Source organism: Alosa pseudoharengus, unplaced genomic scaffold (genome assembly GCF_046254945.1).
Source record: "Alosa pseudoharengus isolate Yale_2024_CS ecotype anadromous, Long Island Sound unplaced genomic scaffold, YU_APseudo_1.1 YU_APseudo_1.1_scf_1, whole genome shotgun sequence".
Lineage (NCBI taxonomy): Eukaryota > Metazoa > Chordata > Actinopteri > Clupeiformes > Clupeidae > Alosa > Alosa pseudoharengus.
This window is the reverse complement of record NW_027468564.1, coordinates 48,010,205-48,154,383: the sequence shown is the minus strand read 5'-3', so window position 1 is coordinate 48,154,383 and position 144,179 is coordinate 48,010,205. Positions and strand designations below refer to the sequence as shown.

General features: G+C 41.0%; 11 protein-coding genes and 2 long non-coding RNA genes across 16 annotated transcripts; 7 read left to right on the top strand and 6 right to left on the bottom strand.

Annotated features, from left to right (window-relative positions):
* The first annotated feature begins 12,935 nt into the window (after positions 1–12,935).
* Positions 12,936–27,210, top strand: LOC143106523 (uncharacterized). Its single transcript, XM_076270869.1, has 9 exons — positions 12,936–12,995; positions 14,268–14,333; positions 21,350–21,649; positions 21,743–21,961; positions 22,835–22,900; positions 23,013–23,109; positions 23,332–23,386; positions 23,532–23,767; positions 26,824–27,210. Exons 2-9 carry the CDS (start codon positions 14,279–14,281, stop codon positions 26,867–26,869), a joined length of 1,074 nt encoding a protein of 357 aa, XP_076126984.1. The 5' UTR covers positions 12,936–12,995; positions 14,268–14,278; the 3' UTR covers positions 26,870–27,210.
* Positions 27,211–48,899: 21,689 nt separating this feature from the next.
* On the bottom strand, positions 48,900–50,928 carry LOC143131212 (uncharacterized). The gene is made up of 3 exons (XR_012988065.1): positions 50,188–50,928; positions 49,549–49,667; positions 48,900–49,202 (listed from the first exon to the last, which is right to left on the bottom strand). It is a non-coding gene; the product is annotated as an uncharacterized LOC143131212 (long non-coding RNA).
* Positions 50,929–51,117: 189 nt separating this feature from the next.
* Positions 51,118–53,411, top strand: LOC143131207 (uncharacterized). The gene is made up of 3 exons (XR_012988064.1): positions 51,118–51,205; positions 51,535–51,631; positions 52,334–53,411. It is a non-coding gene; the product is annotated as an uncharacterized LOC143131207 (long non-coding RNA).
* An 11,805-nt stretch (positions 53,412–65,216) lies between these two features.
* LOC143131191 (sialoadhesin-like) lies at positions 65,217–103,518 on the top strand. 4 transcript variants are annotated; one of them, XR_012988052.1, is made up of 18 exons: positions 65,217–65,284; positions 81,285–81,341; positions 81,698–81,994; positions 82,092–82,316; positions 88,021–88,326; positions 88,447–88,677; positions 91,521–91,796; positions 91,909–92,139; positions 95,100–95,444; positions 95,521–95,778; positions 95,959–96,225; positions 96,357–96,444; positions 96,951–97,029; positions 97,473–97,553; positions 98,309–98,389; positions 98,504–98,621; positions 102,979–103,153; positions 103,295–103,518. XR_012988052.1 is itself a non-coding variant. In XM_076290653.1 (17 exons), the coding sequence occupies exons 2-17, from the start codon at positions 81,296–81,298 to the stop codon at positions 102,999–103,001; spliced, it is 2,952 nt and encodes a 983-aa protein (XP_076146768.1). In that variant the 5' UTR covers positions 65,217–65,284; positions 81,285–81,295; the 3' UTR covers positions 103,002–103,518. The 4 variants fall into 4 exon arrangements, 3 of the variants coding, with proteins under 3 accessions (XP_076146768.1, XP_076146780.1, XP_076146789.1); XM_076290653.1 differs by having other exon boundaries at positions 102,979–103,518; XM_076290665.1 differs by lacking the exon at positions 91,521–91,796 and having other exon boundaries at positions 102,979–103,518.
* A 4,597-nt stretch (positions 103,519–108,115) lies between these two features.
* Positions 108,116–108,493, bottom strand: LOC143119310 (histone H2A). The gene has a single exon (XM_076280730.1). The coding sequence runs from the start codon at positions 108,491–108,493 to the stop codon at positions 108,116–108,118; it is 378 nt and encodes a 125-aa protein (XP_076136845.1).
* Positions 108,494–109,321: 828 nt separating this feature from the next.
* Positions 109,322–109,927, bottom strand: LOC143130978 (histone H1-like). The gene has a single exon (XM_076290308.1). The coding sequence runs from the start codon at positions 109,925–109,927 to the stop codon at positions 109,322–109,324; it is 606 nt and encodes a 201-aa protein (XP_076146423.1).
* A 2,436-nt stretch (positions 109,928–112,363) lies between these two features.
* On the top strand, positions 112,364–112,738 carry LOC143131131 (histone H2B-like). The gene has a single exon (XM_076290555.1). The coding sequence runs from the start codon at positions 112,364–112,366 to the stop codon at positions 112,736–112,738; it is 375 nt and encodes a 124-aa protein (XP_076146670.1).
* A 1,028-nt stretch (positions 112,739–113,766) lies between these two features.
* Positions 113,767–126,366, top strand: LOC143130946 (uncharacterized). The gene is made up of 3 exons (XM_076290260.1): positions 113,767–114,134; positions 123,855–123,880; positions 125,981–126,366. Exons 1-3 carry the CDS (start codon positions 113,767–113,769, stop codon positions 126,364–126,366), a joined length of 780 nt encoding a protein of 259 aa, XP_076146375.1.
* Positions 115,915–116,297, bottom strand: LOC143131140 (histone H2B-like). Its single transcript, XM_076290569.1, has one exon. The coding sequence runs from the start codon at positions 116,295–116,297 to the stop codon at positions 115,923–115,925; it is 375 nt and encodes a 124-aa protein (XP_076146684.1). The 3' UTR covers positions 115,915–115,922.
* Positions 124,893–125,498, top strand: LOC143131004 (histone H1-like). The gene has a single exon (XM_076290347.1). It carries the CDS (start codon positions 124,893–124,895, stop codon positions 125,496–125,498), a length of 606 nt encoding a protein of 201 aa, XP_076146462.1.
* Positions 126,367–127,295: 929 nt separating the features above from the next.
* On the top strand, positions 127,296–127,706 carry LOC143119306 (histone H3). The gene has a single exon (XM_076280715.1). The coding sequence runs from the start codon at positions 127,296–127,298 to the stop codon at positions 127,704–127,706; it is 411 nt and encodes a 136-aa protein (XP_076136830.1).
* A 622-nt stretch (positions 127,707–128,328) lies between these two features.
* LOC143131127 (histone H2B-like) lies at positions 128,329–128,718 on the bottom strand. The gene has a single exon (XM_076290541.1). It carries the CDS (start codon positions 128,716–128,718, stop codon positions 128,344–128,346), a length of 375 nt encoding a protein of 124 aa, XP_076146656.1. The 3' UTR covers positions 128,329–128,343.
* A 1,063-nt stretch (positions 128,719–129,781) lies between these two features.
* On the bottom strand, positions 129,782–130,093 carry LOC143119300 (histone H4). The gene has a single exon (XM_076280702.1). The coding sequence runs from the start codon at positions 130,091–130,093 to the stop codon at positions 129,782–129,784; it is 312 nt and encodes a 103-aa protein (XP_076136817.1).
* Positions 130,094–144,179: the final 14,086 nt, after the last annotated feature.

Here is a 144,179-nt window from a genome sequence, read left to right as displayed (position 1 = left end):
AGACACCCAATGGGCCTGCCTGGCATAGCGCCACCACCTGGTCAAGCAGGAAATGTGCCAGAAAATGGACAATGCCTTAAGTGATTGATCTGAACGTTTACAAAAAATGTGGATATCATTATTGTGATGATATTCACATGTGTAATTTCCATGCCTAACATAGCGCCACCATCTGGCCAACCAAAAAGTGTATTAGAAATGTTCTTTGCTTAAAATGAATGGTCTGAAATTTCTCAGGTATATATATATTTTGATTATGATGACACCCAATGGGCCTGCCTTGCATTACGCCCCCACCTGGCCAAGCGAGTAAATGTGGCAGAAAATAAAATACAAAAACAAATAGCACACGCATCAAATATGTACATTTCACAAACGCACCACGTCGGTGCTTTGTTGGATTCCGACATGTCACGGGTTGCGGCCCGCAGGTGCTCGGGCCCGCCATTGCCGCTTGCGGCTATATTTATTATTAGGGCCCGAGCACCGAAGGGCGCAAGGCCCTATTGTTTTTGTAAGGATTATTATTAGGGCCCGAGCACCGAAGGGCGCAAGGCCCTATTGTTTTTGTAAGGATTATTATTATTATTATTATTATTATTATTATTATTATTATTATTAGGGCCCGAGCACCCGAAGGGCGCAAGGCCCTATTGTTTTTGTAAGGATTATTAGGGCCCGAGCACCGAAGGGCGCAAGGCCCTATTGTTTTTGTAAGGATTATTATTATTATTATTATTCATTATTCTACTTTTTTGCTTTCCTGTTTTTGAAGTGGTTAACATGGTCGAAAACTCTTGAAATGTGGCACACACGTCAAGTGTCACGCATCGCAGTTATGTAGAAGAGTTTGACTCCGGGCGTGGCCCAGGGTCTCGCTAGCGCCCCCTTAGGTGACTGATCCCGTGGTTGGCATATATTTTGAGGTGGTTAACATAAATGAAAAGTCTTGAAATTTGACACACACATCAGGTGTCACACAAAGCAGCTAGGTACAAAAGCTTGGCCCTTGGCATGGCCCAGGGACTCGCTAGCGCCCCCTTACGCCTCCTTAGGTGACTGATCCCGTGGTTGGCATATAATTTCAGCTACACACACCAAATTTGGTAGGTGTCTGTATCTCTCCAAGATGAACAACTTTCCTATGTACAATGCATTAGCCACGCCCAACAGGAAGTGAGATATTTGGGATTTTGTGCAGACTAATGTGATGAAATATGTGCTGAATTGTGATCCCAAAAGAGGTGCTTCCCATGGGTGAAAACGTATGCAATTTGGCACACACATCAAGTGGTACAGTGAATAGACAGGGATAAAAGCTTGGCACCGGGTATGGCCCAGAGACTCGCTAGCGCCCCCTTATGTCACTGTGACTTGTGGTTGGCATATAGTTTTAGATACACACACCAAATTTGGGGGGTGTATGTAACTCCCAAAAACAAACAACTTTTGTATTAACATGCCATTAGCCACGCCCACAGGAAGTGAGGTATTTGAGAATTTGTGCATTGTGGACATGATCAATTTTAATGTACTCCTCCTAGACGGTTGATCCGATTCATGTCAAAGTTGGTATACATGACGCCGAGATGTTCCTGATTCTAAATTGTGAAGCCTTTTTTTGATATGTTGTAATTTGACAAAATGGCAAAATTGTTAATTTTAATACCGTTCCACACAAACAATAAATGTGTCATAATTCACCATGCATGGCTTGAAATGTTTTACATTTCACAGGTCTTTGAATACCATGGGAGTGATGATATTCACATGCCCTTAATGCATATTTGGCATAGCGCCACCACCTGGCAACAGAAAGAATGGCAATTACAGTGATGTAACATGATCAATTTTAACATACTCCTCCTAGACGGTTTGTCAGATTCATGTGAAATTCGGCAAACATTATGCCAAGATGTCGCTGATGTTAAATTGTGAAGGGATTTTTTATATGTTGTAATATGTCATGATTTTAATATCACACCATATAAACAGGAAATGTGTCATAAAGTCACAGTGCATTGAATGAATGGTCTGAAACTTCTCAGGTTAATAGATATTATGATTATGATGATATTCAGACACCCAATGGGCCTGCCTGGCATAGCGCCACCACCTGGCCAAGTAGGAAATGTGCCAGAAATGGACAATGCCTTAAGTGATTGATCTGAAACTTTATAAAATATTGGATATCATTATTGTGATGATATTCACACATACTGTATAATTCACATGCCTAGCATAGCGCCACCATCTGGTCTAACAGGAAATATGCCAGAAATGCTCTATGCTTTGAATGAATGATCTGAAACTTCTCAGGTTAATAGAAATTATAATTATGATGATATCCAGAGACCCTATGGGCCTGCCTGGCATAGCGCCACCACCTGGCCAAGCAGGAAAATGTGCCAGAAATTGGTAATACCTATATTGGTTTATCTGAAACTTTGCAAAATATTGGATATCATTATTGTGATGATATTCACGTGTAATTCAAATGCCTAATATAGCGCCACCATCTGGCCAAAAAGTGTATCAGAAATGTTCTTTGCTTAAAATGAATAATCTGAAATTTCTCAGGTTAATTTAAATTATGATTATGATGACACACAATGGGCCTGCCTTGCATTGCGCCCCCACCTGGCCAAGCAAGTAAATGTGCCAGAAAATAACATGCAAAAACAAATAGCACACACATCAAATATGTACATTTTACAAATGCACCACGTCGGTGCTTTGTTGGAATCTGAAATGTCACGGGTTGCGGCCCACAGGTGCTCGGGCCCGCCATTGCCGCTTGCGGCTATATTTATTATTAGGGCCCGAGCACCGAAGGGCGCAAGGCCCTATTGTTTTTGTAAGGATTATTATTAGGGCCCGAGCACCCGAAGGGCGCAAGGCCCTATTGTTTTTGTAAGGATTATTATTATTAGGGCCCGAGCACCGAAGGGCGCAAGGCCCTATTGTTTTTGTAAGGATTATTATTATTATTATTATTATTATTATTATTATTATTAGGGCCCGAGCACCGAAGGGCGCAAGGCCCTATTGTTTTTGTAAGGATTATTATTATTATTATTATTATTATTATTATTATTATTATTATTATTGTTATTCCACTTTTTTGCTTTCCTGTTTTTGAGGTGGTTAACATGGTCGAAACCTCTTGAAATTTGGCACACACGTCAGGTGTCATGCATCGCAGTTAGGTACAAGAGCTTGACCCCGGGCGTGGCCCAGGGACTCGCTAGCGCCCCCTTAGGTGACTGATCCCGTGGTTGGCAAATATTTTGAGGTGGTTAACATAATCGAAAACGCATGAAATTTAGCACACACATCAAGTGGTACAGTGAATAGACAGGGATAAAAGCTTGGCACCGGGCGTTGCCCAGGAACTCCATAGCGCCCCCTTACGTCACAGTGACTTGTGGTTGGCATATAGTTTTAGATACACACACCAAATTTGGTGGGTGTATGTAACTCCCAAAAACAAACAACTTTTGTATTAACATGCCATTAGCCACGCCCACAGGAAGTGAGGTAATTGAGATTTTGTGCGTTGTGGACATGATCAATTTTAACGTACTCCTCCTAGACGGTTGATCCGATTCATGTCAAAGTTGGTATACATGATGCCGAGATGTTCCTGATTATAAATTGTGAAGTTTTTTTTCGATATGTTGTAATTTGACGAAATGGCAAAATTATTAATTTTAATACCCTTCCACATAAACAATAAATGTGTCATAATTCACCATGCATGGCTTGAAATGTTTTAAATTTCACAGGTCATTGAAGACCATGTTAAGGATAATATTCACATGCCCATAATGCATGTTTGGCATAGCGCCACCAACTGGCAACAGAAAGAATGACAATTATACTGATGTCACATGATCAATTTGAACATACTCCTCCTAGACGGTTTGCCAGATTCATTTGAAATTTGGCAAACATTATGCCAAGATGTCGCTGATGTTAAATTGTGAAGGGATTTTTGAATGTTGTAATATATTTGATATGATTTTAATATCTCACCACATAAACAGGAAATGTGTCACAAATCACAGTGCATTGAATGAATGGTCTGAAACTTCTCAGGTTAATAGATATCATGATTATGATGATATCCAGACACCCAATGGGCCTGCCTGGCATAGCGCCACCACCTGGCCAAGCAGGAAATGTGCCAGAAATGGACAATGCCTTAAGTGATTGATCTGAAACTTTATAAAATATCGGATATCATTATTGTGATGATATTCACATGCGTAAATTCACAGGCCTAGCATAGCGCCACCTTCTGGCCAAGCAGGAAATGTGCCAGAAATGCTCTATGCTTTGAATAAATGGTCTGAAACTTTTCAGGTTAATAGATATTAATATTATGATGATATCCAGACACCCAATGGGCCTGCCTGGCATAGCGCCACCACCTGGTCAAGCAGTAAATGTGTCAGAAATGGACAATGCCTTAAGTGATTGATCTGAATGTTTACAAACATTTTGGATATCATTATTGTGATGATATTCACATGTGTAATTTTCATTCCTAACATAGCGCCACCATCTGGCCAACCAAAAAGTGTATCAGAAATGTTCTTTGTTTAAAATGAATGGTCTGAAATTTCTCAGGTTAATATATATTATGATTATGATGACACCCAATGGGCCTGCCTTGCATTACGCCCCCACCTGGCCAAGCGAGTAAATGTGGCAGAAAATAAAATACAAAAACAACTAGCACACGCATTAAAAATGTACATTTCACAAACGCACCACGTCGGTGCTTTGTTGGATTCCGACATGTCACGGGTTGCGGCCCGCAGGTGCTCGGGCCCGCCATTGCCGCTTGCGGCTATATTTATTAGTATTATTATAATGTTTGTCCGCTTTGACTATTCTTTGTGAACAGCTATAGGCTTGATAACAGAGACTCCGTTTATAGATAGCTTAGCAGTATTTGCCTATTTTACTGTAGCACATGCTAGCCTACAAACTTGCAAGTAATTTTTTAGTAGCCTAGTCCAGAAAAAAATCTTAAAGCTACCGAATGACTTTGGAATAAACCAGAAGTAAACACTTGATTTTTTATGAATAATATCCAAATAATAATTAGGCAAACATCTCCCAAGAAATTTCTAAAATGGCGTCCAAATGAGAAAATGAGGTGGATGATTAACTCTTGTGATTTTAACTCTGTTTTTTAACTAATATGCTAGAGTATATTTTACTCCAACTGTAGTAAATGTAACTCTATTAGAGTCAATAACAGTCTACTCTGTCATTTTAACTCTTGGAATTTTACTGTGCACCGTTAACATAGCATAGCATAGTTAATTGAGGTGGGCAGTTACCTTAACGGCTTCCAACTCATTTTGGTGCTACACTGACCTACAACACGGAGAATCGAGTGTCTGACATTGGTGAGGTGTGTCCAGAACACCTGGTATTATGTAATGTTGTGGGTTGGAGCATGACTCTTTTCGTTGACTTTAGACAAATTTGATTCCCCTGTAGCATTAAATTAGAAAATATGAAAAAGGGGAATTCCTACATTGTGTTATTTTAATATCAAATGTACTTCAGTATGTGTAGTCGTGAGTTGGAGCATGGCCCTTTTCATTAGCTTTAGAGGAATTGAATACCCCAGTAGCGCTAAATTAGTATACTAAAAACTGGGTATACATAGTGTGTGTTGTGCTGAATTCAGTGTGGATTGGTCATAGTGGTTGTAAAATTAAAATGTTTTTTTTTTCTTATTTCCAGGATGTATACAATATTTTTAGTAGACTAATGAAGGATATGTGTCATCATATTGACATCTACAGTAATTATGCAAAATCCCCCTTTCTTAATCTTTTACATGATGTCCATTCTGATGTCCATGATGACACGTACACAGCTCTCAACCCCAGGACCACATCACCCTCTGAGTATGACACTCTGCAGGTAAACATTAGACATGAAAAGCCTATAATATCACAACCAAAAAGTCTGTGTGTGTGTGTGTGTGTGCGTGCATGCGTGTGTGTGTGTGTGTGTGTGTGTGTGTGTGTGTGTGTGTGCGTGTTTCTACCTATAAAGGATTAAGTTGTTTCTCCTCTGTGTTATCAGAATGTGAGGAGTGTGAGTGACACATACGTGCCTCTCCAGAGAACAGCTCAGGCCTCAGTGTATGAGACTCTGCAGAGAAGAGAGACGCCCCCTACAGAGATGGAGCTCAAGGATCTCAGTAAGAAATGACAACACCAACCATGATTGTCCATCTCTCACTTGCTGGTATTACAGCCTGACTTTGTCAAGGGATGTCATTATAAATAGGTCCCTTTTCCCCACCCTCCACAAATTTAACTTGCAAGGATTCTGTGAAGATAGCCATTATAGCTAACTTACTGATCTAGTCATCTACACAGTTCCTGTTTTCCTATGCTGTAACATGGTAGATTTACTTACGGTATCAGAATAATGCTAGTTAGCTTGTGCAATGTTTGTCTGTGACTTGTGATGAATAAGTGTGAATGAGATCAGGACTGTTGCACCAACATCAAACGCCCATGTGGTAGAACTGAACTCAACATATTTTTTATTATGCTGTGATCTCTATAATATTGTATTGAAACTGTAGATGTGATTTCAGTGAATCTCTTATTTTAGTGAATATTGTATTAGGAGTGGCCATGGCTTAGTTGCAGCCTCACTATGCTTCCGCTGTAGGTGTGGAAATTGCTCTGTTTTAATTGCCTCATTTAGATGCTGTCCCATGACACAGGGGTTGTGATGTGACCTGCTCACTCTCTGTGTTTTGGTGTTTCTCTTTTTTTACTGAACTGATTGCCCTCTACTACTCTACCCTCTTCTACTCGTCATTCTAAAACAGATAGTTCCAGTCTTTGGCTAAATTATGATCAAAGCCATTGTAAAACACTCCACATACACCTTCATACAACCCCTTACAAAGTTGCAACTGAATTGCTGCATCTTTCTGCTGGATGAATTAGCTGTTCTAAAATCATTGCAATCTAGTCTCTTGGGGTATATTGGATAAGTAACTAAGCAAACTGTGACTTCGTGATAAAGGCCTGCATTGTGCTGATATCTTCATATTCAGTTTTATTTGTGTTCTTGTAAATATCCCAAAAGTCTAATGTATGTACTACTGAGCAGCAGAAGCCATTGTGGAATATAGACACTGAGCAGTGTGTGAACGTTGGCACACGTATCGCTACAAAACACCTTAATGAGTATGTGTATTAGTATTATAGCCTAAAATGAATGTACACAAAGGGCTTAGAACAACGTTGTATTCTCTGCAGAGAAGGTTCGTCTGAACACAACAAGTGTTTGCGGTCAGTCAAACGTTTGTCTGTCCGTCAGCTTTTTATTTTCTATAACTCAATTTTTTTATGCTAGTTTCGCTGACTGCTGTCTGCCGTCTGAAAAATATGTCAGTAAAGACAGTTACTGTCGGTTGACCACAACTGCATGGGTACATTTGGTTAACAAGAAGACTAAGCAAAACAAGAGGCCATTACTGTAGGTTACACAAATACAGCATTTAATTTTGAACATAATATGGCTACTGTTTTTTGTAGTTTATTTTGATACATTCAAAATGAGCATATCAGGTGTTTTATTTTAGAAATCATTCTGATGTATTTGGCTGCATCTCTTAGTTATATTCTAAGATCACTGAAACCTACAGTACAGCCTCTTGGGGTGTATTGGTTAAGAATAGCCCCTCTGCTCCTGAGCCCAGTAATGACAGATTCCAACTCTATGGCTCAGTGATAAAGGCCTGTATTATACTCATATTGTCATATTCAGATTTATTTGTGTTTTTTGCCTGAAGTTTGAAGTGTAACATAATGAGGTCTTCTGTGTACTTGACTGTATTTATCATTTAATTTCTTCATTCTATTTCTATTATATTTTATTTTTTCTAAACATATATTGTTATAGTTACATCATGTTAATATGTGTTTTGTTTATGTTGAGAAATTCTATATCTTAATAAAATGAATATTGTGTGCAGAATTTGTATCAGAAATATGTTCTTTATTGAGGGAAAAGGGCATGTATGTGTACAGGACCTGATTTGATTTCACCCAAAGTGTAGAGCAGACTGAACCTCTACTGTGAGTGCAATGATTTCCCTGTAATACTACTACCATCTAGTACTGGTGATGGAAGGTATGCCATTATGCATGTAAACATTCTTGTGAACAGCTGGAATTGGAAAAGTAGGATAAATGTGTGTGGTGTTTTGAAGCTTCGTTGCTGAGTTAAAACAACATATGGACTTAACACTATCAGCGTTTCATAATCTGACCTCAAAATGGGCAACTCATTTATTTGTTGACTATCATGTGCATGTGGCTATGCTAAGATGATTAATGATTATTAGGGCTGTCAATCGATTAAAAAAATTAATCTAATTAATTACATACTCTGTGATTAATTAATCTAAATTAATCGCATATATATTTTTTGCTGTGAAAGTATTTTAAATATTTAAATTCTAGTGAATCATTGAATAATCAGTTCAAATCAGTTAAAGTTCAAAAACTCTTTTATTATTATTTTCACTGTTCAAATAATTGCCATAATAATCTATGATATGACCTAATATGCTAAGGAAATAAATTCAAAAGTGCTTCGGGAAGAAGTTTTTTTTCACATACAAGGCATTTCATTGCAGAGGACTTTATTTTCATCACTTTATTTTTTATCAGCACCATTTTTCTTTTCTCTTTTCTTTCATTTTACAGTCTAAATTTTACTGACTAGAACGGCTCGGGGTCAAAGGTCATATGGAATCGATTAATCTGCACTAATTTTTTTAATCAGTTAATTTTTCTCAAATTAATTAATCGAAATTAATCAGTTATTTTGACAGCCCTAATGATTATCTTTAAAAACAGGAATAACAGCCATGGCAGAAGTTCCAGTCAGGGATGGATTACTGCACGGGCCAACAGGGCCCAGGCCCAGGGGCTCAAGGGGTCAGGGGGCCCTGAAGCCCAAGCCTTTGCATGGAATCATTGCTTCAATATTAGCCCATCAGAATGTAGGCTATGAATATGATTGAATTTAGTATTGCCCATCCCCAAAATGGACCAGAATACAGGAAATCACATCAAATAAATAAATAAAAAATACACATATGCGACAATTAGTGGGGGGCCCTTAATACATCTGGGCCCAGGGGCCCGAAAGTTCATAATCCATCCATGGTTCCAGTTACTTTATCATGTGAAAGGTTAAACTTGTCTTATGATCTGAAATGTGTCTTAAGAGAGTTATATTATTACTAATACTATATTAATATTTACCACAATATTAATATGGACTCTGCTGCTCTGCTGCTACCATCTTTTGTGTGGTTACTTGCCTAAATATGACTATATCTCTAAATACATGGCAGAAGTTTCACATTCATAGAGTAACTATCATATGAAAGGCTAAACATATATGTTATGGTTTGAAGAAAGAGAAATAATAACAAAACAGTCAGGTTGAAAAGGTGTAGAGCACGTGTGAAACCAGAGACATGTTAAGACCTTAGGTAGGAATTACATGTAATTTCATTGAATAGAAAGGACATATGTAACACATGAATGCAGTCTGCATATATATAACAATGTTACTTTTCAGTTTGTTTTCTGTTGGTGTCATGGCTTCTGCACTACTAGTCAGCCTCACCACATGGGTCAAGAGTTCATCCTCCCAGTCCTCTTTAGGCCGCCTAGAGAACACGCTGTCCTTACAGAGACCAACTAGAGGTGTGACATGGCTCTCACAGCTAAGCTCCATGTAACTGCTACACTGCAAACAATACAAACCTCTTAATAGTGTGATTGTTTTGAATTCAGAATATGAATCCTTTTATTTCCTCACTATATTCTTCAGAGGTGGTTCTTGACAGACATACATGCAAACATTTTTTAGAGAACTTGAACCTGCCTATCGTACCAGAAGAGGACAGAGACCTTCTAGAAGAACCTCTTATGTTGGAGGAATTTCAAAATGCGGCCAAATCTCTTAAAAAAGGGAAATCCCCCGGTCCCGACGGAATTCCCCCGGAGCTCTACCTGGCTGTTTGGGATGTTGTTGGGCCCCTAATCTTGAATTCTATGAATTATGCTATTAAACATGGTATGCTTCATAGGGACCAGAATATAGCGCTTATCATTTTATTACAGAAGAAAAATAAAGATCCATTGAGTTGTTCTAGTTACCGTCCAATATCCTTAATTAATAGCGATGTCAAAATTCTGGCAAAAGCCTTGGTTTCCCGGATTGAGCCCTTCATGGATACTTTGATTCATTTTGATCAAACTGGATTTCTTAGAGGGCGACTGGCCGCAGACAATATGCGACGTTTATTGCACATCATTGAACACTCTCACACATATACTGACACTTGCGCAGTTTTTTCCCTTGACGCGCTCAAAGCTTTTGACAGACTTGAGTGGGACTTCCTATGGACAGTACTGGAACATTTTGGTTTCGGTCCTAAATTCATATATACCATTCAAACCCTTTATAGTAACCCAACAGCTTCTATTTCAACAGGAACTTATCAGTCTCTACCCTTTACATTACAGAGGGGTTGTCGTCAAGGCTGTCCCCTATCACCACTTCTTTTTGCACTTTCACTAGAACCCTTAGCCCAAGCTCTCAGACAAAGCCAAGCTATTGCACCAATTACTTTACTTGGTTCTCAACATTATATATCGTTGTATGCGGATGACATCATGTTGTACCTCTCAGACTTAAAAAACTCAATACCTAATGTCTTAAAGTTATTCCACCACTTCAGTAGCATGTCTGGATACATGATAAATTGGGATAAATCCTCCTTAATGGCCCTTAACAATATCTCTCAAAACATTCCCCTTCCTAACAATATTGTGTTCACTAAATCATTCACATACCTAGGAATCAAAATAACGGATTCTCTGTCAAGTATCATCCAGTTAAATTTCAGTGAATTCAGACAGAAAATAAAACTTGATCTTCAAAGATGGACTAACCTTCAGATTTCAATGCAAGCCAGAATCAGTACAGTCAAGATGAATATTCTACCACGCCTGAACTTCTTGTTCTTTATGATCCCATTCACACCACCTCCCAAATATTTTAAAGAGTTAAACTCTGCTGTATCTAGATTTGTGTGGAACGGCAGAAAACCCAGAATAAGCTTTTCTATTTTGCAGCGAACAAAATTAGAAGGTGGCCTTGCCCTCCCTAATTTTCAGATATATTACTGGGCATTCCAGATCAGAGCTATGCGAACATGGACGGACAAAGACAGTAAAGTGCCATGGAGAAGCATAGAATCAGCTATTGTATATCCCCATAGACTTCAAGATCTGCCCTTCACAGGTACAGGACGTCGCAACTCGCACCATAAATTTGGTCATGTTATTTCATCCACTTTAGCTGCATGGTACAGTGCTGGAAAAGCAATAGGCCATTCAAAGAAATTCTCTCAGCAATCTCCTCTATGGAACAATGCTCACTTCTTATCTGATCAACGACCTTTTGTTTATCCTTTGTGGTCGTCTAAAGGGGTTTTTACTTTTTCCAATATTTTTGACGGGACTGGTTTGCGTACATTCCAGGATATCCAAGCAGAATACAACCTACCTCTTTTTTCTTGTACCTGAGGTTGCGATCTGCTATGAAAGCTTATGGCGTGCCATGGAATTCTGTTTTGAGTGACCACCCAATGTTTAGCTGGATTGATCCTGCCAAAGATCCTAAAGGGGCGGTCACAGTAATCTACAATTCTTTACTCAGTAGTGTTCATAAGCCTTTAAAGATACTATCAACGTGGGATTTGGAACTTTCTTGGTTAGGATTCCACCCGGACTGGGAAACAGTGTGGTCAAACCTTTGCCTTACTTCTAAAAACCTTAGTCATGTACTTATTCATTTTAAGACTATCCATCGTTTCTACTACACACCTTACAAGCGATATCGCATGAAACTCATACCCAATCCATACTGCAGTTTCTGTATACTGACGCCACTGGTACATTTCTACATATGTTTTGGGACTGTCCAGTGATTCATCTATTCTGGAAGTATGTGATTGTTATGTTACATGATCTTACAGATCTATATTTGGATTTGGACCCCTGTTTACTATTATTGAATGATGATTCAAAGTACCAATTTTCTTTACGTGACAAAAAAGTGTTGATGGCAGGGTTCACAGCTGCGAAAAAAGCTATTTTACAGCAATGGATAACTCCAGATACAAACTTGAAGCAATTCTGAATAGTCTCATTTCATTACATAGTTTGCCTTGAGTGTACAACTGCAAAGATTAATAAGGCAAAGACAACCACTGTAAACACCTGGATGAATATAGCCTCTGCCCTCAAAGAGCTTCTTTAAATATTTTAGTCAATATGAGTTTGCTGCCAGTATTTGTTAAGTGTGTTGTGTTCTGTGTGTGTTTTTATTTTACTTTATTTCATTTAAATGTCATTTTTATTCTCATCCGAATGCTCTCTCTGTATGATATGTGTTGTTTATTGATTGAAAATAAAAAACTATAATCACAAAAAAAAGAATATGAATCCTTTTATATCAGTTTTAAGATTTATTTACTTATTGAGGCTGGACTGTGTGAGATTATTTGTCTTATTTCAATAAATTCCATCTTGTGTAATCCTACTCAGATAATGCAACAAATTATGAGCAGATTTGATAGTAAAACTACAAGCTACAACATTAAAACGAGCTACATCATTAAAACAAGCTACATCATTAATAGAAACATATAGAACACACTGGCCTGAGAAAGCTCTTTGGAAGAGTGAAACATCAGCAACAACCACCTTCATGTCTGCAAAAACCCACAGCACAAAAAGGGAAGGACATAATCAGCATTGTGTTTCCACGAACACACGATCTGTTCAATCATTCGTCAAAGTTGCCGTTATTGACAGACAACACAGTCACCTCTCCGTCAAAAGGTAGGTGCAGTTCATGTACAGTACTGTTATCCTTAGTTTTAGATTGATTCTGATGTTTCACTCATTTTGTCATGAATTCCTGTTAGTGTGTTTCTTTCTGCACCAATATAAAGCTGTTCATTTTTGTAAAAACCTTCCTTCTCTGAACTCTGTATGCAATCTCTATATATGGATGTATACATTTAATATATTTGGAAGGACAACAAAATAAGTATGTACATTATTGGACTATTGCAGAGCATGTTGCTTAGTTAAAAAGACAGGAAAGATTAACCTGACTCCGTCAGATCTGGGAACTTTTCATTGAAGAACTTTTGGGAAGGGGCGGACATACTGGTTAGCTGATTGGATAAACCATCTGTCTATCACCACCTTTGTTGGTTATCGACGGGCCAAATCAACCAATTAGATGAACAAAGTATTCTTCTAATGCCGTTTAACATACAATTAAGTTAGGTAACATGACAAACGTTAAGATGTTTTAACTTACCATTTATGAACCTAATCAACGACAATTCCCATCAAGTTTTCACGGTAGGCCCTACACTTCTGAAGATAGTATATTCCTCCATTATGAACTGGAATCAGCCGTGGAGGATGTCTGTGTCGTTCATTCCTCCCAGCTGCATGGCTGAGACTCATAGCTTCACAGTTTACCCAGGAATACTTTCTAATTTGAATAAAACTTGCGCGATAGCTATGCCCATCTCTGTGGATGCCGTCATGTTGTTCGTTGCGTCACACCTCAACCCGCCTCAAAGCCAACGCTGATTGGACGTTCGTTTGGTGAACTGCTTCAAATTTTCTTTAACGGAAAGTATCCAGACTGATCTGCGAGTGAAACCCTGAATCTCGCGAGATCAGGATGGTCTCACGAGGCTAAGGAAAGATATCAACTATATTCAAATTATTTTTCTTCTTAATTCTTTGTCTTTCATTAACAGCATGTTTCTGATGCAGTAAATGTGTCCTCTCTTGTATGTTTCTTGTATGCATTGTTTCTGTTCTTCTGTTGTATTGGTGGCATCATAGCAAATGTGTCCTTTATTATGCTCCTCTATGCAAGCAAGCTTTAGGCCACAGTATTGTTACTGAAGTCCTCTAGTTGATCTCACTGTTTCTGACTGCAAGAGTGCAAACATTACAGTGAACACCATTCAGACAGAAAATGTCAAGGATAAGCTAATCTTTAAGACCCTTTTGAATCTATTATCTTCAAATTCTAATTTATTTGTCTCAAATTCTGAATAATGTGAGGGTGTTTTGTTACAGCAGGAAAATATATGTGTTTTAAAAACATGCACCTGTTGACTGCAATACTTCTCCTGAGGCTGCCAGGTAAAGTGGACATAATTTAAAGTAATACTCTCATGACATGCTTGTGTGATAAGAATTATTATGACCGCCGCTAGCGAAGCTAGCGAAGCGGTCATATAGGGATTGTCAAAGTTTTTTTTTTTTTTTTTTTCGTCATCTACTTCCTGAAATTTTGGTCAACGATACCCGGGGCACCGAAACACCGGGGCACATGAAATTTGGTGGGTATGTAGCCCCACTAGACTTTTACGGAAAAATTTCGTTTGGTCCCCGGGGGCCACTCCCCCTCCGCGCTGGGCCCCCCGAAACCCCAAAAATGCAGTTTTTCCTAAATAACTACCTGAACCGTGGCACCGAGGATGAAGAATTTTTTATGGTATGTTGGTCTCAAGGGCCCACATCAACCTAGCCCATAATCACTCATTTGTGATTTGCACCCCCCCGGTAAAAAATGAAAATGCACTATCATTCTGCTTTAATCGCCCCTCTCTTCAGTAAAGACGTTCAGAACTGCACCAAATTTTATGTGTATGATTAACCTGCCATTCTCTGGGGGTATGCCAAGTTTCGTAGAATTTCATCCATGGGGGGGTCTAAAAAATTAAGTTATGTGTACATTTAGTGACTGTACACTCATTGGCCTGTAGATGGTGGTGCACACATATACACACGCACACACACACACAGGCACGTATACCATCATTATCGTCAATTAGAACGGCCGATACATAATTACAAATTCAGTAGGATTAAAGGAAAACCAAATATTCATCATAATAATAATTTGGCTGCATTTCCAGTATTGGCGTCACGTAGTCGTTTGTCCACTAGATGGCGCATCGTTGCAGTGAGACGTAATTTTGTTGGAAGTTAATCTAAAGTGGGTTGGAAAGACACTACAAGGACAAGACTGTACAGTAGTTTGCCGCAGAGAACGTCTAAGGGTAGGATGATTTCTGCATGACATGTAATTCCCATTTCCTCTTGAAGCCGAAATAAATCTGAGAATGTTTATCGGACATGCTTGTTTTTTACTGCAGGTAGGCTACGTTAATCCTATCAATAGCAGAACGTAGGTAAAATAATGTTACTATTAGCATGGTTGAGTGATGGAGGCCAATTTGATTATTGATGTATTTGTAGAAAACCATAAATGCGTTTATAGGCTACCAAGCAAATTGATAACAGCACTAATTGTATCTTTCGACTGTCATCTCATTTGCTTATGACCATAACCTAGGCTACTAACAGGAGCTAAGTGAGTTAGCCACAATACGTTCGCTACGTGATGGTTTTTTAATGGAAAATATATAGGCCTGAAAGATAACCTGTCTATGATGCATCCTAAACACCGGGCTGGGACATTTCTGCTCGAAGTCTCAAAAAGCAGTCAACGTTCATTCCCAAACACCCATATAGGCTACTTCAATCCTCTATTTTTAAGGAAGAGCATGGCTCAAAGTAAAGTAACTGACACTACATAAATTCGTCAAAGTGAATAATTTGTGTCAACTCGCCACAATGTAGATTTATTAACGCACCCGTGATGATCTACATCTCCATTTAAACCAGATATTTTAGAGCGCACGTTGAGATGTATTCAGGGCAGGGCTGTACCTACACATATTTGTTGCACGTGCTACAAAAATCATTCTTTGCGATGAATGATTTAGTACCAACGTTACACCGGTCAGATACAGTTTTGCCTATGGCTATATCGTGAGACTGAGGCGCTTTTTGTTTGTTCGAAGTGCGTGTTTAGGGTGTGAGAGGGGAGTCGATGTGCTTTGATTCCAGCTTGGTAGTTGTCGTCTATGCGATTAAAAAACACGTGTGTGTGAAGTATCCAAACAATGATAACGCTTTCATTATGGCTGCTTTAGCCACAGACCTTGAGCTACTGTACAGTGGGTTGGGTTCCATTTAGAAGTGTCCACTTCATTCGCCCTTTCGGTGATTCACACAGCTACTTGAAATGTATTACTACTGATATGCATAACTTTTCGCCAAGAGGTGGCAGCTTGATACTGTAAGGTGTAAGCCATTGGTTCCAAAGGAGATTTTATTTGGGTCGCCAGCATAGCCTAGTGACAATTTGTGTTGTGTAATAGGCCTAGCATAGGGCCTACCTTATATAGCTTATAGTTTGTTAACAGTCACGGTTTTGTCATAACTCCCTCTATAGAGGGAGAGCAGATAGCTAACAAACGTTCAGAAAAAGTCCTGTTGGCAAATTTGAGGAAAAGTCGGTAAAGGGGCTATTTCACACAATTTGAGGGTGCTGAATTCAAATATTTTGTTTACCAAGCTCAATTTTGAGTTTTAAGCTTGCTAATTAGCATAATTAGCATAATTCACATACTTTTTGGTTTTGCCATCAGATATCATAGGAATTACAAAAAATAAGGCATTAATATACTCTTTATGTATCAGATATGTTGTAGGACAGGACAGGAATTACCCCAATGACTCAAGTAGCAAATGAAAATAAGCTAAAATTAAAATATAAATTGAAATAATAGCTAAAATTCAGTATGACGTTTAGAAGCAAAATAGATTCCTTGATAATAAATTGATAGAATAGTAGGTGACTGCTCATTTTTCTGTAGAAAGTACTTTGTCACTAACTATTATGAAGAGTTGTCAGTCTTTACAGAGGATTTACACTGTATTTTATTTTACTGTAAAGGCGACTGTGCTTGCCTAGTTAAAACATCTCACTGGTGCTCTTTCCTATCATTCAAATTTCAGCCATGCAAAAAAATGGAAGAGTGTGCATATTTGAGGGTTGCTGAAGAGTGCTATGGAGATTGCATTATTTGCAAAAAAATTAGACAAGATATCCTTTATAGTGCAACAAAAAGAAACATTCTCCAGTGCATCATTACTGCATATGATTCTGAAAGGGAAGTGGACCTAGGACAAATCCTCAGCTATGAACTGATTAATGTCCCTGTACTGTAGCTATTGCAGATAGCGATGGTTATTTGTGAAGTGGAAATAAGTCTATCCTCACTCAAGTGCTGTCTAGCAATGTGGAATGTCCAGTAGTGATCACTGCAAAAACTGCTCATTCAACACTGGTAATAGATGCTCAAGATCTAGTTATGTCTTTAGCAGGGCCGTAGTCACCATAGACATTGAGGGGGACGTGTCCCCCCCAATATTCAAATATGACCAAAATGTCCCCCCCAATACGGACATAGAAAAATAAATAAAGAAAAAAAACTCTACAGGAAACCAACAACCACCACCATCTGAAATGTAATCAAACATAAATAACACACAAATGAGTTACCTAGTGATGGTTCCAGAGTAGCCTACACCCCTGAGTGGTTTGACCTGGTGGTTTTCTGTTTTTCTAGGGTGACCTGATTGTGTCCTCTTTTTAGTTTGTGAAAAAGAGGACATACGAGAAAACACTGCCTCAAAAGGCTATTTTGAACTTATTTGTGAACGACAGAGAAAAACGCAATGCAATTTCGCTGTAAACACGTTTGAGGCTCTAGAATAACAAAATGATGAACGATTTGTAAGGTCTCAAAGAGGACATGTCCTGGAAAAAGAGCACATCTGGTCACCCTAGTTTTTCGTTAGTGGCGTGCGCTATCAAAAGCTTCCATTTGCTGCACCCTACCAAAGATCCTTGATTACTGTACTAGCTCCGCTTTAACCCTCTCTGGCTGGCAACAATATCGCAAAAGCTCACAATTCTCACAAAACTTGTTGGAAAGGTGTAGCACAGGCTAAGGAAATCCCATACATTTTTGGAGCCGATCAGACTCAAAGGGAACTTTGAAACATTTTCCATATTGTAACCTATTCTCGCAATGATAGCGAAAGTGAAAAGTTTTATTTTAAATTATGAATTTCTGCAAGCCTGTGTCATTCATTTCTTTCACATGTTCTACAACATAAATAATGCATTCATATAGTGCTAATGCAAGGAATTACCCTGTTTATAGGCCTCTTAGAAATGGTTGTTGCATTTTGCATATTATTTAGATGCGCAATTGATCGCGCATCCATGCAGGCAAAACGTAGGAATCAAATGTGGCGACGGCACACAAGTTGGAAAAAACGTTGTAACTTTTTTGTGATTTTTAATAATATTTTTTGCATGGCCCTCAGACCCCACCACAGATTTGGTCCCCCCCAATGTTGACATCATGACTATGGCCTTGGTCTTTAGGATACCCATCTGACTACAGCACATTTAAGAAGTATGCAGGAAAGTTTGTAAGAAACATTTGTATTGTTAATTGGTATTTGTTATGTGGTAGCAAATGATGTTGACTATCAAAGAAATAGACCTAATGTAGGAATGCACACAGATATTGCAACAGATACACTCAGGACAATCCAAACTTTTCTCATCTGTTGTTCCTCGTTGGTGGAACACACTGCCAGTTCCTACTCCTCAAGACCCAGCTCTTTAGAGAACATCTCCTTTCATAGTACCACTTACAACAAGTCTTGCTGATGCTAGCACTTACCAGCCGTCTTGAACTGACACTCAACTGTTTAAAAACAGCACTCACTGATGCACTTATTGTTACTGTACTCTACCGTTTTTAAATTGTCCTAAAATTGTTGAGAGAATTGCTTTAAAACTGTTACCATGTTGTTAGTCACTTTGGTTAAAAATGCGTCAGCCAAATGTAATGTAATGTAATGTAATAATGGTGTAGGCCTATCTGATTAAGACCCAAAGAGTGGTTGAAACGTACTTATTAAATAACACTGGGAGCACAGAACTACAGAACGGACTATCTTCACTTTTTTCCCTTTGCAACTGTCAAAGAAATCCCATAAACACAGGAAGGCCTAGGGTATCCTACATCAGATGACCTAAAGATTAGGCTCTTCTGCATAGCATTAAGTGATCGGTATGCAGTAATTTGAACACTGACCTTGATCTAGCCTACTTTGGCTATTTAAAGGTAATTTATTGCCAAAACATCACACAATATAAATGAGCTATAACAAACAATAAAGGACTTAATCACACACAAACTACTATTTTACTGACTACAAAAATAATTATTATGTAGGAAGTTTAGAACTCATCTCCTTTGGTCAACTCAGAATTGACCAAAAGTGCACCAAATTCAACACAAATGACTCAATACACTTGGAGGAGGCCTGCTTCCTTTCTTTTTCCAGATATTTTAGGATTTGGATATCGTTTCAGTATCAAGTATCAAGATATTTATGGCAGGTATTGTATCGAAGTCATAATTTTGGTATCGTGACAACACTATGACAGAGCCACTCTGTTTTCTAGATGTCGAGGATCGGAGGCTCTACCACCAACAAGTGATGCTGCTCAATGGCATATTAGAAGAGCACATTATCAAGCTCTAGTATGGAGGCAAGCACACATACCAAATCCAGTGTTACTAGAAGTAAAATGTTTTTTACTTGCCGGTTGTTGCTGATGGTAGATGCAGTTCTGCATTAGGCTTATTCCCGCTATCTAAGTTCATATGTACTGTAGGATATATTCTGAGTTGAAGGTTATCTGTGCAATTTGTTATTGTGATGAAATGCATTAAACACCATGAGTGACTCACTATGTTAGCAATAAAAATATGGTTGTGTTTTGATTCGAATTTCATGTGAGTTTATTACATGTGTACATGTGTTACAACTGTAATCATGTTCCCATTAAATACGTTAATAAACTATAGTATGGCTTCTTTAATGCTCAAACATGTATTTAGAGAACACTTTTATTTGGTTTTAGTGATTTACTTTTGAAATCAACCCAATTTATGGAAAAATAAGCAAAAATAATTGTTATTTTATGTTAAAATGCTGATTATGCGGCTTAGAACTCAGAACTGAGCTTGGTAAACACAATATTCAGAATCAGCACCCTCAAATTAGGTAAGAAGGGTGGTTTACCAACTTTTCCTCAAATTTGCCGTCAGAAGTTCTCTTCTGTGAAGCTGCTCTCCCTCTACTATGCATTTTTGCATTTACAATAGCTCTGAAACCGGGGGGCGAACACGTCGCAGGGGGTGCGCCAGTGCGTGGATATCTCAATCGCAAAATTAAACAATATTTCTATCGGGCGCCTAGCATGGACTAGGCTGGGTGAAAATCAAAAGATTGCGTCAAAAGATTGAGCTTGGTCTGGCGAAAGCCAGACTAACCATGGACCTCATAGTTGCAAAATGCAAGGGAACATGAATCAGCATATTATTTGCACAAACAATAACGGACAGTAGCTCTTCAACTTTGCCCGTTAAAATGTGCATGAACAGTCTCGCAACGCATTTCATGAAGGCCCTTTTGGACATTTATTTGCTCCACTGGGTAAAACGGCATTTTGTTTTAGACTACTGGTATTTCATTTGTGCATTGACAATAAAGCTGAATATCATATGAACTAGATGACTAAACTTGAATGTAGAAGAAACATTCACAAAAATCCGTGACATGACCTCTCTTCTTGATAGCTGTTGAAAACTGCATGGAACTGACAGGGATTGTTTTGTTTAATAATAAATAAATTACATTATGCTGCTACCTTCTGCTTTTCCCAAATACAATGTAGCCTACAGGTGTACCTTTCATCAGTCTAGTTGCAATGGAAGGACTGTGATGAACTGCCCTACTTGTGATTGTTTAGAGATTTTAAAGGTTTTATAACAATGCTACAAATGTTTTGGCCCAGAAACAAATCTATTCACCTTTGCAGCGCCAGTAGGCTACTTTGTGTGCCAAACAAGCATACACAAAAGTTTCAAGAGTGGGGGATGGAGTAGAATATGGAGACAAATTCATTAATATGATTTATTTTCGCGGAATGGATGTACAGGACTGAGCGGCGGTCATATTTTGTACCGCTATGCGGTACATCTAGTTTTTGTAAGAATATAGAGTTATTGTATCATGTCAGCTTGGTATTTAGAAAAGATCACACGCTGAGCATGTCTGATTTATTGGTCCTTAGTGCCAAAAAACCTTCTCAAAACAGTTTGCAATTTAATCTTTTCTTGACTCTTAAATTATTGTGACTGTTTCAGGTCTGTTGTGTGGACCCAGTGTGAGCTACTCCTCTACTCGAGTCTGTGGTCTTAAAGGGGCATCAGTGGTCCTGCCCTGTAAATATTACTATCCATGGGGTCATATTTATAAGGGAGGAGAGTGGTATAAAAAGAACACAGGGAGATTCAGAGAACACAGCAACTCTAAATATCCTGACTGCAGCCTGAAACTAGACAACCTTTCAAATGGTCAATCAGGCGTTTACCAGTTTCGGTTTTGGACAAGCTTACACTGGAGTTGGATAACAGGCAGTTCTGCTGTTACACTCTCAGTCACAGGTAATAACAAATACTTTGTTTTCCATTTTATGAAGTATTGATTGTCAAAGTTGACTCAATAATTATTTCTAACCCTCCATCCTCTCCTCTCAGATCTGCAGGTGAAGGCTGTTGTAGGGAATCAGAATCAGATTAATGTGACCTGCAGCACCTCCTGCAGTTTGGGATCTCAGTATGTGTGGTACAAGAATGGACAGCCTCTACGTGGCAATACCACAGCATTGATGACACTGACCTCAACCAGCCCCTCTGATGTGGCCAATTACTCCTGTGCTGTGAAAGGTCATGAGGGTTACCGCTCCCCTGCAGTGTGTGAGTGCAGATGAAATTCAAGTCCTTTAAATTATTAAAGATTAAATATCTTTACATTTTTCATATTCACATCACTGTAGTTTGTGAATATAAATATATCATGACTATTTCATGTTGTTCACAAATGATTCTTGGATCTGAAGAACACATTTAGGAATCCACAGAAGTTTTTTTGTTTTACTTGGAGGTTTTCATACTACATAGGACATATCCGGCGAGTTTTCACATAGATCTCCTTTTCTCGAGGTTACAGAGTACTGCCGGTACGAAAAAAAAAACGAAATCTGTTTTTACATAGCTCGAGTTCCTACAGCCAGCAGCTAACGCAGCGAGGCAGCTACAAGTGCTACATTCTGTGGGCATGTACATGTAAAAACACGCCGGGTATCTCCTTTAATATGCATGTATACTCTGATAGATATGGTGGTCTGATACTCAAATTTCAAACCTGAGTGCAGGTGCTACAACTGAAAAGTGTTGGAGTGTGACTGACTTACTCACCTACCATCATCTGTAAGGGTTCATCTATGGATATTGCACTTATATCCCACAAATATCCCAGATATCAAACATCGCCACAGCATTTTGGTTTAAAAATAGAAAATACTAGTCATCAGTCATCACCTTGAGGACCTACACTTAGATCAAGACTATTAAAACCACACAGAGTATCTTGGGATTTAAATAAATAGTTGCACTTTTAGTCTGAAAAGGATCAGAGAGAGTCACTCTGGAGAATATGTCTTCATGTGTTTAACAGAACAGAGAGAAAGTTACTCTGGGTTACCTGGAGTCAACATCACTGTTACAGGTAACTGCTTTTACTATTTCGGTACTGAAATGTGTCTACACTCAGAACTGTACATCCTCCAGCTCTGCAGGTGTCTATATCTCCTGAAGCAGTGACAGAGGGAGTGACCCTCACCTGGCACACTACCTGTAAATACTCCACCTTCAAACTTCTGTGCACAATCATACACACAATTGAAATGTCATTATTTGTCATGTTTACTTCTGTTATTTAAGAAAACTTGCACATGTGATTTAACAGACTCACCTGAGAAAATCTCTGATATGGTGCTGCCAGCTAGTATCACCATATGCATCATTCTGGCACTGCTGTTGGTACTTGGAATTGTGTACTTGAGGTAATTATGTGAAACAGACATGCCATGTCTAATGAGCACTGCATATTATTTAAAAAAAAAAAAAACGATACATGCTTTCTGAATTAATGAGTTCATTGTCTCTGAAATTTGGATAATCAACTTGTTCATGTAGAAAAATTTATCTCGTACATTTTTCTCGAGTAAATGCATTATGCTTCCACATAACTTTAGATGCACATGATTGTCTTATCAACAAAACAGGAAGAAGCATGCTACAATCACAGCAGGTGGGAGGTCCACAGATGTGAACATGCAGGTGAGGAACTAGGCACTCAAAGTGTTTTAGTATCCGAGCCTTTAATGTCCCCAGGGGTCTCCATGGTCAGTCATACATTGTGTCTTACTGCAGCTGCACTTCTGAATCACTCATAATAACATGAGGTTTTCTCTTTCCTGATCAGAGTGATGCTGGTCTCGTGTACAGCAACGTCACAGCAAGAGCCACGACCTCTGACCCCACACAGAGAGTGACCACACATGATCAAGACGACATTCAGTATGCCAGCATTCAGATTGATCGCTCCAAAAGACAGGAAGTGCCTCTATACTCCGATGTTCAGATGCCTCAAACCTCTGCACAGGATGACTACGTTGCCTACGCTTCAGTCCAGTTCCACAGAGGGAGTGCTGCCACCAGGTGGGCATTTCTTCTCATTACAACAAATCCTGTAACCTCTAATACTGTACATCAGTAGTCTACTTGAGTCATAATGGTTATGTTAAGTACTCAAGGTTAGGAGACCTCAACAGTCTGACTTTGAACACATGGTTTATCAGAATTATCTAAAGCTTCCTAGCCAGCATCCACAATCAGGCGCGCCTGCAGGTGTACGTCCGTACGCACTGTGCGTACCATCACTCAACAACGAGAGAAAATTTACCTTGTGTGTGTGTATATTCACCATATTGGCCTACCATACCTTTCCAACTATGCACAGTATCCCATTAGTTGCATGCCATCAGGCTATTTACAATTTTCTATTAAGTAAAGTTAGTGAACGCTTATCAAAATTAACACGCACACATGTTTGAGCAGGAGAGAATACGCACGCAGGCATGCGGCTACTTGTTTTCTTTTACTCGGCTTTCTATATGGTTATCAGCACACAATGTTGAGCTAATTCACTAACTCAATACTCATCATAGATATCACAAGTTTAAACAACGAAAACAGAAAGGATGGAGGCAGCAAAGCTAGAGGAGCTATTCAAGATGGGCAAGAACAAGGTTGGCTAAGCAATTGGTGTGCTTGTCAGAACGACTGCATTACAGCTGTTTAAAGCCAGACGTTACAGTAGCTATAACACAACTAAAGGTAGCTTTAGCCTGTATAGGGATGTATAAAGCGAAGCGGCGGTCATATAGGTTTAGTCAGATTTATTTATTTATTTATTTTTTTTCTTTTTCGCATGCCCAAATTTCCGTCAATGATTCCCGAGACACTGAAAGACCGGGGTACACGAAACTTGGTGGGCATGTAACCCCACATGGATAGCATGGAACCATCGTTTTTCGTTTTGATCTGTGGCCCCCCCGCTGGACTGGACCCCCCGAAAGGAGGGTAGGGCAGACACAGTTTTCTGTGAATATCTCGAGAACAATAGGGTTTAGGAGGACCATTTTTTTTTTTTGTATGTTGATCTCAAGGAGCCATGTCAACCCATTCCATAACCACTCATTTCATGTATAGCGCCACCTAGTTAAACACAAAAAAGTAAAAATTAGGTGTTGTAATTGAAGGTATCTGTGACCTAACATAGTCAAAACTACACGAAATTGGAAGTGTAGGATCATTATGACACCCTCTGTATGCACGCCAAGTTTTGTGGAATTCCGTTCATGGGGGGCCACACAATAAATTAATTTATGTTACTATACACCAACTGGCCTGTAGGTGGCCAGAGACAGTTTTCTGTGAATATCTCGAGAACCGTAGGGCCTAGGAGGTCCACCTTTTTTATGTATGCTGGTCTTAAGGGGGCACGTCAACCCATCCCATTACCACTTATTTTATGTATAGCGCCACCTAGTTAAAAATTAAAAAGCAAAAAATTAGGTGTTTTCACCACAAAAAGTGCACAAAATTAAAAGTGTAGGATCATTATGACACCCTCCGAATGCATGCCAAGTTTTGTGTACTTTCGTTCATGGGGGGCCTTACAATAAAATAATTTATGTGTACATTTAGTGACGTACACCAACAAGGATTCCCGGGACACTGAAAGACCGGGGTACACAAAACTTGGTGGGCATGTACCCCCACATGGATAGCATGGAACCGTCATTTTTCGTTTTGATCTGTAGCCCCCCCGCTGGACTGGACCCCCCGAAAGGAGGGTAGGGCAGACACAGTTCTCTGTGAATATTTTGAGAACTGTAGGGCCTAGGATGACCATTTTTTTCCGTATGTTTGCCTCCAGGGGTCATGTTAACCCATTTCATGTGCACACATGTGCACAAACAGATACACACACACACACACATACATTCACAGTAATCATACGTATGACACATACACAGTAGACATATGTACGCTTGCATGCACAGGCACATACGCAGGCACACACACAAGCACGCACACACACACACACACACACCCACACACATAACATAACACAAACAATCAAGAATTTCTCAGAATTATGAACAGGCAAGATGGAGGTGGGGTTGTATAAAATGAATTTTACATGTAAAATCTATGAACTAATCATGTTTTGGTACTTGTTGTCTAGCAGATACCAGTGAGAATTGAGTGTGGATAATGCAATTTAGTGAGACAGTTAGAATCATATAGGCCTTTCAGCGTGATTTCTTTTTGTGGAAAAAATGTGCTGGACTGGGCGGCGGTCATATTTTGTACCGCTCTGCGGTACATCTAGTTGTAGACGTTGTTGTTGCATTATTGCATGTGGATGTTGTTATGCTATGTATGCACGAACCTAAAGGAAAAATACTGTCCACGCGTGAACGTTTTTTTTTTTTTGGGGGGGGGGGGGGGCGGGGTGATGGGTGCGTACCATAGTATTAATTCCTGCAGGCGCCCCTGTCCACAATCGAGGCATTCACACAACCATTCCTAGCCATTCCTAACACCAACCTGTATCCACCATCGGATCACATTTACTGGTACAGTGCACCAGTTGTGCAGCACTGACAAATCGTGTTAATGTTGACATCCGTGGCCTACTGGTTAGGGAATCAGACTTGTGACCGAAGGGTGGTCGGTTTGATCCCTGACTAGCAGGAACAACTGTGGTTGGCGGGACTGATTGAACAGCGCTCTCCCATATCCACATCCACAGATGAGGTGCCCTTGAGTAAGGCACCTAACCCCCAACTGCTTCCCGGGCGCTGGATAAAGGGCTTCCCACTGCTCCGGGTGTGTATGTGTGTGTGTGTGTGTGTGTGTGTGTATGAATGTGTGTACACTACCACCCGGATGGGTAAAATGCAGAGAACAAATTTCCAATAGGAACTTCCTACAGGATTAATAAAGTATAACTTAACTTAACTTAACTTAACACAAGTAAGCATTCTTAATGCTCTTTAAATGCTCAGTGAACAGCATGATAGAAATGCAGTCACTGGTCACGTAATGCTAAATAATGTGTCGCTGCTTTCAGTCAAAGTCCAACCTCATTTCTTTGTCTTAAGTTGTAACAGGAAGTGTTGTGTGCTGTTGTGTGTTTGCAGGGCTGAGGATGACAGTGTGATCTACAGTACAGCCCACACACCCTGAGCGGTCTGGAAACAGCAGACCAGAAATACCCTCAGATCAATTCAGCTGTCCATTGGAAACATAGAGGTCAAACAGTCCAAGCAAGATTATAAGTATTTTGATGAGGTAAAATGCAACATTTCTCTTTTCTATTTTGTTGTCTTGTCTTTTTTGTTTTAATGTCTATAATATTGTATTGGACTTGAGGATATTTTGTCAATGAATGAGTGAATATCTAATGATTGATGTAGTACCTTTGTTGACCATAGATGGCCTCTTCAACATTTAGCTCTCTCTGGCACACACAGGCCTGGACTAGGGGCCATCCACCTCCTCTGCACTGGTCATGTCATTAAATCATAAAGTGGTAGTCTTCAAGTTGATATTTGTTTTATTCCTTTGATCATGTCTATGTGTTAATAAAAATTGATGTTGTGTGAAACTTACATTGACTTTTTTGTCCTTTATTACTGTAAACGGTTTGGGCCTTTGTTTACACTGTCTGATGTCACCCAGGGTGCCTGGCAGAGAGAAAAAGACTTTGTGTGTGTTACAGGGAAGGTTGAAGGACATGGGCGTGTCTAGGGGGAGGCAATCTGATTTAATAAAGTAGGAGGGAGGCCACACTATGCATAAATTCACTTTTATTTGTGCAAATACAAGTGAACTTATGCATAGTGCGGCCTCCCTCCGACAGTACATTACTTGACTCTGACTATTCAGGCCAGCACTCTAATAGTTTGGAAAGATACACATTGAGTGAAGCCTGCTCCTATCTTCACTTACATTGAATTCTGATTGGAGCCATTGTAAAACACTCCACATACACATTCATACAAACCATTATGAATGATATGTATGGTACAGCTGCAATTGAATTGCTGTATCTCTCCGCTATGAATTAGCTGTTCTAAAATCTGAAAAAACCTGAAGTGTAACTGTGATAATGAGCTCTTATCTTACTTTATTTGTTGACTTGATAACATTCATTTCCTGCACACAGTGACCTTTTGGCTACGCACCACGCCGTATGGCTCGAGAGGCCCACTAAGCAAAATTGAGGCGCCAGGAGCAGGGCTGGAGCTTACCATGGGAGATAGGCTATCAGAGGAGGGAGGGCCCGGAAAATCCACACCACACGTGAATACTTCAACAAGTCAATCCAAAAGACAAACACCCAGTGTACTACAGCAGGAAGAGTGAAGGGACTCCACCGCCTTGGGACCTGCCACCACTTGGGCTCACAGCCCCTGTCCAGTGAGAGAGAGAGAGAAAGGGGATTAATCAATAGTCCATAATGTGTGGCTTACAGTACAGATACACTAGTGCTAGTTCTTCCTCATCAAAAAAGGACTTATCTTCAGGTGGCCGACAATATCGTCCCTTCCACCTGCTGAAGGAGCGATATACAGGGCTAGGTGGGCACCCCGGGTCACTGGGAAGAGAAGTTGATTAGCATGCACACATGCAAACACGCGCACACGCACACCAGCACAGACAAGCACATCCAACACGTACACAGGGATGTAGTGGTAAAATAAGAGGTGGGTAAACTATGAATTACGTGACCTCGGTGAGGTGGACTACGCCATGCAGTATCGGATTTTTTTAAATGGCATTCAGAACATGTTTATATATAACAATACCAGTGGTATTAAATTGTTCCCAGAGTGTTGATGAGTGTACATATTGTGAATGTGGATAATACAGTGGGATTTTAGAAAGTTAAAAGTTGCAATTGGTGAATAAACTCTTAAATCTCTTAAAAAAAGGTGGATAAACTGAGTTTACTTGTGTACTCCTCGGGAGTGAAATGAACATAAATGAAAGAAACAAACACTGTAGACAAAGCAGCAGCCTCATAGGTCATGGAAACAGGCCCGAGGCCAGCACGAACACCGCCGATGCTTCTGCCAATCTGTAGATGTAGTAAAAGCTAAGGTCACAATATTGCTTGTTCTAAAAATAGACACGATAGGCCTACAAACATTCAGTGTATATACCGAGTGGCTGCTGATGGTTCCGTCTCCCACTACAGGTGGCGAGATGAAGCCTATGCGGCCACCACTGCTCATGTGGTCAAAAATCTCCAGGCACACTCAGGTGTGAGAAAACACTGCAGGTTTATTCACGATACCGGCAGCAAATCACTGGCAACAGCACGTTCCGGCAACACTACTCAAAATTCTGTAGGGCGAGGCCCCATCTTATACATGTTAGTTACATCGTGGTAATACAAATCACATGAGTACAATGGTCTTTGCCAAAACTCCTCCGAAGTAAGTAAGATAATTGGTCAATAAAATACATATACATCCTTCAACATTTTCTTGCCATAGTCCATTTCCTGTCAGGATATTCCTAATATTACTGCCTCAGAATACCCTTAACTCGTGACAAAAGGGGTCGCATGACCTTTATTAGAAAGTTGTGACACGGAGGGAGCAAATGACAGACAAAGCAGACAGGCAGACCATGTGAGCGATCAAACAATTGCTTACATGCTGGCAGTAATGGTTCACCTACGCAACCAGGGGAGCAGCTTCCTTAAATAGCATAGGGCCTATAATTACCCACCTGTCAATCCAGGGGATAATTCTGGGAAATCACCACCAGAGGAAGGTGTATCCTGCTAAAGAATGCATGACAATGGGAAATTCAACATAGCAGTGGTATAAGGAAATATTTTCTGCTGTTTAGATTTTTCAGTGAAACTCAAGATTTTGAAGGTATGTGAACAAATGAGCACACACACACAAACACATAGACTCAACATTTACACACACACACACACGCACACACACATAAGCACACACACAAGCACGCATGCACGCACGCACGCACGCACACACTAAGAAGCTACTGTACATGGCCATACAGATTCTAGGAAGAACCAGTCATTAGATGCAGGAACTATTCACAGGAAAGGTGCTTTCCCACACTGATCTATAAAACCTTTGTAAAAGGAAATAAGGTCCCAGGGCACATATTTATACAAGCTATGAGATCACCATGCTCCGGAACTTTGTCTTTTTAAGAGCTAAATATTACATTTATAAGTTAAATATTCATCAGCAGTTGAAAATGTCTCTGTGGCAAGTGCATTCTTTATGCAGTTCAAATGTGTTCCTGGCATCTGTGTGTGTGTGTGTGTGTGTGTGTGTGTGTGTGTGTGTGTGTGTGTGTGTGATGTGTGTGTTTGGGTGTGTATCTCGCGAGCTCACTTCACTAAAAGCGGTTCAAATGAACTTTTGGAGTCTGTGATCATTCAGCATTGTGAAGAAGGGTGTGCAAGCCGGGCAGCAGCACTTTGATAAAGCAGCTTGAATTTGCACAATTTGGAAAGCAGCACTGAGGGCCTTGTTTGTGAACTTGATGGCATCATTTGGTAAGGCAAAGCAATGATTATTTGTAAGAAATGCTCCAAAACCACAACGATATTTGTAAACATGTCAATATAGGCTAGGCCACTCTTGCATATTAATGTTTAGGTTTCGTCAATATTATGCCTATTTAATAGTCTAGAAACGATTCACACAATGTCATTAATTTAAAAATGATAGACAGTAGGAGATGGTATCGATAATAGTGTCCATAGTATTTCAATGCCAAATTTGGATACCAATATGTATTTGTGTTTTCTTTCATTTTTATGTTTTGCATATGTTTACAAATAACCTTAAATTATGTATAATGCCTCAACATCAATGGGTGGCATCTTCCACAATGTCCCCTGTTGAGGTGCTCTAGTTCCATCTGACACCAAATGAAGTTTTGGGGGATGTTGTTTTTGTTTTGGAGTTTGATATGTTGATATGTTGTACAGTGTTCGAATTGTTTGCTTGATATTTGTCAAACATGAGTGATCTTTCACTGACTCTGTGCTTTATGGGTTACATAAGATACCAACATGCACTGACTTTTGAAATAATTAAAGGCATTCATACTTCTCCAATCGAAAAGTAGAGTATGCCTTGATGCAATCATTTATACAGTAGCAGTCAATGACTAATGATACTGACTCCCTTTTTTTCTCCTTACATGGTCTACAGGCAATGATGTGGTGATCAGGTACAACACAGTTGGAGGAAACATATTTTATCAATTATACTGTACAAGGCATTCAACAGAGAGAAAACAGCAAAACTATATTTACTAATTATTATTATTATTATTATTATTAGTAGTAGTAGTAGTAGTAGTAGTAGTAGTAGCAGTAATAGTAATTACTAAATTGTGCCCTCATTTTTTATTTTTGTAAAATGAGAGCACAGTTTAGTAAAAGGAGCACACAATTAAGTAAAATGAGCACACTATCTAGTAAAAAAGCACACATTCTCTCAATGTACAAGAAAATTTAGAAGGACACCTTCAGGGATCCGTACTGGAGAGAAGTTGAGAAGTGTGCTATATTTCCTTTGAGATAGTATGCTACTATTGACTGAAATCCCAGATCCCTCTGAAAAAGAAACCTGTACTCACCTATTTGAAGTTCATCATATGCACGTTGTGTTCAGCTAGGGGATGAGTGGATGTGGTATTGGAAGCTGCCAGACGTGTTTCTATTTTCATCTGCAGTCAGTGCTGACATCAAAAGGAGAGAGGAATTGGCTCTGAGTTCCCCATCCATTGCCAGTTAAAATGTCCTGTCCTCTCTCATGGTAGTGTGAATGGGTAATCAGTATGTGATAAACCATTTATTAAATAAAAATTCTGATCTCCACAACTCTTATTTAAGAAAGGACCTCTGCCCCCATGAGAAACATTTCATTAAGGAAAGGCAAATTAAAGTACAGGATGCTCTATGCAGACATGACATTCACTGTCCTGAGGTGAGCTAACCTGCACGTTTGCATTCATCAGTATTCATAAATGAATGAACAGACAAAAGTCTTGAGAATGTCGTCATTTTCCTTTGCCAGGTGGAAAAAGTTTCTGCTATCTTGAGCATAACTTTGAAACCAATTATCATAATGTTATTACAAGAGAATCATTAAAATGTATATCACTAAAGATATATAATATTGTATGTGTTCCCTCACAGAACATGGTTCCTCGTGTGGGTCTGTTGGGTTCTGGGGGTGGCCAAAGGGCCCACACCGGCTTCCTTGGTGTTATACGGCAGTTGGGAAAAGAAGATCTCCTAGACTGCATGCTCTATGTGGCCGGAGTCTCTGGATCCACATGGTCAGTAAAAAAAAACATTGACATGAAGACATCTTACTATGTTTGCCACTGTGTGGATGACTGTATGTTTTGCATATTGTGGTGTATCCACACTGCACACATCCCCCACATTTGTAGTTACCATCTGGGATGTTGATGGCTCCTTTGTGTTTACTAACAGGAATATGGGCCCTCACTATCTGGTCTCTCTATTGGGTGGACGTCTGAAAACCATCGCCAGAGGCTATTTGCTACAATATAGCCTAAGCTACTGTACTGTTAGGCCTACAACAAGTCGCGATTTATTAGGCTATCCAATCGCTATGCTGTTTTCATGAACATTACAGGGATACACTTCATTCATTGTTTTAAATGTCGTTGCTTCCAGCCTACCCACAAGTTTGTCAGTTTCACTTGCGGAGACGCATTGAATGAGCATGCGCAGCCTACCACTACAACCTAATGTTATGCCTCTATATTTTATGAATTAAGAAGTATGTATTGATCAGGGAAACATTTAGTTTCCTTTTCTTTCTGTCCGCGGTTCCAAAACACCATTCAGTTGTGCCGCAAATTAACACAGAAACACCGGGCATAATCTAGCCTAAATTCGTGGCTCAGTGGACCAGCAATCTACTCGTCGAGGAGGCTGATCGTTTGAAGATCATAGACCATAGATAGATCATAGACAGAAAAAGCCTATGCAGTTGCTTCGTATAGCACTTTTTTTTTTCTCGGACCGGCTAGGTAGGCCTACAGCCCACGGCCCGACACCGGTCCGCGGATTGCCAAACACCCGTTGCAACGTCTGAATGCAGTCCGCTACCCTGTTTACCGGCAATGCTACAGCGGACTTAAGCTGCCACCTCGTGGCGAAAAGTTGTAATACATTTCACGCAGCTGTCTGAATCACGGGAAGTGCGAATGAAGTGGCCACTTCTAAATGGGACCCACTGTTCCTCCACTATGCTTGACAGATGGCGTCAGACACTCTTCCAGCATCTTTTCACTTGTTCTGCATCTCATAATTGTCCTGTGTGATCCGAACACCTCAAACTTAGATTTGTCTGTCCATAACACTTTTTTTTACAATCTTCATCTGTCCAATGTCTGTGTTCTTTTGCCCATCTTAATCTTTTCCTTTTATTGGCCAGTCTCATATATGGCTTTTTCTTTGTCACTAGAAGCCCTGCATCCCAGTTGCCTCTTCACTGTGGACGTTGAGACATGCATTTTGTGGGTACCATTTAATGAAGCTGCCAGTTGAGGACCTGTGGAGGCGTCCATTTCTCAAACTAGAAACTCTAATGTACTTGTTCTCTTGCTTAGTCGTGTACTGGGGCCTCCCACGAGCCCGTTTGTGCTGTTCTCTGAAGGGAGTAGTAAACACTGTTGTAGGAAATCTTCAGTGTCTTGGCAATTTCTTGCATAGAATAGCCTTAATTTCTCAGAACAAGAACAGACTGTCGAGTTTAAGAGGAAAGTTCTCTTTTTCTGGCCATTTTGAGAGTATAATATAACCCACAAATGCTGATGCTTCAGATACTCAACTAGCTCCAAGGAAGGCCAGTTTTAGACCCCGTTTACACATACATGGTTATTTTGAAAAACAGAGATATTTTCCTTTGTTTGTGCCCTTCGTTTACATGCAAACAGAGAATTTGCCTCTGAAAACGATACTTTCTAAAATCTCCGGCCACAGTGGAGATTTTGGAAAACTTTGTCTGCACGTAAACTAAGAAAAGCGGCGCTTTAGGCAGCTGACGTCATAGTATGCGCCAGAAATAGCTCCTGTGCCAAAAGTGTGACCAGAGCCCTTATTAGACAATAGGGGAGTTCGACTTGCGGCAGATCTGTGCAGATCTGACTTGATGTGATGCATGCTGGGTTGAACACAATGCATACTGGGATGGACGCAATGCTTGCTGGTTAGAAATTCTGTCCGACTTCTGTCAGCCGGGGAGGGACTTACCACCGTGACACCATGTCACATGGCCTTAAAATATCGCGGGAGTCTTAGCCTGCAGACAGATCTTGCAGTTGCCTTCCACGAGCTGAAACACGCCCTCATGACGTCAGTTCAAAGACGTGATAGGGCCATTTGGGAGGAATGTCCTCATGACGATTATGACTAGAGGCTCATGCTGCTTCCTTATGTTGGAATATGCGAAAATAAACAGAAATCGAAGGGATACCTTCTTATACGTGATTTCTGCAACAATGGTAGGCTAGCCTACTGAAAACGTTTGGATATTCTGTTATTTTCTGCTGTTGGCTAAATAGATAGACACACATATAGGGAAAACACTTGATATTGAATTTATGTGCTACAATGCAGGCCTGTTAACTGTATGACAACAGTGGTTTATTTAAACTACATCATAAGAATTTATTTCGTCAGTCATCATGCTCATTTTAATGAGTAAGAATGAAAGTTCTGCTGTATTTATTGCCAACAAAATTCTGCGATATCTCCCGCGAGTCACGTCAGGCAGACTGTAGCCTTTCTGTCCGGGATGAGCTGCCCTCTGTTGTAGCTCCTCCCGGCTAGCCTCTGAAGATCACGTTTACGTAGAAAGCCAGACCAAGTCAGATCTGTCTCAAGTCGAACACGCCTACTCACTTGGTTGATAAAACTGGACATAGTCAGTCATCCGCTTCAAAGTCACGCTACCGTAAGGCTAACAATAGCTGTGTCCTCACACTATCGCACGTGACAATTTACTTAAAAAGGTGATTTTCTCCTCACCATGGCAACTTTGGATGTGGTTATCTTAGCGATACTTTTTGCAATACCCTCAATATACATATCGTTGGAAAGCTTAGTCAATGGCCGTTCACTTGAGCAAAATTAACTTAATTTTGTAAATTTTACCAAAACGACTGGTTTCGCCTTGCAGGGTCACATGTATACATGGGTTAGTGTAAAAACTTTTCTGAAAACTGACAGGTGTGTAGGCTACAATGTTATTTTTTAACACAGAGAATGTGAAATGTTCGTTAGCCGGCCACGTGTAAACGTAGACTTATAGCTTCTTATAGCGTCTAATCAGTACAACAGTTTTCAGCATAATTGCACAAGGGTTTTATAATCATCAATTAGCCTTTTAACAAGGGTTGCCAACCATTCCGTAAAATACAGAATCATCCCGTATTTCAAAGGAAAAAGATGTGTTCCGTATTAAACTGATACGGAACGCATTTTGTTCCGTAGCCTATTATTATTAACTCTATCAACGTGCGATTCATATGAGATAAAGAGAAACCTTGCTGCTGTCATATATCCCTCTCGGTTTGTCTGTCATCACTATATCCCAAAAGAGCCAGACCCACATCAAATTGTTGGGTCTGGGAACACACCATTGGCAGGCCTCAATCTCAGGGGTAGGATAAACGGTTGTCTTTCAAATTCCCTCTGCACGCAATAGAATAGCGCTTCAACCCATGAGTCCCATGCGTTTTCCCACCAACGGATTTAGTTTTGCTGTAGACGGTTGGCAAAACTCAGAATACATCTTTCTTTTATAAGAATGACTTTAATGCCGTTCTTTGTTCTTTTCTCAAAGAAAAGCTTAACTCCAAGTCTTTAAGAGTCGCGGTCAAAGCCGATTCGAAAGACCGCTGTTTGCCAGCAGCAGCAGCCATTTTCTTTGTTTTCAAGTAACAGGGAATAGACCAATTTCACAGTGTCCAGGTGTCTGGCCTCATCAATGTTAATGATACCTTAATTGGCAGGGTAAAACGTCTTCCTGTTTCTGTCTTTCCTGTGGACTTTTCTTTTGCTGTCTATGGGACAGTGCTCTTCCACAGGAAGTTGATTTACACAGCGGCCCCATCTTGTGAAATGGGCTAATTCACGTGGAACCATAGAAACTCTGTCATTATGTTAAAGGGACACCAGGCAAGCCTGATGCTTTTTCTCTACGAAACTCCCCCTCGCTCGGTCTGAAGCTCTTTTCCTTTTATTTTCATCTTCCGTCAAAGGTTTTTTGCTGCTTCTTCGCCGGCTCTGCCATTATACACACGTTTGCAACAATCACTAGTGTTTCGTTAGCCTGTCTCTGTGCTGTGGATGCAGGATGTAAACCAGAGACTTTCTAGAGACACAGCACTCAAAAAATCTTCCATAGAAATGCATGGGGCTAGTTTGTAACGCCAATATGGCCGTTGTCTACACATATCCCACCCCTTCCTCGCCAAAACGTCGACATGTGTATACATTGAGCCAATCATGTGGTGTGATGTGACTACATTGAGCCAATTATGTGCTGTGTTGTGCAGACATCGTGCCAATCATGTGTTGTGAACTCGCCGCTGGAGCAAGATTGGTGTCGTGAAGCCTTGCGCACGCGCATTTCTGCCGAATAGGATGCCCGATGAGTAGCCTACTCAAAAATTGTTGCAATATGACCGCCGAGTGGAGGGACTTGCCTAAAAGGACTTTGTGTAAACTGATCCTGCTTCGGTCGGCGGGTACGATACACTGAACTTGCAAGCGGGATATTCTTCCTACAGGCAGTAGAGGCGGGCGAGAGTCTTCATTCGCCCTGTAATGAGTCATTTAACCATATACCGACTTGCGAAGATGAGTAATTAACACGAAAACGTTGCCTGGTGTCCCTTTAAGCCCGCCCACCGACTCTATACACAATGTGATTGGCCTGACCAGAGTTTGTTTTTTCCCGCTTGCAAGCCAATGGAGAGTTGCTAGACGACCCTGGCTGCAAATTACATATAAGATATTTTCCTTCTTGCTCAACCATACTAAGCAGTTCTAATAACATATTTATGCGTTTCCTGTATGTGCTTTCCGAGTTGATCTCATGAACACACTTTTTTTTTGGAGGTCGGGATTTTTAAAGTTGGGTCCTCCGAGTTTACGGCCGGTATGAAGGCAGTATCAGGTTAAAACCGTGATTTTCACCTGAGGGCATCCTTAAAGGAACACGCCACCCAATGTCAGTAGTAATATATGTTCTTACCTTAACTTTCACGAGTTGAGTCATACCTCTCCCGTGTCGGTACGTGCACTCAAACGCTCTGGGGTGCGGCGCGAATGTGTTAGCATGTTGCTATGCTAGCGGGCTCAGACGTAGCCATAGAGGGAGGAAGATAGCAGTAATCAAAAACATCCACGTTTTCCCTACTTAAATATAGTTGCACGAGTAGTTGATAAAAATGTGTAAGGTCACACAACATGAAACGTGGCGATTTTCCAAGCGAATAAACAGGAGAACTACAATGTGTGGCGCAATAGTGAGTGCACGTACCGACAGGGGAGAGGTATGACTCAACTCGTGAAAGTTAAGGTAAGAACATATATTACTACTGACATTGGGTGGCGTGTTCCTTTAAGACTCACTGCACAGCGATTGAGCAGACAGGCGATGTTTGCTAGAAGACATGAAGTTTGTAAGTGGAAGAATACATTTGAATGATATGATTTGAATATGTGCTGATCTGTCTTTGACCTGAAATTGCCTTTTTGCTGTGTTATGTCCACTATCTACTCTGAATACCTGTTTGTTGGTTACAGGTGCATGTCCTCATTGTATCAAGACCCACAGTGGACACAGCATGCAGAGAAGGCTGCAAATACAGCACTGTTGAGCATGTCTGAGGGGGAGGGTGTCACATTCCATGATGGTGTCTACTGGATGAAGCAGAGACACGAGGAAGGAGATTTTTCCCTCTCTGATGTGTGGGGGGTGCTTACTTGCAGAATAAAAGGTGTATCTGTGAGTATAAACATACTGCAACATTTTAAGATGAGCCTACATTCAGTCAAATGAAAAGTAGTATGTTGGTGCGCACATCCAAGGCAGGTGCTGGACAAAAAGTGCTAGGCTATTAAAGAGTGGATTGTCCGCACACTTGCTCCCATCAGGAATTTTTATTGATTTTCACCCGTGTGTAACGTTTCGAGCTAAACACTCTTCATCAGACTTGAATATCAGACAGACAGTCGCCATTCGCCATATTTAAACAAGTACAAAAGGTCACATGACCCATCAGAGTGATAGGCTATATTTACATTGATTTACAAAACAATATATATACACACAACGTCATAATATCTACAAGAAGCATGCACTTATAGAAAAACATTTATATACTATACTTTGTAAAAAAATGTTTTAAAATAAGTACAAGCTTCCACCCTATCAGAATACTTGGCTGTGTATCAGGCTGCATTAGGCCGTCATAAAAAGTAAACATGATGGCGTCTATTCAGTCTACAGATTATTAATCATACACTTATATGAAGGAGACTACATTCACATTTATAAAATATAACCATATCCAAAGAGCACTTCACGCAGTCGAGTTGAGACACAACATCACAAAATCAGTTTGTGAGCGACCGGGCGGTCAACCCACGTGTTGGATTGTGATTTTAGTGGAAATGGAGAAAAAGGCACTTGCAGGAGAGGTTGGATGTAGGTTCTGTTCATTCCACTTATTTATTTTCACTGTATTCAAAAATAGCAACACTAATAAACAAAATAGGCCTACTTTTCTCTACCAAAAACAAACAAAAATAGCACAAACAATGCATAGTCCAAAGTATCAGCATAACACATAATACACTTACTCTGCCTCACAACAGGAGAGTCCTTCACCTACTACGCACACTTTGGGAACTGAGCTACCCCATTAAATAGCCCCAGCTATTACTGTCAAATGGGGATAATTGAGGCACACCATTGAGCTAGGGAAGTACTCAGAATAGGGCTCACTAATACATAACATAAATCAACATAACAATGATATAGAAAACGTATATAATGAACAAAACATATGTCTGTTATAAATATGTACCTAACCACAAGGCATAAAGAAACAAAACAACCAAAAGAATATCCTAAACACCCCTGTAGCATAATGCCCTGCTCACTACCCCTGCAGAATGTTTAAAATAACCTGTCCCGGCGCGGAGCGCGCTTCCGCAATTAGTCTAGGTCAATTTTGAAAATAAATTAACCCTGAAGGCAAATCATGTTAATTTTTGGCATACAACATTTTTAGGGGTTTTGAAGGGTGCTGAATTCAAATCTTCTGTATGCCAGGCTCAAAAATGTCCCATAATGCCTCAAAACGGAGAAATCCAATATGGCCGCCGCCGCCAGGTCAAAATCTAATTAATCACTTATCTTTAGGACTGTACAAGGTAAAAACCTGAATGTAATGTGCTTTTATAGGTTTTCACATATAGGGAATTAAATGCCATGCTCAGATTTAAGATCAAGACTAGAGAAATGCTTGAAATGAATGTACATGGTTAAAATTGATAACGAATCAACGAATAATAATGGATAACGAATAATTCATGAAAAAAGAGGACCATGAAACAGGTTGATGGCTTTCTGAAGAATTTACTTGAAACATGTTTTTTATTTTTATATTTTAACTATCTATTTATATTATTTATCTGTATTTTAACTATTTATTTAGTATTTGAAGAAAATGCTTGAAACTCTTAAGCTATTACTACTAGATTTGCCTACTATTGAAATATTGTACCTGATCCTATTGTTTTGATGTCAGTGTGCTATGATGACATGTTTGCCCATCCCACCCCTACCCATACCCCTACACACACAAATACACATATGTAACCCTGAATGAGGCCACACCCTCTACCTATACACTGAGGAGGCACTTTTTAGCAATTATGTCACTCCTCTCACATGATGCTCAGCAGTAACAGGTAAACTATAACATAATATCACAACAATTTGTTTAGGACCATGTAATACATCTAATAGCATGTGAATATTGTTATGTGAGGATTATGTATAGGCTAACTGAATAATTAATATATCGTAAGAAACTAAAAAAACGTTAGCTAGTTAGCCTTTGTGAATAGGAAGAAGCTAACTAGAGCCTCGACTCTCCGGGATGTGGGCCCCCTCTTGACAAGATGTTGGCCGCAGCATACAAGGCCCCCGGCACATGAACTGCTCTGAGAGAGCTGAACAGGGGATGAGCCCAGAGCCACAGGTCTGTCGACAGGCTGCAAAGACCTGGAGACCCCAAGCCCCCCTGTCTGTTGATGTAGGCCGCAGTCACCGTGCTGTTGGTCCTCACCATCACATCTTAGCCACGGTAGATAGTGTCGGAGGGCGAGGAGAGCAGCCCTCAGCTCCAGGACATTGATGTGCTGGGATAGCCAAGGGTCCGTCCAGAGACCATTGATGCCCTGACCATCGAGAACGGCGCCCCAGCCTACTGGGGATGCGTCTGTAAATACGACCCAGTCACGAATCTCTGGTTCCATGGCACTCTCCTTCTCGGTGTTGGCGGGATCTCTCCACCAGTATAGGGCCCTGTGAAGCCTGCGGGACACAGTCACCTTGGCCTGGGAGGGCCCTTGGGGGCACAGACAAAGGCTCAACAGGCACCTCTGGACTGGGCGCATGTGAAGGGCCATAAGGCCCAAGAGGCGAAGGCAGAGTTTCCACTCCACCTGGGCGTGCAACGTGAAGCAACTGAGACATTGAGACGGTTGCCCTCCTGGAGTCCAGGACCATGCCCAGGAAGGTGGTGACCTGGGAAGGCTGAAGCCTGCTTTACTTGGGATTGGGGCGCAAGCCCAAGTCCTGAATGTGCTTCAACAGCAAGGCCACGTGTAGGTGGCATTGCACTTCTGAGGTTGCACAGATGAGCCAGTCGTCTAGATAGTTTAATATCCTCAGCCCCCTCTGCCTCCATGCACCTGGTGAAGGTTCGGGGGGCCAGAGAGATTCCAAATGGGGGGACTTGGAACTCGAAGACCTGACCCTCGAACGCAAACCTCAGGAACTGCCAATGCCCTGGCCATGGGTATCTGAAAATAAGCATCCTGTAGGTCGATGGTAGCAAACCAGTCCCCTGCATTGATGGCCTGCCGCACCCTCGGAACTGTGATGAACCTGCACCTCAGAGAACAGCCAGAGATGGCGTCTAGCTACTTAGAACTGAGACAAGGAGCGGCCCGATGCCACTGCCTGCTCCTTAGACACTGCAGTGAGGTACACAGAGGCTGATTGGATCTCTATCAAAAGAGTGGGATCACCGGCACTGCTTTGCAAGAGACCAGAGAGGTGTCGAACATACAGGGACAGAATGGCCGCTGTGTTAGCCAGGCGGGCTTGCATCACTATGGGCCTATGCAGCTTACCCAGCAGAGCCTCCATAGTCCTGCCATTGGCACTGAGGCAGGAGGGACCACCAAAGAGGCAGTTGGGGGAGTTGAAGAGGGGCTCCAAAGCTTGATCCACTGGGGGGAGCGAGCCACAACCTATCAGCCCTTCACTGTGCATGTTGGAAAGCACCTTAGCCTGGCCAGACCACCTATGAAAAGTAGTTGGGGAGGAAAACTGGTGACAGAAGAAGTCGCTAAAGTCTGGTAGGAGGGGAATGAGCGCCGCCACTGGGCACTCAGTCATGTCTGTGTGGAACCTAGACGCAGAGGCAAGGGGCTTCTCTGGAAGGGGAATATCAAGAGCCCTGGATGCCCTGCCAACGACCTCCTCAAACAGACGGGCCAGCTCGCCTCCCACGGGGCTGGCTACACAGGGCAGTGCACAAGGTAGCTCCTCTCCTTCAGACGCAAGAACAGTCTCAACGTCCACAATGGCCTCCTCATCTTCCTCCTCCAGCTCATGCGGACTGGTAGAAGGAGCAGGTTGGGGAACTGCAGGCCTTGTGCTAAAAGAAAAAAGTGAGGCTTGTAAGGCTGCTGAGGACTCCCCAAGCGCCCTGGCTACTCTTGCCATCTTCCTTGACGGACCCTCGGAAACAGGAGAACCCGCACGTTTACCAGAGAAAAAATGACAACGGGCTTCCCTTGTGTGCGTAGGCATAATTAAACAATTAATGCACGACTGGGGGGCGTCCCTTGCCAAGAAACCATGTTGGTGGCCCAAACACAACACACACTTATCAGGCCATCCAAATGTGCATGATCAGTTAGTGCCACAGCTACTATCTCTCACCAATTCCAAAAGCTTGTAAGGAGATCACCTCCTGTGGTTGCGTCAAAGGATGTCTAAGCCAGCGCTACAGTTGCAGGAAAAGTTGCATGTTATGCAGCAGCACTTGTCAGAACACTGCTGGAGAGGAGGATGAGGATGATAGCCTAAGTGTGTAGCCTACCTCTTCATACCAAGAAGTTTAAAGAATTGATTAGAACAGAATGGATGAATTACTAAATAAATAGGTAAATATGCATTATTAAATAAATAGTTAAAATACAGATAAATAGATAAATACAGATAAATAATATAAATATATAATTGAAATATGGTAATCAGCCTTGCTTCTAAACATGTTTCAAGTAAATTCTTCAGAAAGCCATCAACCTGTTTCATGGTCCTCTTTTTTCATGAATTATTCATTATCTGAGGCAACAATTTTAACCATGTCCATTAATTTCAAGCATTTTCTCTAGTGTTGATCTTAAATCTGAGCATGACATTGAATTCCCTATATGTGAAAACCTATAAAAGCACATTACATTCAGGTTTTTACCTTGTACAGTCTAAAACAGGGCTATTCAATTAGTTTGTAATGGGGGCCAGTTCATGAAAAGCATCACAACTGAGGGGCCGGAGAAATGCGGCTTGAAATATGAGTCACATTAACAGCTAGATACAATGAACAGCAGCAATATGGGTGTTCAAATGTTGTATTTTGTACATGCATAACAACATCATTAGCCAGTGACTAATATCTGAAATCTGTGATAATAACAGTGGAATCTGTGCTTTGCGCAGTAACTGCTAAGTCCAAGATTTCCAGTGAGTACAAACATTCAAGCACTGTTCAGGTGAAATAATGTGTAATCAGTCGCATATGTAGCTCTTCTGACTTATAGGCCTACTTGTTACATGACGTTCCCACCATTTAAATGAGATGACCGTGACCTCTAGATTTTCTTTAGCAGTGGGGGCAGGCCAGTCATAATAGCCTAATAATAATAACACGGGGTTCCGGGGGTGTCTCCCCCGGGATTTGTTTTTCTTTCTGGTTGCTAATCACACTATTTTAACGTGTTTTGAGAGGGACAGGCCCATCTTTTTTCTGACGCACGTCACGTTACCCCATGCATTAAACCAAATGTCACTGCTTGAATAAATGAAAAACATAGCCTACTGAACATGGGAATCGTCATAGTTCACGATGACAATGAAAACGTTTAGCTTAGGCTTACTTGGTTTCTGACAGAAATTACGTTTTGTGCCAACATATAGAAACACAACCAAGGCCGGCCTTTTTGGTGAACGGAGGTGCAAATCATCTCCTTTAGGCTACTTTCTTTGGTTATTAATATAGTCTACGATTCACTTTAACCACAAAACGTTTTGCCGTCGCCACATTTACAAATATGCAATTTACCTTCAGCTATTAGTGATACTTTTTGCTTCGAATTGCAATTGAGTGCGCATTTAATGTAACATGCCACGATTTCCAAGAGGCCTTTAGACAGGCTCATTTCTGACTTCACTAGGCCCACTTCCCCGATAACGACGGAGACACGCTCTTAAGAGGGTTTTCTACGATTCATCTTACGATCGTTCGTTTGGTTTTTCCGACTGTTTCCCGAAAATGCTCGTAGCGTGAACGCGCGTGCACTGCTCTTAAGATGCTCTTAAGGGGAGCTGTCCACGTTAATAGTTCTGAAATATCCTCTGATTTGACGGTGATGTCAGGTGACTGCACGTCACAGCTATAGGCCTACCATTTAAACTTCGGATCTACACATTAATTCACACCAATAGAAACACTTTGACATCTGCATGTAAGCATCCCAATTAGGTTGTGTACCACACAGAGACATAAATAATTGTAATTAATTTAAGATTAGATTGTTGCACCATGCAATAATTTTTCGCGGTATCACTTAAGAACACGTTTGAAGATAAGAAAGAAGTCGAGTAAGAAAGAGAGGAAATGTGTAGGCTTAGATTTTGATGCAGTAGGCTACAGACTAAACCACATGTTGCTTTCTCTGCTTTTTACCTCATAGGCCTAATAAAATATAGCCTTCACTTAGCAAAGATAATGTCAAACTATTCTGGCAACGTCTCGTTTCATAACTTGATTGCATTTTTGTCCACTTTTCATCACATTATTATGACCATTAAATGTAGGCTATTTTGCACGCTAAAATCTGATTCATCACAGGTAAACACAATAAAGAATGGGAACGTAAATTGGATTATGTATTCTAAGTTGTAATTCCTCTGTATGTCCTGTTGGTGACCTCAGTGAGAAGTACTGTTAAGACGCTCTTAGCCGGTAACGAGTACTCTGGAGCACTCGTAGATCTACGAGTGTTTTCACGACGCTCTTAAGCTACGATGGTTTCGGGAAAAAGTCGGCAAATCTTAAGACGTTCGTAAGAGGGACTTTACGACGCTCTTAGGCTTAAGATGCTTTCGGGGAAGTGGGCCCTAGACTATTATTGCATTTGTTTATGTTGTAAGACGTGAAGAAATGAAGGACATAGCCTAGGCTACGCACAAATTCATCATTCACTAAATGGACACAGAGAGACTCCAAGTTTTTCTTTCGCTATCGTTGCGAAAAAAATAGCCAGGCTACTATATAGAAATACTTTTGAAATTCCATTTGAGTCGGATCTGCTCCACCTTCTCCACAAGTTTTGTTCCCGTGTTTTTTTTGCGATATTGTTGACAGAAACTATTTGTGTGGTGCAACCTAAAATATTAGTAGTTCATAAACTCCAACGTAGTGCCAATTTAGGTTGAAACTAAACTAAGATGGAACTTACAACTTACGTTCAAATGTAATGAATTGTAATGTAGTCTAACTTGTGCAATGGGCTGAGGTGCAGTGGCTGCAGGACTAAAGCCAGCGAGAGATGCAAGAGTGGAGAACAGCTCATGCGCTTGCTAGAGATTATTTATTTTTTTAAAGGGCCAGTACAAATGACCTTGCGGGCCGGATCCGGCCCGCGGGCCGCCAATTGAAGGGCCCTGGTGTAGGCTATAGAGCAATGGTTCTTAACTGATCTGGCTTTGGGACCCACAATTTCCCATGTTCATGAAGTCACGACCCGCGGGCCGCCAATTGAAGAGCCCTGGTCTAAAACAGTGGTTCTTAAACTTTTTGTCTGGCGACCCCACAAAAAAGTATGGCGAGGTCTGGCGACCCCACTTTCCCCAAACCCATTCTAAGTCCTTACTCAAATACCCCCCTCAAACGTTAACAACTAAATCAAGCAAAAACTAGAAAGCAGTCATTTGTTTTATTTACTCCATGTGGACAAGAACCGAGAAAACCAAACAATCACGATTAAACAAGTGGAGGCTGCCGCCATATCAGATCAGAGCGCTATGTGCGTAGCGCGCGCACACACAAGCACGCACACACACATACACATGCAGCATTAGGCCTACAACGTTACATTAATTATATTTATGGCGATAACAATAACAATATATTTTTTATTTCCATTTTCTGGTTTACTATCTTTAACAATTTCAATGGAAAGGGTGGGCATGCTTCCGTGAACATAGCAAGTTAATTCTAGGAGGAATGCTGCATACGGCGACACGGAGATTTTCCTCCACGGTGCTGAGCCGACATCTGTATTTTGAGATGTTTCATTTTGACAGGTTTTAAGATCTCATTCGCCAGAACATCGACGCAAATCACACATTGTGGGTGGTTGAGGTTATCTTTAACTTGGCAAGTGAATGCATATTTCAGAAATTCTTTCTGATAAAGCCGACGCGCCGTTTGTACTTTTTTATTCTCACCGGCCGTTAGACTTGTCCCATCTGAGGATCACGGAGGAGTAGACGAGATGGCACTTCCGAGCTTTTGTTCAATTTTTTAAGCAGCCACCTGTCCATTTTGGCTAGTAGGCTACCTATGTCTTTTGTTTTGTTTTACTTAAAATAGCGGGAACAAGTTGAGTTTGCATAGTGGGAGCAGATAGTTACATTGTTTCTATCAGCGGACCAGTAGCCCATAGGCTGAACCAGATCTCGTTGAAAGACGAAAAAAAATCTCTCTCTTCTCTTAACTGCGTGTAAATAAGAAAAAGGCAGAAAAGGGCAATATTATTTTCCTTTGTTTCACCTAATAATAATTTCAGACTGAATACAGAAAATAATTGGCGACCCCACGGAAGTTTTTGGCGACCCCAAGTTTAAGAATCACTGGTCTAAAAGATAAGTGATTAATTCGATTTTGACCTGGCGGCGGCGGCCATATTGGATTTCTTCATTTTGAGGCATTATGGGAAATTTTTGAGCCTGGCATACAGAAGATTTGAATTCAGCACCCTTCAAAACCCCTAAAAATGTTGTATGCCAAAAATTAACATGATTTGCCTTCGGGACTTTAAATAAGCACATTTTCCAAAATCCTGCCTAGTCTAAATGGGACAGTGACAGAGGTCGGAGCGTCAGGAAGTGTTGTGAGTAGATGTATGCGTTAACCAGATTATGGGCACTATACAGACGATATAACATGGCAAATGGAAGACAAGCTAGTGGGTACCACACTATGTAATTGTTATTGACAAGAATGAAGTTGGTAATGACTTTGTAATGAGTGAATGAATGAATGAATGAGCGAAATCGCGGCAAACTAAACAATTGGTTTACAGCGTGAACGAACGCCAAACCGGCGGCAGGCAAACACCCGACACCAACAATAAAACCCCCCGTACATCATCTCTTGTATAACACAAAGCCCACCGAACATGCAACAACACTTAACATCACACACAAAAAAAATTACATTCAAAGAGGGACGCAGTGGGGAAGTGTGTGCGTGTGTGTGCGAACAAATGAGTCTCTTTCTCTCGTGTCTGCGCTTGCAGGGCAACGCGAATGAGGTAGTGAGAACGATAAAGTTCAGTTTCTCACACAGTTACAGAAAGGGCCTAATAGGCCTACTGAAGTCTTCATTTAAACCTTTAGGTACCATTGTATCCAGTGTGTAAATCCAGTACAGTTCACGTTTAAGAAGTAGAGTGTCAATATGCCCCCCCCCCTCCGGGGACTCTTAATAGATTCTATTCCGATGTATTTTAGAGAAGCCACCTTATGTCTAGCCTCTTTGAAGTGAACTGCCACTGAACTTTTCATATCCTGATTACGAATTGCGGATCTATGTTCCGTTATCCTGGTTTTGAGTGCTCTTGTGGTTTTACCCACATAGGTCAATCCACAGGGGCAAAACAGCATATATATTACATTTTTTGTTTGACACGAGATGATGCCCTTAATTTTGTACTTCTCTCCTGTGTGGGGGTGATTGAATGTGTGTGTTTTGTATGTGAAGTTGCATTGTTGACAATTTCCACATTTATAGTTTCCCGATTGGACATTGCTGAGAAAGTGTGTAGGGGGAGAAGGAGGTAAGTCCGCCCTAACAAGCATGTTGCGGAGATTGGGCTGTCTCTTATAGACAACACGTGGTGGTCCTACATTCAGTCAAGACACTGAGAGCATCTGAGCATAAAGGCTTTTTGTTTTGTTAAATTTTAATAGTAGTAAATAGTAATATGAAATTACAGAAATTTAAATTACTGAAAAAGTAAGCAGGTGTGCTTTACTTTTTCTGTAATATTCATATCAATGCGATGAGTGTTTTGGGGAACAGTTGGGTCATTCCCTGTCAAATCAACTGGTATCTTGCTATTTGATGTCAAAGTGACGCCAGAGACGGTTGATAAAGCGAGACGATTCACAGAAGGGTTCTTCCTGTTCCCCTATGACGTAGGGTTCACTAGCGCCACGCCTTTTTAGGAGACTAGCGAGAGATTCTTTACACTGTGGCCCTATGGAAGAAATCATTTTTTCTCGGATTATGCCCCAGCCCTTAATTATACAGCTCGAGATTGGGCATTTTAATGCATTTTCTGTAATTCACATGTGTTCCTTACATTCTGACATCGACATGGCGTTTTTCAGATGAACAGTTAATGAGAAAAACGACTTTGTTTGCCACTTGTCTGTTTCTGTAACCCACTGGCACGCGATCTACTAAGTAGCCGAAGGTTCTCTGGAATAAGTTACCGTTGCTTACCACTTCGATGTTGATCACTCAATCGCGAAAATTGATTTCGTTCAAATAGGCTGTATAGCAGACGGCCATACACATAAACTAGGGCAGTGGTTTCTCAACCTTTTTTCAGTGATGTACCTCCCTGTGAAATATTTTTTCAGCCAAGTAGCCTTCCCCCTAACCAGCGCAAAGCATTTTTGGTTGAGAAAAAAAAGATTTAAAACAGAGCACTGTGCCATCAGTGTCTAATTTATTAAACTTTGGAACTAATAAACACATACAAAATTCAAACATTTGGATAGTAATCCATGACTACATTTATTGCAAATTATTTGTATATTTTAAAATCTCACGTACCCCCATTTGAGAACCACTGTACTATAGTATTGCATATTATTGTTTAACAAGTAGGTCATATCACATAATAATCTGGACAGCCAGGGGTGCGTTTCCCAAAACCATAGTTTGCATTGTAACCAACAAAGTAGCTAACTTAGTTAGCAACTATGGTTATGGGAAACGTGCCCCTGGTTAACAAGTTGCTAACTAGCACACCTAACCAGACGTCTGCTTTCTCAATTAGCCTTACCTCTGATGTTTGATAAAGTAGCGCCGCCACACGGCCATATCTTTAGGCCTACTACCCACGCAAATTACAACGGAAATACACCACTTATTTTTTCATTGACATAAGGCTAAAAATATGATGAACACTGGCATTTCTCTTTCAGATACCATATTATTGAACTAGTAGAAGAAAGAGGTAGCTTGTTAATATAAGGAGTGCCGACTTGTCCATCCGATCCAAACAAGTAAACCTGAGGAAAGGAGGGTATAAAGTGTGTGAGGCTAACTTTGAATGGTATGGTTTTATTTGAAATTCACATTTTCAACAAATCCCACAATTTAACACCTGCATACATAGCCACATTCTGCAGTCTACCCACAAGGAAAAGAATAGCACAACTGCCCTAAACCCCCTCCATCAACTGCCAGTAGATGTGTCCTGCATTGAGTGGTAGTTAAGCATTTACAAAACTAAATACTGTTATTGTCTTTGAATTAACTAACATCCTGAATGGAGTGTAGGAAAGCAGGATCTCTTCGTTTGGTTGGATGAAGGTTGAAGTCATATGGCCAGCATTTACAGCACCTAAAACAGAGACAACACCACGCAAAGTAAAAAAAACAAAAAAACATAATGAATTACAATTATGTTCTTATGTTCTTGAAATTAAGTTACTACACCTGCACATTGCTTTGCTTAATATGATCCTTCATACTATAAATGCTGTGATAACACAATAGGACTGAAGACTATGATACAGCTGGAGAGGCTGCCAAGTTAGGCAAATACTACGACTGACTTCTTTGAGGCCATGAACAGGCTTTTTGATGACTTAAATTCACGGTATAAATGTCCATTCAAATCCCCTACTCAAGTTTTAGCATCAGTCAAATTGTGATTACAGCACTTGATTACAAACACAAACACTTACTTCTCAGGCGCATCTCTGACCCCAATCCATGGCGTCGTCCTATAGGACCACAAAGCAGACATCAGATCCACCATCTTACAGAGAGCCTTCAGTGGATTGAGTCTTGGACCTTCAGGTTGCTAGAGAACAATACATATAGTGCAGCAATCATTCTCAGTGTGTTAACTAATGTTGAATAATAGATCTTTTTTTCCATACAGAGGGGAGTTTAAATCTAGTTACAGAGTTTCATAGTGACAGGCTGTTGGTCGAAACATGTTGGCCAATGCAGCCAAAAAGGCTTTTCCTTTGGAGTGCCTTTTGTAGAATTAGTTTCAACTTTATTTTGGTAGTGTTTCATGAAGTCTTCAGGTCTGATTGTTAGTAGCCTATATGAAATTATATTTGATATGTTTAACTTTGAAAGTCTGTAACTTGTATAGGGCAATTCCACGCAAAACTGTCACATCCATAATGGCAACTAAATACCATGGCATTGTGTTGGTGTTATGGATGTTACAGTTTTGCGTGGAATTGCCCTATACATTTGAATGGCCACAAGAGCGGACAGTTACAGAACACAGTACATAGCATTGACTTATCCTCTGAATAACACAGGTTCAAGTTCATTCCTCCCTGTCATCACGGGTTCATCCTCACCATCCATAGCGTCCTTCTGCTCGTCCAACAACTGGGGAGAGAATTAGCAAACATGACGTTCATTTTAGTGCTGCTTGATAAGGGTCTGTGCAAGACCATCCGAGAAAAACTACTCACAACTGATGTAACGTTATTCAACACAATCGTTGAGCGCCACCCTGACTACACATTTGCCATCAGAGACAAACTTAATACAAAAATATGTAATGTGCAGGATCGGGGCAGAGATCAGTAGAGAAAATCGTCGCGTCATCAAGGACAGACAGAGAATATGGCGTAAAACTAAATGTTTCACTAGCTGCTACGCTAGGCTGATAATAAAATTCAGTGCACCAACAACTGTGTACATACGGTAGCTACTCATTTTTTAATAGCAACTAAACACATTTCAAAACTGCTAAATCAATGTCGCTTGCAGTAGATCTGATCCACAAGCTATAGTGATGCCGATTTAGGTAGAGCAAATATCAGGTTCGTAAATTATCTTTGTAGCCTAACTACCAAATTAATCTGGTAGCTAGTGCCTCAGCTAGCTCTGCTATCGGTATCAGATGGTTAGCTAGCTAACGTCAACTAACGTTACTCCTCAATGAGCTAACATTCATGACGGCGACACGAGATAATAATAATGTTATTACCTAAACTCCGCAGACATTTTACTACATAGATAACTCGTTACACTGACACAGACTAATCACAAATACCTTGCCACATTTCAAACTGCCACTTACCTGGAAATCAGACCACATCTTGCCACGACGATGTACCAAATTCAGTCACCCAGGCCAGCTCCAGTTGGTCACAGCAAGAGAGAGGCGCGAAAATGAAAAATATTTGACGTTTTCATCAACGAGGTAGCGTCAGCGCATTCTGACCACGCCTTTTTAGGAGGCAGGAACCATAGATATATATAGAACACTAGATGTCTTACGGCGGCGTCCAGAACGTCCGCAGAGGTCGGCCATCTTACTACAGTCAAGCTTTCTGTCAGAATCTGTGGAACCTGAGGCAAACTGAGGTAAGGTCCATGATCTGCACAAACATAAATACTCTTATCTCGCTGACATTTTGATGGATTTACAAACAGTTTGGTTTCTTAAAAACGTTATTAGCGTGGTTATAATCCTGGATGCTTGAACATGTTAAAATCGCAGCTTTTCTCTTCTAAAAACGACTTAATCGTGCAGCTTAGTTGTGTATCGTGGCTAGGCTACTAGCTAGCACACAATCATTTTACATTGATGGGAGAGGCAGAATTGGTCTTTATTTTCAATATAACTGAAGCTGCTCATGGTTTTTATTTTCGGGTTGGTTTGTTAAAAACATCTTACATCATGATTTCTACAGGAAATTGCTGACATAAGACGCCAGACTTTTGTGCAGCCTATGGATGCGCTAATCGACGTTGTCTGGAAGTGAGAACCCGTGGGATTACCTTTCACTGGTAAGATATTAGCACATTATTATGATTTATTTTTAGGATAATCGTTAGTTACTTAGTGGAAGTATGTTCTATACAGGTTATGTTACACAGGAACAGCGGGGCTATGACAATAGTATTAATATATTGTTGTTTTACTTCACACAAAAAGATGACCCAAATGAGCTCGACTGAGGAGATATTGGAAGTTGGGCGGATTTAGCTAACGTATCTAGCAGCTCGCCCACTGTTTAATTACTGTCTGAATTTTTCCTGCATGCGAGCGATGGAGAATATGATCGCTATATTATTACGGACAGTAGAATAAAGGCTATAAGACTAGTGTCACTGACATCGGAGTCGGAAAACTGGGTTGCGATTCAGTGTAAAGCCCGTCTCCTCCAAACTAAACATTAAGTGGCGTCTCTTCGGAGACGTCATTTTCTTGATCTGGCTGCCTGCCTGAGGTAATCGAATGATAGAGGAAGAGGCTGAAAGTTGCAACAAAGTACTGCGGCGGGAAACATTGGAAGTATGTAACTACTGTAATGAAAGCCTAGAACAACCATATACATAATATACGCCGCATTGGCTGCTGGAAACAAGAAATTTTATCTTATGTGTTATTAATCTATCAGTCACTATTATTTTTAACCAGCATTTGGCTGGTGGCTAGTGCTAATTTCAATCCCTCCCTGATCTGGGTACATTTCTCACTTTTTTAAGGTTTCCCACAAACGGAGAAAGGAAAAGGAAGTGGGAAGTTGCCCTACGGAGGGATGGTTTTGTCGCTACTGACAGAACACTGCTCTGCAGTGACCACTTTCGGACTGACGACTTCGACAGGACGGGGCAGACTGTCTGACTTAAAAATGGTGTTGTGCCAACTATTTTTAACTTCCCTGCTCATCTTCAAAGGGTATGTGTATATTTGACCAACAATAATTTAAGTGGTGAGCGAGCTTCTCAACTAAACAGGTCCTGTCTTGTGTTTGTGTAGTGTACTTATTAATACTAACCATCATGACTTATAGTAATACTAATCCACTCTATTTCTCTTTCTTCCCCTCTTACCTCACTTGTGAGGTCAACCTTTACCAGTCCTCAGCCATCCTTGTATTTGATGTCCCACTGACTCTCATCGCACCTGAAATCCCATCCCTACAACTACCCTACCATCTCTTGTTGCTGTCCCCTTGCCCGGACTTCCTGGCCCGCACAGCCTAGCGACCCACAACCTGGCTCTACTTGACAATTCCTAATCCTATGGACAATTTATCTCCTACACTGGACTCAGACCTGAGAATCTCGCCATGGCAAAAATATTTTTTTTCTTCATGTGTGGCCCTAATACTCCGTTGTACATGTGTAATGTTTTGGCGCCCTCTGAGTAAAATTTTACATTTACCTTCGAGACAGTTTTTAAAATTGAAATCTATGTTTGTGAATTGATGTGTATGGTTGAGAGTTTTTGTTGAAAATTAGCTTGTCATTTGAAGGGTGTGCTTCTGTGTGCGCCTATGTCTCTATCTGTGTCTAACACTCTCGCAAACATACACTCACTCTGGCATAAAAAGAAGAATTGTTTAATTTCCACTGAGCTTGTGGAGATGATGCGTCACCTGAACTCCGATGGCTGCTGAGGCTGAAGTGGCTGTGGGCCCAGCTGGATGAGGACCATATTTTTTAAAGGATCATCATGCTTCTGTAACACCTTTGTTCAAACATTCTGATTTTAGGAAATCTTCAAAAATATTTGAAAAGTACCTTTATAATATCTAATGAAGTAAATATTTGTAAACAATGTGTTTCAGACTGGTTTACTACCATTTCATGTAAATAGGGGTCTAGTGGTAAAATAAGAGGTGGGTAAACTATTAATTCTGTGATCGCAGTAGGTTGACTGTGTAATGCGCTTGTTTAAAAAAGACATTCAGAACAGAGTTGATGATGCTGAAGGTTACTGTTTAATGTTTACACCAATACTAGTGGTACTTCATACAGTGCATTTTGTGATTATGCTATATTACGAGGTGCATTAGATTTATTGAGAGGTGGGTAAACTATTTCTGAAATTTCAGAGGTGGGTAAAACTTCACTTATGTTTAGCCTCCACTAAAAATATATTCATTCAAAATTGGAAATATGGACATGTATGGTTATTTGTCTCAAGGCCTCAATTATTCATAAGTATGCAGTGTTATAAATGCATGGTGTACAGGGTGGGGATTTCAACATGCAGCCTTATTTTGTGAATATTGTAATCTACATATTTTAGAACATTATTCTATTTTTTTTAGGACATAACATGATTATTCATAAGTATACAGTGTCATAACTACATCTCTGACATTTATAACGAACCAATCCGTTTAAAAAATGGTTGAAAATTGAGCAAGTTACGGTTATTTAAAAAGTACACTTACCCCTACCAACACAATGTTATGGGGAGTGAGCTGCCTGTAGCAAGATGGCCGCCGTGTGCGGACGTTCGACTCCGTTGGCCAGCGACGCGGACGAGACATCTAGTGTTCTATATATATCTATGGCAGGAACTGTGTACAATTCCATTCCATTGTAGAAGCCTGTGCTGCTTTATCTTTGTTGGTGACGCCTAAATGAACGGGGGACAATGGAATGCCAACTCCAAGTGATCCACGATTAGCCTAAGAGCCTCCCGGGTATACGCTTTCCGAACGTTCGCCGACCCCTTTAAGGATAACTCGGGTTATTTTCCTCTGTTAGCTGGAGACCAGGCCTTTGATGGATGACAAAGTAGAAAATGGTGCCAGTCCATACCCACTCTACAGTGCCATTGAAAAAGATTGCTTTCACAAGGAACAGCCACCAGGTATACTGTAAATATATAATGTAAATACTATACAGCACAAATATGAAAATGACCGAATTTTGTTTTCATCCGTAAGAGCAATGAGATTATGGGTGCATTTTGTCAGCGCTCAAAATCATACAATCTGTAAATTGCAAATCATCAGTATAAAACAAATCACACCTGGTTATTCACCTTCTAGGTTGCTGCTCCTGCCTTGACAGATTAATAAACTTCAAAACTCCTCGAACAGATTTTGTGTTTGAGTTCAGTCCTCATGAGGTTGGCTTCCTAGAGCCTGGAGCTTACGTGGAGACATCACTGCTGAAGCAGGACTTTGTGGGAGGGAAAGTGAAATCTGACCAGCGGAGGAAACCAATGGATATGGTTCAACTGCAAGGTTATCTTTTACTATAACACCCCAATGCAGGATAATAAACAATGATATTCTAATCCAGCACTACAGGTTGTACCACACACTCCAGAAAGAGGAAGAACTCTTTCTGCCGAACTTTACTCTCATCATCGGCGTAGGCATGCCTTAAGAGCACCAAGCATGGTGACCCACTAACTATAAATATCTAAAGGCATTCCTGATCTAACCTTGATCTTTGCAGGAATTTGTGGATGTGCTATGGGAGATTTTGACATAATCATTAAAAAATATATGAAGGACGCTCTCTGGGACTGGATTCACTCAATTAAACTTGGTACGTCACCAGACTTGGCTTTGTTCACCACATTGCCACTGTTTTTTATCTGCTTCCTCCCATCTCAGGGTAATATCTTCTTAGTAGGACCTTTTACGAATGAGGTCTTAGTAAGTCTTAGTAGGATCTGCATGAATTTAATGAATGATCTTATGAATTTGCTCATTGGATCCCTTCTGTGAATATTATCATACTCAAGACTCAAAGGGATATTCCACCATTTGGGGAAATACACTCATTTTCCACCTCCCCTCCAGCCGTTTTCTGAGTCTGACAGTAACACTTTTAGCTCCAGCTCATTGAATCAGATTAGACCGTTAGCATCTCTGCTATAAGCTAACGGCCTAATCTGATTCAATGAGCTGGAGCTAAAAGTGTTACTGCCAGACTCAGAGAACGGCTGGATGAACTGGGGAAAGGTAAAACTCAATTGTTTAACTCAAGGGGAGGTGGAAAATGAGTGTATTTCCCCAAATGGTGAAATATCCCTTTAATCTTTAGCACATTATATGAATTCCAGCATTCTTTGTGCAATGATACTGTATATGATTTACTTGGGAGGAGTGTGTGCCTTTTGGTTAATGATGATCCTTTCTTTTCTTGACAAGGAAATTCAATTTAAGATGTTAATCATGAACCCTTTCTTTTGTTTGACAAGAAACTTACATAGAAGCTGTGTACGTTTCTTGTCAAACAAAAGAAACACACTTTCTTTCTAAAATAATATCCACAAATTATGCAAGTAGTCTTGAGTTTAGACTTCAGAATGAGATGTTGAGGTGAATACTAAAACATACAATCCATTCAAGAGCAAACCAGAGAGGGCATTTGGTGAGACATAATAAAACAAGGGAAATTGTGTGTGTGTGTGTGTTACCAAAGTGTCATGGAATTATATTAATTATCTATTGCATTTTTACTTTACAGACCTAGAAAGTGGTGGATATTCAGGTAAAAATGTCTTGTATGTGTTGTAGACTATAGGATTTTACTTATTTCATGTCTGCTGAACAATACATGAGAATACATACCAGTATAATCCATTGGTTAGCAGAAATCTGAATAATGCATCTATGTTTCTGACGGTTTTTTTCTTACTTAAAGGAAAGACTGACATTGTATTCATATTGGCTGACTTGATGAATAAGTATGCTGACACAGAGCACAGCCTCTCTGAGTTGGAAAGACTTAAATGTCTCCTTGAGGGTATAGTATTTTGTGTTTCACACATCTACCCACCAACTATTTACACAACTTAAACAATTGAAGAGTAGAAATAAGTTTGAGTCTTGTTCACACACAATAGAGAATGGTAGTTCTTAAAACAAATGATTCCTTCTTGTTTACTAAATGCAAGTGAAGCACACTAACAATCTGTAAACTAAAATGACAAAATTATCAGGTTTTGTATTCTTATTTATTCAGGTTTTGTAGTTATATAATGAGATTTGTTATTTTTATTAATTTGATTTTTTTCTGCTATCTAGTGAGTTATGGAGAATTCAGCCCGTCACTTAAGGATCTAGAGCAAGAGATCTGGAGAAACATGATTGACCAAGAGAGGAAGGAACTTGTGGAAACCATCTCTGATGAACTGATAGCTTCAATAGACAAATGGGGCCACGACCACTCTCAATTTGAAGGCACAGCTGGTGATGGTAAGAGCTTTCCTTTAAATATTCTGTTAGCAGCTAATGCAACACAGTAGGCCTACAGATTTCAGCATTAAAGAAATTCTATGAAGCAATCTTCTGCTTTTTGAGGTAGCCTAGCTTACTGGGCCATATGTCGGGGCGGAGCCAGGATTATTTTATAGGGGTGGCCATCTGGGTCCAGACTTTTTATTGGGGGGCCACTTATGAACCAAAACTACTATATGAAAACTACTTACATGTTTTGAAGATTAGGATAGCTGATTTTAATAACGCCAATAGATTGTGTAAAGCCAACACTAATGCACAAGTCCATTCACAGACAATCTGAACTCGCCCAATTTTTTTAACCTGACCGCTAACCATGAGTATTATTAAAGAGAAAATTATGCCTGCCCCACTTTCTTTGCATATTCATTTGTATATTAGCCTGTGTTTAAAGAAGAATAAGACGGCCCGTTTTGACAGCTTAGTCTATTTGAAGCATTATAGGGCATCCTTTAGTTAAATAACTGTAGCAGACTCAATTCTCTTTAGTCCAGCAGATGTTTGGATGTACAGTATGGCAGTTTAGCCAACAGGTGGGTTGTATGAGGGATTATGAAATACATGGGAAACAATGCAGTGTCAGTACAAATCCGCTTGGAGCTCCACTGGAATTTTGAATTGCGACGAGAATTCTCGGGCTAACCGTTGCTGTGCCGTGAGAAAGGTTCAGCCCAGCACTAAACTCCGAGCATGGTACACAAAATCGGATATTTCAGGCAGTAAAAGCCCTGGTAAGATCCAAACTAGATTTTGTTCAAATCTACACACCTACAGTATGGCTACTGAAAAATGTAAGGTTCATTTATCAAATGTTATTTTGAAGTATTCTGAAGTATTTTGAAGTTCTAAAACATTGTTGTTTTAGAATTTTCGAACGAAATGGTTGGCTCCGTAGTAATTAGCACATATACGATATGTAACTTTAAGATGATAATGAAATTGAAATTGAAGGGTACTGTTTTCAGATACTGACACAAATGTATTTTTTTCAGTGTGGTGGGTCATGAGACATGTAATGCCATTGTTCATTGGCTGGAGGTTTGGAACTGTGGCTAATTTCCTCTACAAATTTCGAGGTGATATTGCTTTACTTAGAAGCTTGACAAGTGCAGAAAAAAGACCTTTGTCTTCATGATATGAATGTTCCATCTTCTGTGGTGAATGTTGCTATAGATGAAGTCATACCTAAGGAAATGATTAGGAAGAAACATATGCATCTGATAGATGCAGGACTCTATCTAAACTCACCATATCCATCAGCCCTGAGAGCAGCCAGGGACATAGATCTCATCATATCCTTTGATTTCAGTGATGAAGACCCCTTTGAGGTGAAAGCACCCACCCAGTCATATCATTTCATCAAAACAATTTGAGCAAATTATTAAGTGCTGTTACAACTTATTATTGTACTATTGCAACAAACTACTAATTTGTGTTGTTTTGTCCCATACTCAGACACTGAAGGTGGCCAGTCAGTATGCAGACATCAACCACCATCCCTTCCCTGATGTGGACTTTACACAGTTGGACCCTAAATGCCCAAAGTCCTACTATGTTTTTGAAGAAAGAGACAAACCAACTGTAATCCACATTCCCCTCTTTAACATGGACAACTGTGAAAGTGAGTTATTGTGTTCTGTACAAAAGCCTACTTCACAGCTAAATTCACAGCTAGCATTAAAATCAAGAGAATAATCCATATCCAAATTTACTGATACAAAGCCACCATGAGGTTGTTTCTGACAACAAAATGATTACTACTTTATTTATTATATTACAGCACCACAATGAAATGATGCCTGCCACTCAGTTAGCTTAGTGAAATGTTGCAGTCTGGAGTTATATGTAGTATGTAAATAAATGTACATATATGCCATCAAAGATTGAGGACACATGTTAAAGTTGGTCTCCAGTAGACCATCTGGTGTTCTGTTGTTTTCAGGCCATTTACTGGATTATTAATCTCTTCCACCGTGATAGGCCTGTCACATAATTCTATTCCCATCAACAATTTTAATTGGTAGAGTGCAGAAATGTGTTTGCTGAAGCCAGGGGGAACCTAGAGTTATCTTAGTCTTTGTAAAAGTTACTAAAGCTGAGTATTTCTCTGTCTTTTGTAAAAACCCCATCTATATTTAGTCTATAAATGATATTGTTGAAATGGTGTTTTACTAAGTTGAAGAAATGGTAAGAATTGTGAGTATAACTCATCTAAGTTGACCTGCAAGTGAGCTAGTTCCAAATTGTTCTCCACTAATAATGTGTTAGGAAACAAACAGGAGATGTTTGTCACCACGTTTGCCTCTATATCTGTTTAACACTGCCATATTTCCTCAAAAAAGTTACCCATTTCCTAATTGATCCCAAATAGTTTTTCTTCATTGGCTTTACCAATACCCCTTCCTTAAAGCTGCTAAGTTTAAAGCTTCCCTAAAGTCTGCTAAGTGTATGTGTGTACTGTATGTGTGTGCGTGTGCATGTGTGTGTGTGTTTGTTTGGTGCGATTGTGTGTGTTTGTGTGATAGTGTGTGTGTGTGTGTGTGTGCGCGCGCCATGAGCACCCCTAAAACTTGACTCACCATGGCTTCACACTCTCTCTATCTCAATCTACAGATGAAGAAACACTTGAAATGGAAAAGAAGGAATACACAACCTTCCAGTGGCCCTACCGAGACCAAACAAAGATCGATCACCTGGCAGATCTGGCAGCGAAAAATGTGGGGATGAACCGAGAAAACATCCTGAGTGAGATAGAAAAGGCTGTGCAGCGACACAGACCACAGAAATAACTCTATGGCCTTTGTTGAAGCAGTCAGCATAAACATGCATTTACATGAAAATGCATTTAGGATAGCAGAACATGAAATGTCTAATTAGGAGACAATAAACTATAATGTTCTTATAACTACAGTAGGCTTATGCATCTATTTTCATTCTAGTAAATGAGTTAAATATTGCTATACCAGCCCCACCTGACCCAAGGGGCCAACTATCTCGGCAGATGGGAATGGTCTCTTAACTTTAGGCCAGTGTCCTACCCTCAGATTCTACGAAGATTTAGTGATCTGTGATTTTCCAGTTGGTAAATTTGACATTTGGATAAATATATGGATAGTCTTACCCCAACCAGATTCAGTTCTCTGATGCAGATTTGTGACAGTCACACCATGTTTGGATGAAAATTGTGAAGAAGTGAGTGATGAACTGTATGCTCTTCATGTCCTTATAAAAGTTAATATTCTGAACAAAACAATAAAGTTTTATTGTGTTAATAAAAAAATATTTGTTACTCGTGTGGCGGAGGATAACGAGAAAAACATGTCACGTAACCCTTGAATAGAAGATAATAAAAACGTGGAAGCTCATTTTTACCGTTATCTCCCACTAGAGGGCGAGAGAGCACTTAGGTAGCCTATATTTGTTTGTGTGTTATTACTCATGTAACTGTAAAGCCACTGTCCCAATGTCGGCCTACTGCAAATATTTGGAGGCAACTGCCAGAGGGTAACCATATTCCGGTCCTACATGATCATCACGTTAAGATAATTAAATGCCGAATCAGATTCTGAAATTTGCTTTTACTTTAGTTAAAGGTTGTATCAGCGATTTCAGGCCCAAACATAAATGATCACATTCATCTAATCTTTCCTAACGATCCGCTAGCTGCCTGCCCCATAAGCAGGCCGTCAAAAAAACATCTCTGTAGGCAGCCTAGGCTCCGAGATCTGTACACAAAAACAATTGCTACCAACAAGGGTTGGCAACCCCTCAAAAGCAAAATAAAGTGTTTCAACCAATAACCGACGAGATTTAGGAGAGTTTAGGAGAGTTTTAATTGCACGGGAGGGAGGGGGAGGGAGTAGCGAGCTAGCTCTCTGTTTTGTTTGAACATCAACAGAAGTGACGTATCCCTGCTATCGCTGATACAACCTTTAATTGCATGACAGGGGCAAAGTGGCAATGGTGTCTGCAGTTGCCTGACTGCTCTTGTTCTGTAGGCTAGTTGGAAAATCATGTTGGTTTGTCCTTTGCAACATTAGGAAAATCAGACAAACGTGGGAAGGATTTTTTTACCTTGGCAGCTTGGACCAATGATCGCACAATTCCGACTGAAAACGCTTCTGCGTAGGGTACTCTTGTGTTTCCTCCCGTATAGGGCCTTCCACCTCCCTCCTCGGTCTTGCCTCCTCTGTGGGGTATACTACAAATCTCGATTAGTGGGTTAACGAGGTATGTTGCGCTCAAAGCCAGGGTATGCTGTGACACAAAAGTGGATCTGTTTTAGCGTCGCTATATCACCATGGTATCTTATGCTCGCAACTAAACCTGGTCGGGAGGAGGTTATGTGCTAAGTTATAGCTCAAATCGTGTAATCTACCGCCCACTGACCAATCAATTGTCTTGAAAAACGAAGTTTTCTCACGTGTAGGATTCTGTCATATATCTTACAGGTGGAGCTCCGCCTCTACAAACATTTTGGATCTCGAATGCGCTTTAATAGTGTTGTGCGTGCAAATATGCCACTATGGACGTGCATACCATACAACATCTGATGACAATCGATTTATTTGATGTTATAGGCTAGACACTAAAAATGACCGCAGCGTAGATTACACTATCGCTCATAAATGCGGAAGTAATTGTTTTTTAATATAGGCGGTCTTGTGCGTCTCCACGTTTCACGATTGGCCAACGTCATCCCAACACCGAGAATGCGCACAGATCTAAGCTGAAAGCCTAGTTTGACAAATATATCACATAACTGCTATAGTAGTATCACTTAACGTATACCCCTGAGTCAAGGCTTTGTGAAGCCTCGATATGTCTACATAGCCTAGATATGTCTAACGTGATTCGTAGTATACCCCACTGGTTGCAATTAGATGAATGAGATTATCTCGTTGACGTCGGGCTTTGAACGATTTCTGGGGAACGAGCTGGAGGACCGAGGAGAGAGGCGGTATGCAAATAAATGTTTGAGAAAACCCCCTTCCCTCCATCATCCTATTGTTCCTTCCTCATTTCCTTCACAACATTAATTAGGAGGAGGGGCTAGGACCGAAGGAAGGAAAGAAGGGAGGGAAGGAGGATAGACAAAAAGTCAAATGAGAAGAGGCCGCTAGATTGTGTAATTTCATGGGTTAATTCTTGGGGGAAATTTTACCAAAGTCCTTTTAGGCAAGTCCCTCCACTCGGCGGCCATATTGCAACGCTTTTTGGGCACTCATCGGAAATCCATTTCGGCAGAAATGCACGTGCGCAAGGCTTCACGACACCAATCTTGCTCCAGCGGCGAGATCACAACACACAATGGCACGATGTTTTCACAACACACCACATTATTATGACCGCCGCGCAGCGAAGGTTTAGTCAGATTTATTTTTTTTTTTTTTTCGCATGTCCAAATTTCTGTCAAGGATTCCCGGGACACTGTAAGACCGGGGTACACGAAACTTGGTGGGCATGTAACCCCACATGGATAGCATGGAACCATCGTTTTTCGTTTTGATCTGTAGCCCCCCCGCTGGACTGTACCCCCCGAAAGGAGGGTAGGGCAGACACAGTTTTCTGTGAATATCTCGAGAACCGCAGGGTTTAGGAGGACCATTTTTTTTTGTATGTTGATCTCAAGGGGCTATGTCAACCCATTCCATAACCACTCATTTCATGTATAGCGCCACCTAGTTAAACACAAAAAAGTAAGAATGAGGTGTTGTAATCGCAGGTATCTGTGACCTAACATAGTCAAAACTGCACGAAATTGGAAGTGTAGGATCATTATGACACCTTCTGAATGAATGCATGCCAAGTTTCGTGGAATTCCGCTCATGGGGGGCCACACAATAAATTCATTTATGTTACTATACAACAACTGGCCTGTAGGTGGCCGGAGACAGTTTTCTGTGAATATCTCAAGAACCGTAGGGCCTAGGAGGTCCACTTTTTTTTTGTATGTTGGTCTTAAGGGGACATGTCAACCCATCCCATTACCACTTATTTCATGTATAGCGCCACCTAGTTAAAAATTAAAAAGCAAAAAATTAGGTGTTTTCATCACAATATCTCTGGCTGACATGGTCAAAACTGCACGAAATTGAAAGTGTAGGATCATTATGACACCCTCCGAATGCATGCCAAGTTTTGTGAACTTTCGTTCATGGGGGGCCTTACAATAAAATAATTTATGTGTACATTTAGTGACCGTACACCAACAAGGATTCCCGGGACACTGAAAGACCGGGGTACACAAAACTTGGTGGGCATGTAACCCCACATGGATAGCATGGAACCATCATTTTTCGTTTTGATCTGTGATCTGATCTTTGATCAGCGTGATTTATTTTTGTGGAAAAAATGTGCTGGACTGGGCGGCGGTCATATTTTGTACCGCTCTGCTGTACATCTAGTTGGCTCAATGTATTCACAACACAGCACATGATTGGCTCAATGTATTCACATGTCGACGTTTTGCCGCGGAAGGGGTGTGATATGCGTAGACAACAAACTAAGCCAATGCATTTCTATGGAGGATTTTTTGAGTGCTGTGTCTCCTCATTAGAAAGACTCTGATTTTACTAGCGATTTACTAGCTACGGAAGCCGCACCATACACTATTTTAGTGAGTATTCCTTCTCGTAAAAGGTTATTTTAGAAAAATATTCGTAAATTGCATTTAGTAATTTAGTCTGAAACTCATATACATCATGCAAAATGAATAATGTCGCTATGGATTAGGCCTGTCAAACTCGATTCCTTTTAAGGATCCGGGTTATTCTGAGTCACTCACTAAACTGATCCGGGTTGAACGAGTCACTTGAGTCAGTATTGCTAAATCGCAAGGAAATTCAGTCCTACTTCAAGCAGTGCAGTGGGGTGCTTTATTTTTAAGTGCCTTCTCATGTTAGATGTGGATCCTCCATGATTTGAAACCAGGTTTTTGCAGTACTTGCATTTAGCCTTCAGAGTTTTGCTCTCCTGGTCCAGTCCAGCACATTTTTTCCACAAAAATAAATCACGCTGAAAGGCCTATATGATTCTAACTGTCTCACTAAATTGCATGATCCACACTCAATTCTTACTGGTATCTGCTAGACAACAAGTACCAAAACATGATTAGTTAATAGATTTCACATGTAAAATTAATTTTATACAACCCCACCCCCATCTTGCCTGTTCATAATTCTGAGAAATTCTTGAATTGTGTGCATGTGTGCGTGTACATGTTTATGTGTATGTGTGTGTGTGTGTGCGTGCTTGTGTGTGTGCCTGCGTATGTGCCTGTGTTTGTGCATGTGCATGCATGCGTACATATGTCTACTGTGTGACTATGTGTCATACGTATGATTACTGTGAATGTATGTGTGTGCGTGTCTTATGCCCATGTGTGCACATGGAATGGGTTAAGATGACCCCTGGAGGCAAACATACGGAAAAATTGGTCATCCTAGGCCCTACGGTTCTCAAGATATTCACAGAAAACTGTGTCTGCCCTACCCTCCTTTCGGGGGGTCCAGTCCAGCGGGGGGGCTACAGATCAAAACGAAAAATTATGGTTCCATGCTATCCATGTGGGGTTACATGCCCACCAAGTTTCGTGTACCCCGGTCTTTCAGTGTATGGTCACTAAATGTACACATAAATTATTTTATTGTAGGGCCCCCCATGAAGGAAAGTTCACAAAACTTGGCATGCATTAGGAGGGTGTCATAATGATCCTACACTTTCAATTTCGTGCAGTTTTGACCATGTCAGGTCACAGATACCTGTGATTACCACATCTCATTTTTGCTTTTTCATTTGTAACTAGGTGGCGCTATACATGAAGTGAGTGGTTATAGGATGGGTTGACATGGCCCGTTAAGACCAACATACAAAAAAAGGTGGTCCTCCTAGGCCCTACAATTCTCGAGATATTCACAGAAAACTGTGTCCGCCCTACCCTCCTTTCGGGGGGTCCAGTCCGGCGGGGGGGGCGACGGATCAAAATGAAAAACAATGGTTCCATGCTATCCAGGCTACATGCTCACCAAGTTTCGTGCACCCCGGTCTTTCAGTGTCCCGATAATCCTTGATGGAAAATTGCTCATGTACATGCGGAAAAAAAACAATCTTTGCTGCGCGGCGGTCATACTGTAATTAAGGTATTTAGTAACACCTGTGCTTGCCCTACTATTTCATGTCATTGACAGGCGCTGATAAACTTGAGAACATGAGACGAGGCCAGCTCACATAGGCCTACACACCCCATACAGCCACAAGTAGATGGAGTTGGCTGTTTGTGGCAGAAGAATGGCCATATGTCAGCAATATTCACTTATCTGTGCAATAACTGTCTGTGGAAAAAGAGAAGTATTTCATCTGCAGCTCCTTTTCAACATTCACACATTCTGATCAGTCACTCATCACAGTTTCCCTTGAGTGAGTCTCTTTTTTGACGGTAAGTGCATATCTGTGTGAAAGTGATGTATTTGTAAGTTCATTCTTTTTAACTTACTGTATGTTTTTTTTTTACTTTTTTTGTGGAAATTATTAATAGCATGTTTGTGTCCGCATATTTGTAAAGTTTCTGCTTCCTGTTTTTGTGAGTCATGTCTGCACAGACTTATTAGTTAAGGCAATGTAGGGTTTGACCCAAAGCTAATTGCAACAGATTTATTTTTACATTTTTATATTTCAATTGGTGATCTAAACATCATAGTAAAAGTCCATTAAAATCCAGTTAGTGGAGATATGTTAATTCGTTTTTTTATGCATTATTCTTAAGCAAATACTGACAAAACTGTAATTAGAATATTATAGAATACGCATTCTAAAGAACATCTGACCTCATCTAACCTAACATGGAATTTTAGAATCTTGCATTGTTGAGGAACATTCTTTTATTTTCAAAAAGTTAGTGAATTTCTTGGGCTTATTTCAGACTGGTTTGTCTATTCTTCAAATTGGTGTCTATATTTACATTTTGGCCATTTGAATTTTAAGTGTATGAAAATAAACTACAACTGTACAACTACAGTTGCCACGCCATGTTAAAATAAAATACTGTAATTTTGAAAATACAAAAAAAATAGGCTACTTTAAAGGGAACATGAAATTACTGTGTAAACCTTGAAAACCTTCCATATATGTCTATTTAATCTATTCCTTCATCACTACACTGACTCTGTTGATAAAGTGGGCAGTGTTTGAGAGCAACAGCTTTTCTCTGCCATACGAAAAAAATGCCCTAATTCTACAGTCAACAGATCAACTATGCTGACCTGCCTGAAATATCTCATGGCCTATCAGATGTACTCAATAAGTCAGAACTGAACTTGTCAAGTGCAAACTAAGTACAAACTAACTTTTGTTGTGTGTGTGAGAAATCTACACGTTACTCATCTTGCACTGCATCATCTTCCTGAATCTTAATATTCTGATCACAATTGTGGGAAAATTACTAATTTGTCTGCCAGTGCGTTAATTTGTCTTGATGAGACTCCTTAAGATAAGTCAAAGTTTTCTTAAAATAAGTCAAAATGGTATTTTGAGGGTGTGCTTGGTAAGTCTCTTCATACTAGAAACAATACCAAATAGATTTTTTGATCTAACTATAAGATTAATAACACTTGGTTAGATTTTATTTTTTGCAGTGTGCATTTGGTACACAACTGCACCTAATGTCCTGTACCTAAACAGTTCGATATGAATATGTGTCCCTTTAGACCTCTATTACTAAACTTTTCACCCATGTTTGCTATTGAGTGTTGGAACTACCCTTTCTATAAAAAACAAATCCAAGAATGACGGTTCTACTTCCAAAGATTCAAAGGCAAGTTCAAAGATTGACTGTGAAGCTCACCAATCAGAAATGCTGTGTTCGAAATGTAGTGCTTGTTCTCAAGTACTACGCATGCTCACCAATCAGAAGTGGTACAGTCAAGGACGATCAGGGATGTAAACACAAGTAAACACAGTTTATCCACCTCTGAAATTTCAGAGATAGAGTTTATCCACCTCTTATTAGAGTTTGTCCACCTCTCAAAAGAGTTAATTCACCAATTGCAAGTTTTAACATTAAAAAATCACACTGTATTGTCCACATTCACAATGTGTACACTCGTCAACAGTCTAGGAACCATTTAATACCACTGGTATAAACATTGGACAATAACCTCCACCATCATCAAACATGTTCTGCTTTCTTTCAAAAATCCGATACCGCATGGCGCAGTCCACCTTACCGTGATTACAAAATTCATAGTTTACCCACCTCATATTTTACCACTACCCTTAGGAGGATGACATGAATATAAAACCATATGTGAATACATTGACTGTGCATGAAATATTGTAGCCTTTGCAATTAGATAATTGCAGTGGTTCATAGAGTGTCAACAGTGGTTTTAGACCTGCATATGTTATTCTATAGGCCTAGCATGTCACAGATACAACTACAAAGTCAATAGTATTTTAAGAATTGCCCCACAATAAGGGCGTCACCAATTTTAGATTCTGATACCATCCTAGCCACATCCTGGATACCGTCCCCTAGCAACATCCTGGATACCAGCCTAGCCACATCCTGGATGTGCAGCATAGCCAAAGCTTGCTTTACATCCTGGATACCGTCCCCTAGCAACATCATGGATACCAGCCTAGCCACATCCTGGTGCAGCCTATAGCCAAACACACACACACACACAAACAGACACACAAACAGACACATACACACACACACACACACACACACACAGTCTCTGACCTTATCACTCTTATTCCATTTCCCTAGTCTTTAAATCTTTTTTCTCTCTTTTTTTCTATCTTTTAATTACTCTATGCCTCTTACCAACCTGATCTGATCTCTTCCAGTTTTAACTTTGTCTGTGGGCACAGACAGACAGTCACATTTTTCTCTATAAACAATTAACTGTTTGGAGTTACAGAAAATTTCTGCCATCAAACCAGTTTGCAGGACTCTCACTCTCGTCCAAGCATGTAGCACAACCTATGGAATTTATTAGGTGCCAAGCTACACATTTGGCTAGTGGCTGCATTTAGAGATCGGATAGCTGTATTCAAACAATCTGAAGAGGCTGTGCCCATGTATGCTACAACAATGAATTTGCACCACCGTGTGAAAGTTTGTACAAAGCCATCAAACACTATCACAACAAAAGCTTGTGATAACAGTCAGAATACACATTAAATCAATTGGTTTCAAAGCATGGTATGGTCATTCCTTTGGCTTCTAGCCAGAATTTCAAGCCCAAAAAGTCAGCTTGGAAAGCTAGAGGTGCACAGGCCACTGCCTAGTTTGACTCTGCGTCCTAATTAGCCCTGCCTTCATATATTTTTTAACATATTCTTATACACAGACATGCCTGACATGTCAACTGTGTTTGTTATTCATGAATAAGTCTAAAAAAATATATACCATTGTCAGCCTACATATAAACTATTTATTCTTTCAGGTGGCATATTAAACACACATACTTTTTGCATACCGAATGTAAGAACTGATTCATATACAAGGTATTTGTGCATGAGCTTACCCGATATTATTAACATGAACAGCATAATTAATCAACACAAGAATCTTTAAAGTGACACAATGTAGGAATTCTCATTTTCATTTAATTTTCAACATACTGGGTACCCATTTAGTGCTTAGAAAGTACCCAATTTGTCTAAATGTGACAAAAAATGGCCATGTTCCTACCCAAGACAACACGATTTCACATTGTACCAGGCGTTCAGGAGGCACATCAGCAGAAACGGCATTCTCCCAATTAAGTCAGTGTGGAGTCAAAACGAGTTTGAAGTCATAAAAGAACAACATTGTGTCGCTTTAATGAGCCATCATGACCATCAGCAGCATGTGTGTGTGTGTGTGTGTGTGTGTGTGTGTGTGTGTGTGTGTGTGTGTGTGTGTGTGTGTGTGTGCGTGCATGTGCGTGTGTGTGAGAGAGAGAGAGAGTGGGTGGGCAGGAGAGTTTGACGGCTGATAGGGTGAAGGCTCTTTTTGTTTTTGTTTACACTGTGGCATACAGCATCATAATGGTCTTTTACTGTGTGATCCACAATTCGCCACTGGAGCTTCCAGCCGTCAGGCAGGAAGAACAAGATTATCTTCCAGAAGCATGGAGAACTATCGATGAAAAGGCACCATGCTAATATATTTCATTCCATGGATATTAGGAGCATTTGCACATTGTCACATTATGATGGCTGTTTCTGGAAGAAAAACACCAAATGACACCAAATTCTTTGCGATATGGAAGTATGAAATAAAAGACAAGAAAGCATCTATCTCAAATCCCAATTAAAGCAGGTGAAATTCCACATACCTCAGGTTAAAATTAAATAGAGTAAATCGGTTATTAAAGCACCATAGTGTTATCAAATATGTTTAGTTTTCTTACTTCAAATGTATTTTTTTGGTTAGCAAATGTTACACTGAACAGCACATCTCAGGTGGCTAAAGCTGAGTCCTCCTGTTTCAGACAAGTGCTTTATCTGGATGACGTGTTTGGTATTGGGCAAAAAAAAGTTCTGACATTTGAGATATTACACTCTAACATCCCTCCAAAATTGTAATAACCATAATGTCAGGTCATAAATCAGAATCCTCCCAAAGACAAAATGTAAAAATCTACATAATACTAAACAAGGATTTCAGCAGGGATTTAGATGTCTTGCAGGTCTGATATATGAGATATATTCTCATATTACAGTCATATTTTCCTCCATCATCGTATCACCAAGGATGCATGGGTATCCCAGACAATACAGTATTTGAATCACCACAATGTTCTTCAACTTGAAGAAAATACCAATATGGAAACAGACACACACTTTCTACCCTGATATATTTTTTTCATAATCATATGATTCAAGGTGACATCATCCTTTCAGCTAATCAAACTTTAATGATGTTTTCCACAAGATTTTCTTCCACGGGATGTTTTTAAGGTGGGCCCTGCGTGATTCACCATTACATGTACACCATTTTTTTTTTGCTTTATCTGCCCTTTCGAAGACACCCCCACACACTAATTAGGGAAATAAAAGAAAGAAATGACATCAGTCGTCCTCCACTGGCAAACCAGTGTGAGGGGAGGGAGTGGCGGGAACAGGAAAGGAAGATGTGGGACATTTCCATGAAAACCGCTGACAATAGCTACAACACAACACCTATCATGTTTTATCTGAAAGCCTGGAAGCTATGAGCTTGGCAAAAGACCAAGAAAAGCCTAAGAGTGAACTTAACTTTTTCTGAGGTCATCTCACACAATACTTCCAGGATGTGATGGAAGAGGTATCCATGGATTATTTGAATGTCCTTAGTTATCTAGCCTAATGTTTCAGGAAATGGCGGACTTATTAGGTCAAGATCAGGTCAACATTTCAAGTTAGTCAGGGGGCCAAAACTGATATTAAAACTCTGTCGGACACTTTTTGGTACAAGCATACAACCTATCCAGTATTAATATTTAACCCCTTAACATGTGTTCTAGCCAGGTGGTCAGCTTAGAAATTTTTTTTTGTCCATTTTAACACCATATTCTTATAAGTGGTAAAAGCGGATTTTTCCCCCCAAAGTGCTTTCATTTTCTTCCATGTTACCTACTGTAATTTTGGGCAAATGTGCAATATAATCCAATTTATGTGCAAGCATGATCATTAGGGTGGTTGTCAAGCTGATTTTTTTTTGTGTGTGTATGACTTTAAGCAATTTCAGGCCAATTTGTTGGTTTCCTGCTCAACATGACATACCAACACTAAATGTTGAATATCTCCACAACCACAAGGACCATATACATAGAAATGGTATCACATGAAAGCCAACACTCATGGGCTGTCTGCAGAAGTGTCAGAATTAACATGTATTGTACAGTGTAAGAGAACAGAACTAGAACATGAAAAAAAAACAATCTTCACCTAAAGAGAACCAGTTTTCAAAGTGAATATCAGCTTGGAAACATGACATAGTATCCCAAAACCTCTATCAGTACCCCTGTCTATGGGAATGAGTCAAGCCAAGTTTAAAGCTTGTAGGGAGAGACAGTGCAATGCTGCACAAGTTGTAATTCTTTAATGTCATGGCAGCAATGTAGAACTGTAGATAGTAGTCTATGGTGCGATTTGACTTCATTAATGTACCAGGTTGTAACACAAATTGTATTTAATTGACATATCACTATAGTTATTAATTCCATCCTAACATAACTGCTCTCACTTCTTTAGGGTAAGGGGTTAGTAACTAGTTAGTAGTAATAACTAGTCTTGCTGATCCTAGCACTTACCACCTGACTAGAACTGACTCTCGATTGTTTAAAAAACAGCACTCGCTGATGCACTTATTCTTATTGTACTAGAGCTTTTTAAAATGGTCCTTTAAGGGTTGAGAGAATTGCTTTATAAAGCTTAAACTGTTTACCATGTTGTTAGTTGCTTTGGTTAAAAATGCATCAGCCAAATGTAATGTAATAACTAATAGTTGTATGGCAAAGGTATGATTTTCCTTTTCCAAGCAGTGACACTCAGGAAGGCAGCCAACAGAAGGCACCCAGAGACCATGTCCATGTGCTCAATCTGAGTCCTAGTCAGGGACACAAAAGAAGAGTTTACCGTTTGGAGAATGAATACATTCCCGATACAAAACATGCATGCATCCAAGCGCATAATATAAATCTAATCTACAAAACAAGAAAAACAATATCATGCCAAATAATTTGAAACAATGTAGTTGCATGTAATGTGGCAAAACTCAATAATAATGATGCGAGTACCTGAGTATTCTTGCACCGAGCTGCACAGGCACATCCACATGCCCCACTACAAAATATTCCACTTTTTTGACATTGCCTGGTACTGCACTGACTTCCACTTTCCTTGCATCCACATATCGTCAGCTCCAAGCACCTGGCCTGTACAGGTTCTTTGGTTAAAAGCTGGGGGACAATCATTCCATCCTTCATGTGCCAATCACAACTGGTTGGTAAGGGCAACTGTGGATGGGTCACTGGTGACTGTCGTGGCCAAGCCCAATCGAGCTACCACTTTTTCTTTCTGGGAGACAGGGATTTCGTCACCCCAGATACCAGACCCCTCCCCTACGCCAATTCGTTATGGATCCCAGAGCCACCAGCAACATGAACCACACAACGAATAAACAGTATTTATTTGTACCCCCTATCTGGCACTTTCACAATTCCTTCTCAGCCATAACAGCCAGCATAAATATCAGTGAACACACAGGAGGAAAAACTCACTTCAAGTAAAACACTACACAGTGATAAGAAAGTCCCATACAACTGAACATACACAGCAAAACACTTTTCTGGCTGGCGAGTCACAGCTGCAACCTTCTCTCGTTCACCAGCAGGGGGCCACCCAACATGAGACAGACAATGAAAAAAAACATCAAGTCCATCTGGGGGGTTCGGGGGCTTTTCCCAGCCGACCCACGAAATCCCTCCCCCCAGAAAGAAAATGACAAACCGTGTCCAGTCTGGATGCCTGTCAGCTCTGCCAATGACAAGCAGCCCTTGTTCACAGTCTCGTATCCACTCCGCGCGCCTCCTACTGACCCCCAAGGTTCCAATCACGCGTTCCTTACATATTGCCGTCGCTCCACCAGCTCGAACGTGTCCTAGGCCATCCACCGCCAACCGACGCCCAGCTCCCGACTCCCTCGAACGCACCCTTGCTTCCGGCTTCCTCGTTGACGAAGCAGCGTGGCCTGGGGAATAAACACACGCACCCTAAGCGTCTACTTCAGCTCTAGCATCAGCTTAACATAGCCACTTGTACACAAGGCGAAATCTTACGTCCCTTTTAGACGATTTGCGAGTGCAGGATCACCATTGAGGTTTCTGTCCAGGTCAGCTTACAGCACTCGTCCGGCCGTCCTCCGAGCCCCGCGGATTTCCTCAGATGTCCGGGATTTGGATCCTCCGTGAGCTCGTGGGGAACGAAAACAAAGAAAACCCAAGAGAGCACAGGAAAGCACACACACAAACCGATGGCCCTGCTACCTGTAGGTTTACACACAGTCCCCGCAGTCCAGTCTCTCGTGTTTCCCCACAAAAACCATCCCTGCCAAAACATGGAATTGCCTCCCTATTTAAACTTACCGGCGGCCAATCAGTGTCCTGTCCATGATCAATCCTCCGGCCGCACGGCTGTCATCAATCACTAATCACAGGTAAAACGCAGACACACATCATTGAATAATCACAGCCCATTTACCCCACATTCATTCCCGCTAATATGTACCTCAGTAATTAGGATACACCAACCCATATGCCCTCTGTAGCCCCGTGTGTTGGTGAGGGTGTGACAACTGTTTCCACTGAGTTGGTGGTAAAGTATCCACTTTGGCTTTCACTTTCAAAAACAGGGCACAGCGAACATCATGGATTGAAGTGCTGGTCGTTTTTGGATCATACAGTTTGCAGACAAACTGTTCTGCTCAGGATAGAATAGCTGGACTTGGTACTTCATCCTCACCAAAGCTGTGGAGAAGATGAGGGCACTGCTGGAACACTTTCCACGCCATCCTTTTTCCTATTCCAGTGAACTGACTGGTAGTGTCACATCCAGTGATAGCATGAAATGGCAACAGACCATCCAGAATCTCATTTGACATTTTAATATCATGCACTTTAATGTAGCGTGGTTTCTTGGCAGTTCCTGCTTTCATCTACATTTCTGGGCTCAGCAGGTTGCAAATACAAGATGCAACAACAGTACATCTGTGTCATTGCACTGAATGATGAGCCTCTCATACCCTTTGGTTGTGGCATCATGAGGTTGTGCCTTCATCTTCTCCACAACTTTGGTGAGGATGAAGTACCAAGCTATTCTATAAGTATAAGAATAAGTATATATACTCTTTTGATCCCGTGAGGGAAATTTGGTCTCTGCATTTATCCCAATCCGTGAATTAGTGAAACACACTCAGCACACAGTGAACACACAGTGAGGTGAAGCACACACTAATCCCGGTGCAGTGAGCTGCCTGCAACAACAGCGGCGCTCAGGGAGCAGTGAAGGGTTAGGTGCCTTGCTCAAGGGCACTTCAACCATGCCTACTGGTCGGGGTTCGACCTGGCAACCCTCCGGTCACAAGTCCGAAGTGCTAACCAGTAGGCCACGGCTGCCCCAAACCTCAACAGAACAGTTTGTCTACAAACTGTATGATCCAAAAACGACCAGCACTTCAATCCATGATCACTGTGCCCTGTTTTAGAAAGTGAAAGCCAATTTGGATACTTTACCACCAACTCAGGATGCCTTGTCTCTGCACCTAATGAGGGCCCACTATCAAACAAAGGTTTGGAAACAGTCACAAGTGACCCATCCACAGTTGCCCTTACCAATCAGTTGTGGTTGGCACATGAAGGATGGAATGCTTGTCCCCCAGCTTTTAACCAAAGAACCTGTACAGGCCAGGTGCTTGGAGCTGACGATATGTGGATGCAAGGAAAGTGGAAGTCAGTGCAGTACCAGGCAATGTCAAAAAAGTGGAAAATTTTGTAGTGGGGCATGTGGATGTGCCTGTGCAGCTCGGTGCAAGAATACTCAGGTACTCACATCATTATTATTGAGTTTTGCCACATTATATGCAACTATATAGCCTGACGAGCCAGACCCACATTAAAATGTAGGGTCTGGGTACTCACCCTTCGCAGTGCTCAGTCCGAGGGGCGGGATAATTGGTTGTCTTTCAAATTCCCTCTGCACGCAATAGGACATCGCTAGAACGCGTCCCATGCATTTTCCCACCAGCGGAGCTAGTTGGCTAGTTCAAACTTTTGCCAATTTAAAAAAAGCTTAACTCGTGTCAAGCTGTCAAATGTAATTTGCTGCCGCTAGGGTGCGTCTAGATTTCTAGGCTAGCAACTATATTGTTTCAGATTATTTGGCATGATATTGTTTTTCCTGTTTTGTAGATTAGATTTATATTATGCCCTTGGATGCATGCATGCATGTTTTGTATTGAGAAGGTATTCATTATCAAAACAGTAAACTCTTCTTTTGTGTCCCTGACCAGGACTCAGACTGAGCACATGGACATGGTCCCTGGGTGCCTTCTGTTGGCTGCCTACCTGAGAGTCACTGCTTGGATGGGGAAAAACATACCTTTGCCATACGACTATTATATATATTAATACTAACTAGTTACTTGCCCCTAACCCTAAATAAGTGAGAGAGCAGTAATGTTAGGATGGAATTAATAACTATAGTGATATGTTAATTAAATATAATTTGTGTTACAACCTGGTACATTAATGAAGTCAAATAGCACCATAGACTACTATCTACAGTTCTACATTGCTGCCATGACATTAAAGAATTACAACTTGTGCAGCATTGCACTGTCTCTCCCTACAAGCTTTAAACTTGGCTTGACTCATTCCCATAGATAGGGGTACTGATTGATAGAGGTTTTGGGATACTATGTTATGTTTCCAAGCTGATATTCACTTTGAAAACTGGTTCTCTTTAGGCGGAGATTGTTTTTTTCATGTTCTAGTTCTGTTATCTCTTACACTGTACAATAAATGTCAATTCTGACACTTCTGCAGACAGCCCATGAGTGTTAGCTTTCATTTGATACCTTTTTTATGTATATGGTCCTTGTGGTTGTGGAGATATTCAACATTTATTGCTGGCATGTCGTGTTGAGCAGGAAACCAAAAAATTGGCCTGAAATTGCTTGTACAAGTCACACACAAAAAATTTCAGCTTGACAACCACCCTAATATCTTACCTATGGGTGTCTTCTACCTAAAAAAATAGGGTGACAACTTGTACCAAAACATGTCCGCAAAAGTCTTAACGGAAGCCCTTTTCAGAATTGGCCCCCTGACTAAGTCCAAGAACTTGAAAACTGAGTTCCTGTTTTTTGGTCATGAACCCAGGGTGGTAGATTTTATCATTTAAGTGATGACACAGTCTCTTTTCCTCCCATCTATTCAGGTCTTAACCCACTACCACTAGCATTGCTGCCTGCATGCAATAGCTGAGGATAGAATGTCAAGATCTCATACTGTCAATACTCAATGGTGTAGGATAGGCCTATATTTGGATAAATCTTCTGTATGGCACCAACGGCATTGTGCATTTTGCCACCATTTTAACTCTTGTATTTATGTACATTTGGAAACTGCCTTAGTGAATTCCCTCACTAAGGGAAGGGAACTGACACTGTAGGATGTGCCAGTGTGTCCTAGCCTCGTGAGACCATCCTGATCTCGCGAGCTTCAGGGTTTCACTCGCAGATCAGTCTGGCAAAGAGAATTTGGAGCAGTTCACCAAACGAACGTCCAATCAGCGTTGGCTTTGAGGCAGGTTGAGGTGTGACGCAATGAACAACATGACGGCATCCACAGATGAGATGAGCATAGCTATCGCGCAAGTTTTATTAAAATTAGAAAGTATTTCTGGGAAAGCTGTGAAGCTATGAGTCTCAGCCATGCAGCTGGGAGGAATGAATGACACAGACATCCTCCACGGCCGATTCCAGTTCATAATGGAGGAATATACTTTCTTCAGAAGTGTAGGGCCTACCGTGAAAACTTGATGGGAATTGTTGTTGATACAGAGGATGTCATAATGATCCTACACTTCCAATTTTGTGCAGTTTTGACTATGTTAGGTCACAGATACCTGTGATTACAACACCTCATTTTTACTTTTTTGTGTAAACTGTGTCTCCCCTACCCTCCTTTCGGGGGGTCCAGTCCAGCGGGGGGGCTACAGATCAAAACGAAAAACGATGGTTCCATGCTATCCATGTGGGGTTACATGCCCACCAAATTTCGTGTACCCCGGTCTTTCAGTGTCCCGGGACTCATTGACGGAAATTTGGGCATGCGAAAAAAAAAAAAAACAATTCTGACAGAAGTGTTGTGTTTTCAGGACAACAACAAGTTGCAAAGTGTGCAAAGTGTACAAGTGTGCAAGTGGAGTAGTGCAAGGCGGCCATTGTGGGTCCAATGTCCAGGATGTTATGTAGCTGAGGGTGGAGAGAGTTCAGCATCCTAACAGCCTGGTGTATGAAGCTGTTGGTGAGTCTGGTGGTGCGGGAGCGCAGGCTTCTGTACCTCTTCCCAGAGGGCAGTAGATCAAGCACCCACATCACACCATAGGCCTACTATGTTAAATGGTGACAGAACCACCCCAGTTAACCCTCAGCCTGGCCAACATTGAAGATGGAGGGTTGGGCACAGAGCCATGACTCCTCTAGTAAGGGGGAGGAACTCCAGTGTGATTTAGGCAAAGGCCTTTTAGGCAAGTCCCTCCACTCGGCGGCCATATAGCAACGCTTTTTGGGCACTCATCGGGCATACAGCAGAAATGCGCGTGCGCAAGGCTTCACGACACCAATCTTGCTCCAGCGGCGAGTTCACAACACATGATTGGCAAGATGTCTTCACAACACACCACATGATTGGCTCAATGTATTCACATCACACCACATGATTGGCTCAATGTATTCACATGCCGAGGAAGGGGTGTGATATGTGTAGTAACGGCCATACAAACTAGCCCCATGCATTTCTATGGAGGGTTTTTTGAGTGCTGTGTCTCCTCATTAGAAAGTCTCTGATTTAGGTTAACAAAGCTAGCACTCAATTCAACCAGTGGTTGCGCAGGGTAGTGACAAGCCATGCAACAAAGAAAAATACAAACCACATCTACACATAATGGGACAAAGGACAACAAATAAAATATAAAACAAAATCAGTCCATGTACACATACATGTGACATCTCTCAAGAAGATTGAACATACAGTAAAAAGGAATTAACCACAACGAAAAACAATGAAGGGAATAACTTCAACAGCAAACACAGAGGGGGACAAGATGCTGAAACAAAAACAGCAGTGCCAGGCCTGTCTTCCATCATCCCTGTGAAGAAACAGTGGATGAGCATACAACTAAGAAACGATTAAATACATTAAAGGCACCCTGACAAGTTTTTTTACCTTAACATAACGTTTCCAAAGTCATTTTGATGGCACATAACCTCATAACATGATGAACGGCACTCCTGCCATTGTCTGAGCAGCCCTCTATAGGTGATTACTAACCTAGCAACTTTCTGTGGTCGGGTGGATTTCTTTTAAATATTCAGTTTATCCACCTCAGAAATTTCAGAAATAGTGTTTATCCACCTGTCAAAAGAGTTTATTCACCAATTGCAACTGATCACACTGTATTATCCACATTCACAATATGTACACTCATCAACCATTTAATACCACTAGTATTGTTAAAAACATTGGACAATAACCACCATCATCATCAAACATGTTCTGAATGCCTTTTTTAAAAATCTGATCCTTCATTGCGCAGTCCACCTCACTGTGATCACAGGATACCCACCTCTTATTTTAACCACTACATCCATGGTCACACCACATGCAAAAAACTTGGGTATTATCCTTGTCTCTGAACTTTGCCTTGATAAACAGATCTGTTGTCAAACTTAGCTTAGCCTTAACCCTAACCCCTGCCTAACCTGAGGGCAGCCGTGGCCTACTGGTTAGCGCTTCGGACTTGTAACTGGAGGGTTGCCGGTTCGAACCCCGACCAGTAGGCACGGCTGAACTGCCCTTGAGCAAGGCACCTAACCCCTCACTGCTCCCCGAGCGCCGCTGTTGTTGCAGGCAGCTCACTGCGCTGGTATTAGTGTGCAAGGGCGTCGTAGTGGGGGGACAAGTGGGAATAAATTACCCGGGCCCCAAGTGGGGGGAGGGCCCCTAAGGAGTTAAATTTTATTTTCCTTAATAATAAATAATTTCCTTCCTTTAAAGATCTTAATAAATGTTATTAACTAATATAGATGCAAATATTTCGGGTAAATGCATCAGTTGATTGATGTATTAAATTGTGTCCAAGCCAACATTGTTTGAGGGCAGGCACCCTCTCCCTTGCACGAAATGGTTCAGTCCGCCTTCCCCTGCTAGGCGCATTTTTGAAGTAACGTTTCATTCTGCCGAAGCGGCAATGCAGACAGTCACGGTGTGAAGATGTCAAGTCTAAGAAAGCTAAATCCGGTTCCCAGAAAAGAAAAGAGAGGCAAGAAAGGGAGAAAAAAGAAATGAGGGAAAACAAGTGTTAACAGCCTTCTTTCCCAAGAAAGGTGAGCCCAATGTGAAAGCAATAGTCTACAAATGAAATTAACTCCTGAAGGTTACAAAACACTTCAATACCACCGCGAATCCGCCATTATCAGTGATAAAACAGCATTAACACAAAATTAGAAATAACATGATGCCTGATTTATAGCCTACCACAACATTTCAATAGCCTACTAATTCGAAAATGATTATGAGCTAATAGCTTAACTTAGTAGGCTCAATGTTATATAGGTTCATGAGGAAAGGCTGTCAAATTAGTAGCAAAGCTAACTTGTGAAACGCATCACACTCAGTTAGCTATAGATAGCTGTTCTCTCAGCCAAAAGTGTTCAATTTGTATAGACAGCTGTTCTCTCAGCCAAAAGTGTTTTCATTCATTTCATGTTCTAGCTTTTAAACATTCTTCAAATAAAACAGAAATTCAGTGAAGTCTTGGGTAATAAGATTATTTTCTGTTATACAGTACATATAAGAGTTGTTAGATTAATGCAATGTGTGATTAGATAGTAGTTAGTTGTGAACCTCATGCTTCATGCTTACAGCCGGTGGTTGGTTGGTTGGTTGGGGGGGGGGGGGGGGCATGGCCACCACTTGTGCATAGGGCCCAGAATTTTGTGCTACGCCCCTGTTAGTGTGTGCTTCACCTCACTGTGTGTTCACTGTGTGCTGAGTGTGTTTCACTAATTCACGGATTGGGATAAATGCAGAGACCAAATTTCCCTCACGGGATCAAAAGAGTATATATACTTATACTTATACTTAACCCTAGCGCTTTCCAGGCAGCGCTGCCTTGAAGTTGACGGTGGGGGCCAAAAAGACCATAGATCATCCAAAATGCATCTCGGACCTCATACACCGTCACTTAGCCCCCAGGTCTCTTTGATCTTGCAACAAAGGCTTTCTTCACATCCCCCACTCTCGGCTAGGGCAAAAAGGCAACAGAGCCTTCGCAGTCACTTCCACCTGATATAAGAATTGCCCCCTCCATCACTGCTTTCAAATCTGGGGTCTTTCAAAACTGATCTGTACTCTCTGCCCTCTAATGTCCATCATGCTATGCTTGCATTCTGTGTCCTGTGTCCTACTGTTCCATGTCTAATGTGTAGATGTGTGTGTGTGTAGGTGTATTTTTATTTTCATTTTATTATGACCGGGGCACAGCGAAGCGTGAATATCTCGAGAACCGTAGGATTTAGGAGGACCACCTTTTTTTTGTATGTTGATCTTAAGGGGCCATGTCAACCCATTCCATAACCACTCATTTCATGTATAGCGCCACCTAGTTAAAAACAAAAAAAGTAAAAATGAGATGTTGTAATCGCAGGTATCTGTGACCTAACATGGTCAAAACTGCACGAAATTGAAAGTGTAGGATCATTATGACACCCTCCGAATGCATGCCAAGTTTCGTGGACTTTCGTTCATGGGGGGCCAAACAATAAATTAATTTATGTGTACATTTAGTGACCGTACACCAACAGAGTTTTCTGTGAATATCTTGAGAACCGTAGGGCCTAGGATGACCGATTTTTTGCGTATGTTTGCCTCCAGGGGTCATGTTAACCCATTCCATATGCACACATGTGCAAAAACAGATACACACGCACACACATACATTCACAGTAATCATACGTATGACACATACTCACACAGTAGACATATGTATGCATGCATGCACATGCACACACACAGGCACATACACAGGCACACGCACAAGCACATGCACGCACACACACACACACACACACACACACACACCCACATAAACATAAACATGTACACGCACACATGCACACAATTCAAGAATTTCTCAGAATTATGAACGGGCAAGATGGGGGTGGGGTTGTATAAAATGTATTTTACATGTGAAATCTATGAACTAATCATGTTTTGGTACTTGTTGTCTAGCAGATACCAGTAAGAATTGAGTGTGGATCATGCAATTTAGTGAGACAGTTAGAATCATATAGGCCTTTCAGCGTGATTTATTTTTTGAAAAAAATGTGCTGGACTGGGCGGCGGTCATATTTTGTACCGCTCTGCGGTGCATCTAGTTATATTATCTGTAGGCCTATTCATTATTGAATGCTTACCTGGAATTATGTTTTTCCCTATCCTATTTTTAAAGCAGGCCTACCTGCAGGCATGTAATTGGGCTACAGGAATAGCATGTTTGAACGGGCACTGCACTAGTCTACATAAAATTAAAATGTTTACATCAACAAGAATTCTTCAAGTTGTCTACTTACCATGAACTTTTCATGTCACATTCACCCGAGTGCCTTATTATTGCAGGGAAGGCGATAATGAACATGTCCATGTTGGTGGTATTATTTCTCCTGAGTCTGCCAGGTAAAGTGAAAAACAACCCCACTCACTATGCATGGGATGACAACAGGGCAAAAATGTATTTTGCATTTTTTTGATAATGACTGGTGGACAACACATTATGCTACTTACAAGGCTTATTACAAACTGTAAGTTTTCTGAAGAGCTGTATAATTTAAAACTTTTAAAGCTTGTATAACAGAAATACAAACACAGCACACAGCACAGCATAGGAACTCAACACTGAGCAAGAGCAACTTCATATCATGAAAGCAACATGTCCGAATTTAAGGAAAATCTTAATTTATTTTTATGTCAACCTTATCACAGAGTAATGTGTTGGACTGAATGATGTTTTTTGTTGCCATCAACTCTTTCAGCTGTGCAGTGTGGATGGAATGTGACGTACTCCACCACTAGAGTCTGTGGTCTTAAAGGAGCATCAGTGGAACTGCCCTGCACATATGAATATTCCAGGTTTGATTTATATTTGGGAGGAGAGTGGTATGAAGAGAGGAGTGGGAGAGTCAGAGATCACAACCCTCCTAATTATGACTGCAGTCTAAAAATAGACAAACTGTCAGATGATCATTCTGGTGTTTATCACTTTCGGTTTTACACAACCCGACACCACAACTGGATAACAGGCAGATCTGGTGTTGTACTTTCAATCACAGGTAATATACAACTGTGTAAAAGTCATGAGGCAGTTTTGACTCATTAGTTTATTTTGTAAGGGAATAAATCTTAATGACCTCCAACCTGTCCTCTCAGACCTGGAGGTGAAGGAGGATGCTGTTGTAGGGAATCAGAATCAGATTAAAGTGACCTGCAGCACCTCCTGCAGCTTGGGGTCTCAGCATGTCTGGTACAAGAATGGACGGACTCTACCAGACAAAACCACAGCATCTATGGTACTAGACTCAACCAGACCCTCAGAGAAGGGGAGCTATTATTGTGCTGTGAAAGGTTATGAAGCTCATCGCTCTTCTGCAGTGTGTGAGTATGAATAAATGTCTTTACAACTCTATCATTTTATAAAGCACACAATGCAAATCTGTTGGTCTGAAACATATTATTACCACAAATCAGCAGATCATTTAATTCAACGTATTATAAGATCTACATCGCTGGTGTAAGGCCTGGGGTGGGGGGTATGTGATTAAAGGGAAAAGCCTTGTAGAGTTGAAATTTGGTTTATGGCTTCCTGTCACCCTGCTGTGCCCCCTCACCTTTGTCCTCTCCTACTGTAGATCTATGAAGACACACCTATAGTCATCTTTAAGGTCCAATGTATTTATCAAAAGAGAACTGATAACCTAGTCATGTATGGTATAATGTTAATGATCTCAGTGCAAGAAGTACAATGGTGTCAGTTGTAGAACAGTAAAGCATTGATGCTGTCATGATGAGAATACCCCTGAAGGTTCAGAAGTCTCCAGATGTGAATAGCATCTCCATGTAAATTTCTATTTGATATGTAATTAGAGAGTCTTTACATTTGATGGATTCTTGGTTCATCTGGTTCATTTGACATGTAACTTGTATTCGGTTGTAATGTTTACCTTTTTCAACAAAAATCTAACTTGCAGTGTACTTGCCTATCTGGTTTTACCTTACATTCAATTTAAGCCCCTTAATGACTAACAACTAAAAATACTGTAATTTCTCATATAAAAATCAGGAAACCACAATCCGGCAAAATATTCTTTGGTCACCGCTAGTCTGAGACTTGTGGATCCCGTTGACTACCATCTATCTATAAAGCAAGACGCGTAGTGTTTCTGTGTATCCGGATGTCTGTGTGTCTGTGGCACGCATATCTCGCTGACCGTTTGTCAGACTGATTTCAAACTTGGCGGGTGTCTTGCTATGGGCATGAGTAAGTGCAGTGCCAAATTTGACGCTGTTCGAATAAGAAATGCAAAATATATAGTTAAATATATCGGTAAAAGAAGCACATTGGCTTTCGCCGCTAGCCACTCCTCCTCCCACACACCACTGTACTGTAAGCTACCAGTGAGGATAGAAGTAGGGCTTTGGCAGAACTGGATCAGTGTAGGTTACACAGGTAAAAACTTAACATGTCTGACCTCAACAATAAAGTGAACAAGCAACAACACGCAACAACACGCCAACACACTGACGTAATGACGTAAAAAACACTTCAAATAGCCCAGGCTACTTTGGACTGTCTTTAGACTTTAAATAAACAAACGACTATTCCAACTGCAAGGTCTTAAATTGAAACGAGCGATAATGGTCCCGAATTAAAGAACGTCTCAGAATGCCACACATGCAAAGCATAACCAGCGACAAGCAACAAGTGGCAGACAGAGTGTGATGTCACTTATAGGGCACAGTTGCAAATTTCATATGATGCATCATTCCACAAAATGGTTTGCTTTCTCTATCATCAAGTTATTCAATAGGCTAAGCATATAGCCTTGACTCAAAACAGCTGTTAGGATGATGTAATTTTGATTTGTAAAAAATGTCACATGCAGCCATGCTTAAATTCTGCTCACTTCACATGTATTATATTATTATATTATCTGTAGGCCTATTCATTATCGAATGCTTATGTTTTCTCCTATCCTATTTGTAAAGCAGGCCTACCTGCAGGCATGTAATTGGGCTACAGGAATAGCATGTTTGAACGGGCACTGCACTAGTTCCTCCCAAAAAACGATATTTCGAGAATGTGCTCAAACTAACGCGGGTGAATTTTGACAGCAACCGTGTCACTTCAATAATAAACTAGATTTTTGTATGTGGGCCTCAAATAATGGCTGGGGAAATAAAGCAGAGAGCAAAATCTGCATGGTGAATCGACTAATGCAGCGGAAATCGATGCAAATGTGTGAAGATTACAACCTGTTGGGCCAAAAAATGAATCGCGAAGCAAACAGAATTCGCCTCTTTCAGGCGGTGGCCATTGTAAACTAAAACGAGGCTACAGGGTACACAAACCATAGGGTTGTTGTCCCCTTTGCATTCGCCAGTAAGTGGTGAAAATGCATTAATGATAACATTGTCAATGTATCCTGTAGCCTCGTTTTGGTTTTGGCCGTCACCTGAATAAAGCAAATAGGGCTTAGGCCTAATCTGCTTTTGATTACACATGTTCAACATCAGATGGGTACGTGTTCAGTTGTTGGTCGGTAGTTGTGAAAAGGTAGCCCCTCCTTTGTTCACTGTGTGCTGAGTGTGTTTCACTAATTCACGGATTGGGATAAATGCAGAGACCAAATTTCCCTCACGGGATCAAAAGAGTATATATACTTATACTTTTTCTTGTAAATTAAGGTTTTAAATGCAGTCGTTTACTCAATTCCAATGAAATACACGCCCATAACTGATTAGCGATAGTATTTGCGTGCCTGTGTTTTGGGGATATTGGAAATGGGCTTCAATGGTTGCTTGGCTAGAAGGACCTGCAGAGCAAATCCCAAATTTGCCGAAAGTTCGTATGGGTATTCCCTCACCCTCACCCAGGGTGATCGAAACATTGCTATGTTTTTAAAGTAATAAAGTTTATATTTTTGAAACAATATTTTTTGGCAGTGTTGTAGTCAAGTCACTATGCCTCGAGTCCGAGTCCAGGTTCGAGTCCCCAGTGTTCAAGTCCGAGTCAAGTCCAAGTAATTAAAAAAAAATTCCAAGTCAAGTCCGAGTCGAGTCCACTAAAATTAAGAAGTATGCTATATCTTGATCGGGAAAACTTTTAGTTTATTTTTCTTTCATCCGATAATATCCTGCTGCAAATTAGACAGAAGCACGGCAGGGCACGCCCCAAATGAAAATGAATGAATGGAACCTCGCTTCTCACGTCAGTCAGGAAAAACACTGTTCACTAAGTCACGATGATCAGCTATCCAGCAGCAGTGTGTGATGTTTAGCCTAGCCTGAGTGTAATCTTAGGTAATGTCATGTCATGTATGAGAACTAATATTGCCTGGCAATACTACATTGAAATAGCGGCGGCCATGTCTCCAGGCATTTTGGTGTTAAAGTTAACGTTAGTTTGCTTTGCTTGTGAACATGATGTGACTTGCGATGTATGACACAGCAGTAGCCTAACATTCCCTTGAACTAAAATTAGTAGGCTATTACGAATAATTTAGATATTAAAATCATATAGCAAATTATAGCCTAATGACACACTACAATTATAACCTTATGATATATTACAAAAAAAAGTTGAGTCCTCGACGAGTCATCGCGAGTGCGAATGCACGAGTCCGAGTCCAAGTCCAAGTTCGAGTCATTCAGTGCTCAAGTCCAAGTCAAGTCACGAGTGTCTAAATTTAGCTAATGACTCGGACTCGAGTTCGAGTCTCGGACTCGAGTACTACAACACTGTTTTTTGGAGCAATTGCATTGTGCAGACCACCATTCTGCCAACTAGCAATGCCACCATGAAACCCTAGGGATCAATAAAGTATCTATCTATCTATCTATCTATCTATAATGGATTACTTTGGGTAGAAAGTAGAATTAACATTTTTGCCACAGTTTTTGAGCACCTTCATTTAAATGGAAATGAAATAGCGCCCCCTGTGATTGCATTGCACTTCGCCACGCTCTGTGTGTCACAAAATTCAAATGGCAATTCAGTCTGCAAAACGCGATTTAAAACACATTGCAATCTGTCAGCCCTCTCATCAAGGCAGAATCTATGTTACTTCCTTGTTATTTGATACAGATTGATTGGTCAGTCCTCTCATCAAGGTGGGTCTCCCTTCATTACATCACTCATCAGACAGATAGGTAGCTACAGTCATTCATACAAGTCAAGGATTCGTGCTTGGTAGAACGAGTCCTGCCGAGTCCAATACTTCACAGACGAGGCAAGACTTCTTCCTAGCATACTGAAAACACACAATGGAAAAGACTAGCGAGTGTGCAGGAAGCTGCAGGTGCATTATTAAAAATCATGTGTGCGCACAGGATTGTGGGTGTTCCAAGCACGTATCACGCATGCATCCTCGAAAATCTCAGAACGAAGGACTCAGTACTTGATAGAATTGTAAAGCACCCTTGACATTGGAACAGTGCTTGGTGAGATTCGATGACGTAACGGCCTTGAAAAAGCGGCTTTGAAGGACCCATCTTTGACTTTGAGAAACGACCATTGTTGATCGTTCAACCAGAGACTTTCTAATGAGGAGACACAGCACTCAAAAAATCCTCCATAGAAATGCATGGGGTTAGTTTGTAACGCCAATATAGCAGTTGTCTACTCATATCCCACCCCTTCCGTGGCAAAAACATTGATATGTGAATACATTGAGCCAATCATGTGGTGTGTTGTGAATATATTGAGCCAATCATGTGGTCTGTTGTGAAAACAACGTGCCAATCATGTGTTGTGATCTCGCTTCTGTAGCAAGATTGGTGTCGTTAAGCCTTGCGCACACACATTTCTGCCGAAATAGATGCCTGACAAGTGCCCAAAAAGCGTTGCAATATGGCCGCCGAGTGGAGGGACTTGCCTAAAAGGACTTTGGTTCAACCTCCATGCTTCAGCCATCTATTCGCCCTCATCTAAGGCAGCCTAACTTCACGCAACCTGCAGTGCCAAAGCATTCCTCTCCGCCACCTCCACCTGCTGTTAAATCATCATTAGCAGCTGAGCCTCAGTCTACATCCAGGAACATGGCTGGTAGCTCACAACATCCCTCTCATGGTGGACCACAGCCTCACACACCTGAACCTCACAATGCACGAGCAACTTCTCCATCTAGCAAAGAACTTATGGGTCTTTCCATTAGTCTCGTACGCCCACCCGTACGACATGTACAAATGAGTTGATAGCGCAAACGCTGGGGCTTGTAGTCTTTTTGGGAAGAACATGGATGCTACCAGGGCAGCAGCTGTCTCGTTAGTGCTGGACATTTGTCTAGAACATGAGAACACATCCCTCATTCTCCCTTGTTGGGCATGGACAATGTGAATTATTATTTTTTTTTTTATTTCAACAAGTGCTGTAACGTTTCTCTCGAGCCACGAGGGGCATTAGCAGGCTAGTCATTGTTATTGTTTTGTGCTACATTAGCCGCAAGAAAGCTGGGTAATTGACACTTTCCAACTCGGGCGGGGGACTTACGAGACAAATGGAAAGACCCATTATCTGTAGCAGGCAGATTATAGCTATTTGAATATGGCTGTGGAAAAGATGTTTGAGGTGCTTCTAAGGTAGGCCACTGCAGCTCGCAACATAAAACGTTAGCATACATACACCAGTTTGCACGCAAGCCTCCCATATGATCCGGAGCAGTGGTAGGCATGGTGGTTGGTCGCTGTCTGGGGCCCTGCCTGCTGCTCTAGAGCTGCAGCGGCCTCCCTTAGAAGCTCCGCAACCGTCTTTTCCACAGCCATATTCAAATAATTCTAAGTTACAATGGTTGTTAAAGAAAAGCTGCTGCTGTAGCCACATGCTTTGACCGAAAAAAAATCAACTGATTTATGCTTTGCGCAGTTAGTACTTGCTAGTATGTGCTGTGAAGGAAATGTTAAACTTACACTATGGACATTAATGGGTTAAGTGATATTGGTTATATTTAAGTTTATAATTCACTGTCCACCATTCAAATATCTCTCCTCATGTGCCATGCTACTACTGTGCCACTAGCTGATACATTACTTGGCCAGCTTCACAGATTAGAACCTTTTTACACTAATTCAATCATTGTTATAGGTGTTCCAAGAGAACAGTGCTGGAGTGTGACTTATTCCTCTAGACGGGTCTGTGGTCTTAAAGGGGCATCAGTGGTCCTGCCCTGCACATATGACTATCCTTGGAAAGACACATACTTGGGAGGAGAGTGGTATGAAGAGCAGAGAGGGACAGTCAGAAAACAAAGCAACTCTAAATATCCTGACTGCAGCCTGAACATAGACAACCTCTCAGAAAATCACGCTGGTGTTTATAAGTTTCAGTTTAATACAGCTCTTCAGTCGATGTGGATAACAGACGAGTCTGGTGTTGAACTCTCAGTCACAGGTAGTGATTAATGAATATTTTGTTTTTCCATTTCATATTAGGAATGAAATTAAAAAAACAATATGGAATGATATTCAAAATTGAGTCAATCATTTCCAACCCTCTTTCCTCTCCCCTCAGGCCTCAGGGTGAAGGAGGGTGCTGTTGCAGGGAATCGGAATAAGACTAAGGTGACCTGCAGCACCTCATGCACCTTGGGCCCTCACCTTCAGTATGCCTGGTACAAGGATGGACAGCCTCTACAAGAAAAAAACACAGCATCTATGGTACTAGACTCAACCAGACCCTCTGAGCAGGGAAGATACTCCTGTGCTGTGAAAGGTTATGAAGCTCATCGCTCTTCTGCAGTGTGTGAGTAAATGTCTTTACAACTCTATCATGTAATAAAGCACACAATGCAAATCTGTTCTGGTCTGAAACACATTATTACCACAAATCAGCAGATCATTTAATTCAACTCATTATAAGATCTACATCGCTGGTGTAAGGCCCGGTGATTAAAGGGAGAAGCCCTTGTGAAATTTGGTTTACGGCTTCCTGTCACCCTGCTGTGTCCCCTCACCCTTTCTTATCTCCTAGATCTATGAAGACACACCATTAGTCATCTTGAAGGTTCAAATGTATTTGGGGCGTGCCACGACGGAATGAGTCTTGTGTCACGGAAATCCATTTTGAGATTTAGCGATTTGAATGCAGAGAGGGTCAAAAATGACAAAATTATGCATTTTCTAATTTCACCACGAACACATTCCTTTACCTCTTATCTATCACTCATAGACGTATCTTACTGTAAAACGACCTAGAAATATGATTTTGAAGGCCAAATGTGTAGGCTGCGCATTCAAGTTTTCTTCCTCGTTCAGATGCTTGATGTAGGCCTACGTGAGAACAGGAACATTTCTGTTTTCTTTGGTCTGATAACTTTGTGTTTTGGCTTTTGGCCTCTTCAAGAAGACATCACAAATAGGCTATCCACTCGTAATTATTCTGAAGAAATGTTCTATTTTAGCCAAGAGATTTAGGAGAAGAAACAGCCACTTAAACAGTTGTTGCTGACCAGATTTCTCACGGAGTTTGCACCCGATTGGTCCGATTCAATTTGTTTTGGAGTTGGCGGCCTATTTAAAAACAAAAACATTAGGCTATGCATTAAGCTGTTTTTGTTCTTGTCATGTTCAGAAGTTGATCGAACATAGGCTAGCCTACCTCACAAGTTATACGAATGCCTCACACATTTTACTGCTTGCGTGAATGGAGCATTTAGAAGCTGCTGTGTAGTTCGATTTTCTCAAAACCTGTTTTTTTTTTTGGTGAGATGAGGATAGCCTTGGCCAATATCTCTGGGTTGGCTTAATGGAATTGAACAAATGACCCCTTGTTTTAAACCCTAATGTCTGTGGATTATGAATATCCAATAAACACATTTTTTATTTTGTCAAACTCATTTCGTCATGGCACGCCCCATTTATCAAAAGAGAACTGATAACCTATAGTCATGTTTTTGTATGATGTTAATGGTCTCAGTGGGAGAAGTACAAGGGTCTCAGTTGTAGAACAGTAAAGTAATGATGCTGTCATGATAAGAATATCCCTGAAGGTTAAGAAGTCTCCAGATGTGAATAATGTCTCCATGTACATTTTTATTTGATATGTAATTAGAGTGTCTGTTCTGGTTGGATATACAGTGGGGAGAATAAGTATTTGAACCCATGCTAAAGTTGACTAAAAAGAGGAATATAAAATAATCTGTTAGAAATTGATCTTAATGCCTTAATTAAAAAAATGATCCAACCCGAACACCAATTTTAGTGAATGAAGAATGTATCGTAAATAAATAAATGTTCTTCCTTAAAATACAGGGGTAATAAGTATTCAACCCCTATGTTAAATTCCTATAGAGGCAGGCAGATTTTTTTATTTTGAAAGGTGTTTTTTTTGTTTTTGTTAAGTCTATTAGCTGGTTTGATGTTCATTGAGTTCAATGCAAATCGAACCAGCTAATAGGCTAACTGAAAAATACACCATGCAAATCTCTAGGTATGGTGAAGGGTATGTGGTGATGTGGGGCTATTTTAATTCCAAAGGCCAAGGGAACTTTATCAGGATGCATAGTATCCTGGATCCATGAAATAAGTGGCCTTTCAAAATAAAAAATCGGCCTGCCTCTATGGGAATTTAACATAGGAGTCAAATACTTATTACCCCTGTATTTTAAGGAAGAACATTTATTTATTTATTTATGATACATTCTTCATTCACTAAAATCGGTGTTCTTAAAGGTTGGATTTTTACTCATTTTTTTTATTTAGGCATTAAGATCAATTTCTAACAGATTATTTTATATTCCTCTTTTTAGTCAACTTTAGCATGGGTTCAAATACTTGTGAAAGTGAAGAAGACTCTCTCTGCCCTCTTCTCAGTTGCTTTTCTGGAGAAGACCATTCTGCTCTTTGGTCTCCCTCTCTCTCTCTCTCTCTCTCTCTTTCTCTCTCTCTCTCCTTCATTTCGGATATGTTTATATTTCTTTAGATTTGATGCATTCTTGGTTTATCTCGTTTATTTGGCATCTAACTTGTATTGGGTTATTAGGTAAAGTTTACTTGTTTCAACTAGCAACTAAGTAAGGCATATTGGGAAAATAAGAACCGGTCTTGCTTCGCCCTGAAGGGACTTATTTTCCCGATAATGACTGGCATTCTATACATGATCTGCCTTATTATACGGCTAATTGCCAAAACGAAAAAAAATAAACTCCACATGATATGTCTCTTTACATTTATTGATACCGTTTTGTTGTGGCTTTTGCTGAAAAACAAATAGTTTGCAAGACACGCTGAACTTGAATCAAACATTCTTTAGAACACACCTGATCAACTGTCTGCTTTTGTGTGATATGAAAGACGTAAAATCAGAAGCACAAAACCCGTTACCATTGATAGTGGTCATTATATGTTTCAGCGGCCATTGCATGGTGCATATTTGACCGTAGAACGTTGGGAAATCCCATTAAAGTCATTGGAGTGTATAGCATTGTGAAGAGCCATATAATAAACTAGTGTACCTGCTTAAATTGTTAATTCATTAAGATATTTCTCCTTGTGTGCCATGCCACTACTGTGCCACTAGCTGATAAACAGCTTCACAGATTAGAAACCTTTTTACACTTTGAATTACTAATTCAATCATTGTTATAGGTTTCCCAAGAGAACTGTGCTGGAGTGTGAGCTACTCCTCTATACGGATCTGTGGTCTTAAAGGGGCATCAGTGGTCCTGCCCTGCACAACTAACTCTCTATTGTTTAATATGCTTGGAGAGTGGCATGACGAGCACAGAAAGAGAGACATAGCAGTGTCACAGAGCATCTCTAAATATCCTGACTGCAGCCTGAACATAGGCAACCTATCAGACAATCACTCTGGTGTTTATACGTTTCTCAGATATTCACCTGGTGTTGCACTCTCAGTCACAGGTGATTAACACATATATATTTTTCCATTTGATATTAGGAGTAAAAAAAAGGAATCAATGATTTTAAAAGTTGAGTCAATAATTATTTCTAACCCTCTTTCCTCTCCTCTCAGACCTGCAGGTGAAGGAGGAGGCTGTTGTAGGGAATCAGAATCTGATTGAAGTGACCTGCAGCACCTCCTGCAGTTTGGACTTTTACCCACAGTATGTCTGGTACAAGAACAGACAGACTCTACCAGATGAAACCACATCCTCCATACTACTGGACTCAACCAGACCTTCTGAGGAGGGAAGTTACTCCTGTGCTGTGAAAGGTCATGAGGGCCACCGCTCCCCCACAGTGTGTGAGTGCAGATTAAATTCAAGTTATTCACATTAGCTAAGAATAAATGTCTTTACATCTAATTCTGCTCTGAAACGCATCACTGTAGTGTGTGAGTGTTAATATACCTCAAAAACATTCCATGGCTATTTCATGTTCTAAAAAACACATATACGAATCAAAAGAGCACTTTTTGTACTTAGTTCTCTTTCAGCCGAGTTCACTTGATGTTAACCAATGGGAAGTCATGAACAGTTCAACAGTGAACCAATCTTGAATCACCCGTCTCAGGGATTTTTTCATGGGCCACAGCTTATGTAAGGCTTAAGGCAACCCTCGAAGCTCAAACCACAAAGAGCTAGTGAGTTTCGAAGGTCTCCAACCAGTGAGTTTCAAGGTCAACTACGCCTAAAAATCCCCCAACTGAGCCTCGCTGGCTTTGTCTTGATAAGAGCCTTTTCAAGGTAACAATATTCCTAGGATGAGCATGGCAGCAGATTTTCATTGTTGCCAGGCTCTATGCCGCCAGGCTATTGCCATATTTGACTGACTAGCGCTTCCTCTGGGAGCTGTGGTGTTGGTCCACGTCACTGGGATGCTCCGCATTCCCTGGCCGGAAACACTGGCGGTGGCTGACACCAGGATGTATAGCTTTTTGGGGGCTCGCCCTTGGGATCACCCCTTTTCATCGCAAGTGCCGGTTCAAGGGTACTCAGTCTTTTGCTCCGCTCTGCGATGCAGAACAACTGGGCTACACCAACCTGCCCCGTGTGAAGGTGGTGGTGGTGGCCACCTATCTCACCTCACAGGGCCTGGCTGAGAAGTTGTATGCATTCATGGGGCAATTGTGCCAGGCACTGAACACCACAGTGCTTCTGGAAAATTGTAGCTCTGTTGAGCAAACAGGACTCCTTGGTGATGCCCTCTGAGCTCACCAAGTTGAGGATGGCCCTCGACCTTGCTCTTAGTGTGACAACCGCCATATCCCATGTCCTGTCCAGTAGCAGCCTGCGCCGCCACTTGCTTTGTTTGCCTCTGTGGGAACCCTAATGCCTCTGTCAGCTGCTTGAGGATCCTCAACATGCACAATTTATATTCCTGTGCCCCGCCTTGCCACTCACCATGTGTGCGCACAAACTCAACACAATATCAAGAGGCTACACCCCGCAGTTTAAGCGTCCTCCACCACGCTTTGCAGCAATCCTACCCAGGACTGTCCCTCCTCATCGCACCGTGGTGTTGAGGCAGGAAATCAGCGGTGGCAAAGCACGCCATTCAGCCAGTCTCCACAGAGGACAAACACAGGGGGTTCTACAGCTGAACACTATGTGTCGAAGAAGTATGGCAATCTCAGACGTGTCCTAGACCTGAGACACCTGAATGCCTATTTGAAACTACTGCCATTTAGGATGATCCCTCTGCGTCAAATACTGTCCAGTGTCCACCAGCTCCACTCCAAACGCATGATGGCGTACTGACACACAAGAGGCAGGCGGACGTTCAGCTTGTGACGCATGGTCAGTGTGCACCACGACTAGAGGCTGCTAGGTCTTTTCATATAGGCTATGGCCCGCGAAAAAAAATCCCAGAGATTGGAGATTGCAAGAATTACTTCCCATCACGTGCAGTGAACGATTGCACAGGAAGTCGAGTTAGTTTATGTTTGTTTATATTTAAACTTATTAGCAGACACTTTTGTCCAAAACAACATACATAATATTTTAACCAGGGACCAAACCAAACACATCAGAGAGGTAATTCACGCCTACCTTCATCATTTCCCGAGAAACTGCACATACAGTAAGGTTTTGTTTTTGTTTGAGGGACAGGCTGCCCCCACTTTGTTAATTTCCAGTTTTCAGAGCCTGAACTGCTGTTACGTCCCTCTTCTACCCATAAGTGGCGTAGTTTCCATCATGTCCTTTTTGGCTGCTCTGCCTGTTTTCTGTTTTATTATTATCTTCAGGTGTGACCTGTGTGAGGGGTGGAGCTTCTCCCTATATACCTGTGCCTGGCGGTCTGCTTGATGCCTTTTGCCATTTGCGTTGGCCTTGTGCCAAGACCGGGTGCCCTCCATGCTCACTAGGCCGTGTCGTCGTTTTTCTACATTGTTTATTTTCTAGTTGCCCTTAATTTTCCTAATTTGTATTAATATTTTTGTTAATAAATACCCCTAGACTCGAGCCCATTTGACTGTTTTTCAATTTGTGTTGCATCTAGCCTGGCTGGCTGTAACAACTGCCTACAGCAACTGGGCTTTTTTTACAGTGTACTCACAGAATGAGCAGCTAGCAAATCATGAGGAGATGACTGCTGAATGTGTCAAAAATGCTATGGGCTTGAAATCGCCTACAATCGCTGAATGCACCTTTAAAGGGATATTCCACTATTTGGGGAATTACACTCATTTTCCACCTCCCCTTGAGTTAACCAATTGATTTTTACCTTTCTCCAGTTCATTCAGCCGTTCTCTGAGTCTGGCGATACCAGTTTTAGCTCCAGCCTAGCATAGATCATTGAATCTGATTAGACCATTAGCTTCTCACGTGCTAGCATCACGTTTAAAAGTGAATAAGATTTCCGGTAATTTTCCTATTTAAAACTTGTCTCCTCTCAAGTTAGAAAGTGTAATAAGACCAACGGAAAATTAAACGTGCCGATTTTCTAGGCTGATTTGACATGGAACTATACTCTCTCAATTCAGCGTAATAATCAAGGAACACCATGGGCACAGCAGCACAATGATATCATGCAGCACCTGAAAATAGTCCCTGTAGGCTAACTTCCAGCAACAAGGTTGAGCTGTAGCAGACAAATTGGTTAGTGACTGGATTATTACGCCTGAATGAGAGTATAGTGGGATGAGTGTAACTCCCCAAATGGTGAAATATCCCTTTCCTGTTGTCCATCGCCGTCATAACCAAACACTGTTATACTGACAAATATGGTGTTCTGATCCTCAAATTTCAAACCTGACTGCAGGTGCTCCAGCTGAACAGTGTTGGGGTGTGACCTACTCACCTAACAGCATCTGCGTATTGAAGGGTTCATCTGTGGATATTTCCTGCACTTACAAATATCCCAGAGATCAAAACATCACCACAACATTCTGGTTTAATAATACAAAAAACAACCATCAGCCTGAAGACCTACGTTTGGGTAAAGACTATCAAAACCACACAGAGTATCTTGGGATTGAAAAGAATAGTTGCACTCTGAGACTAAAAGACATCAAAGTGAGTCACTCTGGAGAATATGCCTTCAGGTGTTTAACAGAACAGGGAGAGGATTACTCTGGGTTACCTGGAGTCAACATCACTGTTACAGGTTACTGCTTTTACTATTTCGGTACTGAAATGTGTCTACACTCAGAACTGTCTGTATAATACTGTACATCCTCCAGCTCTGCAGGTGTTCATACCTCCTGAAGCAGTGACAGAGGGAAAGAGAGTGACCCTCACCTGTGATACTACCTGTAGACTGAGTAAAGACCCCATCTTCATGTGGTACAGGAATGGACAGCCTGTGACCTATAAACACACAACCAGAGACAACAAGCTGCATCTAAACCCAGTCAGCAGTGAGGATGCAGGCAATTACTCCTGTGCTGTAAAAGGACATGAGAGTCTCTCCTCAACTGCAGTCTTTCTCAATGTGAGATGTAAGTCACTACAGCTGATTATAAATGTGTACAGAACAAGTTTGGTTCAAAACTCACTTGCAAATAAATATGTTCTATAAAAACTGCTGTGCACAATCCTACACATGACTGAAATGTCATTATTTGGCATGTTTGCGTATGCTATTTACCAAAAGGAAACTAACACATGTGTTTTAACAGACTCACCACGGATCACCATCTCACTGTGGATCAGTCCAGGTGAAACAGAAGATGGCAGTTCAGTGACTCTGACCTGCAGCAGTGATGCCAACCCACCAGTGCACAACTACACCTGGTACATGAAGAATGGAACTGCATCTCTTGTTAGGGGCACAGGGGAGAGCATCAGCTTCAATGTGACCTCTGATACCAGTGGACTTTACTACTGTGAGGCACAGAATGAACTAGGCTCTCGGACCTCTAGTGAAGTTGCTGTTCCCCCTAAAGGTCAGTATGGTTTAATAGACATACAAACAAAAGTAAAGCACAGTGTAAAAGTAACACCATTTGACTGTTCATGTTCAACATTATTTTCCATGTCATTATTGTTTCATTGAAAAGTCTTCCCTTTTCCCCAGACCCAGAAGCTGTTGCTATGATGCTGCTGGCTAGTATCACCATATTCATTCTTTCTCTGTTGCTGATACTTGGAATTGTGTACTTGAGGTCATTATGTGACATTTTCTTCCTCTAGTTCTATGAAAAAACAGATATTTACTTTAGGAAAAAAACATTTGTGCTTTTTTCTGAGTGAAAGGTTTTAGTATCTTTATAAATCTACAATTCTGATAATCAACTTGACAAGTGAATGCATTGATTATTTATGATTTAACTCGTACAATCAACTATAAATGCATAATGAGTGTCCTAGTAGCATCTGTTCAAACATGGTTGATTATTTGTAATGCATTTATTGTTTTAGTCTAATTTTACAAATGTGCCTCAAAACTTATTGCATAAAATATCTTGTGTATTGTTGTCCATGTGGTCTAAAAATATGATGGGGGTAAACACATATAGTTAAATGTTTTCATTTGCTGCTTTTTAATGAGATAAAACCTGCACATTTTAAAGATCAAGTCATATGACTTAGACATGATGTTATGAGTTAATATAAGTGAAAATGTACATAATTATGATTTAGACAATTAACAATATTATTCATGTGACAGGAGAACTGGTCATTTCCATGGCTGTGTCGTCAGGAATCATCATAGCCGTGATTGTGGCTCTCCTGCTGGTGTCTCTCAGGTTAGTCTCAGGAGTAACATTTGAACTTTGAGGCACAGTTTTGTAGTGGTGGAGGCATATGAATATCAGGACATAGAAGACCTTTATGTCTTTTACAGTCTTCTTTGTACTGTATATTCAATTTTTATCATTTAAGGCAACACAAAGTTACCTTAAAATAAAGGCTTCCAACAAATTTTGATGCTACACTGACGCCTGGTATCATGTACATGTAACGTTGTCGTGGGTTGGAGCATGGCCCTTTTTGTTGACTTTATACACATTTGATTCCCCTGTAGCACTAAATTGGTATACTAAAAACTGGGTTTGTGTGTGTGTGTGTGTGTGTGTGTGTGTGTGAGTGTGAATGTTTGAAGTAGACTAATGACAAAATGATTCACTAACATCATGTGGAAATTTAAAAAAAGTATGCAAAATCTCCCTCTCTTAATCCTTTACAACAGGGAGTTCATTCTGATGTCCATGATGACACGTACACAGCTCTCAACCCCAGGACCACATCTTCTGAGTATGACACACTGCAGGTAAGTGAAAAGCCTAGACAAACAGGTGAATGAGTATGATTTGTTGAACTTTGAGGCATACAGATTTGTAGTGGCAGGCATATGTGTATCAGGACATAGATGTATTTTATGTCTTTTGTACAGTCTTCTTTGTATTGTATATTTTATCTTATAATTTTTTATATTTTTGTTGACTTTAAGACTAATCTTATTCCACTGTAACACTAAATTGGTACCCAGTGTGGTGAAAATTGAAAAGGGGAATTCCTACACTGGGCTCTATTTTGACGATCTTCTTTGAATTGTATATTTTATTTTTATAATTTAAGGCAACACAAAGTTACCTTAAAATAATGGCTTCCAACTCATTTTGGTGCTACACTGACCTACAACAGGGAGAATCGAGTGTCTGACATTGGTGAGGTGCGTCCAGAATGCCTGGTACAGGAGCATGACTCTTTTTGTTGACTTTAGACAAATTTGATTCCCATGTAGCACTAAATTAGTATACTAAAAACTGGGTATACCCAGTGTGGTGAACATTTACAAAAAGGGGAATCCCTACTTTATGTTGTATGAATTCAGTGTGGATTGGTCATGATGGTTGTCAAATTAAAATGATTGTTTTGTTCTTTTTCTTATTTCCAGGATGTATGCAACATTTGTAGTAGACAAATGTCTGCTCGGTGCTTTTGAACTTGTGTATATATATATATATATGTTACCCTATTGACAATTATAATTATGCAGAATCCCCCTCTCTTAATCCTTTACAGGGGGTCCATTCTGATGTCCATGATGACACGTACACAGCTCCCAACCCCAGGACCACATCCTCTGAGTATGACACTCTGCAGGTAAGTCATTAGACATGAAAAGCCTAGATACAATCACAACCAAACTGTGTGTGTGTGTGTCTCTGTGTGTGTCTACCTATAAAGGATTAAGGCGTTTGTCTTCTGTGTTAACAGAATGTGAGGAGTGGGAGTGACACGTACATGCCTCTCCAGAGAACAGCTCACACCTCAGTGTATGAGACTCTGCAGAGAAGAGAGACGCCCCCTACAGAGATGGAGCTCAAGGATCTCAGTAAGAATTGACAACACCAACCATGATTGTCCATCTCTTACTTGCTGGTATTATAGCCTGACTTTGTCAAGGGATGTCATTATCAATATGTATCTTTTCCCCACCCCCTACAAATTTAACTTGCAAGTTTAACCGGAGCAGTAAGGAGGGGGAGAGAGAGACTATGAGCCACTCCCAGTAGCCTGACTACGCCACCGTGGGCTTAATACCCAGGGACTTCTTTAGGAGAATTTCTAGGGAAGGTTTGACACAAGTTCAAAAGCACCAAGCAGACAATGTGAATTCCAGTCAAATCATAAAAGTTTATTAAATAACCAAAGGGGGTAAAGGGAGGGGCGTATAATACAGGGTCCCACCACCAGGTGACTAGCCTCCCTCAAAGAGGGCCCCACATCTGCCAAACAAACAAATAAAACAGCACCACAAGGGAGCAAAAATACAGTAGGCCTATGCAGACGTTACGGTAGATTATGCAGGCACACCAGGACAAAAGAAATACAAACACACACAAATGACAGCCCGCACCAGACAGGCACTAGAAGCAGTTACAAGAATGAAGCATATGCCACTTATGCCCAGTTCAACGTTACTAATGCAGCAAGCAACATGCAGGCTGACATATGAATGCCAAATAAACCCAAAGAACACAGGCAGACAAAGAAACAAAAAAATTATACAAACAAGCAGACGTAGACACTACGACCACAAAAAGAAACAAAACAGACGCGGACCTTGCTCAAAAACCAGAGATGGCAAAAGTACTCACTTCCTGTACTCAAGTAGAAGTACAAATACTTGTGTTAAAAAATACTCTGGTAAAACTAGAAGTACTGATTTAACTTCTTTACTCAAGTAAAAGTAACAAAGTACAGGCTTGGAAATTTACTTAAAGCAACACTAAAGCACTTTTCCTCTGTCTGTTGCGTTTTGTGTCCACTCTGGTGTCTACGGGGCTCCCGTAGCACAGTAGAGATCGCTACTCCTGTGGGTGTCGGTGCGCTCGTCTTCGGACTGTGAGGATTTCACAGGGTAAAAGAGGAGGTGTGCGTTTTGTGACTACTCTGGTGTCTAAAGGGATTCCCTTTAACACAGTTGAGATCGCTACTCCTGTGTGTAATTGTCTTCGGACTGTGATAATATCACAGGGTAAAAGAGGAAGTATCTTTCAGTGTATGTGTCTCATGCGAGGGCCCCTTTTCAACGGGTTTAGGATGTACGATAGGGTTGACTTGGTTGAGAGGTTTTCTCTATCTGAATCAAATTCCCTAATTTGGGGTTTGGGGGCTAAGGAAGGTGGACTACTTCAGAGTCACTTTCTATCTCTTAGTCGCTGTTCCCTATTCCCTTGGTTCGTACTTCAAAATGTGGTTAACTTCACTAAAAGAGGAAGAAATTCAGAGCTGTATTTGCAAGAGTTGTTTGTCATCAAAATCTGAGAGAGGTCAGAAACTCGATATGGACGTTTGTCTGGCCGTCCAGATTTGAGAGAAAATCAACTACCCTATTATTTGGGGATTCTTGTCAAAATTAAATTAAAGCTCCTTTTTATGACAATTCTTGTAACATATAAGAACTTCAATTGACCACAACGGATCTATAACCATTTAAGTCCTATCTCTAAATACACAGAACATGTCCAAGTTTGGTATTATGTCTTGCCATGAAATATTGGTTCTGCTTTTTTTTTTTTTTTTTAGTTGCCAGTCAGCTTTTTGTTTTGCTGACAAACAGTTTCTTATAGCTGGTACATTATGTTCTTACATTTTGTTCAAAGCACATTTCATTTAGCTTAACACACTTTAAATCTAACACAACCTTTTTTTATCTAAGCAAACGCATTTTATGTTTCAAGTAAATCTTCCTTAAGTCTGAGCAAAACACTAAGTTTTATAAGCAAACTTTCTTTTATGTTTAAGAAATTTTTAGCAAAATTATAACTGGTTATTCTAGCAAAAACAATTTATGCTTTTAATTAAGGAAACACACTTCAATTCTAAGTTTCTAAGTTTTTAAACATTATAAGTCTAACTTGTTTCACACTGGTTGTCTATCATTATCTTGCAGCATTTGCACATTTTTATTTGTTTTAGAGCAAGCTGGATTTAAGCAGTTATATGACTAAAAATCTTTTAATAGTAAATCATGAGTTTGATTATTAATTATCACATCCTCACATTGTAAAGTCACGCTACAGTCGCATGCATGCTATTTGTTTATTTAGCACTGACTTTGCAAATAACATGTCCACAGACACGGCAGAATATGTTGCACGATTTAATGAAAGTATGATGTAGGCTATTGCGACATCAGAAGCAAGTCAAATTTGTAGTTTCTTATGTCTCATTCCATCGAACTATAGATCCGCTACCCGATCTGGCAAACTTACATAGTGCGGTTATAGCCGATAGAGGGCCGCGAAGCGAATGCAGAAGTGCCGTTCACCCTTTTACGAGTTGATGAACCACTGAAACGATTTTTGAAACATTATATTAAGGTACAAAAAACTCTTTGGTGTTGCTTTAAAGTATAAAAGTAAAAGTAGTCTTGTGAATGACAACCATTTTTTATGCAACGGCACCATCAGAAGCAAGTCAAATTTGTAGTTTCTTATGTCTCATTCCATCGAACTATAGATCCGCTACCCGATCTGGCAAACTTACATAGTGCGGTTATAGCCGATAGAGGGCCGCGAAGCGAATGCAGAAGTGCCGTTCACCCTTTTACGAGTTGATGAACCACTGAAACGATTTTTGAAACATTATATTAAGGTACAAAAAACTCTTTGGTGTTGCTTTAAAGTATAAAAGTAAAAGTAGTCTTGTGAATGACAACCATTTTTTATGCAACGGCACCACACAAATGTTACCAGAGTGCAAGAGTGTCAGTCTCTCTTAAAATCTTCCCATAACCTGTTGGGCAATAGGCTCCCCCCCCCCCCCCCCACCCCCAACATTGCACTGCCTACTTCAGAGGGCAGTGTGTTCTTTTGGCCTACCATCAAATGCTGGACATCTTTAGAAAGCTAAGATCCTGTAGTTTCTTAGGAAGCACTGGCAGAGTTACAGAGCCTAGAATATTGTTTTTCTTTCTGCCAGATAACAAGCATCTCTGAATTGACCATATTTTATTTTTCTAAACATAATTGTCATAGTTACATCATGTGGATATGTGTTTTGTTTATGTTGATACATTCTATATTTTAATGAAATTAATATTGTGTGCCAAATTTGTATCAGAAATGTGTTCTTTATTGAGGCAAAGGGCCATGTATGTGTACAGGACCTGATTTGATTTCACCCAAAGTGTAGAGCAGACTGAACCTCTACTGTGAGTGTAAGTGCAATGATTTCCCTGTAATAGTACTACCATCTATTACTGGTGATGGAAGGGATGCCATTATGCATGTAAACATTCTTAGGAACAGCTGGAATTGGGAAAGTACTGTTGGATAAATGCATTTGTGTGCATGTGGCTACATGCTAACACATGATTTTATCTTTAAAAACAGGAACAAGAGAAGTTACTTTATCATGAAAAAGGTTAAACTTGTCTTATGGTCTGAAATGTGTCTTGAGAAAGTTATATTATTAAAATATTTACCACAATATTAATATGGACTCTGCTGCTCTGCTGCTACTATCTTTTGTGTGGTTACTTGCCTAAATATGAGTATATCTCTAAATACATAGCAGAAGTTTCATATTCATAGATTTATGATACCAAATAGATTTTTTGATTTGATTTTTGATAACACTTTTACTCAAAACCTCATAGCCACTCCCACTTATGACTAGGATACAGTACTACGACCTACAACATTTCATATCATGCCAATCCTGCTGATTTTAACATTTCAACACATAAACATTCATCACATACACACCTTCATGCACAGACATATCTATTCATGCATGTACACACGCACGCACACACACACACACACACGCGCGCGCGCGCTCCTCATCCACCCCAATTTTAATCAGATTACAATACGCTACAGGGGACAGATTCTGTCCCCTGTAGTGAATTGTCTTGTCAAATACTGTCTTTATTTGTTTCATGTTTTTTGTGTTCACATGCTCTATCTATAATTTCAATAATCTCAAATACTATTTGTATACTGTATGTTTCATGTCTGTTACACTTAGTTGGGTTTTGTAAGGTTTCTGGGGTCTTGTTAATATGTTTGAAAATTTTAATAAAAAATAATAAAAAAATATTTATATATATTTTTCGCATTGTAGTGTTGCAGGTACACATTCTTAATGCTCAGTGAACAGCATGAGATGTGTTGCTGCCTTCAGTCCAATCTCATTTATTCAACAGAAGTTGTGTTCTTGCTGTTGTGTGTTTGCAGAGCTGAGGATGATGACAGTGTGATGTACAGTACAGTCCACAAACTCTGAGTGGCGAGAGAAGCAGCATACCAGAAATACCCTCAGGTCATCTCAGCTGTCCATTGGAAACTAGAGAACAAAAAGCCTATAGTCCAAGCAAGAAATACTAATCAGTATTTCTGATGTGGTAAAAATGTAAATATTTACAAACATTTTTATTTTCTATTTTGTTGTCATGTAATTGCATTGTCTATAATATTGTATTGAACTTGGGGATATTTTGTCAATAAATGAGTATATATGTAATGATTGATGTAATACCTTTGTTGACCATAGATGGCCTCTTCAACATGTAGCTCTCTCTGGCACACACAGGCCTGGACTGGGGGCCATCCACCTCCTCTGCACTGGTCATGTCATTAACCACAGGGAAGGTTTAGTTTTAAAAGTGATGTTTTATATTTAGATGATGTATCACATCTTTTGTTTTTATGTTTCATTTGTTAATGTGTGAAATTTGCAGTGCTACAATGGGGTTTCTGTTAAATGTTCAAGTGGTAGTCTTCAAGATGATATTTGTTTTATTTTTGATCATGTCTATGTGTTAATAAAAATAGATGTTGAGTGAAACTTACATTGACTTTTTCATCCTTTATTACTGTAAAGAGTTTGAGACGTTTATTTAAACTGTCTGATGTCACCCTGGCAGGCTGACCAGGGTGCCTGTGTGTGTGTGTGTGTGTGTGTGTGTGTGTTTGTGTGTGAAGAAACCCATGTTCCCTTGCTGATTGGAACTGGTTAGTTTACTCTCCATGATTCACTACTAGCCTGCCAGTGGTGAATGTGACATGGAAAATGAAATGCAAGCTTTACTAGCCTAGCTGTCTGTGCGTATCTTTGAAATGCTGACAATTCCTCCTTCAATAGGCTACAAAGTATATACCATGGGTCAGGATTTGAATCTTCTCGGCAAAAATGTTAGTGGAAAGAAGACAGAATTTTTTTTTTTTTTTTTAGTATATCAACAATTCTGATCAGTGGTTTATAGTGTGTTATTGACATTATTGGCATCTCAGTTTGAGATGAAAGTCTGCTGCCATTGCAACCTGTAGCATTCTTCATATGTGTGTGGTTACACACATACACATGAGCTTGTATCCGTGACAACAGACATGGCAGTGGCTTCACATGTGTTTACTGTATGTGTCATCTGTGAAGATACTGTAGCCTACTTGCCTTATAGAAGAGTGACATTTGAAAGAGGATGAGAAGAAGAGGAGAAACACAAAGCTCTTCTTGGGCAAATACAGTCACTCGACACAGTTTCCCTTGAGTGAGTCTCTTGTGTGACGGTAGGTGCATCTGTTCATCCATGTTCATGAAAGTGATGTATTTGTATGTTCATTCTTCTTAACCTCTTTTTTGTAACTTATTTTTGTAACTTATGTAACTGTATGTTTTTTTTTTTACTGTTTTTTAGAAATTCTTATGGTAGCATGTTTGTTTCTGCATATTTGTAAAGTTTCAGCTTCCTGTTTTTGTGAGTCATGTCTGCATGGACTGGTCTGTGCAACTGCATATTGAATCTTAAGGAGGAAATTTCAGTCGCTGATGTCAAATTGACGTTTTTTTTTTGAGAGGTTGTAGACTGTAAGAAACTCTGAATATCTTTCTCCATTGCAGAAAAAAAGAATGTTCCATGTGATTGATACAGCAATGTCTCTTTGTTTGAGTAAATAGCAGTCACAAAGTATGCAGAACTGAGTGCTGTGGGTCTGGAAAACAAGTCATATTTACTATTTAAGACAGGTCCTTGTGTAAATGAATTGGGCTGATAATTCAAATAGGTCTGGTCACATATTGTTTTCTCTATTCTGTATGTTTTTCTGATCCCTTGCCAGAGAGACTTAATGGGCTTTCCCCATTCTCATAATGCAATTGGTAGGTATCGCTCAGTTTGATTCCTGATAGGTATCTGAATAATGGCAGGGTGTAGAAATTATGAAATTTGATTTCATAAGATTACAATTTGGAAGATTATAGGGGCCATATGTTTTGGTGGTTACAACAGTTATTTTGTATCTTGTTTCTAATCTTCTTGGTAAGGCTATTGTAATAATTTACGCAGCACTGCAATCTCTCTTTAGTATATTTCCTAAGCTATCAACCGTTTTCCCTTTTCTTTAATTGGTCAGGGTCCCATAATTAAATTAAATTCATGCATGTGTGCTTTTATAGGCCATGACTTGCTTTGATTATGCGATCGGCCGCAGGTTCATCATATTAGTAAAGGCCTAAAAGGATCAGATACAGTGTGCTCTTTCTGTGGACCTGACACATCCTAGTCTCCACTGCACTTTCCAATGTTCATTTATCTCGGTTTCTTTTCTCATCTTAAAATGTGATATTTAAAGGCATCAACAAGAAACATTCACACAAGAGTCTTATTATTCCAGGGAAAGCGATAATGTGCATTGAAGTCTATGGGCATAGCTCAGAATGTTACCACATATGCTAAGGTCTTGAGTTAGGAATGTGAATTTCGGGCGCGTTTTCATGATCCTCAAACCCTTCTGAACATTTCAGGTACATTTTTAGCATTTTTGAGCATTCCAGTCTGGAGAAAATCGACTTTATATCAGGTGTGCGCCGGTTATTTTTGCCGCTGCTTTTGGCCGGTACGCTCATCAATACGTCATCGACACGCCTCTTTATGCAGACAGGATTCGATCCCCATTTTGCGCCCATAGACATGAACTACGACAAAGTATCTTGCTCCGCCTTAACAATCTTTGATGTCACCAGTTAACATGGACATCAGGATATCAGTAGCTAGGTAGCTAGCTAGTAGACTAGCACTATAGATTAATGATGGTTGATGATGGCATTGAAGTGACTGCTCGTCCCTCTGTGTAGTGGTAGTGCTGATTGCAATGTACATTTTGCCTCCACGAGACTCATGTTCGAAACCCAACAAAACCTTTGTTGTTTTACTTTGACACTTTGCAGTTTGCAGAGCATTTTGTGTGGATAATGCTTAAGCGGACATGCATTATACATGAACCGGTGATTTCCGCGTGTTTTCGGCAAGATCTTTCTTTGTATTCTGTCTCACTGTGGGCTTGTGAAAATGTGGATCTCCCGGTACTCGAGGGGCGGAGGCAGAGCAAATCGCTGTTAACAAGACAGGCAGAGTCTTGTTGAATATTCACGAATTTTATGCAAATATCACAAGTTAAACTGCTCACCATCTAAACTGGAACACCGGCACCTAACCGCATTTTGGCTGTGGGCGGGACTGTGCAGCTCTATTAGACCAGAGACTTTCTAATGTAGAGACACAGCACTCAAAAATGACTCTGTAGAAATGCATGGGGTTAGTTTGTCACGCCAATATGGCCGTTGTCTACACATATCCCACCCCTTCCTCGGCAAAACGTCGACATGTGAATACATTGAGCCAATCATGTGGTGTGATGTGAATACATTGAGCCAATCATATGGTGTGTTGTGAAGACATCGTGCCAATCATGTGTTGTGATCTCGCCGCTGGAGCAAGATTGGAATTGTGAAGCCTTGCGCACGCGCAGTTCGACCCAAAGACTGTGCCCGATGAGTGCCCATAAAACGTTGGTATATGGCCGCCGAGTGGAGGGACTTGTCTAAAAGGACTTTGATTAGACAGACTGAGGTAGGCCAAAGTCCTTTTAGGCAAGTCCCTCTACTCGGCGGCCATATTGCAACGCTTTTTGGGCACTCATCGGGCATCCTATTCGGCAGAAATGCGCGTGCGCAAGGCTTCACAACACCAATCTTGCTCCAGCGCATTGAAAAGCCAAACTACCATGAATATGTAATATAAAAGTCTGAAAGACTGCATCATGGTGGTTAACTACGAGGTCCCAAGATCATCCCGCAGCCCTACATTAACTAAGAACTTGCATTTATCATCTCACTACTTCCTTCTTTCATGCTTGTGTATGTGCGTACACCTATGGAAAATGGGTGAAAATGTATGTGTGGCTTGGATACATTATTATTTATTTAAAGTTATTTATTGAATGCACCGTTACGACTGCTAACCAATTTAGTTTTACTCTCCGCAATGACAACGGAATTCTGATTCTGGTCTTGAATGATTAATTGCAGTTGATCAATTAAAAGGAAGGAAAAATAAAAACGTTAAGTCAACTGGACTAGGACAGTTACCTAGTAGCTGGCATTTAGGAGAGCGAAGCCCAAATATTGATCGAATAAAAGGGGTTAGATTTCCTAATTACTTTTCACCTGTGTACATGAAGAAATGTTATGACAGTACAGAAATCATGTCAACAGGGTTCCTACACATTTTCCATTTCAAAATTCCATACTTTTTCCATACTCAAATGTTCAAACTTCTCGTTAGATTTTTCTGACCATATTCTATACATTGTCAATGGAGTGTTCTACTAGCATTGTGAAAAGCTGTATAATAATGTTTATTATGAACTTGTTAGCCCTCAGAAAACACTTGCCCATGGTTGGATACTTTTCGTTGGGGAAGTGCTGTGTTGGAAGGTGCACTCACATTTGATACAGCATAGCCTACATATGTTGGGAGACTAGTGCACTGCTGGCAGAGGCCTCAGAAATCACCGTAAACAGTATTATTTGCTTGCAAAAACAGTTGATCAGATAGTGCAGTATCCATGTCTTGGTAACTTTTACAAAATCAAAAAAGTCTACCAGTGTTTTAGCCGAAAATAGCAGAGCTACGCAAACAAACCAGTGCACAATGGCATAAGGCACATGCATAGAACAGGGGTTCTCGATTTGGTTTTGGTACCAGGGTCCCCTTGTGGGAGAGATTTTTTTCTGACCCCCATTCAATTGTATTTTGATGATGTGGACTGACAGTTAAGCTACACAACAGTATGAATGCTTCATTATGACCCGAGTGAAGTGATTGGTACTGTAGATGCAATAGTCTGGAAACACAAATATTTCTCCATACCCTTGTTTCTTTTTTCCATACTTATCCAGACCTTGAAATTACTAAAATCAAATTCCATACTGCGTAGGAACCCTGTGTCAAAGACAACTTGGAAATCACTTTTTTAAGGTATTTGGGTGGCTCTTAAAAGAGCCTTTGTTTCAGGGGCTTTAGAGCTAGCAGATTTATTTGGACTTCTCCGTTTTCTTGGGCAACAGAACAGCCTGGATGTTAGGCAGGACACCACCCTGAGCGATGGTCACACCGCCGAGCAGCTTGTTTAACTCCTCGTCGTTACGCACAGCCAGCTGCAGATGGCGGGGAATGATACGGGTCTTCTTGTTGTCACGGGCAGCGTTGCCGGCCAACTCCAGGATCTCAGCAGTCAGGTACTCGAGCACAGCAGCCAAATACACTGGTGCACCAGCTCCGACACGCTGAGCATAGTTGCCTTTGCGCAGCAGCCTGTGCACACGGCCGACGGGGAACTGCAGTCCAGCTCTGGATGAACGAGTCTTGGCCTTAGCTCTGGCCTTGCCGCCGGTTTTACCTCTTCCGCTCATGTTCGTAGTAAGTGTTGAGAGCTCGTCTGATTACTGAAATGGTCGACCACGGCCAGTCATGTCTTAATATCACATACCAGCTCGGGACTACTCGGTGCCTCAGTGGCTGAGAACAGAATGCTGAGAGCCAATCAACGTGCAGCTCGCTGCAGGACATCAACTTGAGTTCTATTTGGCGCGTATTCCCATTCGCATTCCTACCTCCCTTTCAGTGTATCAGCTCAAAAAACGTAATGCATAACACAGTAGAGATATCCCAGTTTAAGTCACAGCAAAGTTTTCAGAAGTTCACTTTAATGGTCATAGTAAATCAACAAAGCTTCGCGTGGTAACTTATAATGTAGCAAACTGTTTCAGCTTTTGGATAGGCTACTTTGTGATACACTGTACATTGTTACAATGTAACAAATTGAAGTGGTTGTGTGTTGCAACATTTTGGATACTTTGTATTGTTTGGGAGCAAGAGGGCATTATGAGTTATAAGTTAATTGATTAGAAGCAACTGATGCATGAGCAAAGGGGCATGCTTTATGTATATATTTAAATTTGAATTCATGATCTATTAGTTCATTACCCATACTGTTAATTACCACTCACTGTTTAAATTTCCCTCTGGGCCAGTGGATTTTGGACTAATTCATTTGGTCAATCAAATCACGCAGTGGGAGATTTGTGAAAGTTATAGAAAGCTAATCGGTCGTTGTGAACGTACACACTCAAAGCGAGTATGTTTATATACGAGCAAGCACTGCTGGAATAAACGCATTCACAGAACTTTTGGGTGGCTCTTAAAAGAGCCTTTTTGTAAACGTGTTGAAAACGCAACATTTACTTCTTCTTGGGTGCAGCCTTTTTGGGTTTAGCAGCTTTAGGCTTGGCCGCCTTGGGTTTTGCTGCCTTGGCTTTCTTGGGGCTCTTTGCTGCCTTCTTAGGTGCAGCGGGCTTCTTAGCCTTCTTCGGGCTCTTCGTTGCCTTTTTCGGCGTGGCGGGCTTCTTGGCTGCTTTCTTCGGAGACTTTTTGACGGCCGCCGGCTTCTTGGCTGCTGCCTTCTTGGGCTTCTTGGCAGCGGCAGGTTTCTTCGCTGCTGGCTTCTTAGCTTTAGGAGCTGCCTTCTTTGCAGGCTTCTTTTCCACCACCTTGTTCAGCTTGAATGAACCGGAGGCACCAGTTCCCTTGGTCTGGATCAGAGTTCCCTTGGTGACCAAACTCTTGATGGCCACCTTGACACGAGCGTTGTTCTTTTCCACATCGTACCCACCAGCCGCCAAAGCCTTCTTCAGCGCAGCAAGAGAGACTCCTTTCTTCTCTTTGGAGGCAGAGATAGCCTTGACGACGAGCTCGCCTACACTTGGTCCAGTTTTCTTGGGCCGTGGCGCCTTCTTCTTGGGGGCCTTTGCTGGGGCCGCAGCGGGGACTGGAGCAGCTTCTGCCATTATATGTTTTCCGCTCAATCAACTTCTGAGAACTGACAGAAAGTATGACGATAGGAGCCTGTGGGCTGGTTTTAAAATAAGCATGAGAACCATTTAGACTCAGCAGATTGAGAGCTCTCCCGGGTTGTCTGTGACGATATCACTTGTGTTTTCTACAAGCACTTTTTGTAACAAATATGAGTAGCGATACGACATTGATCAACAAGACGATGTCTGTTGTGAAGAGCACAGCCTACACTTTAAAGTTGAATATATAGGGTCATATGTGGGTCTGTATCCTTTTTGCAACGAACTGTGAACTTTTGACGTCTAGATGGAGAGGTTGAAGTCAGTCTTGTTTTTGTGAGGAAAACGTGTACATAATGATAGTAAAACCGTGCAATGCATCAACAAAAAAGTGGCACAGACCAAGAGATGAGCCTCAGTAACACATAAAAGCAGTGACAATGTCGTTTTTGCCAATGTGTACTTTACAAACGGGAGCTTTTTGGACAAAGCGAAACACAGTTGACAACAGCGAAGCACAGTTGACACAGTGACTGAGGCGATTCTTTGAACCATCTGCTGTTAGTGATAGCAGGGGCATTTCACAATTGCATTTTCCTTGTGGATTATGAGTAGGCCTAGGTAATCTATTTAGATTTTAGGTAACATCTTGTACTAAATTGTTGAAATATCATTGTTCCTCTCTATGTGAAAGCAGCTTTGGTTTGGATGACATATCTGAATGTTTTTTTTCTCCATATTTATTAAAGGTTGTTCATAGTTGCCATTAAAATAACAGCCTTTAGATAAAGCCTTTGATTTTTATCTAATTGCACAACTTGTTACAGTTTTTTCTGATTGCTTAAGCACATTTTTTGTAACTATGGCTTTTTTTGCAAAACTCTACACACAAATAGGAAAACCTTTCAACCAATCAGCAAAACATTGTAGTTCTCTTGCAAAAGCTAACACACCTTGCTTAACTCTTCACACCTTTGGAAAAATGGTGTTTTTGTATCAAACAGTAAAGACAAACCATCACAATAATAAGCACATAATGTGCCAACTACACACTGATGGTATGAATAAAAAACACATCTGGCTTTTGCGTTCTCTGTGCACAAGGTAGACTATGTCAGTTTGATGTCATAATTTTGTCATAGTTCTGTAAACATACAGGGATCCAAACTTTGGTGTTTATTTACACACATCAAAACAAACACAAGTGTGTGTTTTCCAAGTCAAAACACAAAATAGCAATTTCACTGAGACAAAAAAAATTAGTCTACATTGTGTTGTCTCTCAAAATTTCGTCTACATCACATGCAATGTCCTAGTCCAAGGCACCGGGGAAAATATATTCTGGAATATCCAGGCCTATATCCAATCCAATATCCAGTATCCCCACATGTAGACTGATTTTTTTGCCTAAAAGGGCTATTTCTTCCTCTTCCCCCTGACCCTCGTCCTCCTCTTGCTCCTCCTTGTCCTCTTCCTCTAACTTCACCTCCTTGTCCTTGTCATCCTCTCCCTCTCACTTCTTCACCTCCGCGTCCTCTTCCTCCTCTTCTTCCTCCTACTTCTTCACCTCCACGTCCTATTCTTCGGCCTCCTCTAATTCTATACTCTTCCTGCTCCCTCCATTGTACATGACCTGTGGCTTATTTATAGTGGTTAGGCTGATTGCAAAGTGAGCTAATTATCTAAAACAGTTTTCACATTAGAAAGTGTGCCAGAGAGTTGGCAAAATAGTGTAAATAATAGCCATACATGTGTATGATTTGCCAGGAGTGTGTTGATCATTTGGAAATTGAGTGTAAAGCAGTGAGTTGTTTACAGTTCCGCAAAAAGAGTGCTGTGCAGTGAATTGTGCCTACAGTTGTGCAAAGTGTGTGTTACAAAATTGAGTGCAAAGCAGTGTTTGTGCTTTTAGTTTTGCGAACGCAGTGAGTGGTTTTGTTATAAGTATGAATAGTTTTAGAAATTGTGCTGTAAGAATCACGGTTGTGTTTAAGCATTCAGAAAAAAACTGTAAAACGTTGTGGCCGGCCACTGAGGATCTGTGCGCCCATCTAGTAATATTGGCAAACGGGATGTATCTGCTCATCATGATGGTATTGTATTGATAATCAATTCATTTCTGCATGTCGTTGGTATTTGCTGTTCCATCTACCTTGAAATACTGTTATGAAGAATTCGAGTTGCACGAGGTTTTTTTAGCAATCCTCTGAAACATTCTCACCCGCTCCCCAAAGTCTCTGGGTACGCTACGTTCTGACGATTTGTGGGTGGTGCTAGCGTGGGCCGTTCGTTTCTGAATAGGGGCGTGGTGTGTGTGGGAGGAATGACTGATCAGAGACTTTAGTTCATCATTTGCATAGAGTGTTGTATTTAAGCGGGGCACCAAAAACGTAATTTACACTGAACAGAGATCGCTTCTCTATTTGCGTCATGCCTGAACCCGCAAAGCCAGCGCCTAAGAAAGGCTCCAAGAAAGCAGTGACGAAGACTGCTGGAAAAGGAGGCAAGAAACGCAGAAAGTCCAGGAAGGAGAGTTATGCCATCTACGTGTACAAGGTCCTAAAGCAGGTCCACCCCGACACCGGTATCTCTTCCAAGGCCATGGGCATCATGAACTCCTTCGTGAATGACATCTTTGAGCGCATTGGTGGAGAAGCATCCCGTTTGGCTCATTACAACAAACGTTCCACCATCACTTCCAGGGAGATCCAGACCGCTGTGCGTCTGCTTCTGCCCGGTGAGCTTGCAAAACACGCCGTCTCCGAAGGAACAAAGGCCGTCACCAAGTACACAAGCTCCAAGTAAAGCGTTTTCTTAACGTCTTATAAACCAACGGCTCTTTTAAGGGCCACCCACATCTTCTGAAAAGTAATTCCAGAACAATTGAATTATTTGAATTTAATATATATATATATTTTTATATTAACGTCATTAATGTAAATCAGCAATCGGATCCGATCCTTAATGCGTAAAAAAATGCATTGAGTCATGAACTCCTTTGTCTGCATTCAACCGTACATCATGAAGGTTAAGAAGTCCGCTACATCCATGAATACAGCAAAGAGCCCGAAGAACGCCAAAGCAGCGACACTACCATAAAGTTGTCAAACCCCAAAAAGCGGCATCCAAGAAGTAAATGTTTTGGTCGATTTCACCATGTTTACAAAATGACTTAATAGCCACCCAACGTTCTTTTAATGCATTTATTCCAATAGTGACCTCTAGGCCAACACATTATGTCTGTGTATAGACATTCACGCCCACATAGACTGATTTGCTCTCCATAAACTCATACTGCATGAAAAGCCAATGGATCATAAATTACATTTTAAAATATATTATATTGGATAGATTACTACGTTGTCATAAATATGCCCTCTTATCCATAGCAGCAGTTATTCTGATCAACGCTTCGTTTCCAAACATTATACAAAGTATCCAAAATCACAACCATTTCAGTTTGCTACATTGTAACAGTGTTTGGAAAACTATGTGTGAGTCACCACAGGAAGCTTGGTTTATTATGACTATAAAAAAGAACCCCTTATCCGGAAACTTTGCTGTAACTTAAATTGTGATATTAATGTAGTATTTCTCTACTATGCCATGCGTGTCTATTGATTGGAGACAATGCACTGATAGGGAGAAGTGCTACGCGCCAAATTGAATTCAGATTCACGTCCCGCAACGAACTACACCTTGATTGGCTCTCACCATTGTATTGTCAGCCAATTGTGGCACTGAGTAACCCGCGCTGGTGTGGAATAATACGACATGCCTGACTTTAAGTGAGCATTTAATATCCAGACGAATTATCAACTCAAACTGTAAACATGAGCGGCAGAGGTAAAACCGGCGGCAAGGCCAGAGCAAAGGCCAAGACTCGTTCATCCAGGGCTGGACTTCAGTTCCCCGTCGGCCGTGTGCACAGGCTGCTACGTAAAGGCAACTATGCTCAGCGCGTTGGCGCTGGTGCACCAGTCTACTTGGCTGCTGTACTCGAGTATTTGACTGCTGAGATCCTGGAGTTGGCCGGCAACGCTGCCCGTGACAACAAGAAGACCCGTATCATTCCCCGCCACCTGCAGCTGGCTGTGCGTAATGACGAGGAGTTGAACAAACTACTCGGCGGAGTGACCATCGCTCAGGGTGGTGTGCTGCCTAATATCCAGGCTGTGCTGCTGCCCAAGAAGACTGAAAAGTCCAAATAAATCTGCTAGGTCTAAAGCCCCTGAAACAAAGGCTCTTTTAAGAGCCACCCAAATACCTTAAAAAAGAAATTCCAAGTTCTTTAGGTAATCGACATATTTTCTGTAATCAGAGCTCGCCCTCAGCGAGTTGCTTTGTGGTGCTCAATTTGTGCTCAATGTATTCACATGTCGACGTTTGCCGAGGAAGGGGTGGGGTATGTGTAGACAACGGCGTTACAACCTCACCCATGCATTTCTATGGAGCATTTTTTTTGAGTGCTGTGTCTCCTCATTAGAAAGACTCTGCTTTGATATAAGAGACAAGGCATGTGTAAGCCTGTGTTTTCCTGTTTATAATCACGCAGTTATTTGTAGGACTTAATTTAGCAAATACAAGCTACCTTAAGTCATTATTTGTTCGTACATGCCAGCTAATAAGGTATTGTTTGTTGTGACTGTTTTTATACCAGGCTATAATCACTGGCCGATGTAATGATTAAGTGCATTATTTTATTTTACATTTTATATTGATTCGGTTTTTCTAAATACTATTATACAGGACATGGGGCGGGCTTTGTATTTTGAATTTCAGGCGCCACTCGGAATGAACGATGAAGACCAATCAGCGGTGACCACCAAGCTGACGTACACAGGGGGGGCAGGCTGAGTAGGCCATATATATCAGAAGCCCCGATGAACTGTTCATACTCTTCAATTCCGAAGAATACGTCGCAATGGCAAGAACCAAGCAGACAGCTCGCAAATCTACCGGAGGTAAGGCTCCGAGGAAGCAGCTCGCCACCAAGGCTGCGCGTAAAAGCGCACCCGCAACCGGTGGAGTGAAGAAGCCTCACCGTTACAGGCCTGGTACCGTGGCTCTGAGAGAGATCCGTCGTTACCAGAAGTCTACTGAGCTGCTGATCCGCAAGCTGCCCTTCCAGCGTCTGGTGAGAGAAATCGCTCAGGACTTCAAGACTGATCTGCGCTTCCAGAGCTCTGCTGTCATGGCTCTTCAGGAGGCTAGCGAGGCTTACCTTGTCGGCCTGTTTGAGGACACTAACTTGTGCGCCATCCACGCCAAGAGGGTCACCATCATGCCCAAAGACATCCAGCTGGCTCGTCGTATCCGTGGGGAGCGTGCTTAAACTGATTTGAAGTCAAGATCTGATAATTTAAAGGCTCTTTTAAGAGCCACTCAAATATGAAAAAAGCTGTGTTCCAAAAAATACTTACTGATTTGGTATTGTCTGATAACTAATACCTAGGTGATAAAATGTAATGCAAGCAGCCTCAATAATTAGGTAATATTAACAGATTAGACAGACACTGCTCACCCACGAATTATTGGTTGGAAGTTTCGGCTCCAAATAAGACTAGGTAAATGACACTAGCACAACCGCTGAAATCTTCCTTGACGAAGTGTCATGCTTTTTGTTACCTTATTCGATCAAAATCCCTCAGCCGTTTTAGTGCAGTTTTCGTCTGGAACAGTAACATGGCCAATGTGTCTCCCAGTATGATGCTGTGCTATTGTCTAGGAATCGTTTAGACAACGTTTCATGTCATTTTAGCATAAGCATCCGTAACAAGTATGGACAAATGGCAAATTAAAGGTCCTAAGTGTACAGTAATAAAAGTAGCAGTAGCTACAGAATAAGGGTTTTTTTTTATTCCCAAAGTAAGTGTAGGTAAATTAAAGTAGAGCAATGATTCGTATTTACATTGGAAGTTTCTTTTCAAAGAAAATGTGAGTGGCTCTTAAAAGAGCCTTTGAATTGGAGCAGGTTTCAATTTCAGCTTTACTTGGAGCTGGTATACTTGGTGACGGCCTTGGTTCCCTCGGACACGGCGTGCTTAGCCAGCTCACCGGGCAAAAGCAGACGCACAGCGGTTTGGATCTCCCTGGAAGAGATAGTGGAACGCTTGTTGTAGTGAGCCAAGCGGGAGGCTTCTCCAGCGATGCGCTCGAAAATGTCGTTTACGAAGGAGTTCATAATGCCCATGGCTTTAGAAGAGATACCGGTATCAGGATGGACCTGTTTCAGAACCTTGTACACGTAGATGGCGTAACTTTCCTTCCTGGACTTTCTGCGTTTCTTGCCTCCTTTAGCGGCAGTCTTGGTCACGGCTTTCTTGGACCCCTTCTTTGGGGCGGGCTTAGCTGGATCAGGCATGATGATCTTCCGAATACGAAATATCAAATGTATGACTTTGTTTTTTAGTTACCTGGTGTATATATACCAAGTTATATGTAAATAGAGGACTGCGTCATTTACACACTCACTAGCAGAATGCCCTGTCATTTCCCTCCCAAACTAAATACCCAGACATGATTGGTCATTTTGTATGGAAGGGGGCGGTCATTATGAAAAGGTTAGCACCTCCCACAGATCATCGGTTTACACCACCTTCTTGTGTTTCCTTTCCCGCTCTTTTCTACCGTAGGAAGGTAATCCTTCGAAATCTATGCCAAATAGTTTTACAACATTATAATTCATTATTAGTTTTCCTGGGGCTTTACTCGAATCATGATAAAAATGTGCTTTTACAGCATTCTGCAAAGGGAAAATTACAAATTTTGCAGTAAAACATAGGAAACACCACTGTAAGCCAAATGTACTGTACAAGTAAATATTTCTAGCCTATACACCCTGACGTTCCTGTCTGTCAGGCCACATATGCTTAGCAAATTATGAAAACTAGTTAAGACAATTAGTTTAACACTTTTGCATGTAACGATTCAAGCGACGAAAGAAGGCCTTTTGTGTTATGTAGGTAGGACTATTCAACATGTAGGCCTATATTGTTGTTTTGTTTATATTTGCCAGACGATTTAGTTGTGAACCTTAATAACAATGGGGTCATTCTGTAGCGCATTCATGGCGTCGCACCTGCACATAGGAGGTTAGGATGGCAAGCGTTCTGGCATTTCTTTGTTTTTGAGATTAATATGAACACATGGTTCTTGGCTACAAACCATTGGATGTAGACAATGCGAAGAGCCTCATATGATCGCAGTGCCCTACAGCCCAAATTCTGTAGCAGTGTGTCATTGTATGGAAGTGGGGCATTAGTAAGTTCATAATACAAATTACCCTACATGGAATAGATCATTTTATAAGGAATTGGGTGGCTCTTAAAAGAGCCTTTTGGGTATAAATCGATGAAGAGATCTGATCTTTAACCACCAAAACCGTACAAAGTACGACCCTGGCGTTTCAGAGCATAGACGACGTCCATAGCGGTTACGGTCTTTCTTTTAGCGTGCTCGGTGTAGGTGACAGCATCACGAATCACGTTCTCCAGGAAAACCTTCAACACGCCACGGGTCTCTTCGTAGATGAGACCAGAGATACGTTTTACACCACCACGGCGAGCCAAACGTCTGATTGCAGGCTTGGTGATACCCTGGATGTTATCACGAAGAACTTTGCGATGACGCTTAGCGCCTCCCTTTCCAAGACCTTTACCTCCTTTACCTCTGCCAGACATTGTTCTCAGTGTTGCCAGATGCCAGCAAGGTTTTCCAGCCCAAAGCCTCGTCAAAAACCGCGAGAATGCACAAAAAACCGCCCAAATTAGCTTTTGCTTGTTTCTCATTTAAACACATTGAAATCATTAACAAGCTTTAAAATTACCCATTTTTGGACTTAGCCATATGTAGGCTAAAGGCTTGAGTTAAACTTGAGTCTGACACCTGTGATTTAGAACAATTAATTAATACATAGGCACTATCTATTCCCTGAGACAGGCAGTTAGGCCTAGATTTTTCATGAAAATCGCGCTGAACATAGGCTATTTAGGACAGTGTCAGTGCGCTCTTTGCAGAAGCAGTGTGTTCATGCATGGCAACTCTATACACGCAAAAAATATTTTCATACGCCAGATATAGGCTAAAGGCAAACTTGAGTTTGACACCTGTAATTTAGAACAATTAGTAGACCTGACAGGCAGTTAAACCTAGAGTTTTCATGAAAGTCGAGTTGAACGAACAGGGGTGTCAGTGCGCTCATGCAGAAGCAGAACGTTCATGCATGGCGGGCCATCTCTACACAAAAAAGTTCTAGTAGGCTTTGTCAAACTTCCTCAACAACTGTCGGGCTAGACGGAACGTGGGCCGTAGTCCTATGTCAAGCATTCGCGCAAGACCTGTGCGCAAATCCATCAACCCTGAAAGAAGGGAAAGTCCATCCTGTCTCGTAGGTAATCTTTCAGCAGTGTGCACCCTCATGAAGAGATTGACTGTAATGAGAAAATGATCTTTGCCCACTTTGGCATATTGATATTGTCAGTCAGCTAGCTAAATTTGAAAACCCCGCGAGCTGTGTGTTTGAAGGGCGGTCTGCGCCGCAGTAGGGGAGAACCAGACTGAAACACTTTTTAATTAAACGTAATTTACAAAGACATCGTAAAACACTGAAAGCTAATATTTTGTCACAAGCAACCTACATCTGTCCTCTGTCAAATACAGTTGCATTTTCAGGTCTGAACAAAACCATTCAGGAGTTATTTAAGGAGAAATCGAACGTGCGTTTTGTTTCATTCGTCCTGGCCGGGATAAATGAAACGACATGGGGGACGAAAGAAACATACAGCTTAAACTTCCCACAACTTCAATATTTGACAACATCATGAATGGTACTTAATATGTGTTATTTTAGATAAATTACTGCTGGGCTTTACTGTCTGCTATGAATATCTAACAACTAATTGCCGTCATTGTGAAGCGCATATCTCGCGGTTATGGAAATACCATGCACTATGCCATTTATAGCTAGAATGCATGTTTCGATACATAAGGTGACGTGAGCTGAGAGTGTCTGTTGTGAGTTTAGGGGGCACGTCAGCCAGAGGGTGTGTGAGTGAGTGAGTGAGTGAGAGACTGCTGCCTGCTGAGGGTCGCTGGAAGAAGGGTCTGAAGTGCCTATGTGTTTCGGCTACAAAAACCCGCCGAACTGATCCGAAACCAGCCCAATTTTTATACACCCGCCCAAACCCATTTTTGCCCGCAAAATAGATTGCAAAACCGCCCAATTGGGCGGGAAACCGCCCAATCTGGCAACCCTGATTGTTCTGTGTTCAAGTTACAGAATTATGAAGAAACGTTGGATCGCAACTCTAATTTAGTACCAAAGAGAGGACGTTGGTGAAAACTACGAAGCACTGCCCCCTTCACTGCCCTCACTTCTTCGCGCACACCAAGTAGGCTAATAAACTTAAAAAAAACCCGCCCACATCCGACCTTTAGCCTCATCTCACAACAAAATAAAGTAGAACCGATATCAATACATTGCAGAAATTGCTACTTTTTTAGATAGATAGATTCAAGGTCTCAGTAGCATACAGACATCAGACATCACACGCAACATACCATAAAAGGTATGACAAAAAATGCTAAATCAAAGATCCACATGAATGTGCTTATGGATGTATAAGCATGAGGTGCTTGCAGTGACAGGGCAGGGACTGTGATTCAGTAAGCATGTGCTCTATGAGAGTGAGAGAGGTGCTCTATAAGGTGTTCTATGAGAGTGTGTGTCATGGTGGTGGTGCAAATAAGTCCAACAGTGCAAGGATAAAGTCTAGGGACTATCATTAAAAAATATGGACAATATAAGAGAATATTTTATCACAATTCCACATGTTTCAATGGACAGGCGCACTTCATAACTGCAATTGAAAACCATTTGCCAGTCAAGTTCCCTACACCTGCCTTGGAAAGATCATCCAGATGATTATTTTTGTTGCAAACTAAATAGCGGACTTTGTGTCCCTGATGATGCACATTCGAAACACAGACAAGTTGTAGGACATGTGTTAAAAAGTAGTTTGTCGAGGGTCTTAGGGCTTGGCACAAATGGCAGAAGTCAGGCAGAAATGGCGTGAATATTGATATTGTATTTTTCCATCACCTAGAGTATGAGTCATCCAGTGCAAAATTATAGGAAAAAAAATAATGCGACGAAAATAAAAACAAAACAGAAACAAAAATACTTGATAAACGAAACAAAAAGGCTATGGCTATATTCAGCCAGAGATAACAGCACTAAATTCAACAACACTAGGCTTAGTAAGGTTTTACACAATACCTTTAGCAACAGCAAGCAGTTCTGTCTCTTGAGGGGTCCCTTCCAAATGACACACACACCTTTTTATGCATTGGCAAACCCCACACCATTAGTCTCTACACAGGCAGGGGTGTTTACTCATAATATCATAAATTTCACATCAAACACAGTTAAAAGAGTACCGGTACACAATAAGAACCCATAAGACCTACTTAGTAATATCAATGCATGGACACATGCCATTACATACAAAATACAGAGTCGACTAACAATAATAGATTTGGCAAGGACGCAAGTGTGTCGTTCGCGAACGCACCCTTCCATATAGTCATCCCGTATCGGGATCGCGCTTCCTAGAAGCCCCAGGAAATCACCGGCCATAGCGACGGTAAGAAGTTGCACTTTCCAAACATCAAATACACAAACACCGTACAACACTCACATATTTTCTCATTACAGAAAATGTACACAGGCTTTGCAGTTTCTAAATCAATGCTTATTTTATCGTAACAAAACTGAGTTTTGCCGTGAGTGAATGAAATAGAAATGAATGAGCGCGAATGCGTGGGAAGATGTTTGGTGTGATTCCACGTCATGTATGCATCCATCGGCCAAACACACACAAACTCAACCTAACGCAACACAGTCCATGGCAATGAATATTAATAGTTTGACCACATGTACATTATGAACACAAGTCCATTGTTTAAACGTACTACATGCTTTAAGTTTGGTGCGGCCATTATATGGTCACGTGAGGACGCGCAGATAGCCGCGGCGTCACAGACATGTTTTGTCCATTATTTCAAGAATCAGTGAGAAACAATTGTGTCAAACCATATGTCTTTATGTTGCTACAACGTTTGTTTTTGTAAGATACTGTGTAATCCCCATAAGAAATATAAGCATTTTTTTTTTTCAAACACACATAGTGGACGGTAAGCACATAATAATCGTTTGTTGATCAAATTTTACTTTATTTTACTTTACAAAGGAGATTTATTTGCAAACGCATACCTCAACCTCATCTACACAATTTATTAAATTGATTAATCAATATTTTCTCAACTAATAATTTTTTATATCATAATGTCCCGTGTGACAGGACTGAAGGCGGTGTGACAGGATTGACTTTTCTTTATACAGGGAAACCTATGGCTGTAGCCTATGGCATGCATTCAAAGCATTGTGCATGCAATAAAGGTAATGCAAAGTTGAAATCATATTTATTTGTCAGGCTATGTCACAGTGTTATCAGACCCTGTCACATGGGGAGGTGATAGGGCTGTGACTCCTACCACAAGAGCCCTATGGCATTGTTTTGTTAGGAGAATGAAGCCATATCTTTTATTAGGAGGTTTACCACTTACTCTGATGGTGCATTCATGGCACCTGGGAATGACAAGGACCGCCCCCGTGATTACTTTGTTTTTCCCACAGCAAGTGTTCATGTACTTTGCCGTCGGAATGTGTGACAAACACGGATGCCACAACAAAGGTTAAAACATACGCTCACTAATCCTAAATAAATAACTGTATTTGCTTAAAATGAAAGATATGCAGCTTTCAAGTGACAAAAATGGCAAATTCCCAACTTCACATTACAGTTTTTTCTGATTGCTTAAGCACATTTTTTGTAACTATGGCTTTTTTTTGCAAAACTCTACACACAAATGGCAAAACCTCTCACCCAATCAGCAAAACATTGTAGTTCTCTTGCAAAAGCTAACACGCCTTTCTTAACTCTTCACACCTTCGTAAAAATGGTGTTTTCGTATCTAACAGTAAACACAAGCCATCACAATAGTAAGCACACAATGTGCCAACAACACACTGATGGTATGAATAAAAAACACATCTGGCTTTTGCTTTCTCTGTGCACAAGGTAGACTATGTCAGTTTGAGGTCATACTTTTGTCATAGTTCTGTAAACATACAGGGATCCAAACTTCAAGTATTAGTGTTTATTTACACACATCAAAACAAACACAAGTGTGTTTTTCCAAGTCAAAACACAAAATAGCATTTCACTGAGACAAAACAAATCAGTCTACATCGGGTCGTCTCTCTCAAAATTCTGTCTTCATCACATGCAATGTCCTAGTCCAAGGCACCGGGAAAAATATATTCTGGAATAACGTATCCAGGCCTGACATGACAATATCCCCACATGTAGACTGTTTTTTTGTCTGTAAAAGGGCTATTTCTTTCTCTTCTCACTCTTCCTGCTCACTCCATTGTACCCATTGTACATTACCTGTGGCTTATTTATAGTGCTTAGGCTGATTGCAAAGTGAACTAATTATCTAAAACAGTTTTCACATGAGAAAGTGTGCCAGAGAGTTGGCAAAATAGTGTAAATAATAGCCATTGTGCCTACAGTTGTGCAAAGTGTGTGTTAAAAAATTGCAAACTGAGTGCAAAGCAGTGTTTGTGCTTTTAGTTTTGCGAACTCAGTGAGTGGTTTTGCCATTTGTGTGTAGAGTTTTGCAAAAAAAGCCATAGTTACAAAAAATGTGTTTAAGCATTCAGAAAAAAACTGTAAAACTGTTGGACATGGAAGGCCACATGGACTACAAACGAACTACAACGTGACGACAAAAGTGATGACACGCCCCTAACTGGGCAACTCTGTTAGCAAAATCTAGCCCCAGTTTCCGACCTCTGACTCACACATGAGGTGAGGTGAATGATGCGGAATGATGACGTTTTCACTGGGAAAAAGTTTTTCCGATGCCCATGAACGCTAGGTAAGTTAACTTACTCAGGAACCACGTAATTGGAATACCCTCCATGTCAGGTCCTGAGACATGTGTACTCCCAGATATTTAAAACCACTAAGTCTCTATACCTGTTTTGCATCAATCAAGAGATGGGTGTGAAGTCTGCTGCAGCTTCATTTTGAAGTCCACAATTAGCCCCTTGGTTTTGTTAACATTCAGCTTCTGCACATTCTCCAAGAAGGCAGTCTTATTGTTGTTGGAGATGAGGTCTGGGACTGCTGTACCATCGGCAAACCTAACTTGGAAGTGAATCTGTGAGAATACACACTGTCATAGGAATCACAAGAGCTGGGTTTACACTGTATCTGACTCATCTGATCCCCCAGTGTAAAGTTTAAATAACATAATGTGTTAATGAGCAAAGGATTTTAATTCTTCTCAGAATTGATTTGACATCATAACAGAGTAGATTTTTAACACTAAGAAAAACATATATGCAGAGTTACTTAATTTGCAGTGCTGATTTTAAAGACTATACAAGGTACATGAGTGTTAATTATTTACTCTTTTTAGAGTTTGTTTTACTGTTACACTTCACTTTTACACTAATTTGGAGTAGGACCAAATACACTCTGCAATAGTATTGCCGTTTTTCTCAGTCGCTTTGGTGCTTTTCTCAGATCAGAATGAAAATTATCATAACTATTAGTTCAACCTCCACAACATTTAGTCATTTGTGCACATCATAGTAGCAATTTCTCCTTCCTCTGAACAAATTGCAAATGCTTTTGAACATGTATCAGTTGCTTTGTCATGTCAGTCAACATTAACTATACTTATGGATGCTGAATAGTCGTTCCCAATAAAACTATTAGTCTTCATTTCATTGCTTGAGTCATTACATACAAAATTGGTGACAAATTCTGTCACAATGCTGTAGAATTGCAAAGAGCATAATAAAACTCTGAAACGTACATATTCAGTGTCTTGTACTCACTCCCCTAACTACAGCAATTTGTAACTTTACTGTAGTTTTCAAATGGCTGTACAAGTACTGTATAGTGTTGTCTTGAGCATTTTCAGGTAGTGTCACTGAGTTCTGACATTTTTTGCAAGGGAAAACACTCAGAGCATAAACTGTCATAATGAAAACATGACAAAGCCATTTGACTATCTTGTTCATAAACGATGGTGTTAAGACTTCTCATTTTGATGGCACTGGCAGTTTCATTGACATAAATATTTGCTTTTGAGGAATGGATTATCCATTTTGAGCAAGTGACGTGCTTTAGCAGGTTATCCACTAGGTTTTGCAGTTTGCACTAATTGTTTTGAGAAATGCACTAACTGCTGTGCAAATGTTAGTGATGTGAGAAAAGCACCAAAGCGACTGAGAAAAACTGTAAATTAAGGTGTTACTTTACTGCGGCCAACTGTATGGTATAGCCGTGTGGTGCACGTTTATCAACTGTGTTTCGCGGTGTCCAAAAAGCTCCCCTGTGTAAAGTACACCTTTGCAAAAACGACAGTGTCACTGCTTTTACACGTTACCGAGACTTGTCTCTTGGTCTGTGCCACTTTTTTGTTGATGCATTGCACGGTTTTATTATCATTATGTGCCTGTTTTTCTCACAACATTTCTCATGTTTTTCTCAGTAAAATTTCCACCAAGACATCAAAAGTTCCCAGTTCGTTGCAAAAGGGATAAAGGGCAACCATAACACCCCATATATTCATTTTAAAGTGTAGGCTGTGCTCTTCACAACAGACATCGTCTTATTGGCAAATGTTGTATAGTTACTGATAATTGTTTCAAAAAGTGCTAGGAGAAAACACAAGTGATTTCTTCACCACATGCCGGGAGAGCTCTCAGTCTGCTGAGACTAAATGGTTCTCATGTTTATTTTAAGTCCAGCCCACCGACTCCGTCCGACATTCATTGTCTCAGCTTGTTTGTGCGGAAAATCTATACGATACAATGGCAGAAGCTGCTCCAGCCCCCGCTGCGGCCCCAGCAAAGGCCCCCAAGAAGAAGGCGCCCCGACCCAAGAAAACTGGGCCTAGTGTGGGCGAGCTCGTCGTCAAGGCTATCTCTGCCTCCAAAGAGAAGAAGGGAGTTTCTCTGGCTGCGCTGAAGAAAGCTTTGGCGGCTGGTGGGTACGATGTGGAAAAGAACAACGCTCGTGTCAAGGTGGCCATCAAGAGTTTGGTCACCAAGGGAACTCTGGTCCAGACCAAGGGAACTGGTGCCTCCGGCTCCTTCAAGCTGAACAAGGCGGTGGAAAAGAAGCCTGCAAAAAAGGCAGCTCCTAAAGCTAAGAAGCCAGCAGCGAAGAAACCTGCCGCTGCTAAAAAGCCTAAGAAGGCAGCAGCTAAGAAGCTGGCGGCCGCTAAAAAGTCTCCGAAGAAAGCAGCCAAGAAGCCCGCCACGCCGAAAAAGGCAACGAAGAGCCCGAAGAAGGCTAAGAAGCCCGCTGCACCCAAGAAGGCAGCAAAGAGCCCCAAGAAAGCAAAGGTAGCGAAACCCAAGGCGGCCAAGCCTAAAGCTGCCAAGCCCAAAAAGGCTGCACCCAAAAAGAAGTAAATGTTGCGTTTTCAACAAGTTTACAAAACGGCTCTTTTAAGAGCCACCCAAAAGTTATCTGAATGGGTTTATTCCAATAGTACCTGCTGTTATATAAACATACTCGCTTTGAGTGTGTACATTTACACACCGACTGGTTTGCTCTCTATAACTTTCACAAATGTCCTACTGCGTGATTGACCAAATAAATTATCAAAAAACTCACTGGTTCAGATGGAAGTTTAAACGGTGGTAATAAACAGTATGTGGGTAATTAACTAATGGATCATGAATTCAACCTTAAAATACATTTAATTTAATTATTACGTTATCATAAAATAGAACCCAAGATGATGTCCCGCAGCGAGCTACACATTGATTGGCTCTCAGCATTGTGTTCTCAGCCACTGGGGCACTAAGTACCCCTGCGCTGATGAGGGATAATAGGACATGCCTGGCCGTAGCTGAGCATTTGAGTATTTCAGACGAACTCTAAACATCTACTACAAACATGAGCGGCAGAGGCAAAACCGGCGGCAAGGCCAGAGCAAAGGCCAAGACACGTTCATCCAGGGCTGGACTGCAGTTCCCCGTCGGCCGTGTGCACAGGCTGCTGCGTAAAGGCAACTATGCTCAGCGTGTCGGCGCTGGTGCACCGGTCTACTTGGCTGCTGTGCTCGAGTACCTGACTGCTGAGATCCTAGAGTTGGCCGGTAACGCTGCCCGTGACAACAAGAAGACCCGTATCATTCCCCGCCATCTGCAGCTGGCTGTGCGTAACGACGAGGAGTTGAACAAACTGCTCGGCGGAGTGACCATCGCTCAGGGTGGTGTGCTGCCTAACATCCAGGCTGTTTTGCTGCCCAAGAAGACGGAGAAGTCCAAGTAAACCATCTTCCTAAGTCTCCAGAACAAAGGCTCTTTTAAGAGCCACCTACATGTCTTGAAAAGAAAATTCCAAGTTGCCTTTGATATAATTTTTGTTATGTCAAAAAATGTTTCTTTACGTAGCTTACATGTGTAAAAAGCAATTGAAGAACAAGATATCTTCTACTAGAGATCAATATTTGGCCACTCCTGTTCCTCCACTCTAAAATGTCAGTCGCAAGTAACTTCTGATTCAGCAGACTTCTTAAGATGATTGATAAAATATATTTGTCAGTGTTTTTTTTTTCTTTTCTTTTCAATTTAATGGCTTAAGACCAGAATGAATCGGCACCCAACCCTCAAAGGCACCTACACGTGCACGTCCACATGCACGCACATGAACAGGAAGTACTGCATTATACACGTTCTTAGTTTATCATCCTAGTCTGTGGGATGTTTTGGGGGCCTTGTCATTTGGATGCATTATTTCAATAAAAAACAAAACATGAATGGTAGTTTGCTTTATTCCTATTTAAACACGCATATATTTAAAGGCCTAAATTTAGCAAATAAAGGCTGGAATGTTTAAGTGCATTTCTTTAAATTCGAATTGATATTGAAATAATTGTATTCATCATTGTGAACATAATTTGTGTTTGTTCATGTTAGCTAACAAGTTATTGTTTGTTTTTTCTACATCAGGCTATATGCACTGGCGGATATAATGTTTAAGTACATTTCTTAAAATTTGAATTGATATGGAAAATATATTGTGAATAGAATCAACGTAATGATAGAGGCCTTTTAGGGGATGACCTTTGCATTTTTCAGGCAGACCAATCAGCGGAGACCAATAACCTGACGTACAGGGGGCAGGATGCGACCTTAGGCCTTATATACCCACGTTCTGCAGTTGTGTTACTAATCTTCAATCTCGAAGAATACTTCGCAATGGCAAGAACCAAGCAGACAGCCCGTAAATCTACCGGAGGTAAGGCTCCGAGGAAGCAGCTTGCCACCAAGGCTGCGCGTAAAAGCGCACCCGCAACCGGTGGAGTGAAGAAGCCTCACCGTTACAGGCCTGGTACCGTGGCTCTGAGAGAGATCCGTCGTTACCAGAAGTCTACTGAGCTGTTGATCCGCAAGCTGCCCTTCCAGCGTCTGGTCAGAGAAATCGCTCAGGACTTCAAGACTGATCTGCGCTTCCAGAGCTCTGCTGTCATGGCTCTTCAGGAGGCTAGCGAGGCTTACCTTGTCGGCCTGTTTGAGGACACTAACTTGTGCGCCATCCACGCCAAGAGAGTCACAATCATGCCCAAGGACATCCAGCTGGCTCGTCGTATCCGTGGGGAGCGTGCTTAAACTGATTTGAAGTCAAGATCTGATCATTTAAAGGCTCTTTTAAGAGCCACTCAAATATGAAAAAAAGCTATGTTCCAAAAAATACTTACTTGGTATTGTCTGATAACTAATACCTAGGTGATAATGTAATGCAAGCAGCCTCAATAATTAGGTAATATTAACAGATTAGACAGACACTGCTCACCCACAAATGATTGGAAGTTTCGGCTCCGAATAAGACTAGGTAGGCTAAATGACACTAGCACAACCTCGCTGAAATCTTCCTTGACGAAGTGTTATGCTTTTTGTTACCTTATTCGATCAAAATCCCTCAGCCGTTTTAACATGGCCAACGTGTCTACCGTTATGATGCTGTGCTATTGTCTAGGAATCGTTTAGACAACGTGTCTAGTCTTGTTTCATGTCATTTTAGCATAACGCAGCCGTAACAAGTATGGACAAATGGCAAATTAAAGGTCCTAAGTGTACAGTAATAAAAGTAGAGTAGCTTAGAATAAAAAAAATCCCTTATTCTGTAAAAGTGTAGGTAAATTAAAGTAGAGCAGTGATTCGTATTTACATTGGAAGTTTTTTTTCAAAGAGAATGTGTGTGGCTCTTAAAAGAGCCTTTGAATTGGAGCAGGTTTCAATTTCGGCTTTACTTGGAGCTAGTGTACTTGGTGACGGCCTTGGTTCCCTCGGACACGGCGTGCTTAGCCAGCTCACCGGGCAAAAGCAGACGCACAGCGGTCTGGATCTCCCTGGAAGAGATGGTGGAACGCTTGTTGTAGTGAGCCAAGCGGGAGGCTTCTCCAGCGATGCGCTCGAAAATGTCGTTTACGAAGGAGTTCATAATGCCCATGGCCTTGGAAGAGATACCGGTATCAGGATGGACCTGTTTCAGAACCTTGTACACGTAGATGGCGTAACTTTCCTTCCTGGACTTTCTGCGTTTCTTGCCTCCTTTAGCGGCAGTCTTGGTCACGGCTTTCTTGGACCCCTTCTTTGGTGCAGGCTTAGCTGGATCAGGCATGATGATTTTCCTAATACGAAATATCAAAAGTATGACTTTGATTTTTAGTTACCTGGTGTATATATACCAAGTTATATGTAAATATAGGACTGCGTCATTTACACACTCACGAGCAGAATGCCCTGTCATTTCCCTCCCAAACTAAATACCCAGACACGATTGGTCATTTTTTTTATGGAAGGGGGCGGTCATTATGAAAAGGTTAGCACCTCCCACAGATCATCGGTTTACACCACCTTCTTGTGTTTCCTTTCCCGCTCTTTTCTACCGTAGGAAGGTAATCCTTCGAAATCTATGCCAAATAGTTTTACTTTTAACATTATAATTCATTATTAGTTTTCCTGGGGCTTTACTCGAATCATGATAAAATGTGCACAGCAAAACTCTACTGTAATGATTGCCCTGTATTGTATACTGTTGGTACTGCCATTCTTACAGTATAAAGGAAACAAAGGCTTTCACAGCATTCTGCAAAGGGAAAATGACAAATTTGCAGTAAAACATAGGAAACACCACTGTAAGCCAAATTTACTGTAAAAGTAAATATTTCTAGTCAGGCCACATATGTATGCTTAGCAGATTATGAAAACTAGTTAAGACAATTAGTTTAACGCTTTTGCATGTAACGATTCAAGCGATGAAAGAAGGCCTTTTGTGTTATGTAGGTAGGACTATTCAACATTTAGGCCTATATTGTTGTTTTGTTTATATTTGCCAGACGATTTTGTTGTGAAGCCTAATAACAATGGGGTCATTCTGTAGCGCATTCATGGCGTCGCACCTGCACATAGGTTGATAGCAAGCGTTCTGGCATTTCTTTGTTTTTGACTTTAATATGAACACATGGCTCTTGGCTACAAACCATTGGATGTAGACAATGCGAAGAGCCTCAAATGATCGCAGTGCCCCACAGCCCAAATCATGTAGCAGTGTCATTGTATGGAAGTGGGGCATTCATAAGTTCATAATACAAATTACCCTACATGGAATATATCATTTTATAAGGAATTGGGCGGCTCTTAAAAGAGCCTTTTGAGTATAAATCGATGAAGAGATCTGATCTTTAACCACCAAAACCGTACAGAGTACGACCCTGGCGTTTCAGAGCATAAACGACGTCCATAGCGGTTACGGTCTTTCTCTTGGCGTGTTCGGTGTAGGTGACGGCATCACGAATCACGTTCTCCAGGAAAACCTTCAACACACCACGGGTCTCCTCGTAGATGAGACCAGAGATACGCTTCACACCACCACGGCGGGCCAGACGCCTGATTGCAGGCTTGGTGATACCCTGGATGTTATCACGAAGAACTTTACGGTGACGCTTAGCGCCTCCCTTTCCAAGACCTTTGCCTCCTTTACCTCTGCCAGACATCTTTCTGTGTTCAAGTTACAGAATTATGAAGAAATATTGGATCGCAACTTGGATTTAGTACCAAAGAGAGGACGTTGGTGAAAACTATGAAGCACTGCCCCCTTCACTGCCCCTCCCTTTTCCGCGCACACCGCGGAAAAACCGCCCACATCCGACCTTTAGCCTCATCTCACAACAAAACAAAGTAGATATCAATACATTGCAGACATTGCTACTTTTTTAGATAGATAGATAGATAGATAGATAGATAGATAGATAGATAGATTCAAGGTCTTAGTAGCATACAGACATCAGACATCACACGCAACATACCATAAAAGGTATGTAAACAAATACTAAATCAAAGATCCACGTGAATGTACTTATGGATGTATAAGCATGAGGTGCTTGCAGTGACAGGGCAGGGACTGTGATTCAGTAAGCAGGTGCTCTATGAGAGTATGAGAGAGGTGCTCTATAAGGTGTTCTATGAGAGTGTGTGTCATGGTGGTGGTGCAAATAAGTCCAACAGTGCAAGGATAAAGTCTAGAGACTATCATTAAAAAATATGGACAATATAAGAGAATATTTTATCACAATTCCACATGTTTCAATGGACAGCCACACTTCATAACTGCAATTGAAAACAATTTGCCAGTCAAGTTCCTTACACCTGCCTTGGAAAGATCATCCAATTCTGTTTGTTGCAAACTAAATAGCGGACTTTGTATCCCTGATGATGCACTCATTCGAAACACAGACAAGTTGTAGGACATGTTTTGTCCATTATTTGAATCAGTGAGAAACAATAGTGTCCAACCATCTGTCTTTATGTTGCTACAACGTTTGTTTTTGTAAAATACTGTGTAATCCTCATAAGAAATATAAGCACATAGTGGACGGCAAGCACATAATAATCGTTTGTTGATCAAATTTTACTTTATTTTATACTTTACAAAGGAGATTTATTTGCAAACGCATAATGGTGGATATACCCCCAACCTCATCTACACTATTGATTAAATTGATTAATCATTATTTTCTCAAATAATCATTTTTTATATCATAATGTCCCGTGTAACAGGACTGAAGGTGGTGTGACAGAATTGACTTTATGAACTTTTCTTTATACAGGGAAACCTATGGCTGTTAGCAGTAGCGTGCGGTGACCATACATTTTGGTAGATTTGGTACATTAAAATGACATATTTTACAGGACTTTGCTGTATGCTTAAACAAAGTCCTTTTAGGCAAGTCCCTCCACTCGGCGGCCATATACCAACGTTTTATGGGCACTCATCGGGCACAGTCTTTGGGTCGAACTGCGCGTGCGCAAGGCTTCACGACACCAATCTTGCTCCAGCGGCGAGATCACAACACATGCTTGGCACGATGTCTTCACAACACACCATATGATTGGCTCAATGTATTCACATCACACCACATGATTGGCTCAATGTATTCACATGTCGACGTTTTGCCGAGGAAGGGGTGGGATATGTGTAGACAACGGCCATATTGGCGTGACAAACTAGCCCCATGCATTTCTATGGAGTATTTTTTGAGTGCTGTGTCTCTACATTAGAAAGTCTCTGGCTTAAATCATGTCACAGTCAGAATTGTAGATCAGTAACCCATCAGTTAAGTTTGCACCGTTCTCATCACGTTAAACCAGCGAAGCATAGCAACGTTTTTTTGTGTTCTGTCTGGCCTGCTAACTATCTAATATTTTTAAGTAGTTGGGTTTTATAACTGCAACTCAAGACAGTTGGGTGTTATGGATAATTGTCTGACCACTCGCTGTAGAAACTAGGCTATATTATAGGATAGCTTATTCTGAATGCAGCAGCCTATGCCATACCTTTGAACACCGTTGCCTTCTCGTTTTTGCGCTGTCAAAATATGCTATTAAATCCACTAGAAGCTAGCTACTAAACCAAGGAAGACACCAGGGTTAGCTAACGTATCTTCTAATTTCAACCTCTCAAATTGTTTTTTTTTAACAGAAACTCAACACGGTTAACAGGTGCAACACTACTCTCCATTTCTGCATCTTGAAATGAAACGATAGGCCTAATTTTTAACTGGCGGAATAATTTGAGTAGTTCTAGAATATGACCATGGGGCAGACTCAGGGGCGCCTTAATACCACCCGAGGCCCCTGGGCTATATGCTATATGTTTTTTAAGCCCCCCCCCCCCCCAACCGCAAATATTAATTATGATTAAATGATACCTGGCCCGCGATCTGACCCGACACATAGCGTGCGCTTTTGGTTAATAACATGCAGTGTAGCCTATCATTATTCAGCCTATGTAAAACCTTTACATAAACAGGAAAAGAAAGCCCTCAAATCACGTCAGCCTACCCATGACATCGCTTATCAAAAAGGCTAGCCTACTGCACGAAAACAAGCGTTGGACTTTTACAACACTGGCTGTAGGCCAAGTTAAAAGATGGGTACACATATGGACGTTTAAAAGCTTTTCAAAAGTGCATGTGTTTGTCGTGTCGGGGGGTTCCCCAGGAGTTTTTTTGAAATTCTGTCTACTTAACACACCAGTTTAACGCAGTTTGGGAGGGACAGAAATACTTTTAGGCCTAGCCTACAGAACAAGCTGCTCATGTGACATGAACATGGCTACCTTATGCAGTATCACTACACTACATGGAGACATATCTCACGTTAACAATGGAGAAAACATAACATAGACTATTATATGTGCGAATGGGTTAGCACAAACTTAGCTGTTGGTGAACGGAGATGCAGAGCACTAAGTCATTTCTTTGCGCCACAGCCCATGTTCTGCGTTCACTCCAATGAGACAAGTTAAATACATGTTTTTAAAGCCGTTTCATTTCCAGGCTATTTGCTACGATATTTACCTGCTATGCCTTCTGTTTTCATGGACAGTTAGGCTACAGGAATCCACGTCATTCGTTTATCGTTGCTTCAATCCTACCCACGTTATCTCCAGAGTTTGTATGATAAGTTTGTAAGTCAGTTTCAGCCTTTCCTCTAGCTCCTCTACACCCGTTGGGATTTATTACGTTTTGTTACATTTTGTTACACTTTAGAATTGGAGAAGACAAAGGGGGCCTCTGCATGGATGTAATTGTAGAGCAGTACGATGTGCTCAATTATTTAGGCTAGCTCCAGAGTAGCTAATGACGCTGCGAATACGGACACGCCGTTTATTATTATTGATTATCATTATTATTATTAGGAGGCCCCTCATTGGTCGAGGCCCCTGGGCTGAAGCCCAGGTAAGCCCCTGCATTAAGGCGCCAGTGGGCAGACTACTTTACGACCATACAGGCGTCTTTTAGCGCGGATTGCAATCCTTATTGAAGCCGCCAGGGTTATGCGATAAATTATTGAGGAATGCGATAGTCGAGTAGCCTGGTAAACCAGACCCTGGAATCTTTCAGATTAAGGGTCTGGCCACAAGTAATGAAAATGGCCCAATTCGAGGGGCGGCACCAAGCATGCATTTGAAACTCTCACTGCACGCAGTTGGATAACGCTATGACCAATCACAACAATTCACGGTGTGACGTATCCAGTTCTTGCAAAGGAACGATTTGAGGGCGATTTTTTTCTCCTCTTTTAGTTGAAAAGCCAAATCTAAATCCTTTATTGTAGCGGCCAAAGCCGTTTCAAACAACTGGTGTTCATCGGTAGCTATCTTGCAATGTTTTCTAGATGATTCCGGACGTCGCAGCACCGTCTTCATCAGTGCAGCTCGCCTTTGTCCCGCCTACACCGATTTGATTGGTCTCTCTCGCTCGAGAGATAGAAGAAATTTGGATCATTGCTCGTGGCCAGAGTATCTTGCGGGCACAATTCAAATTGTGCTCTCGCGAGAACTCTGGATTTCCAGGGTAATCGTCGAGGTGCCCTGCCCCAACATTGCATGACACATTAAACCAAAGTCCTTTTAGGCAAGTCCCTCCACTCGGCGGCCATATTGCAATGCTTTTTGGGTACTCATCGGGCATCGGGCTTTTTGGGTACTCATCGGCAGAAATGCGCGTGCGCAAGACTTCACGACACTAACCGTGCTCCAGCAGCGAGTTCACAACACATGATTGGCACGATGTCTGCACAACACAGCACATAATTGGCTCAATGTAGTCACATCACACCACATGATTGGCTCAATGTATACACATGTCGACGTTTTGACGAGGAAGGGGTGGGATATGTGTAGACAACGGCCATATTGGCGTTCCAAACTAACCCCATGCATTTCTATGGAGGATTTTTTGAGTGATGTGTCTCCTCATTAGAAAGTCTCTGGCTTAGTTTGTAACGCCAATATGGCAGTTGTCTACGCATATCACACCCCTTCCGTGGCAAAACGTCGACATGTGAATACATTGAGCCAATCTTGTGCTGTGTTGTGAATACATTAAAGAAGCCCTATGCAACAATTTTTGCAAAAATTACCTTAACTATGCAGGTTGAGAGTCGTTCTGATGGTTCTACAACACCTTTTGGGTCGTTTGGTGAGTGCTTCGTCTCCCCCTAGTGCTTCTCCGCGGAAAAACCGAATATGCAACTTTCTGGTCCCGGACCGAAGAAATCCGGATGTTACTCAGCGGAAGGCCTCGAAAATCTAGTCAGAATGTAGTTTCTAAGAAGACTACAAAACGGACTCCGACTTGGCTTTGTTGCTGTTGAAATTGTAAGTAGCCTATCCTTAGGTGAACTTCGTTTTTGTAATGTGGTGATAGTCTCTTGAACAATGTGTTTGCTCGACAGTTTTATTGTGAGCCCTGTATGTGTTTAGCTTGGTTTCTTGATGGCTAGCTCGCTAGTTAGTGGGGGTTTAGCGTAGCAGTCACTTGCTACCGAAGCTGCAGGGGGAGCTATGTCGTGAAAAATGCGAGCCCAAATCAGGCGAAAAACCCAGAAACAGCGAAGGAATAACCAGACTTGCATAGGGCTTCTTTAAGCCAATAATGTGGTGTGATGTGAAGACATCGTGCCAATCATGTGTAGCAAGATTGGTGTCGTGAAGCCTTGCGCACGCGCATTTCTGCCGAAATGGATGCCCGATGAGTGCCCAAAACGCGTTGCAATATGGCCGCCGAGTGGGGGACTTGCCTAAAAGGACTTTGATAATACTTCGTCCTGGTTCAGAAGCTAAGTAGTGTCTACTGCGGTCGTTAAGTGGATGGGAGACCGATTGGATCATTGACTGGGATAACACATGATTTCACGCCTCCACCGAAACACCAATCTTCACGTGATAACGAGTGACAGGATTATGTTGCCTAATCGTATTTTATTGTATTGAATTGAGACGAACAGAAATGTAAATTTCTTGCAACACTTTTAATGTAATGAATGAGAACATTTCGAAGCTTTGGCATTGTGTTGAACGTTGTAGGCATTCTTTTCACTAGTCCGTGGCTGCTATAATTTATGCAAACCACCAGATGTCGCTGTGTTTTCCTTGTCTTCCATGTTTAGAAGCTTAAGGCTAAATGTGTATAGCTTACTGAATAACTTCCTAATGCTATTCGAAGCGTCAGTTTATTGCACATACTTTTATTTTGAGTGGTCACTACATACCCGTGTTTGATGGCGTGATAAGTGACGTCACTCAGTCTGCAACTTTGTCTAACATTGGCTATGTGGCATTAGCCTATCGCTCGTTTCAATTTGGGACCTTGCAGCCGGAATTGACGTTTGTTTAGTCAAAGTCTCAGGTAAAGGTCTGCACTCCCGCAGTAGACCCGCGGGACCCGCGGGTCCCGACGCAAAAGAGTGCGGCGGGGGACAACTTTTGAAAGCTCTTTGCGGGAGCGGGCGGTATGAGAGAGGTGCGTTCGCGGGTGCGGGACAAACCGATGATTCACTGCACTCCCGCAAATTAAATATGTGCGTAAAATTAAATATGGAAATGATTAAAGTAGTGTTCATAACTATAGTTCAGCTGGATGTTCTGTTAGGCTGAATGTTCTGTCAGCATTAAAACACGTTTAAGCATAACTGATGGATAGCAGGCCTATAGCCTATATTGTCGTTTACGTGGGTTCAATTTGTTCCTGCTGCTCATTGTCAAAACTCGAAATCGAATAAGCATGACAGAGGAAGAGGGCACCAGGCTAGGCCTACTTCAGTTGTTAGCTTACATTCAGAACCAAGAAACTGACATCTGGAGTCTTTCTCAGGTGTGTGTGCTCCTTTCGTGAGACAGAAAGAAAAGCTGAATAGGCTATCCCTCCTGCATGCGGGCTTTAGCGGGCGGGAGCGGGACATCATGTTACAGATGCGGGCGGGAGCGGGACTAAAAATGACACATTAATGCGGGAGCGGGACAGAATATTGCGGGAGCGGGCGGGTGCGGGACTGAAAAATCAGTCCCGCACAGACCTCTAGTCTCAAGTCCAAAGTAGCCTGGGCTATTCGAAGCGTCAGTCCATTTTTCTATTTTTTCCTTAATCTCATACTCTTTCTTCTTCCAATTATTTTCTGCACTTTTTTGATTACTAAAAAAAAATTCCTAAAATCGTTATTTCTTCCTTTTCAATAACATTTTACTGGAAATTTCCTTTCAGGTCGACCAATCCATACAGCTTCTGTTTCTAGCATCATTTAATTTAGCACCTGATACCTCTTCATACTTTTTAAAATGTGTGTTTATTATGTCCATTTCATTTTGAGATGTAACCAAAGTCCTTTTAGGCAAGTCCCTCCACTCGGCGGCCATATGACAACGCTTTTTGGGCACTCGTCGGGCATCCATTTCGGCAGAAATGCGCGTGCGCAAGGCTTCACGACACCAATATTGCTCCAGCGGCGAGATCACAACACATGATTGGCACGATGTCTTCACAACACACCATATGATTGGCTCAATGTATTCACATCACACCACATGATTGGCTCAATGTATTCACATGTCGACGATTTGCCGAGGAAGGGGTGGGATATGTGTAGACAACGGCCATATTGGCGTGACAAACTAGCCCCATGCATTTCTATGGAGTATTTTTTGAGTGCTGTGTCTCCACATTAGAAAGTCTCTGATGTAACTAGGACAGTCAGATCATCAGCATATGCCAATATCTTAATTTTGTTTTGCGGATTTAAATTCACCCCATTTAACCGGGTGTCCTGCTTAATGTTTCTTATTAGAGGGCTGATTGCAATTATATACAAAGCTGCGCTAAGTGGGCATCGTTGTTTCACTCCTCTATTAACTAGAAAGGGGTCTGTTAATTCACCGTTCATTTTAGCTTGTACTATTGATGTATGGTACAGAAGTTTAATGAGACTAATAAAACTCTCAGGAAGACCAAACCACTCTAACACTTTCCACACGTATTCTCTTGATATAAAGTCAAATGCCTTTTTTTGGTCTAAACCCACAATATAAAAACCTATGATTGATCTCCCATCGCAAAGTTCTCTCAGGGTGCTTAGATTATCCCATATATTAGGGCCCTTAATTGCACAGGTTTGTTCTTTTTCAATTTCTTGTAATAAGGGTTCAAGCCTTTTCATTAATATTTTCACAAAAATCTTGTAGTCAACATTCATAATTGTTAAATGCCTATAATTGTTAATATCCGACTTGTCCCCTTTCTTATACAAGAGGGACATAGTTAACCTGACTCTCGCCAGATGAATTTCGTTCCGCCTATAATGTGTGTATAGACAAATACATTGAAAATAGCTTTTTGTTCAAGACCGCTAATCACATTGCGACAGAGCGGCACTCAGACAGACAACACAGACAAACAGACAGACAGACATATAAATGATTGAATGAATGAATGAATGAATGAATGGATGAATGAATGAACGAGCAACTGAGTTTGTTTGTAACACATCAGCTGGAGATTAGGACCCTGTCTGATGAGGGATCCAGAGACCGAGATGGTGCCAATCCATACCCACTCTACAGTGCTGTAGACCGCGCATTCTTTGACAAGGACGAAGTGAAAGGTACAAAACAACAACGTACATAGCATATTTTTCTGTGAAATCATTCATATTGGTGACATATGGTATAGAATTTCTTCAAAATTAATTTTGAAAGTGCTTGCAAACTATAGTCTTACCAGACTCTAGGAGTGGCATTTGTGAACACATGTTATTTTAAAACAACTCAACAACTCAACAATCACTCTAGGTTCCTGCGTTTGAGTACCTCCTTTGTGTTTTTTCTGCTCATTAATTAATAATATTCTTTTTCATTTGCAACATACATTTACACATTTACACACACACACACACACACTCTCTGTCACACAGAGAGAGAGAGACAGGGAGAGAAAGAGAGAGAGAGAGAGAGAGAGAGAGAGAGAGAAATTCACATGCCACTAGCTTAAAGATGCCGTCAGCAATTCTGGATGACATTGATGTTTGAACAAAACACCAGCAAAACAACAGAGAGCAACCCCCCCCCCCCCCAGTCTCCATATCTTCCTGTCTCACTATCTTCTTATGTCGGACAGGGTTGCAAGAGGATAACTCAACGTCAACAGGAGGTATGTAGCACTTTCTGTGAATGTGAATGGCCTAAGAGAAACCTGCAATGCTTATAGACTGTCCATTGTCACTAATATCCATGCTGGACTCGTGCATGTTAACTTTAAGCCTATCTTAGGCCTAGTCCACACCAAACCAATCTTTTTTTCCTCCGTCTTCCCTGGAAACGTATCAAGAATATTTGCGTCCAAACGGATCCATCTCAACACGACTCAACACGTTACTTCATATCCCAGGCCTATAGGTGGCACTGTTTCTTTACAGAAATTGACCAAAGCTTGCGCGCTGTAGGCTATACAAACAGACAGAATAGCCTACGACAAAAATGGCTAGTAGGCTACAAAGAAAACCAGAATTGTTTGTGTGGACTGATAGTGAACTGTCAATTGTAGTCAACTGTAAAACTAATAAACTTCAATTTTACTGTTTGTGAATGGTGCAGTCCCATCCTTTATTTGGCTAACGCAGGTACAAATAATCTCTTTAGGCTACTTTCTTTGGTTGTAGGATAGTCCGCGATTCACATTAGTTTTGGATATCACCGCAAGTGCATAGGCTACTAAACGCCAGGCTTACCCAAGTTCTAGGCTATTCCGTCGCCACATTTATAATATTGCTATAATACCTTCGTTAGTAACAGTCGATACTTTTTCCTGCATCAAATCGCGCATTCGCATTTAGTGCGCTACCATCGGCTTAACATGAGTTCTAGGCGTCTTTGTATGCTCATATCTGACTTTACTAGACTGTGAATGCATTTATTTATGTTGTAAGACATGTAAAACAGGGCTCTCAAGTTTTGAAGTTTGCAAGGAGTGAGACTTTGTTTCTCAGGGGGGAGGGGCGTGGCATTGGCACAGTGCCACGCCCCCTCCCCCCAGATCAAAGTACATGAAAGTCCTACGTCTGCTTGAACTGGCGCCACGCCCCCTCCCCCCGATCAACAGACCCACCCTCCCCATGTCCCATCGACCCAGCTTCATGAGAGAGCACAAATTCCATTATTTCAAACACACTGTTCTGTTTTATTTATTCTAGAACCCTATAGTAAATAATAATACATAATAATAACATAAATTATAATAATAATTTTACCCAAATGGGCCCTTTGAACAGCAGTGGCTCATTCTGCTCTAAACAAACAGAAAACAACCAAATGAGAAAAAGCACATTTAGCCCCAAAAATGGTCTCTTGAACAGTGGTGGTTCTGTCCGTGTGTGTGAGTGTGTGTTTATGAGTGATGTTGTGTGTTGTAAGTGTTTGTGGCAGATATTGATGCCTTGATGACTGATACTGGGGCCTCCCATTTAAAGCACTGTGGTTCAATGTCAGCCATTTTCACAGTCATGAGGCCATCCTTAAAAATATTCTTGTTTGCAGTAACAGCCAAAAAAAAAAAAAAAAAATGGGGTCGGTAGGTAGGTCAATATTTGTTTTTTTAAGATTCAAAGTAAAAAGAAAAGTACAATTTTGGTCATGGTGATTAAGTAGGTATGAATTTAAACAAATGTGCATATTGTGACGTAACTGACTGGGTCCTCAACCCGTGCCTTCAGGCGCATCACTGCAAACCTCAATCTGATGCAGGTTATGTAGACCAGCCTTTCTCAAACTTCTTTGACCTGAGGCCCAGTCATGGCAGACTTTGGGGTCATAGGGCTCATCTACACGTACCCAACCCCACTCCCTCCAAATCAAATTGCCATTATCATTATCACAATCATTATTATGCCTATATTGTTATACATGCACTTTCACTTAAATGTTTTGTGACATGCACATCAGAGGACTGCTTTACTAATGTAAGATATAATTAGTTTCATTGCTTTTGCATGGTTGCATGATGCTTGCATAAGAAAAGAAATAGCAACAGCAACAGCAACAATTATATGGGTGCTATTGTTTTGGGATGTTTCCCTCATGCAAGCATCATATATACATTGGTAGGAAATGGAGAAAAAAAAATACATGTTTTTTAATGAAGTTTAATTTGAATGCCTGAATGTAAGGAATCAGGAAACACAATACCAGCTTTTTTGGCGAGCAGATAGGCGTAAATCACTGATTTGTTGATCTTTAAGAGATAAAAAGAAGGCTACAATAGCTTTTGACCACGTTATATTCAAATTTGACTATACAATACTCAGTGCTATAGGCTACAGTGTATTATACAGTCTCTGCTCTGTTTCTATGGACGTTCCAAAAATCAACGTTGTTCTATTAAGTGTCGTTAAACAATTAAATAGCATTCAACAGGTTGAAGCGGAGCTTTGATACCGTTATCGATTAGTTTCAGTTTCTCTCGCGCAGATGCCTGCATTGAATGAACGTTCATACCAGCACTTTATTGTATGGCTCCATGTTTAATGACATCGATAGCAGAAACGTTTGTTTTCTTTTTTTTGTCGGTATCTTCATCAACTGCGCAGCAAATTATCAGACGAAGCACCGGGCCTAATTTCACCCCACGACTCCGCGGACCAGCAGTCTCCACGTTGCGGACCCACATCAAAACAAAACTATTTCCTGATTGGTTGAGAAATCCTAATTTCTGATTGGCCGATAGGTTAGTAACTGAACAGCAGCTCTCTGAGCTGAATGAGCGCACAGACAGCAACGTTGTGTGACACGTTTGTAAAATATAGCCCTTAGAAATTTCTGTGCGGGCAAGTTAATAATTTCTCGGAGTGAGAAATGCCATGTGTGAGCGGGTGAAGTCATTCAAATGCGTGTGTCTCACGCTCAATACGTGAGACTTGAGAGGTCTGCTGTAAAATAAATGAATGACACCGGCACTACGCACCAATTAATTTAAACTTACACCGCACTTCCAATAACTTCTGACTAGTTCTCTCGCGTCACTGACAGTAGAATGCATAAAAAACTGTTCAGTCCACCAAGTCATAAGCTATTGGCGCTGCGCAGCACCAGTTGTGATATTTATCCTACTGAGTGTAATATCGTAGGTAATGTCATGTATGAAAACTATTGTTAGGCAATACTATAAACTTGTGTCAAGTCCAGGGCAGCTGAGGTGTGGCGATGACATCATCAATAGCCTACGCAAGTATGCGGTTTCGCCATCCAAACAAACTCACAAGGGCTATGGTTTCAGATTTTTCCACCCTGGGACCAGGTTTCAAAAAAGTGCGGTTTCGGGCAGTGCGTTTCGTTTGGACGATCGGCCAAGACGCAGCAAAACCGGTGCGTTTAACCCAAAAAGCGTCTCCGTGTGGACGGGGCCTTAAAGGAGAAGTTCTGACTGATAGATCTCAGTTTGTCGAGGTCACCAAGTACTGTCGGTACGAAAAGAAACGAACAACAAAAAAAACGGTGCTACCTAGTTCTACACTCTGACCTCGACAATCTGAGATCTAAAAAAACTCCGGACTTCTCCTTTAACATACTACAGTAAAGATGTGGATGTTGAGGTAATTAACACTATGGGTGTTTTTTTATGTTTGCTTTTAACTAAGGTGTGATTCAGATTCTAATGGCACTGGTTGAGTTGGTGGAGAGCATGGATGATGTGGAGCGCTGCCGTGAAGTGTTGGGCTACTTGAAAATTCTTCTTGGTGGTAAGACAGCTGGCTTTTTTAATATTCTGCTTCTGTGGACATGACGGAAGGAATGACAGCATGGCACAATATTTTGTTCAGGTTCATAAAATATGTCTGTTAGCTCAATTGCATTTGTTTTTCTATTTATTCATCATGACAATGAACTGAATACCCAGATCCCAGAGTCACATGTGCATGTACAGTAACCATGGTGAAATGAAACGTGAGGAGAACTGGATGCAAGTGCAGGACATGGTTTAAGTAAGGACAGTTGATGACACTAGTCAACAAACATAGAAACTGAGCACATATGCTCAAGGTAGCAAACATAAAGGTTTAGCAACACAAAGGCAATAATGTTCATTAGAACTCGAGTGTCAGCAGGTGTGGGTGTGGTTGTGACACATGGTTTCAGTTCCTCAGTTTCAGCGGTAGACTGCATGAGAGGCTTTGGATTTGGTTCCCTGGCCAATCAAGATTGATTGTGGGTCAAAATGATTCTTTAAAAGGTAGAAAGTCAAAGTGTCATATGCCCACTGAGGGTATGATTGGAGATGATAAAATGGTGTGTTCAGTTGAAAAACCCATCTTGTCAAAGACATTAATTTGTGGCCAGCTCTACCAAAGATTCAGAAAATGAAATGAGTGGTTAAGGCAGCACTTTGGGAAAAAGGAGAGTTGCCTGGTCCTTTTATGTAAGAAACTCTACGTAAGACTCTAAGTACTCTAAGAAACTTTCCCCTAGAAAGAGATGGACCACAATGTGAATTAGAATTGAGCTACGTTGTACTTTTGTGAAAGCTAGATGTCCAAAGAAAACACATCGATTTAGCCATCTTGAATATTCTTCCAGTTACTTTCATCTAGACTCCACAGGTGTAGTGATTATATTTAAGGGATTCATAGACTTCTCTGCTGCCATCTAGAGGACTATGGGAAATTCAGCCCCACACTCCTTGAACTGGATTATGAGATGTGGACAGACATGAATGACCAGGAGAGGAAACAGCACATGGAGAATATCTTTGAAGACCTCATAGGATCATCTGAGCAGTGGGGCCAGGAGTTGAACAAGTTTAACAACATTGTAACTGATGGTAAGACTTCTGTTAGAATGTTCAAACAGAGAATTAGGGGTTAACATAAAGCAAATCTGAATCTGATATAGCACTACGATGAGTAATCCATTTGATAGCACTGACCCTGATTCATTTTTCCCTTTCAGTGTGGTGGGTCATTAAACACATCTTGCCATTATTCTATAAATGGCAATTTGGAAACGTGGCTAATTTCCTCTACCAATTCCACGGTAACAGTCCTCCACACTGAATCATTTCAGAGGAACATTTTCAAAAGAGATCATGTACAATTCTATCTTTATCAACATTGTGTGCTTACACTACTGGGGTTACTGGTTATGTGCAGACCCCAAGGTTTCAGAGGACATGAGCAAGAAGGATGTGATGCACCTGATAGATGCTGGGCTCTTCCTGAACTCTCCGTATCCATCCGTGCTGAGAGAGGCAAGGGAAGTGGACGTCATATTGTCCTTTGACTTCAGTGAGGAATGATCCCTTTGGTGTAAGGAAAAATCCCTATCCCTGCATACGTGATTCCAATGCAATCATCTCAGTACATGAACAGCAAATATATGATGTACCTATTGAACAACTGCACATCATCCCAATTTGAGATTATAATCCTCTATTGTGATTCCCTGATGTATCGAAGACCATACTGATATTTTACTTCCTTTAAGAAGGTTAAATTATGTAAAACTACAAATAAACATCCTTAAATTATTTGTGATAGGCTAGGGATTGTAAGAACAATACTGGATGAATACTGTATTGTGCTGAATAACGTTTTCCTCCACTTCATCACTTGTGTTCTGAGTTCAGTCAGTATCCATGCTGATGTGTATGTTTGTGTTCAGACATTGAAGGAGGCCAGTGACTATGCAGCCGCCAACAAAAGGCCTTTCCCCAAAATAGTCTTCGCAAAATTGCACCCAGACCACCCAGACTCCTTCTA

What these genes read in the sequence shown, in the direction of transcription:
- LOC143131191 (XM_076290653.1), top strand. Translation starts at nt 81,296, where the DNA reads ATGAACATGTCCATGTTGGTGGTATTATTTCTCCTGAGTCTGCCAG. An exon ending in ATTTCTCCTGAGTCTGCCAG is followed by an intron (nt 81,342 to 81,697) that starts GTAAAGTGAAAA and finishes CAACTCTTTCAG; the next exon opens with CTGTGCAGTGTGGATGGAAT. An exon ending in TCATCGCTCTTCTGCAGTGT is followed by an intron (nt 82,317 to 88,020) that starts GTGAGTATGAAT and finishes TCATTGTTATAG; the next exon opens with GTGTTCCAAGAGAACAGTGC.
- LOC143131140 (XM_076290569.1), bottom strand. Translation starts at nt 116,297, where the DNA reads ATGCCTGATCCAGCTAAGCCCGCCCCAAAGAAGGGGTCCAAGAAAGCC.
- LOC143131004 (XM_076290347.1), top strand. Translation starts at nt 124,893, where the DNA reads ATGGCAGAAGCTGCTCCAGCCCCCGCTGCGGCCCCAGCAAAGGCCCCC.
- LOC143131131 (XM_076290555.1), top strand. Translation starts at nt 112,364, where the DNA reads ATGCCTGAACCCGCAAAGCCAGCGCCTAAGAAAGGCTCCAAGAAAGCA.
- LOC143106523 (XM_076270869.1), top strand. Translation starts at nt 14,279, where the DNA reads ATGTGTTTTAAAAACATGCACCTGTTGACTGCAATACTTCTCCTGAGG. An exon ending in TTACCGCTCCCCTGCAGTGT is followed by an intron (nt 21,962 to 22,834) that starts GTGAGTGCAGAT and finishes TACATCCTCCAG; the next exon opens with CTCTGCAGGTGTCTATATCT. An exon ending in AGAGGGAGTGCTGCCACCAG is followed by an intron (nt 23,768 to 26,823) that starts GTGGGCATTTCT and finishes GTGTGTTTGCAG; the next exon opens with GGCTGAGGATGACAGTGTGA.
- LOC143130946 (XM_076290260.1), top strand. Translation starts at nt 113,767, where the DNA reads ATGAGCGGCAGAGGTAAAACCGGCGGCAAGGCCAGAGCAAAGGCCAAG. An exon ending in CTGCCCAAGAAGACTGAAAA is followed by an intron (nt 114,135 to 123,854) that starts GTCCAAATAAAT and finishes ACAATGCTGTAG; the next exon opens with AATTGCAAAGAGCATAATAA. An exon ending in AAAGAGCATAATAAAACTCT is followed by an intron (nt 123,881 to 125,980) that starts GAAACGTACATA and finishes TCTAAACATCTA; the next exon opens with CTACAAACATGAGCGGCAGA.
- LOC143119300 (XM_076280702.1), bottom strand. Translation starts at nt 130,093, where the DNA reads ATGTCTGGCAGAGGTAAAGGAGGCAAAGGTCTTGGAAAGGGAGGCGCT.
- LOC143119306 (XM_076280715.1), top strand. Translation starts at nt 127,296, where the DNA reads ATGGCAAGAACCAAGCAGACAGCCCGTAAATCTACCGGAGGTAAGGCT.
- LOC143131127 (XM_076290541.1), bottom strand. Translation starts at nt 128,718, where the DNA reads ATGCCTGATCCAGCTAAGCCTGCACCAAAGAAGGGGTCCAAGAAAGCC.
- LOC143130978 (XM_076290308.1), bottom strand. Translation starts at nt 109,927, where the DNA reads ATGGCAGAAGCTGCTCCAGTCCCCGCTGCGGCCCCAGCAAAGGCCCCC.
- LOC143119310 (XM_076280730.1), bottom strand. Translation starts at nt 108,493, where the DNA reads ATGAGCGGAAGAGGTAAAACCGGCGGCAAGGCCAGAGCTAAGGCCAAG.